The sequence below is a fragment of the Mangifera indica genome, chromosome 2, assembly GCF_011075055.1.
Source record: "Mangifera indica cultivar Alphonso chromosome 2, CATAS_Mindica_2.1, whole genome shotgun sequence".
Lineage (NCBI taxonomy): Eukaryota > Viridiplantae > Streptophyta > Magnoliopsida > Sapindales > Anacardiaceae > Mangifera > Mangifera indica.
In genome coordinates this window covers 16,361,375-16,474,119 of record NC_058138.1, presented here as the reverse complement: position 1 = coordinate 16,474,119, position 112,745 = coordinate 16,361,375, and the positions used below count along the sequence as shown (strand labels likewise).

Sequence of the window (112,745 nt, the reverse complement as noted above, 5' to 3'; positions counted from 1 at the left end):
ATCACGTATCTTCTTTCATTAATAATTTATTTTTTTCATGTTGCAGAGATTCCTTCCTCACTTGAAAGCTGAGAAAGAAGAGAGAAAAAATTGCAGAGAAAAAGAGAGAATTTCTATATGGGTCATTTTAAGAGAGGTATTTTGGAAAAGTAGATTACTGTTGTGATATATTTGTTTAAGTTTTGAAATGAGTGACATATATATATATACATGGATTAAAATAAGACTAAAAATTTCAATTTCTCTGCTTTTTTTACAACCACCGAATATTGACTCAAATTAAATAGAAATTATACAACATATGCTTTACATTTTTGTAGGAAGCAGGATGGATAGTGGCATACGAACGAGGATGTTAACTTTGCCATGAAATACAGAAGAGACTTGTTTCATTAGAGTCTCTCGTTCTGCTCGAGATGACACATTACACACACAACCACTGGCTTTGAAACCTTCAGTTTCCCAACCACTAGCTCGTCTTTATTCGTAGCACATGTACGCACACTGGCGCCTATCTCTGCAAATTCCTCCACAATAGCTTGTCTGATAGCAATGAGAAAATGAAAAACAAATAAATTTCTGGTCTGAGCTCTGTTAAGTTTTTTAAGATTTTACAGTACCTGTATTATAGTGAGTAGTGTGTAGGTTAGTTAAAGAATTGGCTCATAGAGAAGGTTCTCTTCAGATATAATTATTTATAGACATCATCACTTAATTTCAGTCTCTAGACGGCAAATCCTATCTATGCATTATATGTTTCAGAGAATTTTTTTATGCGATTTTTCATCACCAGTCTATATATGCAATTTACAACCTAGTGCAAGACATACTAGAATAATAACGTTTAAAATTTGAATATTATTTGGTGTGTTGAGGGTTTTAACCTGGTTTGACTTGATGGTCTACGATATAACTATTTGCTTAAATATATTATTTACATTGAATATGATTTTCTAGACTGGTATCTAGTGCTTCTCGATGAGTTTTCTCTTAGATAATCTTTTATATTTATAAATCTATTAAAAAGAAATTATATTCAAATTACAATAATTTAGGATTTTTGATCTGGTTCTAACAATATGTTACTGTTTCAAATGAACTAAAAATAAATAGTAACAATGTTAAAACTGTCCCATTTAAGAAGGTGCAGATGTCTTCATATTACTGTTATAGGCGTGAAATAAAAGAATATTTATAGAAGTTTTATGACAAATCCCATGTTAGTAGACGTTTACTTACTATCTTAAGCTGGAGAGTTTACTCATGTTCATTTTTAGATACTAAATTGGAAAAAATTAAAATACCACCAACTCACTAAATACCGACTGGTCATTGGTCTTGACCCAATTTCGGTCTGGTTTTTAAACGAATGATACATGATTAATTAAGATGAAGAATTTTAGAGGCTGTTGCCATGAGTTTAGAACTTCAAAGAAACTTGAGTCTCCAAGAAAAATAATAAAAACTATCTATTGGGTGTATGAAAATACAATATTTCCCATGCTTTTCTTCGTAAAGGAAGAAATTTTCTAGAATTTATTATTTGAAGTTTGAACTGGTAAGATCTCTGCCAATCAAGGCCAATTGAGGCAACAAATCATGAGCAAAATAATGGAGATGTGTTAAAGTTAGGCTCTGCCAAATATAAAGCTCTATCTCATGAATTAGAGTTATCAAGATTATACTAATATTCATTATGTGATTCTAACAAATCATTCAAATATTTTCTAATTTCAACATATTACCAATAAAACTTTTTTTATATATAATTTTCAATACTAAAAATATAGCAATTCATCTTCTATCTTCTTTATTTCCAAATTTCTTTTTGAACCAAGTCCCAAGGCTCATTTATTAATTTTTGAAAATTAGAAGCCATTGACTGTAAAACCTCCATCAACGCAAATAGTTTGACCAGTTATGTAAGAGGCAGCAGGTAGGCAAAGGAATGCGACCAAAGCAGGCACCTCCTCCGGCTGCCCAACGCGTCCCATTGGAGTTCGACATTCCACTGACTTCAAGATTTTCTCATCATTCAGATACTGCAAGCAAACCAACTTAATTAATATCAAATAAACTTAATCTTGTTTCTTAATTATCAAAACAAGATGGAGTATTAATTCTTACAGGTTCAGTAAGGGGAGTCCAAATATACCAAGGTGCAACAGAATTAATCCTTATCTTGTCTTTTGCCCATTCACATGCTAAAGTTTTTGCAAGTTGATTCATGGCTCCTGCAACTCATCGATCCCTCATGAATCATATAACTGCAGTATACATGCATATATATTCATTGTCGTTAACTGTAAATTCGGGAGTTACCTTTTGTCATTGCATATATTGATCCACCGTCTACTGATACTACGCCACAAACAGAAGACATCAAGATGATACTTGCCGCTCCTGAAGCTTTCAGAAGAGGATGAGCAAGTTGGCAAAAGTGATAAGCAGACTCTAAATTTGTATTCATGATGAATGAGAAATCCTCAGCTTTATACTCTTCAGTCGGTTTGCGTATGTTTGTCCCAACATTGTTTATCTACAGTCAAATAACTAACTCATTCACCTTCAACAAGATTGAGTAAATTAAAACTGAATATACTTACAAGGATGTTGAGTTTGCCATTAAATAGAGAAGAAACGCGTTTCATCAGATTTTCCCGTTGTGGTGGAGATGTCACATCACAAACGGAACCACTCACATTGAAACCTTTGATTTCCCACTCACGTATGCTTTCCATAAGCTCTGATTCATTCCTAGAGCATGTATACACAGTAGCCTCCAGCTCTGCAAATTCTTCAACAACAGCTCGCCTGAAGATTGATATAGAGGATATGTTATATATAGCTCTGATAATATATATAATTATATAATTAACTTAATTAAATCTAAACCCTGTCATTTAATTAAGTCCAACAATATTCACAATTATAACAACCAATTCCTTGATGTGAAGAGTTACCCGATTCCTTTGGTTCCTCCGGTGACAAGAGCAGTCATGCCTTGAAGACTCCATCTGTTGAGGCCTGCCCCAGCCATTCTCTAGAGGAATTCTATTGCTTGTAGACGTGCTTAGCTTTGGTTTGCGGACTGATAGACGTAAACTAAAGCTGATAACTTCACTATTTCAACAGGTTGAAGGAAATTTGTCGTCTTATCTTCCACTTGGATTAAGCTCCACCACAAAAAGGAAATTTGTCTTATCTTCAACTTGGATTAAGCCCCATCACAGAAAATTCAGGGAAATTGAAATTTTTAGTCTTATTTTAATTTGTGTATATATAAATATCACTTATTTGAAAACTTAAACAAATATATCATAACAGTAATTTATCTTCTCAAAATACTCTTTTTGAAATTACTCATACAGAGATTCTTTCTTTTTCTCTGTAATTTTTTTTATCTTTTTTTTTCAACTTTCAAATGAGAAAGAAATTAAACCCCAATTACTAGGATGATCAAAGAAGATTATTTGATAGGATTTAACTGGAAAAAATGATGGGTTAGTGTTTAATTAGAAAAAAATTTACTAATTATAATTGGAAAAAAATTTAACCGGAAAAAATTTACTAATTATAATTGGAAGAACTGTGTACAAGTGTAGTTAGGCAAGACATTAAATTCTTCTTGTATTTTTAAACCTTGTAGATTTTTATTTTTTTTCCAAATCGCGCTGATAGGAGCCAATGCTTAACATAAAGTCGGCATGAAAGGAGAGAAAGGAAGTGAGGGAGAAAAAATGGAGAAGAGTGAGAGGGAAATTATGGGTAAGACTGAGAATGGTGGTTTAGCAACAGAATAGACTGAGATCAATCAATGGAACCCTAGAGCTGGATATGAAAGCTGATAGTAATGACTTCGAATCTTGTAAGAGATTGAGAGAATTGGTCCAAGAATTGCTAGGAGATTAAGATGAAATGGAGTTTAACTAATTGTTTAAATTAGGTTAACCTATAAATCATGATTGGATCGAGCTCAATCCAAGCTATTCCTCTTATGAATTGCAAGTCGATTTCAACTAGTTCAACTTAAATTTAAACCTATTTATTACAAAATTTGAAATTTGATTATGAAAAAAATATTTAAGAAAAAATAATAAACTCATCATTAAAATTTTAATTATTCGGTCAGTGCATTTTGATTTGTTAAAATTTGTATTATACTATTTTGCCACTATTAATAGGTGCATAATTAAATTGCAAAACATTGCTTAATGTTGTTAAGGACTTAGGGTGTACAATAACCAAAAACGTAATTATACTATAATATTTTATATGCGATTGGATTGAGTAATTTTTTATTATCAAAATTGAAATATTATTTGGAAGATTACTGAATACAAAGATTATTTGTTTTATTTAAATATTTTAGATATAATTATTTTAAAATATTTTTTTATTACTTGATATATTAATTGAGAATAAGGTTATTATTATTCTAAAAATTTATAAATAAAAATATAATAATAAATATAGATTATCCACATAATCTTTCTTTACTGCAAACCAAACGGCCCTCATTAGAAAGAATTATTCTTTGTCATGGGTGACCACCATGGGCACCACCGCCCATACTCCATTCGCTGTTTTCCTCTCTTAAATATATCGGTAATGGACAAAGCAAGCGGGTGGCCGTATAAATTATGGCATGAAGCCATGAACATTATTACCTTTACAGGGCCATACAAGTACAATAATAGTTTCTCTCTGCGATATCACAATTCGGCTGGTTATGGTATATTATTATATATTTATGATGTAGTAGTAGTGTAGATTAAATAATTTTAAAATAATAAAAAACTCATTAAAATTTTTAATCGTATATTATCGCATTGATTAGTAAATCCTCTTGTTAACTTACAATATTTTAAAGGCCAAAGGATTTATTGCGACTCAAAGACTATTTCTTATCCAAATTTTTATTCATTAATTTTTAAAAATCTTTTTACTCATCTATGAGCTTTTAAATCGATTAATTTTAAAGATAAATTATTATTTTATTAATAATATTAAAAATAAATTAAAATTTAATCCCTTTTTTCTCCATAAACTCTAAAAACTAATACTTTTTTCCTAAATCAGGTTTTGAAAAATATTATTTTTCCCTTTTAAGGTTTTTTTCATTCTCCAACGGTCTCCCCTTTCTCTTCCTTTGATGATCACTCTCTTTTCATTGTCTTTCCAATTTTGAAGTAAATTCCCTAAAACCTTTATATAATTAAATATTATTCCTGTAGAGTCCTTCAAACAGTGCAAGGGGTTAATAAATCTTCAAAGGTATTGCCAACACTCCTCTTACAAAAGAAAAAAAACATGGTAAGGTTTAAAACCCATCAATGTTTTAATTTTCTCAAATCCTAATTTTGTCAAAACCCCAATATTCTAAAACCTACTAGAAGATTACAGCAATGAAGAAAAACCTCACATTAATAAAACCTAATATTCTAAAGCCTAATAGAAGATTACAATATCAAAACCCTACTTTTATCAAAATCCTAATATTTTAAAACCTAACAGAAGACTAAAAAAGGAGTTAAGTTATAACAAAAAATAACTAGATACTTCCTAGAAAAATATAGGTTTAGATGAGGTGTCTTACTAGATACAAACGATATAAACTTTTTTTTAAATAGAATAAAAATGGTTTTGAATCTAGTGAGAGATCGAAAGAATTGGTTTAAGTTTGTGATAAGATCTTGAAAAGTAAGATGCAATAGAATGCGACTCATTTTTATAAACAAGTCTAACCCATAATTCCTTATCAGATCAAGCTCAATTAAAGCTATTTTAAGATGAGTTACAAGTTGATCATGTGCTAGCCCTATTTATTACAATTTCTAAGAGGGAATAATAAACTGGCTGGTCATTGAAATTTGTATTTTTCAATTAAAGCATTTTGAATTGTTTTTTGGCATGGGTGACCACTACGGCCACCTCAGCCCATACTCCGTTCTCTTTTTTCCTCTCTTAAATATATATATTCGCCATGGACAAAGCAAGTGGGCGGCCGAATAAATCATAGCATCAACATTATTACCTTGTAAATACAATAATAGTTTCTCTATCCGATGTCATATGATATGTCGGCCGGCTATGGTAGTTTATTATATATTTCTGATACGTTAGTATCTTCTTGAAAGATTTTAAAGCGATAAAAAATAAATAATTATCATTTTTAAATTTGATTCATATATTAATCCAATAATTCCATGGCGTTAGGTTAGACCAATTATGCATGTATTAATGAAGATGAAGAAATTCAGAGACTGTTGTGATGAGTTTAGAACTTTAAGGAAACTTGTGTCTCCAAGAAAGATATAAGAAATATTGGGTGCATTAAAATAAAATATTTCCCATGCTTTTCTTCATAAATGAAGAAATTTTCCAGTAGCGAAAGCTAGATTTATTGTTTCAAGTCTGAACCAAGTTCCAAGGCTCATTTATTAACTATTCCACGACATAGCCCGACTTCGGCTGTTTGTTATTACTGTGGAAAGAAAACTAGAAGCCATTGACTGTAAAGCCTCCATCAACGCAAATAGTTTGACCGGTTATGTAAGAGGCTGCAGGTAGGCAAAGGAATGCTACCAAAGCAGACACCTCCTTCGGCTCCCCAGTGCGTCCCATTGGAGTTCGAGATTCTATTGCCTTCAAGAATTCCTCATCACTCAGATACTACATGCAACCAAACCAACTTAATTAATATCAAACCAAGTTAATTAATCTTGTTTCTTATCAAATCAAGATGGAGTATTAATTCTTACAGGTACAGTTAGGGGAGTCCAGATAAACCAAGGTGCAACAGAATTAATCCTTATCTTGTCTTTTGCCCATTCACATGCTAAATTTTTTGCAAGTTGATTCATGGCTCCTGCAACTCATCGATCCCTCATGAATCGTATACATGCAGTGTACATACATATATATTCATTGTTGTTAACTGTAAATTCAGGAGTTACCTTTTGTAATGGAATATATTGATCCAACGTTTACTGATACTACGCCACAAACAGAAGACATCAAGATAATACTTGCCGCTCCTGAAGCTTTCAAAAGAGGATGAGCAAGTTGACAAAAGTGATAAGCAGACTCTAAATTTGTAGTCATGATGAATGAGAATTCCTCAGCTTTATACTCTTCAGTTGGTTTGATTATATTTGTCCCAACATTGTTTATCTACAAACAGTCACATAACAAATTCATTCACCTTGAACATGATTGAGTAAACTAAAACTGAATATACTTACAAGGATGTTGAGTTTGCCATTAAAAAGAGAAGAGACATGTTTCATCAGATTTTCTCGTTCTGGTGGAGATGTCACATCACAAACTGAACCACTCACTTTGAAACCTTTGATTTCCCACTCATGTATGCATTCCTTGAGCTCTGATTCATTCCTGGAGCATGTATGCACAGTGGCCCCTAGCTCTGCAAATTCTTCAACAACAGCACGCCTGAAGATTGATTAAATCTTAACCCTGTCATTTAAGTTTAACAATATTCACAATTATAACAACCGATTACTTGATGTGAAGAGTTACCCGATTCCTTTGGTTCCTCCGGTGACAAGAGCAGTCATGCCTTGAAGACTCCATCTGTTGAGGCCTGCCTCACCCATTCTCTCTATTGCTTGTAGACGTACTTAGCTTAGGCTTGCAGACTGATATTTATAAACTGAAGCTGATAACTCACTATTTTAAGTCAACCCATGGGGAAAGCAAGTGGCTCGCTCGCACATTATTTTAGAGATTCTCATTTAGTATAGCTGACTATGTTAATCATAAACAATCAATCTGTAATTATTTTATGATATTCATCTTCTTGTGAATAGGCAACGACCTTAAACAATTACAATGTATTGATGATGTTTGGAGTGGATGCACTCGTTCATACTGAATACTTGCATCCTGAATTTTAATAAGAATATTTCTCTAAAACTTTGTTTCTTACTCCACGGCACAACAGAATTTTTTGTTTAGAAAGCTAAATTTAGAAGGTGTGACGTTGAAACTGATAAGTAGAGCCAAAAACAGAGAACTCATGATCGGTCTTCAATGGCGGCGTCGTGTTTTTAAAACGTGGATAAGATCCAATTTGATTAAGATTACTTGTCAAACAAAAACATCCTAAATACCACGATAAATGTAGAAAAATGAAGCCAAAGATCAAAGCTACTACCTTGTGGCAGAGTTAATGAAGTTTTTTCAACCAAGGCTGGGGCCAATGATTATTTTGATATAATATAAAATCAGTTCGCTTACAGCAGGTTCATTGTACACCAAAAATTTCAATTATTGATTTCCCCCTGTTTATTTTATAGAACAACAAAAGAAAGAGATGCAGAAAGAAGGCACCGTCTTCATGCTGGCTATCTATGGATCAGAGGCAAAGAGTTTCCACATACTATTCACTCTTCTAAAACTAGGGGTCAACTGTTTACACAGTCAAAATTCCTCTTCAAAGTTAATTTGTGGATACAACTCTAAATAACGACTAACGAATAACAAGTAAGTATTATCCTAAATAAAATAATTAAGTTCAGAAATAAGCAACTTATCTTCTTATAATGAGATACAAGGATCATATTTGTCATGATTCCAACAATCACTTGATATTTAATGAATATTCTTTATTATTAAGGAATCATCAATCAATAATTGTAATTGAAGTGTCGTTATAGTCTTACAATTTTAGAACTACCGTAACATTCATCACATTATTAAATACTGCAGTATTATGAAAGAAATTTAATTCTGCCACTACATATACAAACATTGAGTTTGGAAAGAGAGCATCTAAAAATTAGCTATAGAGACATTCAATGGCTCACAAGATAAGCATATATAGGGGATATACGGATGGCTCGATGAAGTCTCTGTAAAGCTAGATATTACAGGGTTGTTGGATGGAACAATTAGCACTTAGATTCCAGGGTAGAAGAGGCCATTGACTGTAAATCCTCCATCAACACAAAGAGTCTGCCCTGTCACGTATGAGGCTGCAGGTAAGCATAGGAATGCTACCAAGGAAGAAACCTCCCTTGGCTCCCCACTGCGTCCCATTGGAGTGCGAGCAGCTACCTCCTTCATGAAATTCTCATCAGAGAAACACTGCAAGCAGTAAAAATAAGGAAAGAATTAATGCCATCGAAATTCAGTATTAACAAATAAATATGGATGGTGTGTCAAATGATTCTTACATGTTCTGTCAGGGGAGTTCTAATGAGCCAAGGTGCAACAGAATTAACCCTTATATTGTCCCTTGCCCACTCACAAGCCAAATTCTTAGCAAGTTGATTGAAGGCTCCTGCACATAAATGGACAATATATTATGGCCTCTCACAATCCGTGATTGAGCTTGCAAAACGGTCAAATATGATTAGGGAAAGTACCTTTTGTAGCAGAGTATAAAACATCTCCACTTACTGATACCAATCCACAGACTGAAGACATAAAAATAATACTTGCTGCCCCAGAAGCTTTCAACAGGGGATGTGCAAGTTGAGATAAGTGGTAAGCAGACTCGAAATTGGTTGTCATGATAAATGAGAAATCTTCAGCAGTGTGCTGTAACATTGTCTTTCCTGTGTGTGTCCCGACATTGTGAATCTGGATTCACATATTTTGCCATAAAATATGCAAAAATCAGGAAACCACTCAACAAATAACACACCATAAGTAAACAAACTTTGGACTACATACGAAATCATATCTTAAAATAATGAATTAGAAAGTGAAGAGGACATACAAGGATGTTGAGTTTGCCATTAAATAGAGAGGAGACTTGTTTCATTAACTTCTCTCACTCTGGTCGAGATGATACATCACACTGAACCACTGACATTGAAACCTTTATTTTCCCATTCACGTATGCATTCATTAAGCTCCGCTTCATTCCTGGAACATGTATGGACAACTGCACCTAGCTCTGCAAATTCCTCCACAACAGCATGCCTGATGACAAGAGAAACAGAATGATCATTAACATGTATCAGAGGCGAAGAGAGGAAAACTGAGAGAAAAGGGAAAATATATATGCAAGAACCCGAGGCCTTTGGTTCCACCAGTGACGAGTGCAGTCTTTCCCTGAAGACTCCATCTGTTGCACCCACCATAACTATTTGCCTGACTCATTCTCTCTAGCTCTCCGTATTGCTATATTGGGATTGGATTTTGAGGATTAGTTATATATGAATGGTAATCAAATCACTTCTCAGCCACTGGTTATTTGCAGAATATGCGAATCCCAGTGCCAAAAGTAATAGTGGAGAATGACTGCCATTAAAGACAAATGAGAATGTTCAACCGTGTCGCTGCAATCATGAAACTATTTCTCATATACCAATACGTGGACAGTAGAAATTCATGGATTCAATCATAGATTGATTAATCCCATGATGAAGATAGATTTCTTCTAATGGAAGATAATCGAACTAAAGAACATAATTCTTTTTCTACAGATCAATCACCAAATGGCCAATTACTTGATACATATATTTATTTAATTTTCCTCTACATTCTACATTCTACATTCTACATTCTACATTCTACATTCTACAGAAAGTCATGTATACGCAAAAATTAATTGTTGGTATACATGACTTTCATCTACATTCAAAACAAACTTTGATTTTAACTAACAACTCCTAATAATTAATTTTGATTAAGGAGTAATAAGAACTTGGAAAATTATTTGGGGGTGTATTATAACGTCAGCAGTACGTACACACATGATAGAATAATAAAATTATATATATGAATAATAATATTTATTATTATTTGAACAATTAATCCGGTCAAAAGGAAGGGAATGAGCTGGTGGAGAGAATGCCCTGTTAGCTATTTCATCTGTTACCACTCTTGCTGGAATGACCGGTCGTACTGAATGCCTAAGTACTGTTCTTGTTCGAGAGTCAACTGTGATGTAATTGAATCACCAAGCACTAGTGCTCTTTGATCAAAAATTGTTGAAATTTTTTTTGAATGGACATAAAGTTAATTTATAAGGCAACTTTTTGTCTTTTGGCTAAGTTGAATTTGTCTAATCTTACAAGTTCCAGTTCATCTCTTAAGAAGAGACAGGAAGCGAAAGCAGGCCCTAATTAACCCTTTTAATATAACATCACCACTAACTTCCAGTTGACCATCTCTCTCTCTCTCTCTTTCTCTCTCTCTTGCTCTAATGGACACTCATGATCAGCCTACACCAGAAAATCCAGGGAAGGAGACTTCAGATGAACAAGCTGCTGCTGATGGTGCAAGTCCAGTTAGGTCTTATGACTGCACCTTTTGCAAGAGAGGCTTCTCTAACGCCCAAGCACTCGGCGGCCACATGAATATTCACCGAAAAGACAAAGCTAAGATCAAGCAAACTTCCCCCTCAAACAATCAATTGGACATCTCCAAGATTAACCGACCTTCTTATAATTTTACACAGCCACCACCATCAAAGGAAGCTATGGTTCCTACTCAAGAGAGAAGTAATTCGAAACGATCTTGGATTCTTGGTGAAGAAAATGATGCCACGTCTAACACTGACAAAAACCATCTTAGAGAAATTCGACAACTACCTTTGTTTGCTGAAAGGCCGCTGAGTAGCAGCCAAGCTCACGAAAACACTGAAATTGTTTTGCCATCATCGAGCTCATCGGATTCGGAGTTGGACCTTGAACTCAGACTGGGACATGAGCCTCAGGACTCCGCATCAGCAACAGCTACCAAAAAGTTCTTCTGAATTCGAATATGATAAGCACCATGGTCTCTCTTGTTCTTTTTTTTTTTTCTCCGATAAAACTACAAATATACACTTTTGAGTATAATCAGATAAATGATATATCATCATGTGATTAAGTGATTTTAAATGAATGATAAAAGAATACTCAATCACATAATGACATATTATCGAAATATCCAATTATATACTCAAAAGTTTACGCATAGCATTGCTATTTTTTTTTTTGGGGATGATTGTGCTATATTTTCATTTTTATCAGCTAACTTATGAAGTTAATCAAATTGTTTTTGTTACTTAATTACTTAAGCATGAGTTCCTCTCAGAACTAATCTGCAATTTAATTAAGTTATTTTCATTGTTAGTTTTTTGTTGTATTTTGTGTTCCTTTGTTGAGTGGATTGTTGGGATAATAGAACTCAAAGATTTGGTCAAGAATTCTGTGCCGACTCCTCATGTACTTAGTGGAAGAAATTTGATGTCAGGACAAAGTTCTTAGCTGTAGTGAGGAACGACTGTAATCAATCAGGTCTCTCAGCTAATTTATATCATCCATATGAACATCTAGAAAGAAAACAAATTTCCTTTTAATATTAGGGTTTACATGTTATTATATACACTACTGCTTCTGAAAACACACTCTACTATTGTAACCCTAAACCCTAGACAGATCAAAATCTAGCAAGTTTACAGGAAGTCTAAGCTATATAATACATTTTTAGAGCTTCATTAGTGGACTATGATCTCCCTTTGCATGGATTCTGAAATTCTTTAGTAAAGTAGGCGCTGGCTGCCCCTTGACATTCCTGTGAATTTTATCTGGAACTCGGGCACACTGTCTTCATTTCGAGAAATCATATGCATGCACGCAAAATTACTAATAGACTATGTACTTTATTCATATATTCATAACATTGCTCAGACTATTATTTATATATGGCCCCTTTTTTCCCTTTTTTGTTCTTCAGTCTGCTTTCGATGACTAAAGGATCGAGGCCTCCTGAAGTATAAGTGTCAGATTAAAAGGTTTTATCTTTTGAATTCTGATCACAACTAGGTTTCCTAAGCATTTATAATTGGCATTGAACAAGGAATTTTATAATGGTAATCACTTTGCTTAGTAGATAACCATGTATAAGGAATCAAAATTGGATTAATCGAACTGAATTCATCCTTGCAAATTTATTGGGTGACAAGCCTTTTAATTCAGAGCGAACTTACATATAAATTTATAGCATCACTTGTTAAGCTTTCACGCTCATTTCTTGTATTGAACTTTTTCTTTCTTCTTCTACTCAATGAGGATTACATTAACGTTTATATAAAAGCTTATCTATAAATTATGGTAGTATAATATTTTTATTTATTGATTTAATGGTGATTATTAACCTTATTCTCACTAGAGATGCCTCTTGACATAGTAAAGGTAGATATGTGATATTTAGAACTACATTCTGCATGGGGATTAAGATCTTACTGACTGAAGATGAATCAGAGAAGGGGAAACTCATTCGGGGTTCCATGTCATGAATGTCTAAATTCAAAGATGGAACTATAATTTCCTGCATTGCTGAGGTTAAATTTTATATCGTATCACGCTGAATGCTTTCAAAGAACCAATAGAACTGTTCAATACATATAGAATTCCTCTTTGTTAAATGTGGTTAAAATTTCAGTCAAATTTTTCGTATCCAAAACAATGAAATTATCTCTATATGTTTATCGGCAACAATAAATAAAGAGTTCATTTTAAAACTTCCCTGGAGAGTACTTTTAGTTATAGACAAAAGCTCCATTGCAGATGGGTGGGAAGAGAAAGTAATGTCTATCCAGAAAAAAATCGAAATAGTTATACATATTCTACCTCTACGTAGGGGGACTCATAGACATGAATGTTATATATTTCTTGAAGACTCGCCGGGATGATCATTTCACAGTGGCAGGAAAACACACTTCCATGGTTACGAAGAACAAGAAGAATCAATCATTGTGATGGCTGAAGCATGTAGAACGTTATATATACTATATACATATATATATATATAAAGCCATTAATTATACTTGGGAGATTATGTTGTTTCGATCGACTCATGCCCCATATACACAGATATGCATGAGAGGAGGCAAGTTTAAGATGCCAATTTTATTCTTGAAATGAAGACAGAAAGTGTATTGCTTAATTAGCTGCCTGAATGCTAGTACGAGGGACTCTTCAAAATGAGTTGCTTGTATCCAACTTTGACAAGAAATAAAGAAATCATGCCGCAGAAAATATATATTGTCTGTATAACTTTTTTATAATGTAATCAGGAATATCCTGGACCTGACTTACACTTCCAGTTTACTTATCAACGAACTAATCCCTTGAGGTTTATAGTCTAAATTATTTTAAGGATCAAATTTTCATACTAATTGCAGTTCTATTATCTTTTTATTGTCCTTCATTCATTATGTGCCACTGCTATTTCCTTAGAATAATAGAAACGCAACCCATTTCTGTGTTTTCAAAAACGTTTAGGAGGTATTTCAAAAATATTAAAAAAAATTTGAAGCAAGTTCATTAAAATTGATTTCATGGTTTTTTTTCTTTTTTATAATTTTGAATCCTAACTCTGATTTCGTCTCATCTTCTTTCTATTATCTGAAGCTTCTTTTCCCTTTAGCATATTAAAACTCATCTTCTTTCAATTGTCGGCAAATGTTTGAAAAAATCAATTTTAATGTAAACTGTTTGTTTATTTAATTGTTAGTTTATAAATCAAATAGATTAAGTACTAACCTAATTATTGCTAAAAAGTTGTTCAAAATTTGGGTATTCTTAAAAAATATATAAACATTTATATTTTTCATATTTATACATTTCTCCATATTTTTTATCTTATATTTTCAAAAAAATCTATTTCATCGTTCATTTTCATGTTTCTGTTTTCGTTATACATAGGCTTTTCAATTAGTATAAATTCTATTTTGGGTTTGACACTGTCCCAGAATCCAGCAAATTAGAAATACGAAGATATGATTTCAAAATGTAAACCGTGACCAAAATGTAAAATATTTGTCGGTGGTCTTGGTATCTTCTTCAAATTAAGGGTAGTATTCCACTTGACTTGAGGCTGAAATTTTCAAATATTTTTATCCAAAATGTAGACATTTGTTGGTTTCTTTAGCTTTCATTTTAATCAATTTTCTCACCTAATTCTCTGTCAAATGTCATGACTCTGTGTATATTTATTGTTTATCATATTCCTTGTATCGTTGTTCTCCGTATTATCCTGGTTGTCAACTTGTTCTTCTTGTTCTTATTATCTCTGCCCCTTTCAACTTGACTTTCACACAAAAATTGTAACCCCTTCATTTGCTCTTTTTTTAAAGCTCACCCCAGATTTGGGCATTGCTAATTTTATTCCCTTTTCAAAACAGTTTAAACTAGTAGCCGCCATTTGTGCATAAATTCTCACTGTATTATACTGTTGATGCATCTAGATTCATGCCTGCTTGCAAATGAAAGAGAGCTTTGTTAAGCTTAGAATTGTATCCTTCACTTAGAAAAAGAAGTCCCGGCCTTAAACCAGTACAAGTTTTGTGATTATAACACTCATAAAACTGTTCATTGGCAACAATGTTACAAATATTAAACAGCATTTGGATGAAAGAAGTCCTGCAAAATATGTTCAGTCATGAATTGTCTCAGTCATCATCAATGTATATTGTTTCTTGCTGAAACAACCCACCAAACAGCTTCCTCACTTCAGGCTCAGACTCAGTCTGCTTCCCCTTAGGCTTTGGTTCCTGCTTCAGCTTTGAAACAGAAGGCTTTGGTGTAATCTGTTTGACGACAGCTTTCTTGGGTGGCAGCGTCCTGGCCTTCGTCTGTCCCCTTACAGTAGCAATCTGTACTTTAGGTATTTCACTGGACTTTTGGACGGCATTTGTGATCTGGGAACTAAATTTATCCCAAGAAAATCCTAAGCGAATGTCTTTTGCTTTACTCAAGAGGCTTTCCACTGAGGCCCCTGCAGCCTCTGCCTTCTCTTGGGCATCTTCGGCTAAACTCAATGCTCGTGCCTCTTGATCTGAAAGCTTTTTCACCTCTTCTTCAAGCTTCTTTGCTGCCTCAGCTGCTTCACGAGCTTTCTCTGCAGCTACTCGTGCCTCCTCCTCAGCTCTTGCTTTTGCAAGAGCTTCTGCATATACTGCTCTTCTTCCATCCTCAGGAATGGCACTAAAAAGGTAACATTTGCGTTAGGTCATGTACCTGTTCCTTTTCAAACTACAAAAAGTAAAGGCTTGGCATGCATTTCTAGGCAAACAATAGAACCACAACCAACCTGAAAAGTTCATCTACAGGCCTTGCTGGGGCTGATGGATTTGTAAAAATTTTGACCACCTAAATAAGAAAGATACTAAACGTTCAGCCATTTATATATAAGCTTTCTTTTATGGTTCCCAGGCTTCATAAAAATCGATCAATGTACCTTATTTTCTGCTACTGCCGTGTTAGAGAAAACATTTGCCACCACTGATGCTATTTGGGCCTTTGCTACCTGATCATAATTTTCAGGAACAGAAGACAGAATAAACATTAAGAGGAAAGAAAATTTACTTCTGCAATGATTCTAAAAACAAAAAATGAAACAGATAATAACCGCATACATTACATTACTTTGTAGTCGTTTGCAGCAGTGCTTCCTTCAGCTGACACAACAACATTATATGAACTCTCAGGTGAAAAGTCTTCAGTCAAACTTGTCTTGATGAACGTATAGCTAACATCTGTTTCAATTACTTTTTGCAAAAACTCAGGTATGGTCAATGGCTGATTTCGTGCTAATAGATTGTTAAAGAATGAAGAAATGCCATCCAAAACATTGTAAGTTGATGTCCCTTTTGTTTCATCATAGATGATAGCCACATGGCCAACTCCAGCCAACTGAGCGGCTTTGATTACTTGCAAAGCATCTGAAACAGAGACCTCAGTGGTAGCACCATTTTCAGCAGGACCAATCGTCACCACGACTTTGCTAGCGTTTCCAATTGCTCTGGCAATTGATTCTGAATCTTGGAAGGTAGATTCAACAGCATTGAGACGCTTGGATTCTTCATTTGATATGATCTGCATTGATTATGCGGTGGAAGCAGGAAAAATCAATCTAAAGCTTTTCCTGATTTAATCAAGTAACCATCATGCCCTTTTTAAGCCTCCATGAACATTTTCCCACATCACAATTCTAGTTTATACGCAGAATCAAAAAATTGAGGTCGCCCTACGACATTCCCCAAAATTTATTTGTTGAAAATAACAATAATATTACACAGCCTAATCACTGACTTACAACTAAAAGATGGATAAAGTTTGGACAACGCGCCCCCGCGCCCCCCCTTTTCCATAAAAAGGGGAAAAAAGCCTTCAACTCCTTGTTCAGAAATTTCCGCAATCTGACATGTCAAATTATTTGTTGAACTGGTTCTACTAGAATGCAGCACTTGGAGCTCTATAATTATAAATTTATCCTGATATCTACCATTTCTTATAACAATTTACTATAATTGTTCATCCAACAGACATGAAAACCCACATTTTATGCAGTTTGCGAAGCTAACCTTGTACTTAGCAGCAAGACGAGCCAAGTCCTGAGCAGCACCAAGGTCGGGCACACCAGCCCGAACACTGAAACCTTCACGCAACAACGTTTGGGCGATGCGAACACCAACCAGTCCAGTTGCACCTGCCACGAACACAGTGCCAGGGTCCTTTCTTCTAGAATTACCAAATGACAGCCCACCTCCGGAGTTGCTCACAACAGGGATCAAAGACTTTACATCTGGTACCTTGCCAAAATTGAAATTAAAAGGACTCGAATTCCCTGGATCACCACTTTCACTTTCCTCTGAACTGTCATCTTTTGGTTTGCCAAATTGAAATGATGAGAGAGGTCCACCTCTTTTGGCAAACACTCTGAGTGTTGGGTTCTTGAGAGTGAGCCTTGGATGGGGTGAGGTGGTGAGAAGAAATGAATTGGATGTAAGTGTTGGAGCCATCAATGGATTAAGAGAGAAATTATTAACAAAGGAGAGAAGATGTATGTACACAAGAGTCTGTTAATGTTCATTCATGTGACAGTTGAGTTTGTTGTCTGATACGAATATTATCTGGATGTGGAGGTGAGGGAATCCTAGCAAATGGTATTAAGCCACGTAGTCATAGATTATCTACTGAAGAAAATTAGACACCAGACGATTTTTGTAGAGGAAGTTTGATGAGACAAAAGATATTGAATTCAATTGTACGGTACAGAAATAAAGAGAAAATATAAGATTTTGTTACCACTTGTTTCAAGTTTGATTGGTCCACAGAATCCATTACAGCACACTTTGCGGGAATTTTTCCCTAAAATAATACAATTATATGTCGCAACTTTCACTATATAAATATATATATATATATATATATATATATATATATATATATATATATTAGGTTTATATAATTACATGATTAATTAATTTTAAATTAAAAATAAAATAATATTTAATCATATATTAATATATATATATATAAATATGTATTTATTTATATAATCAAAATGAGTTTACATAGAATTGCTATTCTTAGTATGGTGCACTTATGCACAAATTTTATTACATTCATCCATCGCAGTTTGGCATTTAAAACATAATTTTTTACCCCTACATAATATAAATAATATTTTTTTATCCAAAATTAAATTTTTGTTAGCAAAAATAAGATTTAAACTGAAATTATAATTCTAACCCTAATATTTCATTTTTTCTAAATTATTGTGCAACATGAAATTAACAAAAATTAAATAATGGTGTTAATAATACATAATCATATGTAAGAGGAAACATAATTTTTGAAATATTATCGGTGTTAAGGAAAATTTTAAAAGGGCTTTTGAAATTAAAAAAGTTCAGAGTGTTTTGTGAAATTTTAAACATTTAGCATGCCCTAAGTAATTTTAGAAGTAATAGTTACACCCAAAAAATTGAATAGGACAATATAGATCAAGGTTAGATGTCATATTAAAAATTATAAAGCTCATAATAATATTCTAAAAATAGATAGAGTGAAAATAATAATTTTCCCTTGAAAATTTTAAAAATTGACATTTACATCCTAATATGTAGTTTACAATGCAATCTGAAAAACGTGTTATTTTAATATTTTAAAACTCAAAAGTGACACTGGTAAGATTGTGACAACAATAAAAAAGCAACACCAACTTTAAAGGTTTCAAAAAGGTTGCAAAGACTAATTTGTAAATTTTCAAAACTTGTTAAATTGACATATTTAAACTGTTCGAATATGTGAAACAGTTATTTTTTATTTTTTTAGTTAATTGATAATGAAATCATCATTTTACCCTTGAAACTACTGGTGTTTTTTTTTTTTTTTTAAATTAATTTTAAGTGAGAAGATATTATTTATACCAAAAGTGTTTCTCAAGTCATATTCCCAGAAGAAATTTCATTCAAATGTATTACAAGGTGTGAATTAATCATCAAGCATCAAATTATCCATCCATTCCAATTTCTAAAAGTAAACCCTATCACTGAAATCTGAAAGTAAATATTCTGGGACAAGCACCGGAGACATGCATTTCTAAGATCCACTGGCTGCCCAAACCCACAACTAAAACGGCTATGTCCCAGCTTTTAGTACCCAAATGCATTTAAAGAGAACTCCCACAAACAGTACAATAATATATCAATAAATCTACACGTACTCATTTTCTATATACAAATATATATATATATATATATATATATATATATATTATCATATGATTGGATAATTTTAAATTAAAAATAAAATAACACTTAATAATATGATGATATATATAAATGTATATATATCTACATATTCAATGTAAATACGCATAATAATGCTCATAATATATAGAACAATTCCACTTATATTTGACGTCAAACAAAATGCACCCCAAATATATAAATATATAACCCATGAAAATAACCTCTGCTATAATACCCTCCAAGTGCACATAAATTTTCGGTGCTGGAACGTCCTGCTCATTGTCTTCCCATGTCAAAGTAACCTAATATTACCATGACATGATTCACATGCCAACAAGAAAAGATAATTTGTGCTAACATTAACAAGAAAAGGTCAAAATAACCTATGAGGAACTTTCCCTGCTAACCGAAGTGCATATGAAAATCTTTGCACAAACCAAAGTTGACCACGGCCAGTAGCTCAGAACTAAACTGAAGACAAGCTCCTCTAATATGCTATAAGATTACCATGTACAGCATAATATTATTCATGCATTCAGCATGGCACCCGATAAAGTGCACAGACCTTACAGCTGATATCAACATCAGGACAGAACAAGTCGGAAAACTACAGCACCATGGAGAATTTTAGAAAATAAAGTCCTAGGATCAACTCTCAAACTGCCATCCATAGAGATTAAACTAAAATGGTGAGAGAGCAGCTCTCATAAAAATACAAAAATGATTCACTTATAGGCACTGAGATTTCTTCGAAAACACCCTTAGAAGGATGAGGGTACATCACCTGAATTGATGTCCTGAATGTAGATCTGCATATGATCTGCTCAACCAGGTCGTCTAGTTGACAAAAAATTCATCTATCAATTGACCAGAAAGCTGATTTAGATTCAGTCTCATATTACAGGATCAAGCAAACCTACAGACCGCACCAAATTTCTAACAGTAGCACACCTCAGACTCAGATTTCTCATCAAATAGGATATTGATACTAACATTTTTTCTAACCACCGAAAAAGTCACAAGGCACTAATCAAGACATCGAGATGCCTTTCCCTTCATATCCAAACAACAGATAAAATCCCACAAAATAATAAAATCAATTCCCAACTAAGGGAAGACAACCATTACCAGAAAAATTAGCAGCAAAGTCTGCAGAGTTGCACTCAAGAGAATAGCTCAGGAAATCCTCATTTATCCAATTCAACTGCCAGCAGTAAACACAGACTACATTAAACAGTTACCAAAATAAAAATACTCCCATTCAAAACATAAGTAAGCTAGAAAATAAAGATACTGGTCACCAAGATTTAAATGACAAAGTAACATCTAATGTCCCAAGACAAATATATTTAGCGACTGCTGATCTTCTTTGCTTTGATGGATTCTAAGGCCTTATTTCGTAACTCAATTTCAAGCCTTTTCTGTTCAGATTCTGTTGCTTCATCTTCACTTGGATGAGACACCCTTTTAGGAACATGTTCTCCATCTGAACCATCAGCATCATTATGATTTTTCAATTTGAGCTTCTCTGCACGTCGCTCTTCCTTCCTACGACGCTTCTCATCACGCCTTCGACGCTTTTCCTCTTTTCTTAATTTCTTTTCTTCCTTTCTCCTCCTCTTAGCCTGCTTCCTCTCAGTTTCAGAATCATAACTGTAGTCATCATCTGAAGCCACTTCTTTTCTCTCATATTTATGCTTTCTCTTTTCCTTATTATCGTTTCTATGTTTGTAACTTTCCTCAGAACCAGAATCAACAGTATCACTCCGGTTTCCATGATCAACTTTTTCAATGACCATTGTCACATTTTCTGATTTATGTCGTTGATCACTGTCCTTGCCATTCCTTGAACGAGAGTGGTTTCTCTCATCAGATCTTCTACTTTCTCCAGGGTATGATGATTGACGCCTCTCAGCAGGCAAGATTGGTGACTTTTCTTGATCAACAGTTACAGGATGAGCACTCCTCCCAGAGGATTTTTCACTGCCAGGAATTTATTAAAATATCAGATAGCGTGCCTAAAATATAGTTTGTGTATAAGTAATAATGTCTGACCAAATAAGCAAGATATATTGTACAGCAGAGACACATCTACCTCCTTAAATCCTGGTTTTTCTTCTTCAAATCCATCTTATCAGGTTGGCTCCCAGATTCAGGAGGGTGACAATCTGGTGCAACTGTGTCTGGAGAATAATCTTCCTTCTGCATAGATCTATGTGATGACACAGATTTATGATCCCTGTCCTCACCCCACATGAATGAATGAAGTAGAATTCAGCATTATCAGAAAACTTAAAATTTCCACATGATAACAAGGAGAGAAGTCATTAGTTATCAGAAAATGAGAACATACCTAGTCTGATTGGCACCTTTTCGCTCCTTGCTTGTATCTGGACCACCCTGGCGAAGTTTATCTCTTGGTTTTTGTGGAGGACTCAAGTTGCTATCATCAATCCTCGCAAGCCTGGCCTGCCTCACAGGGCTATCACATGGACTAAATGACCTTTAAAAAATCAGCCAACAATGTAAAAACACATATCAACAAAATGAGGAAGAATTAAACAATAAAGACGTAATAGATAATATAAAAACTGATGTAAATACCTCCTATCTTCACTAGTTCTCCTTTTCCTTGGTGCATGTAGAGGGGATTCTGACACAGCCGGAGACCTCTCTGGTGAAGGTGAAATAGCTGACCTCTTACGTAAATCATTCTGGTCCTTTAAATCTCTAAGTGGTGACCTCAAAGAGCTGGAATGTCGATGCACAGCAGGAGACAAACTCTCACGAGTTCTGTATGACATTTTGCAACTACATCAGATATTTGACATGCAAAGCTTCATTAATGCATCAGCTAAGCAAAGGAACATACCTAAATTTCTCTCTAGGAGATTGCACGGGTGATCTCTTATACTCACTGGGAGATTTCCTCTTAACCGGAGATAGATCCCTACGCCGTGTAGGAGATGGAGAACTTGATTCATAGGGTGAAGGAGACCTATGATGGGATGGAGTATGTGGTCTCATGCGAGCAGGAACAAGTGAACTTTTTTGCATGAGAGATGTAGATTGGCGTTGTGGAGTCAAAGGAGATCTTTGATACCGTTGTTGCACAGGAGAGAGTGAAGTATGATGAACAGGCGAAGGCGACCTACAACGCACAGGCGAAGGGGTCCTATGATGCACCAGAGAAAGGCCACGTCGCACAGGTGAAAGAGATTCACGTTCCATGGGTGAAGGTGATCTACGATGTCGAATTGGTAAAGGTGATCTACGACGCCGAATTGGTGAAGGTGACCTACGACGCCGAATTGGTGAAGGTGACCTACGACACCGAACAGGTGACGGTGACCTACGACGTCGAACAGGTGATGGTGACCTACGATGCCAAACAGGTGATGGTGACCTTCGGCGACGAACAGGTGATGGTGACCCACGGCGCCGAATAGGTGATGGTGACCTACGACGTCGAACAGGTGATGGTGACCTATGGCGCCGCACAGGTGATGGCGACCTACGGCGTCGAACAACAGGAGATGGTGATCTACGATGTCGAGCAAGAGATGGTGATCCATGAAGCATAGGTGAGGGTGAATTACGTCTACGTCGTAAGGGCGAAGGTGATCTGCGAAGCGACCGTGACCTAGATCTTCGCCTTAAATAAGATGATCTTCGTCTAGGAGAGCGGGATAACGGAGGTGAATGTCTCCTACGGGGTGTAATTGATCGTCTTCTCAAAGAGTGGTGCACCCTATCAGCAGAAATAGAGCGCCTTCGTGCTTCAGGTGATCTAGACACACTCCTTGACTTACGCCTGCCACTGCTGTGTATCAAATCAGAAGCTACAGTTTAGAAGATTTTCATATATGTATAAAAGAAGATCCAAGTTAAAAAACTTAAAGCACTGATTACATACACATATTAGGAACACAAAACAAACATCGTACTAATCCAAATTAACTAAATATTGAGCTTAGAAAGACTATGACACAAAACAAACATGGTACTGCTCAAAATTAACTGATTATAGGTTTACTGCTGGGCATGAAAATATAACCATACTCTGAATAACTTCTGGAATTGGAATGAGACTTGCTGAATGACCTGGAAGGTGAACCTCTGCACAATAAACAAAAACATTATGAATGCAAGATAATGAGATCAGACGACTGACCACACATGATAGTTAATATAATTACCGATGAGGTGAAGGAGAATGACCAGCCGACTGAGGAGACTTAGGAACCCTGGAGGGAATTGGTATAGCATTATTCTTTAAAAAACAACACAGTAATACTAGAATGATAAAAGTTATTTACAGATAAGTACAGCCTAAAGGCACAACTGAAAAGAGAAATAATACCCCAAGACTTGTCCAGCTACTAAAGTGCAGTAAGTAAATGCTCCTACTTGAAGCAATTTTCATATAAAAGATTTCTATCATGAAGAAACGTAATGTTGGAACTATTCTGGCAATTTTTCAACAGATTGACACAGTTTTGTAAAATCTAAAATCATCCCCCACCCAGCAGCACAAAAGCACCAGCACAAATATATCAATCTAGACATACACGCAAAAGCACTCCAACTACAAATAATGCCTGAAACATAGGATAACCATTTTATATCCACCCCCAACTGACTCGTACAATGTTGAACAAAAAAGAAACTCAAAATGGCACTCATAAGTGGGACACCGTATGATAGATTATTTCAGCATTTATCATATAAACTATTTCATTTCAAGAAATACATAAATCACCTCATATATTAACCAGTGAAAACATTCAGATTTTGATAGTTATAATGCACATATGCATGTGAAAGTAAGCACTTACATTAATTTGCCTTTTTAATGCAAAAGAAAAAAAATTCAATTTCCATATTACCAAACCTCAGATCTTTATACATGTAAGAAACTAAACCAAACCTGCATTTTCATTAAATAAATCAGCCAAACTATACCTAAAAAATACACAAAGGTCAAAGAATTGCAATGTTGATCAGCCAACAACATTTTTGGCACCTTTCACTTAAACTCTAGTTAGCTTAAATTGCAAAAGCAGTTTTCTTTTTATAATTTTTGTTCCTTCAAACTTCAAATTTGTCCGACATGTTTCAAACTATAAGCACCCATACAAGCACAAATCTTATATAATCTACCTTATGTTTCAAGATTGGATCAAATATATAAATATCGCATGGATGGCCATACAAGTGCCTATCTTGTTCTATAATGAATACAAAAAGAAGAAAAAATAGCAAATGTTATCACATTAGTGCAGCAACTATAAACTCATACCTGCTCCTTCCTCTCACACCATTCCTCTCACCAGGTCCTTTCCCATCCTCGGACCAGATACTCGAATCCTTTGCAAGCGTAGTCTTTGCGTTTGCATCCAAAGCATCAGCAGCAGCAGCCTTCATTTCAACTGCACCGTCCTACAGTAGTTTGAGGTAAAGGACATGAACCCAAATAATTGCAGAAGCTAGCTGAATGCCATGAGAAAGATAAATGGAAGTTAAAACCAAAAAACCAACTCTAGACACTGTAACTCCAGCATGAATAAATTATTATTACCATCTTCTTCAATCTCTCTTGGTCAAGTTCTCTACTTTCCTTCTCTTTCTTCTTCTGAATTTCATTTGCTATCCTATCTGCCTCCACCTGCAATGACCCATGACAAAATATTAGGAAGCAGCGACATTATGAGTACACATTTGGCTATATCTTGATTTCAAGGCGGAAATCAACCTTTTTTTTCCTTGTTTCTTCTTCCTTGGCATCCAAGAACTGTTGAGGAACTCCACTAGCATTCTTTTGCGCACTGAGGAGAAGTATCCAAAGCTCTTTCATAAACTTACCAGTATTTTTTTCCATGAAACCAGTAAGTGATATCTGGACCTCTTTCCCATTCACCTCCTGCAATAAAATAATGTAGAACAAGTCTCATCTCACTCATTTGATGTTAGGTTGACATGATGTTATGCCAAGTAAAATGGTGCATTCTGTTGTATTATTGGCCTAAAACAAAGGATTAAAGGAAGCAAGATCCATTACGAGATATACTTAACCACATAAGTACGATTTTATGGAAGAAATAAAACAAGATGACTGTCATTGATGAATATAAAAGAGACTATTTCAGAACCTAATATCCACTTAAAAATCATAATTACCTTTCCATCAAGAAGACCATAAATGAAGTTGATGAGAACTTCATCTTCAAAGCCAAGTAGCTCAGTAACCCTATTAGCAATCCATGGTCTAATAACATCCATCTTCACTTTTGCCATGTCCACCTAAAACCATATAATTTGCCCACATCGTCAACAAGCACACAAGCTACAATTATATGCAAAACTCGATTTTATTTTTGGTACCAAATAATTCAACTCTATACTACCATAATTCTCTGCGTTTCTTACCTTTCTTATGAAACAATAAAATAAAAACAAAGTGCCTTCCGCAAAAGCTTGTAAAACAATTACATAAACAACCCCTTCCCCCAATTCAAACTCTAACTACTTCCATTGTTTCGTAATCGATAAAAAAAAAGCATAATAAATCAAAATATACAAAAATACAATAAACGTGTATACATACTAACATATACACAATATAAGAAATTAGGAGAATCAAACGTACCAGATGGTCCAGTTCAGCCGCGAATTTCTGCGATTTCATGAGCTTCGCTTGCTTGTTCGAGAACCGCGTATCTTGATCAGCCGAGGTGCCCTAATTAAACACGAAAAACAAAATCGCAAACATATTACGTTATAGTGAAGAGATCTGGATCTCAACTTAAAACCACACTATTCAAGTGCTATACTATAGAAAATGTAATAAGAGGAATGAGGGTTTACCCTGAAGAACCCGCCCGACATTTTCTAGGGTTTTGGGGTGGAACCTGGAGACTGATAGGGTGCGTTGCCAGAGATGTTTAGGAAGAGAATATTTGCGAAGAAAGAAAAAAACAAATAACCAAAGAGATATTTCTGTAGTGCCCTAGAACGAAAAATGTTAAAGAATTAGGACCTTTAACAATTTCTTCTGGCGAATGACTATCTCCCACGCGAACTTTCATGGTGGGACAGTGGGCTGAAAGAATTGGATATTATTCCAGCCCGAAAGAAATCGATTTAACAAATTGAAACACTTAAAATGGGCTGATGAATTGGGCTGAAATAAGGGTGGACCTAGCTTTATTTTTTCAGATAATTTTTGGATGACCCTATTATTGGTCAATTTAACGTGACCGCATAATAAAAAGGCCAATCTAGTTATTCCCATTTAAGGTTCAATATATTTTCAAATTAATAAATATAATTTTTTTAAAAATTTAAATATCTATTTATTATTTAATTTTTGTTACATTTTTTCTATTAATGTAAAGAGGAAAAGGAGGTTAATAACAACATAAAATCAGTTAAAATCAAGTCAAACTTTTCACTCAATTAGGGTTATTGATAAAGATGATAACGTATTTGAGTGAATCATTATAAAAAACAATATTTAAAAATAGATAATACATTTTGTTAAAGTGTAACCCTAATATTTTAAACTTTGAAAAGATAATTATTAACCTTAAAATATGAAAATAAACCTTTTTTAAACTAAGGTGGATAAAATTATTAATTTTTAAAATTAAGATAAATTTTTATTTTTATTATTTAAATTAACAATAAAATTTTAATAAATTTTTTAAAAATTGCGGATATTTGTTTGATAATGAATTAAGTCTTATGACCAATAAAAATTAAAGTTGGGTTAAGAATCAAGCTCTGGTTATGCAACGCCGACGTTATAACCAAGCAAATATAGATTCTAATACACGTATACCCTCTTGACATTTAACAGTGGGACCTGCCATTTGAAGACATGCGGTTCTGATCTTGTGGCGAAAATCAAACGGAGTAAAACTCGCTGGAAGACTCAGACAGGCAGCGCCTCACTTCCTTCTTACCCAAAAAAGAGAGCTTAAAAATTAATACAGACCCCTGCCAGATCTTGCCACGTGGATCCAACTCATATAATCGGATGCAAACCTATTTATATTCCACTCTTTATTCACAATTTCTCGTCCGCCCCTCCCTCTCTCTCCGGTCTCTCTCGCGTAAGCTGTGTCTCACTGCAAAACCATCTTACAATTAAATAAAACCCTAAGATTTTCCCGATGCTTCCCCGATTTTTCCCGAGAGAATAATCTTTCGCTTTCGATTCTCTCTCTTTTTTTTTCCGAGAAAACTTTACCGGAGTAGCTTGGGAGATTTTGAATTTAACTCAGAGAAAAGGAAATGACGACATCGACGACCAACACTGTGTACATCCGCGTCATCGAAGATGTCATCAGCAAGGTCCGTGACGAGTTCGTCAATAGCGGTCTTGGCGACAGTGTTCTCAACGAGCTTCAAGGAGTAATTTTCTTTTATATTTCACATTTTCACGTTTTTAAGCTATGGTTTTAATTTCATTAATTTTCTGTTATTTTGTTTGTGTAGGAGTTGTGATTTTTTTTAAGATATTGATTTTTCTTTTGGTCAATATTGGTGTTTTGGTTGATCTGAGTAAGTCTAGGGTTTTGAGGTAGTTTGATTTGGAGCTGTAGTGAAGCTGATCTTGGTTATTGATATTTTGTCATATTAATGTTCGGATCAATTTTCATTTGCTTAGATCTGGGAAATGAAGATGATGCAAGCGGGAGTTGTGTCTGGTCCGATAGATAGGTCATCTGCGCCAAAGCCGGCAACAGGCATAACTCCAGTTCACGATCTTAATGTACCTTATGAAGGGACTGAGGAATATGAAACACCTACTGCTGAAATACTCTTCCCCCCAGTAAGTGTTTATTTTCCTGTGGATTTTTTTCTTTATTCATTTGGTTGCTATTTCACAAGCTTTGCTTGCATTTATTACCTTGGTTTTGTATTTTTGGATTTCTTTGTGGTCCATCTTTGTTTGAAAATATTGTGTGTAAATTGTGAGCTTTTGAATTGATTTACATCTCAAATTGTGTTGGATTATGGATTTCTAAAATGTCGTTGCTGGGTTGTGAATTTCAAAATGATTTGCAAGTCAAGTTGTGTGGAGTTTTGAGGTGGTTTTTGATTGAATCACTGTTATTGGGTAAATTTTGCTGTAATTGATGAGTGAAATTGCATTTGTTTTTTATGAGCTCTTTACATTGCTTGTAGACGCCTTTGCAAACTCCCATTCAGACGCCATTACCTGGAAGTACTCCTCTACCTGGGAGTACGCCATTACCAGGAACTGCAGATAACTCAATGTATAACATCCCTACTGGATCCAGTGATTATCCCACTCCGGTAAATGATTCTGGTGGCAGTACTGAGGGTAAAGGTGGAAGTGGAAATGGAAGGCCAAGCCCAAACATGGTAAGAACAGTCCTAACAATACCATAATTTTTGTTGGTTATTTTGGAATTTGTTAATTCATCTTCTCCCTATTTTATTGGGTTTACATGCACTTGTTCTTTCTCTTTTGTTAAATCTGGTTTCTTGGAATACATTTTAGGCCTAATTTACTGGATTAAAGTTTTCCATAATTATTGTGTTTTTATAGGTGGCTAGTGGAATATTGATGCAATTGATGACCTATTCTTTTTTCTTTTTCTTGCTACAGCCACCTCCTCCTTCTCCATGGATGAATCAAAGGACCCCTCTAAGTGTTGATGTTAATGTTGGTATGTACTTGTATGAGCATGATGTTGAAAGTAAGCAATATATTATATAATCTTAAGGGTTCTTTAGTGATCAATTGTGCCTTGTTGTAGCTTATGTGGAAGGGCGCGATGAGGCGGATAGAGGAAACTCTCATCAACCCCTTACACAGGTAATTCCTGCAATTTGTTAATATTCAAATTGCAGAATGACCTAGGGCTTCAGATTTGAGGGGAATGCATGATCAAAGAATTGGAAGTGACTCTTTTAATGAAAATTTTCTCTATGTAAAAAAATATATATATATATACTGTTACAACTGAAGTTGCTTATCAGTTCTAATATTTGAGTGAATTCCAGGACTTCTTCATGAAGTCATCTGGAAAGCGTAAACGTGAAGATTTCCCCACACAGTACCAGAATGGTAAATATAATATACCCCAGCAAGATGGAGCTGGAGATGCTGTACCAGAGATTTTTGAGCTTGAGGTGTGTTTCTCCTATATGTTGTTAATGATATACAATAGAACTTATTATTATTTATTTGTTTTTTGATGGATAGGATGGGTGTTATAGATACTAGATTTTAAGCTAACGTTTTTGTTTTACTTGAATAACTGCACCATATTCTGTATATAAAACAGTTTGAAAAACTTACTAATATTTAGACACTATATTCTTGATATGTTTAAACAGGATTTTTCTAAAATTTGCTTGTAAATAGTGTAATTCTTTTTTCACCTTTCTGGCCTTGATTTGCCTTTTCCATCTAAGTCAAAACCTCTATTCTTTTTGTGAGGCTGACTTTATGTTTTGTGCAACTGGGTATGTGCCTTGAAGTGGCCAAGAAAAATACATATTTATCTAACACATAGAATGTGAGAGCTTTAGCTTGGGAAGCATGAAGTTACTTCTGTCAGTTCTGCTTTTATTGAACTACTATAAACATTCAGATTTACGTCCCAGCTTTATTGTTGGAGTATTCAAATTAGATGAAATTTTGGTGTATGAGATTTATTTTTAGTTCAGTTAAAGGCAAAGGATCCTTCTATCTCATGTTTACTGTTGGAATATCTAGGTGTACATTAGCTATTCATCATTACATATATACACATAAATATATGCAAGCACACATATTTTGATTGTATGTATAATTAAATATTGTAATGGTAATCTTTCAGGTAAGCCCTGGGAGTGGTTTCACTGGTAAAGGTAATACTGTCACTACTGCATATAGGGAGTCCCAACTGCATTCTACTAGGTCAACTGTGAAGATTCCTCAACTGGATGGGCCAATTCCTGATCCATACGATGATGTGCTTTCTACTCCCAATGTAAGTACTATTACTATTTCACTTTTAGACATAGTAATGTAGAAATGACAACAATGCGATTGATAAAAAGTGGCCCTATCTCAGCACTTTTAGGGTTTTCGTCAACTAGTACTTTTGAGGTGGCAGCAAGTTGGCCTGTAAAGTAACAATTTTGATACTAGAAAGATCAGTGGTCTAGGTCTTGTATGGAGCAATTTGTATATGTACACTGTGATGTGAACTGATTGAGGATGTCTGTATCACTATCCATGTTATCTTTTTGTCCTTTGAAATAATTGAACGTGTGATATATGGACTCATACAAATACGAATCTGTACTTGGATTTTGCAATAAGATATAATTGAAATCTATTATATTTAGCCAACTGATTTATATTCTGTGTCTAACTTGAACTTACTACTAAATGCATGAGTTGATTATCATGAAAGATTTCAATTTTCTAACTACAACTGCCTTTTTTTCTCTTTTTGGGGCATATCCCCTACTTTCCTTAACAATGAAGATATACAATTACCAAGGAGTTGTCAATGAAGACTACAACATAGTGAACACCCCTGCTCCGGCTGGTAGGCTTAATTTGATGCCTTGAAGACTGTTTTATTTGTGAATGTATAAATTGAAGTATGATATTCTATTCTCTCTCTCTCTGTAGATCTACAGGTGTCTACTCCTGCTATTGTGGCACAAATTGAGGCCGTGGATGATGACGACGATGAGCCATTGAATGAAAATGATGATGATGATGTGGATGATGTGGAACAAGGAGAGGAGCTGAACACTCAACATTTAGTATTGGCTCAGTTTGACAAGGTATTCTTTTGCTTATTGTTTGGTACTCATCATTGATGATTATGATATGGTGGTAAATATCTTTGTGTGTGAGCAATGGTGGTTATGATACACATGATGCATTTTTGGTTTAGGTGACTCGAACCAAAAGCAGATGGAAATGTGCATTGAAAGATGGAATTATGCATATAAACAACAAAGACATTCTGTTTAATAAGGTGCGTGATTTTGTTATTATTGATATTTTTCTCTTAATATCCCTTAATTCAAAGATTTGAGTTAGAAGGGTTTGTTATGGTGTGCAGGCAACAGGAGAATTTGACTTCTGATTTTGTCGGAGAGATGTGTGGTTGTCCATTAAGTGGGCGGTAACTCAGAAGAGTGAATCAGGAGGAGTTGTTCAGTGTTTGGTAAAATTCCTTTATAAATTTCTGAACGAAAGGATGAGGAAAGGGAGCGATGTGCTTGGATTTTAGTAGTTTTTAAGACTGGTTGGACTGTTGGCCTGTGTACATAAAGGGAAGAGATATTTTTAGCCTTAAAAAGTTAAAATGGTTGGCCACTGAGTGGAATTAACCTTATTTCTAATGGAATCTGTAATTCTGTTTATGCCAGATATACTTGAACATTTTGGTTAATCTACGAAAAGCATTGTTTGTTTGTTTGTTTGTTCATGGTTAATTGTTTTTACACATTTTTTCCCCCTTTTCTGGTGTGATTAATGTTCGGAAATTTTGGGTCACTAGGTAAGGCAGCATTCCAAACTCCAAAAGAAGATTCGTTTTCTTATGTTATCGCTTTTCTCCCCTTGAGTGTGAATCTGATTCCTTATAAACTTGCTAATGATTTTCCTTCAATCTTTCTGACAGGCATACTGGGATCCTGCATGTGTTGATAATTCTTAGGATATTTTATCAGAAGAAAATGCGTCTGATGTAAATTGACAATCAAGAAATAAAATTTTAAAACTAACTTAGCACTATTTCTCAACATTTAAAATATTTGGTATGCACTTTTGTTCTAAAATAATTAAACATCACGAAAATATCTCACTTATTTATTATAAAGTTTACACTAGCTCTGCATTTGAAAACAATCCATCCCTTACCCCCTAACCTGTATGAGAGTATGTATATTTGGTATTCGAAAACAATCCATTCGAAGGTTTGGAGAAACAACCAATTCTCGCTATTTGGAGTTTAGATGTTACTACCGTCAATAAATTTTGTTTGGTTTCAATATCTATTACAATTTTATCATACGTTACTAAAAGGGCGAATACACCTTTGTTGTATAACACAAATTTCAATTATTAATATTTTTATTTTTATTAAAATTAACAAGAATTCCAAATAAAATCTTCCAATAACCTTTTTTTTTTATTTTCAGTTATCAATTTCTTATTTTTTTCTTACATTTTCTTTTTTATTCTTTCACCTCTCATCATCTTCACCACCGATAACTTTCTTTCTCTTTCTCCTCTTGCCATCTTCACTGGCAACACCAATGTTGTTTATACTTTTCTCTTATCATCTTCACCCTCTATCATCCTTTTCCCTTATTCGTCTTCGTCACTGCTCTTCCATTTTTAATATTTCCCAACAAAATCTTCCAATAACTTGGCATTCACATTTGCTTAAATTAAAAATAGATGAGTGAGAACGAAAAAACGAAAAAAATAGATTAATATTTAATGAAAAAAATGAGTGGTGAAAGAAAAAGAAAAAAAAATGCATTGATGCATTTATCAAAGAAATGAGTAGATAGGATAAAATCGTATATTTCAAATTTTTTTAATTATTATATTTTAATATATATTAAAATAACATTTTTATTCCCCCACATAATAGAAATGATAGATAAGAAATTGAATTTTCCAAAATTAAATGTGTGAATTGTTGTTTCACCAAACTTTGGGTGGAAAATAATAATTTGACAAATAATACTACAAATACAAAAGAAGCTTATTATTTTATACATATAAACTAAGATATCATTATATGATTATTTATTTTCTCCGTTTTGTATATAGATAATTTTACTCATGATATATTAGACTCAAATTCCAATTATGAAGAGAATTCCTAAAATATCATTGAGCATCATTTACAATCACAAATTTTGATTGAAAAACAGAAAACAAAGTTGATGGGTCATCCACAGCCCTCTCTCCAGGAACTGACCCACCATTTTTCTTCTCATCACAGCTGCACTTTACTTCATTATTCCCACTTCCACAGAACATAAGCTCGTCTCCCTCTGCCACTGGTTTCGGCGATTCAATGAGCGGCGAAAGCAGAGGAATTATGGGTACATTGCCAGAGGACGCCGATGCATAAGGGTTAGTGACCTGATCCAGCTTAAGATTCGTCGGTGCATGGTTTTGAAGCCTGGTGGGTGGCTTTCCAACTTTTGCTCGACTCTTGGAAACAGCTTGTTTCAGAAAAATGTTGTCACTGTCTTCCATTTTCTTCAAACACGCAAAGGCTTCTTCTGTTTCGCACACACAGACACTGAAATCAGTCTTAAGGGATTGGCAGGCGTGAAGTTGTGGCAAACTAGGTAACAGAGCTAACTAGAAACTGTCATTTACTGAAAATTACACACGTTTATCCAGTTTTAAATGGTTGGTAATAATTTCAGGAATAGGGTTATCTTCTTCAAGTCAATAAGCCATTAAACTTGGAGAAAACTAAGGTCTCCTCCCCATAATTGGCATCTCTGCTCTAGCTAACAATGATTTGTTTTAACTCCTTAAATTAGAATCCCAAATGTATTTATATTACTTTCTATTATTATTATTTTTCGTTTTGTTAATTAGAGCTAAACTACATCGTATCTTCCGTAACAAGAACTTGCTCATGTTTCTATTTTTGTACGTTAATGCGTAAGTTTGAGTTTGAGTATGAGAGTTTAATATTTTTGAGTTTGAGTTCGAGTTCAACTTATAATGGTATATAGTTCATCAAATTCACGAATAAGAAAAATTTTAATATGAATCAATTAAAATAATATCGTTTTATCTAAACAAATCGGATTAAAACACTTTTCAATCGAATTCGAGTTTAACTCTATTCAAATTAAATCAAACTTGAATTTAGTTTGACTCGAATCTAATCTTAAGTAAATCCGTTGGTAAACAAACATCAACCTATTTTCCAGATCAAACAGAAAAGAAAGACTAAATACGGTATAAAAATTAGTCTCAGTACACTAAGACTGGCTCGAAAATACCCTTAACCCCTGATCGCACTAGCAGAAAAACATAAATTAATAAATAAAGAATACAAATATTGTACAAATTAATGTGACATCCATGCAATATAATTATAGAAATATTTATCTGCTCAATAATATTTTGGAAAATTTTTTTGTGGTCCTTAATATTTGATCGGAATACATTGTGTCCCAATGATTTCAGAGATTACTTCAACCTCTAGATAGATTTAATTGGGTTTTCAGATGTTTGGAGAATTTCCAAGAAAAGGCCTTTCACTCTTTGAATACGAAGCTATTGGAATGAAGTGAACTTAAAACCAATGCTTTAGGAAGAAATTTGATTCCCCAGTCGTACTTTGAAAAATTACAGGGGGTGGTGGGGAGCTGCTGATCCCAAGCTGTGGTAAGCAGTGAAAGCAGGCATCCCTTCAAGTCAAAAGTCGACCCAACAACATACACAAACAGAACTTTGATACTTTGGCAGCAACACCATACCCAAACACAAGATAAAAGCGGGAACCTTAACTGCCTACCGTCAGATCACTCTTCATGGCTTGCACCACTTCGATTCGTCCTCTTTTCTCTTTCAATCTCACACACTTTCACCGACCTAAGAAGCCAAAGCGTTTCATCATCAATTCTCATACTAATCTTAACCCATCTCTAAAGCATTTCTCTTATTTCAAGACCAAAAATGTCGTATCTTCAATTCCACTGTTGCTCTCGTCTTCAACCAAACCAACTGTCAGGGTAAATTTTCTGTAGAATCAATCTTTTTATTGTTTTGATGAATTTTTTTTCCTATTTTCTTCTTTTGTTTTTGGGTAGGTTGGAGCTCAGGGAGAGCATGTTACTGGAGGAGATGGTGAGTCTCCTTTATCTGACGCTACATATCAAGAAGACTTTTCTTGGTCTTCTGTGATTTTGCCGTAAGTGGTTTTTCTTCATTTCTTCATTTTTGATGTTTGCTTCTCATGTTTTTTAGGTTAATGGGTAATTCTGGCTTCTGGTGGAGAATTTTAGTTTAGTCAATTTGTGACATAGCAACGTGTTATGATTTAAGAACAGCTGAATTCTACTTAATTTGCCTTTGATCTACATGTAATTTTGTTGGTACTTTGCTCTTAGAAAATTGCTTTTGAAAGCAAAATAAATGGTACAGAAATGCTAACCAATGCCTAATTGATGGTATTGAAAATTGAATACCAATGCGTTTTACGTGCTTTCAATTTCAGTGAGTGTCCTGTTTTTTTGATGATCACGTAATACTGTGTCAAATTAACTCAATTCATGCAACATTCAGGTTTCTGTTCCCTGCTTTGGGAGGATTGTTATTTGGGTATGACATTGGTGCCACCTCAGGTGCTACCATCTCGTTGCAGGTGCTCATATGCTCCAGTGGTTGTTTTTTGTAATTGTAGAGGTTACTGCTACATTTGAAGATAATTTTCAGTTTACCCAGAAGAATATGAACTGAAACTTGCAATTCATTCTTATAATAATTACAGTCAGCTGAGCTTAGTGGCACGACTTGGTTCAACCTCTCAGCTGTTCAGCTTGGTCTTGTGGTAGGTTGATGTGTCACACTTGAATAAACTTATTTTTCATTTATGGAAACCTACTGTCAGTTTCTACAAACAATCACCAGGATGTATCCATCCAGTTTTATGTCTGGTTGCCTTGTATGTAGGTTAGTGGTTCCCTTTATGGAGCTCTTTTTGGATCCATCCTTGTCTATCCAATTGCAGATTTCCTTGGTAATCTGTAACCTATCACTTTCCTTCTAAAAGTTTGGAGCTAATATGTAAATCATTCTCACCTAGTTGTTTAAACTGACTAATAAAGGAAGGAGGCGTGAGCTTATCACAGCTGCTGTACTATATGTGCTTGGTGCTCTAATCACAGCCTATGCTCCAGGACTTGGTGTTCTCTTAGCAGGGCGGCTGCTCTATGGTCTTGGCATTGGAATGGTGAATTTCTTGGTTTACTGTCACCCGCTTTTGTAAAGTTACCTTATTCATTTTGGTGTAATCTATCATATTTTAACCATCACTGAGACTGTATCATTTGACAGGCCATGCATGGGGCTCCTCTTTACATTGCAGAAACTTGCCCATCTCAGATTCGTGGAACTCTAATATCTCTAAAGGAGCTCTTCATAGTTTTGGGAATTTTGGTAATTTTTTAATAAAGATTTACACTTCCATATTATATTTATTTTCTTTCCAGCAATGAGTTGAGTTGAAAGATGATCCAATTTTCAGTCAGGTTATTTTGTGGGAAGCTTCCAAATTAATGAAGTTGGGGGTTGGCGCTACATGTATGGGCTTAGTGCCCCTATTGCTTTATTAATGGGACTAGGCATGTGGAGTCTTCCACCTTCTCCTCGCTGGTTACTTCTCAGGGCATTTCAAGGAAAAGGATCCTTGCAAGAATACAAAGAGAAGGCCATGGTTTCCCTAAGCAAACTAAGGGGCAGGCCTCCTGGTGACAAAATATCTGAAAGGCAAATAGAAGATACCCTTTTATCAGTTAAGTCTGCCTATAATGAGGAGAAATCTGAAGGAAGCTTATTGGAAGTATTTCAGGGACCAAGTTTGAAAGCGTTTATAATTGGTGGAGGTTTGGTCCTTTTTCAACAGATAACTGGACAACCAAGTGTTTTGTATTATGCAGGTCCAATTCTTCAGGTACTTGATACATAATGCTAATGTTTAATGAAATGGAACATATTTGTATATTTAACTTTTACCTTACCTTGTAATAAATTTTTGATATCAATGCTTAAGAGTGCAGGATTCTCTGCGGCTGCAGATGCTACCCGAGTTTCTGTTGTAATTGGTCTGTTCAAGGTACCCTTAAAAATTATATCACAAATCCCACTGATTTGGGATGAATGCTGGTTATCTCTAGCATGTTATTCTCTTTTGGGCACTTTAACTTTTTCATAATGGATCAATCCTTATCCTTCTCCAGTTATTGATGACATGGATAGCTGTCTTAAAAGTGGATGATCTTGGCAGAAGGCCCTTACTGATTGGAGGTGTCAGTGGAATTGTATGCATCTTGTCCTCTCCCAAGTTTTTGATTTGTCATTGTTAGATGCCTTTAGTTGGAGAAAATAATATTCTGCTTTTCTGCTTTATTTGTGTGACTACTCTACAGGCGCTTTCTTTAATTTTGCTTTCAGCATACTACAATGTACTTGGAGGTCTCCCCCTTGTTGCTGTTGCTGCTCTGCTGCTCTATGTAGGTTGCTACCAGGTAAAGATTATTTCTCATGGTTGTTGGTATTAATTACACAAGTTTCTCCATGATTATTTACATCCCTATGCTATAAATGTATAGTTAAAAAAAATTGTGCTCACGAAGAGGAATTGGAAAATGTAAAAGAAGAAATATTTGGCATTTTCTTTTTTTGGTTTTTATTAGTTATTAAGCTCAAGGTGAAGGCCGAATCTGATTGAGTGTTTGCTATTTAAAAATCATGTCAGATATCATTTGGGCCTATCAGTTGGCTAATGGTGTCAGAGATTTTCCCACTTCGCACAAGAGGGAAAGGCATCAGTCTTGCAGTGCTTACTAACTTTGGTTCAAATGCTATTGTTACCTTTGCATTCTTGCCATTGCAGGTATTTATCCAATTTCTAGCTATCTGTTCCCCTCTTCTTCCTTCATTTTCCCTGGTTCCTATTTTTGATAAACTGGTTTAGCGATCTACATTAACACTTCCTAATTCTGCAGGAGTTGTTAGGAGCAGGGAAACTTTTCCTCCTTTTTGGTGCTATTGCCTTGTTATCAGTTTTGTTCATAATTCTCCTTGTTCCAGAGACCAAAGGTTTGAGCTTGGAAGAAATTGAATCTAAAATCTTGAAGTGAAACTCACAAAGCACCAGTATACCAAGGATTATATTAGTACTTCCACATGTAAAGTAAAGATTGTTTTCTTTCATTCTATGGTATAACTTCAACTTTGTCAATATGAATTATGTATGTATACAAATGAATTCTTGTTTAGAAATTGGCACTCACTGAAATCATGGCACATTGTTATTTTAATTGGTATCTTCAGGGATCCTTCAGAATTCAAATAAAACTCACATTAATCAGGCAATCACTCAAGTAACCAAAAGAAGTTTATTTAATAAACTGGTGCAACAATCCAATCTCATACGGTTGATCAATTCAAATAATATAAGAGAACATAAAATATAGGAGAGATTACAGATCAAAGAAAAAGGAAATTCTCCACTAGGCTGAAGCCCCATTTTCCCTTGATATATTTAATTTGTTTACGCCTTTGTCTTCCTTGTTATGTTTGTTTAGTAGCTAATTAGTGTCAGATTACATCCCTTTCCTTAAATGCTCCATTTTAATTCTCCACTTGTGCTAGCTGTGTTTGCCTTCTTAGGAGCCTCTCCACTAGTGCTCCATGATCGATTGTTCCACCTAATTCTAAAACAATATCTCTAGCTTTGGCCTTTATGTCTCTTGTGGTACGCCTAGGTGACAGGTGATCTAACAACACCCAGTAAATTAAACAAACTAAGAAAAAATGTGTAGCAATGAATAACATTTACAGGAATAAAAGAACTTGGGAAATTTTGGTAGGTGTTGTAATTGCAACTTTTTGTGTGGGGAATGAAATTGACTACATTCCTCTTTGATTAGGTGGCTTGAAATATTCTTCCATAATTTTCTTCTTCTTCAAAAACTGCAACAGAAAAAGTCCATCACAAGAATTAAAAATAAGATGAGATGCAATCTAGAGCTTATATAGAAGAAAAAAGTTTTTCACCTTCATAAGCATTTTTAGAGACAGGAATGCTTGGTGATGAGATTGAAGCCGAATATGAAGGTGAAGATATGGAAGACTCTTCTTTCCAAAGATAAGAAGTTACAGCCTCCTTTACCTTCTCCACCACGCCCCCTTCGCCAGGACTTCTCTGCGGACTCATTGCTTCGGTGATCACTTGAGAGAGTGCTCTCTGATCTTCCCAGGCTCAAACTCGTGTCTTAAAAACTCCTTTACTGAAACACTTTTAATTCACGTATTTCCAGTTGGACTGGCAGGCTTCTTGGTTTCAAGAGCAGGAAGATTTTCAACTTCTGGTGTAGCTGGGGATGACACAGTAAGGCCTTGAATCTTTGAAGCAATTGCGTGTATTGCATCCGACACTGTGGCATATGCCGGAGCCAGCTGTCAGTTATAGTTTCTGTTATTGTCTTGTTAGGAGTTGTAGGCTGTTTAGGAGAAGTAGAAGTAGCAGGTTTCTCCTTTTCTTGTTCATCAACACCATGGTTGACACTGCTTGCCAAAACTTGTTTCTCAGAATTGACTGGAATTTCTCTTGGACGGTGTCTTGCATGCGTCTTGTATCCCTCAGCCGCCAATTCCGATTCATACTCTGAAAAGCATTAGAGGATTTGCAGAATGTTGACATAATGATCAATTTGAATAAAGGAATAAACATTAACCGATAATTACAAGGATTTAGTTAATATACTTGGGGCTCCGAGATACTCAACATCTTCATCTTCCTCTTCCTCTTCCTCTTCATCTTCCAAGCGAACACCCCATGAGGGTGTGGTGTTACCTCCCTCACTATGCTTCTTCTTGCCACTCAGACTATGGCGCAATTTCTTTGCCCTTTCCTTAACTTTGGTGAGAACTGATTTCTTCTGATGATGAATGTGATCTTCTTCTGGGTCATGCTCTCTTCGCAACGCAGGTGAGGCTTCAACATGTGGGGATGTTGGGGATTTGGGATTTTCTCCGTATTTTTTCAGTTCAGTTGGAGTTAAGGTTCTCCATATCTGGAATTTGGAGTGTCTTTCATTGTTGCAGACTGAGATCTCTGTCAAAAAGTTGTGTGTTTATATTTTCAAGTAAAGAAAGAAGGAAACTTGACAAAGATGAAAAATGGAGAAGCAGTACTTTCCGGGTCCTCTCATGGACAATGAATGGCGCCACATGTTAGGAGACAATTCTGATATGTTCGTAATTGTGGGGGTCTATTTTTATGCATGGCAGTAGATTTGGCAACTGTAAATCACAAATGATTTTCTCTTAAAGTACCAACCTGATTAACTAGGCCTGTGTCAAACATTTCAAATAAAGATTCCTTATACTATTTTTAATTTTCACTTTTTGGAAATAATCGACAATATAAATATATTTTTTTTTAATTTTAAAAATATTTATAATATTTTTTAAAATAATAATACGTTAAATAAGTATTTTTCAAAAACATTAGCCTATATTAGACTTAAATAAAAAAATATAGTTTACAGTTTAATTTAATTTAAAAATTATTTAAACTGTAACTTAAATTAAAATTATTTTTTAAAATTTATTAATTCAAATTAAATTAAATAAAAATATAATTTTTAAATAATTTAATTTAATTTTATAATTTAAATTGAATCATACATACCCTAATCAACAACACCTTGAAAATAATAAAAAGATTTTATTATTTGAAATAACTCTTGTATATTTTCTTATTTGATCGGGACAAATTATATCAACTATTTAATAATAATAAAATTAATTAATATAACTCTTAAAAAATAAATGGCATGGTTTATATCGCCCATTTTGGGATCCAAATCCAAAAGGGTTGCAATGCAAAGTCTCCTCTAAACCCTTCAATCCTCCTCTCTCTTCTTCATTTCTCCCTAAAACAAACACCATGTCCTCATTCGCCGCTCCTACCCACCTCCGCCCTACCTCCTCCTCCGCCCCCACTTTCTCTCGCTCTAAATTACCCACCACTTGCTCCTCATCTTCCCTTGCCCCACGCGCCTCTTCTATACAATGTAATCTCTCCTCTCGATACCCTAACAAGTCTTCCAACAAATCTTCCAATTACACTGATGTCCTTAAATCCCTCTCTAAACCCCTTGCTGTTGCGTCCGCCGCCACTGCCACTCTCTTCCTCCGTCTCACTCCTATTCTCGGTGGCGGTTACGGTGGAGGTAGTGGAAATGGCGGATTTGGTGGTGGTGGTGATGGCAGTGGAGGAGAAAACTTTGGGGGTAATGGTGATAATGGGTTTTGGAGAAGCCTTGTTTGTCAAGAGTCTGCTATTGCAGATGAAAATAACGAGTCACAAGAGTGGGACTCTCATGGTCTCCCAGCGAATATCATTGTTCAACTCAACAAGCTCAGTGGATTTAAAAAATATAAGCTTTCAGAGATTTTGTTCTTCGATCGGCGACGTGGCGTCACGGTGGGGACTGAAGATTCTTTCTTTGAAATGGTTTCTTTACGTCCTGGAGGAGTTTACACTAAAGCCCAGCTTATGAAAGAGCTCGAATCTTTAGCCACTTGTGGGATGTTCGAGAAGGTTGATATGGAGAGTAAAACGAAACCCGATGGTACGGTAGCATTGACAATATCATTTTTGGAGAGCACGTGGGAGTCAGCTGACAGAATTAGGTGCATAAACGTGGGTTTGATGGCCCAATCGAAACCTATTGAAATGGATCCTGATATGACTGATAAGGAGAAAATGGAGTATTATAAGAGTCAGGAGAAGGATTACAGGAGGAGGATTGATAAGGCGAGGCCCTGTTTGTTACCCCTTTCAGTGCATAGAGAGATTTTGCAGATGTTGAAGGACCATGGAACAGTGAGTGCGAGGTTGTTGCAGAAGATAAGGGACAGGGTACAAAAATGGTACCATGATGAAGGTTATGCTTGTGCACAAGTGGTGAATTTCGGCAACTTGAATACCAGGGAAGTGGTTTGTGAGGTTGTGGAAGGGGATATAACTCAGTTGGTGGTGCAGTTTCAGGATAAGCTTGGAAATGTAGTTGAAGGGAATACCCAATTGCCTGTTGTCAAGAGAGAGTTGCCCAAACAGGTGAGATTGTTAATTGGGTTCAATTAATTTATTGATTAGTTACTTGTTCTGTTTGGATATAATTGATGTATGATGATTGCTGTCGATGAAGATAAGAGTTTTCTTAGTGGAATAAAATAACCGGAAGTTGACTTTATTCCTCGAAATCTGTCATTGGATTCACAATGTGCTATATGCATGTGTTCAGAGTTGTTTGATGATACAAATGTTTGGTTTATAAGTGTTATGTATATACATTGAAGTATAAGTGTCTGTGCTCGACTTCTGAGTGGCTATGACTTGTGATGCTGCATGAGTTTACATTATCATATTAGAATCTCAAGTGTTAGTTTAATGGCGTTCAATGATTGTTGGTGGCTGTAAGTACTATATTCCCACCTTAGAAAAGGTGGGAAAGATAGCCCAGACTATTTGGTTATAGAGAATAAAATACATGTTTAAGTTGTTGAAGAATCTCTTGGTACTTACAGAATATGTGTCCAGTTTGTTTAGGTGGCATTTACATGCAATGAAAAGCATTTGTATATTGTGACATATTAGGGATGTGTAATTTAGATTATGACAAGTTGATGAGTGATAGTTGCTTATCCAAATGTCTGACTTAGGTGGATTTTTTTTAGTCCTATTGCTTTGATCTCTGGACAGATCTGAATTTAATTGACATCTGAGTGAATGGAATTAAGGCATTCAAATGTTTGACTAGAAAACAAAATTCCCTTTACATTGATTATTGATCCTTAATATCTGTCTTATTTTCAAATTATTGGGTACTATTTTTGTTAATCCATGTGCCTACTTCCTGTCTTTGAAAGGCTAACTTTCAATTTATATCTCAGTTCCTAATTTGTAAGTAGTAATCTAATGTTTATTTGGTTAATTATTGAATTGGGTTTACAGCTTCGACAAGGCCATGTTTTTAACATAGAAGCTGGGAAACAAGCTCTAAGAAATATAAACTCTCTGGCTTTGTTTTCCAATATTGAGGTGAACCCACGCCCTGATGAAAAGAATGAGGGAGGAATCATTGTTGAGATTAAGCTTAAAGAACTGGATCAAAAATCAGCTGAAGTTAGTGCTGAATGGAGTCTTGTTCCTGGACGAGGTGGACGCCCCACATTTGTATGTATTTCAAATCCAAAATCTGTGTGTAAATTTATAATAAGGGAACCATGAATTCTATGACAAAATTATGACATTGAATTGTCTTTATTACTGTACTCTGTTTAGGCTTCACTTCAGCCTGGTGGAACTGTTTCTTTTGAACACCGTAATCTGAAAGGGCTGAATAGATCCCTTCTTGGTTCAGTGACCACCAGCAACTTCTTAAATCCTCAGGTAACTTTTTTGAACCATCATTTTTGGTTCATTTTTATCAGCATGATTGTTTGTATCATTAAATGACCCTTGGAATCCCATGTTTAGGATGATCTTGCTTTTAAGCTGGAGTATGTACATCCATATTTGGATGGTGTGTATAACCCTCGTAACCGTACTTTCCGTGCAAGCTGCTTCAACAGTCGGAAACTAAGTCCAGTGTTCACTGGTGGACCGGGAGTGGATGAAGTCCCTCCTATTTGGGTTGATCGAGCTGGTGTCAAAGCTAACATTACAGAGGTAACATCCAGTGGTCACTTGCTGTTTAGCATTGTTATTTTTATTTTTATATTGTAGATTAGATTGGTTTCTGTTTGCATTCTGATTTGTGTGCTTGGCAGAATTTCACCCGTCAAAGCAAATTCACTTATGGTCTTGTCATGGAAGAGATAACAACACGTGATGAAAGCAGTCATATCTCTCCACATGGTCAGAGAGTGTTGCCAAGTGGTGGAATTAGTGCAGATGGACCTCCAACTACCCTTAGTGGTACTGGCATTGACCGAATGGCCTTTTTACAGGCTAATATTACCCGTGACAACACCAAGTTTGTGAATGGAGCTATTGTTGGTGAGAGGAATGTATTTCAGGTATGCGCATATTTCTCATAATGTAATCCACGAAATGGCACTACTTTGATGCTCTATACCAATTCAGTCACATTCTCATGTTCAATTGAACACTTGCCATTTTTTATTATTCTCAGAGAAGATTATTCTTTTTACCAAACATATGCAGATCCAATCATATTTGCTATCACTTTATTCTAGAAAGGGATTCATGAAAGGAAAAGAAGTTTTTTCTTCTTGAGAAAATGATGTCCGCATAGTTTTATCATATCATAGAAAAATAAATGAAAAAAAATACAATAATCATTGCTGCTATTTGTGTGTTTAGCCTCCATCTGTAATGAGATTATGTCAAAGCTAATAGGAGCATTCTTTTTACAAACCACAGGTGGACCAAGGCCTTGGTGTTGGCAGCAAGTTTCCATTCTTTAACCGCCACCAATTGACATTGACACGATTTATCCAATTAAAGCCAGTTGAAGAAGGTGCTAACAAACCACCACCACCTGTTCTAGTACTCCATGGCCACTATGGAGGTTGTGTGGGAGATCTTCCAAGTTACGATGCATTTACACTTGGGGGTCCTTACTCTGTGAGGGGTTATAATATGGGTGAGTTGGGTGCAGCCAGGAACATTCTTGAGGTGAGAATTACTGAAGGCAATCATTGCTTGTGGTGAAGCATTCCGTATGTTTGTTTATGCCATATTTTTCATGAGAGGCATTTGATGATACAAATTCGTACTTGACTATTTATAGATTGAGAAGATGATTGCATTTATAGTTTTCGAAAATTGACTTGTAGAATCTATAATTTCTTATAAAATGTCATCCGCAGCTTGGAGCTGAAATCCGGGTACCTGTGAGAAATACACATGTGTATGCATTTGCAGAGCATGGCAATGATCTAGGAAGTTCGAAGGATGTGAAGGGGAACCCCACCGAGGTCTACAGGCGCATGGGTCATGGTTCATCATATGGTGTTGGTGTCAAGCTGGGTCTAGTGCGAGCTGAGTATGCGGTTGACCATAACACTGGGTCTGGTGCTATATTCTTCCGGTTTGGGGAGAGATATTGAAAGCGATTAGATTTCATAGTTTGCTTAGTACAGTCAGGCCTTTAGGTTTTGAGCAAAATATTGAGAGCCTTGAATATCTGTTAAATGCTTAGACCTTGTTTGCATTATATAATCTGAGAGGCTTCCTTTCTTAAAAATAAATTTTCTTAATCTAATGCTTCATACTTGAATTTGGCCGAGTGAGGTAAGCAACATCAAGAAGACTTGGATATTGTATTATGTACTTTTTATGCAGTGTGCTGCTTATGCTGTTTTTCCCCTGTAAAACCTGTGAATTTGTTTGCTCTTGTAATTGACTTTTTAAGCCACCTCGAATATATGGTTTGTGCTTGGGTTTTTCTGTTTTTTCATAATCTTTGTATCTAAAATTTGCCCTCGAAGTGTTCCACTAATCCCAGGTAAAATTCAAGAGCTTCACTTCAAAGCAATAGGAAGTTGCTAGCTAAAGTTAGTGTTGCCAGATTAACATAAAACGCAAAATATTAAAGTGAATTTGAAGGTCAAGTATATGCCTTGAATCTCAAAGAATCAGTTCTTATGCAACAAATGAATAATGCCGAAGAGTGCGTATGTATTATAACTGCTAATTAGATCAAAATTTGTGAGAGAATATGATCACGCTTTTCCATCCACACAAGAAGTCACCTTTAGAGAAGTTTGAACGAAGCATTTTAATATATGGTTTCGATGGCAAAAATACAGCATTAAAGAATCAATTTGATTGTACATATGTTGCAGATTTTTGCTATAGACCCAATTCCTTTTTCAATTTTGCTAGAGTAGCTTCTAGGTCATCAATGTTCTCCTCAATGCTGTTTCCCTTTTCAGCTTCACTTTGCATGCCATTATCTGTTCTCCCTGTTGATGAATTGTTAAAAGGATTGCCTTTTCCAAGCCCTTCCCAGGTGTTATTTGCTTCAGATTCTGCGTCAGTTATGTTGAGCTCTTTTTCTAGGAACTCCACAAATTCTTCTCCAATTTCCTGTCAAGAGTGAAAATGACTTCACATGGTAAGATAAGCTGCTTTGATGCTTGGAAAATTTCAATGAAAATCAATATATTTGAACAAACTTTCAGCAAGACACTGAATTATAGGCAAAGAAAACAATTTATACAGCCAATTCCTCCCATAGACTCTTTGGCTTCCCTTGTGAAGCAAGACTTGATTCCCAATACCGGAATTCCTCTTGAAGGTCTTTAAAGAAGTCCTCTGTAACACAAATTTAGACTTGAAATTAGTATAAAGTCAAAAGTTCTAGTTGCAATGGTAATGGGGAAAGAAAGTAGATACCCCACAAAACTGATACATTATGCGAGGCAACTTTATGGTCTTTTCTATTATTTTAAAGAGAGTACATTCTACCTACTGTTACTTGGACATCTCTCAAAAAATTACCTGCAGCATAAAATGGTTTTAAGTATAAGAAAAAACATAAACAGACATCTCCCATAAAGAAAGCAGAATCAGGTCAAAAACTTTTCCAGCAGCAGTTTCAAAGGTCAGGAAAGACAACTGATAAATAAACAAGCAAACAAGGAAAGGCAATAAGGTAATGCAAAGTAAAAATACCGTGGATCATAGGTTTATCAGAAAAACCAAAATGTATGCAGATGACAGAAAATGAAGTAGGATTCTTAATGACTTAATCAAATTATATTGCTTTCATGCTCTGTTGGGATATCTAGTATATAATAGATCAGTAGAAGAGAAAGCATTTATTATCCAGAAGTACTGCATTCAGCATTCTGTCAAAATACTTAAAGGGCTGGAGCAATTTGATTGATCTACTTGCACAATAATCCTCTGACCTAATAGCCTCATGTCATATGTCAGCCACAGAATCCTGTTGGCATTATGTCATTATTGTCTACAAGCAGATACTTTGTGAGTAAGCTTACACTCAATCAAGGAGGTACGGACTGCAAACATGTTAAAACAACCAGAAAGGCATTTCATAGGCATAAAGTTTTTACCAAATCCATAGAATTCTTCTTCATCTTGAACATTTGTGCTTTGGCTTCTTTGACCAGAAGAGTAGGAAAAGTCGGATGTGCGGTTTCCAGAATCATATTTTCTCCTAGATTCAGAATTCAGCAAAGTACTGTATGCATGCTTGATCCTCATAAATTTCTCTTCTGCATTTGCCTGTATGCAACCCGATAAATAAGAATTAATAATTGAAACAAAGGTTATTTATACAAGAATAACACCATAGATTAAAAAGGCAGAAACAAAAACAAAGTGAAGAATTTAAGTTCCTAAACCACCCAAATCAGATTTGCATGTTTAAAGCATTTAAATCGTACAGTCTAAAATCAGTTTTCATATCTGAATACCAGACTATTAGATTAATTTCTTTTGCCTAAGGATTTTATGATTATTAAGAACTAGAATGGGCAATCTATTAAGTTGGTAACAAACTGAATGAATCTTGTGGATCCAAAAAAGAAGACAATTCTAATGAGTCTAATGACACAGTCTTCACTCAAATTCAATTTCTTAAAAATTCAGTATAATAAAACAGAAAAGACGCCATTTTTCACCAAATTACAGTAAACTAGAACCATCCACTAATTGTTTCTCTAATTTGAGCTAAACCCACCTAAAATTTAAGAAAAAATGAAGCAAACAAACACCAAAATTACATAAAACTGATCCTTAACCATTAAACCAACTTCAAATTCAGCAGAGGAACGCATAAACACATCAAAGTTTACCAGATACAACGATTTAGATATGCATTGATAAAATCAAGAGATTTTCATGAACTAAATACCTCTTTATTGACATCAGGGTGATACTTCAACGCAAGTTTCCGATAAGCCCTTTTGATTTCATCAGCAGTTGCAGAAGGAGACACACCTAAAACCTCATAAGGAGACTCTCTCCAGCTAGCTCTCAAAAGGGTTAAATTGTTTCTTCTTTTCGTCTTTATATTCCTATAGAATGGTGTAAGAGACTGCGGAGCATACACAAGAAGGCTCAAATTACCTCTGTTGGGTATTGCTCGGTTTGTATGATTTTGGAAGTAAAAAAGAGAAGATTTTGGAGAGAGACGGGGAAGATAGACAAGATAATGTGGCGTTAGTACATGCATGTTCAATCAAGCAAGTAAGCTTATGTTGTGATATGTTGCTTGTGCCGGAGGAGTTGTGGAATCATTGAGCTTTTGTTGGGAGTGATCGAGCTGTTATGCTGTTTAAAGATACGAAGCTGCTTAGTAGTTTTCGCTCCTGTTTTGTCCATGAATTGCTGATGCTAGTTAAAATTTGGATGAGATTGGACGAAGATGATGTGGTGTGAGATGCATAGTGGAACTCTATCATCGGACGGTGAGAAATCATTACACTGTGTATGGTCTTTCACTCTAGAAAAATTACTCAATAGCCTTCTTTGAGGACCATTCTGTAAATATAGCCCAAGAGAAACAAAGTACTTCACTTAGGTTACAGAGCTACAGTTTGGGCTTTGGCGATCCATGGCTTCTACACCTAAGCTTTTTCTGAGCGGCAGTTTCTCTTATCCTTATCCGGTAAAAGACCAAGTTAAGGTGAAAAAATGTAACTATCTGACGACTTGTATGGTTAATCAGCAAGTTACAATAAAGACTGCATATAAGCTGTCTGATAGAAGTCCTGAAAGAAGTGGTGTTTCAACGACTGACCTCAGCTTCAATCGATATATGAACGATGAAGAAAAAGGTGTAATTAAAAATGGTTATTTTTCAACAATAGGTACTTTCAATGACGTTTTCAGTGATGGTGAACGCATTAATGATGCGCAAGTTTCAACTTATTCTTCACGAAGTTTGTTAGATGGGCGTTTTGTGATTAGTATTTTGAGCTTTTGTAGCCGTGAAGGGTGTCTTGAACTTGGAAAAAGATACCATGCTTTGATTATTAAGAATGGAATTGGTGATGATCAGTTTGTGGGTACTAGCCTTGTTGATATGTATGCTAAATGTAGAGATATGGATAGTGCGGTTAGGTTGATTAATCATATGCCTTTTCTTGATGTTTCTTCTTGCAATTGCTTGATATCTGGGTATGCAAACAGTGGATTGTTTGATGAAGCTTTTAGTTTCTTCATGAAGCTTGATACATTAGGGGTTAGGCCAAACCATTATACATACTCCTCCATGTTAGCACTTTGTGGCAGTGTGTTAGCCATTGAGGAAGGAAAACAAGTTCATGCTCAAATTGTGAAGACGCAACATTCATCTAAAACATCAGTATATAATGGACTTTTGACACTGTACACTAAGTGTGGGATGATGAAGGATGCTGAATCTTTGTTTGAGAGTCTTGTGCATAGGGATGTGATTTCATGGACTGCAATGATTAATGGATGGAGACAGCATGGGGGTTTTAGGAAGGCTTTAAGACTGGTTTGCTTGATGAGAGAGGGTGGTGTTGATCCAAATGAGTACACTTACACAGTCGCTCTTGCATCTTGTGCAAGTATGAAGAATCTTGATTGTGGCTGCATGTTTCATGCTCAAGTTCTTAAACTGGGGATGGCTTTGGGTGATTTTGTAGGAACTAGCATCGTAAACATGTACTCAAGACTTGGAAAAATATGTGACGCAATTAAACAGCTCAAAGAGATGGGAAAAATGGCATCAAACATATCATGGAATGCACAAATAGCAGGGCTAGTTCACAATGGGAAGGCTACAGAGGCTGTAGAAGCTTTTAATGAAATGGTTAAGAATGATGCAGCATGTGATGAGTTTACCTATTCCATTATTTTGAAAGCTTGTTCTTTGTTGCCATCACTTGCAACTTGTGAGCAGGTACATTCTCTGTTGGTGAAAACCAAGTTTGAATCAAACATTCATGTAGGAAGCTCATTGATAGAAGCTTATAACAACTCTGGAAGTATGGAAGATGCAGAGAAAGTTTTCAGTCGGATGTCAAAGGCAGATGTGGTGGCATTGAATTCAATGATCAAAGCTTATTCACAAAATGGCTATCCAAGAAAGGCTATAATCTTGTTTCAGAAGATGGTTGAGGAAGGAATTAAGCCAACCAATATCAGTTTCCTAGCAGTTCTTTCTGCTTGTAGCCACTCTGGCTTGGTTCAAGAAGGTCACAAGTTATTTGAATCCATGAAGAAAGACTATGGTATCCAACCAGAAGAGACACACTATAGTTGCATGGTTGACTTGATGGGAAGAGCCGGACAACTAGAAAATGCACTTGATTTCATAAACAATTTACCCATCAAACCTACCGCTCCAATATGGAGACCTTTACTCGCAGCTTGCCGGTGGCATAGTAACCTTCGGATGGCTGAATTTGTAGCCAAGAAAATATTACATTTAGACCCAAAAGATGGAACAGTTTATGTTATCCTCTCAAACATGTATACTGAAGCCGGAAAGCATCTTGATGCAGAAAATCAAAGAAAGCTAATGACACTGGAGGAGGCTGCAAAGGAACCAGGATGTAGCTGGATAGAAGTAGACAACAAGATTTACAGATTCTTTTCACGTGATAAATCACACCCTGCAATGCCAAAAGTATATGAGAAACTGAAGCAAGTAAAGCAACAGATGGAAAACATTGAGCAAACACCCTATGGAAAGGAGGATATCATTTTACATCACAGCGAAAAACTTGCAGTTTGTTTTGGCCTCATCAGCTTGCCAGCAAAAAAACAAATTCGAGTGTTCAAGAACCTTAGAGTTTGCAGAGATTGCCATTCTTTTATGAAGTACATATCAAAAATTGCTGAGAAAGAGATAGTATTAAGAGATAATTATCGCTTCCATCACTTTAAGCAGGGTTCCTGCTCATGTGGAGATTATTGGTAGTAACATAAGTTTTCTTGTTTGCATTCCTCCGCCAACAAATCTATAGCATGCTCTTATTTCAGTTTTCTCAAATCCTTTGCCATGATCAAAACATGCAGCATGATCTTTAACTTTAGAGGGTTTACAGTATAATTTAGTGAACAATTTTAAAATATGGATTTTTAAGGTCGGAATGACTATTTCTTATTCAAATTTTGGTTGAACAAAAGATTTTCAACTTTTTTGATTTGAAAATTGTATTTTCTTATCTATCAGTTAAACTAATAAAAAGTAATTTAACTATAAAACCAAATATATTATTCTATGGATTTTATACACCTAGATCTAGATGGCTCGAAGTAATTGAATTAACAGATGCCAAAATGAAGAAGGTAAAAAGATCCGAAAACCCAAAATAAGAGAAACGATAGAGTCGAAAACAAATAAGCCAAGACCCAAAACTAGGACATGCCCCAACCTAAGGGATTGAAAAAAAAAAAAAATCACCACTCTCTTACTTTCTGTCCCACCAAGCAAAGACAAGACTGAAAACAAGAAAGTACACTGCACTGCACGCATTGGCAAAGACAAAAGAACAAACCAACCCAAAACACATAACAGCCATATACAAAAGCAGTCAAAAGATTCCCTTTGCCACTCATGGGTATAAGAATCTTTCTTTTCCACGGGTTTAACCGATTAAATTTGTAATACGGTGTGGTATTCACACAAATTTCGTCAAAGTCATGTAATACTCTCCTTGTATGTGTTATTTGTTTTCAACATGTGAATCTTAGGAATTTCACTCTCCACTAGTATTGAGTAGTGAGTAGTGAAATCAAAATGGCAAAGAAACGAAGGCGATGATTAACTTGTAAGCGTGAGGCAGGTTATGTAGTATCTGGACTGGATGGCGATGCTGTGTTGCCTGACACATACAATCTGCAAGCACCATAATCAATCTATTCTCTATGCCATTGTGTTGCCACCATGTCTACCGTTGATTCAATCCTCATAGCTGAGCTTTGAATATTCATGTAGTAAAACATCGAATTTCCAGAATTCATGGAACTGGGTACAAAATATTGTACTTACACATACCAGCTATATATAATATCGATGGTTTGCCCAAAGGTATCAGAATAATCAATTACTCCTTTCCCAGTATCTTGTGTTGTTTGATGGCCTAACTCAATCCTATCAAATCCAGACGAATTTTTGTTTGTTTATTCTTGTGTCACAAAACCAAAGGAGGAGCCCATTTCTCCTTCTTTTATCTTTTATATTTCTGAAACAAAAATCTGTTCGCTTCTTATTATTTCAATCCTCTCATTCTCGTTCATAAAAATAATGATTTCTTTTATTGCTACCTCATTTTTCATTGTCAGCCGATCATTCCACACATCACAATTGCCCTACACTAAACTCATTCAAGTCTGCACTCGTGATCGATCATTGCACCCTGGAAAACTACTCCACGCACGCCTTATCATCACTGGCTTAGCTCCTTTGACCCACTTTGCCTCCAAGCTCATATCCTTTTACACTGAATGTCAAGAATTATTGTATGCTCGAAAACTGTTCGATAAAATTCCCAAAACAAATATCCACCGTTGGATTGCCCTCATTGGAGCCTACGCTCGCCGTGGCTATCATCAGGAAACACTGGATGTGTTTCATGAAATGCAAGGTCAGGGTCTGAAACTCAACAAATTTGTTATTCCTAGCGTATTAAAAGCATGCGGGAATGCGTTAGATAGAGGAACTGGATTGATGATACATTGTATGGTTCTAAAAAGTTCGTTTGAAACTGATGCTTTTGTTACTAGTGCATTGATTGATATGTATTCCAAATGTGGAAATGTTGAAGCAGCCAAAGATGTTTTTAATGGGATGACTGAGAAAGATTTAGTGGCGATGAATGCCTTGGTTTCGGGGTATGTTCAACATGGACTTGCTATTGAGGCATTGTGTTTGGTGGAGGAAATGCAAATATTAGGAGTGACGCCTAATGTGGTTACTCGGAATTCTTTAATAGCTGGTTTTTCACAGAAGGGTGATCGAGTGATGGTTTCTAAGCTTTTTGCATTGATGCACAATGATGGTGTTGAGCCTGACGTGGTGTCTTGGACTTCAGTTATATCTGGGTTGGTTCAGAATTTTTGCAATGATCAGGCGTTTGATATGTTTAAGCAGATGCTGGAAATGGGATTTTACCCGAGTTCAACTACAATTAGTAGTATATTGCCTGCTTGTGCAAGTGTGGCGAATGTCAAGCATGGAAAGGAGATTCATGGGTATGCAGTGGTTACTGGGGTGGAAGATGATATATACGTGAGGAGTGCTCTCGTTGACATGTATGCCAAGTGTGGTTTTATATCTCAGGCAAGGACGTTGTTTTCTAAAATGTCAGAAAGGAACACGGTTACTTGGAATTCAATGATTTTCGGATATGCAAATCATGGGTACTGCAATGAAGCAATTGAGCTATTTCATAAGATGCAGGGGGAGCAGAAACTTGATCAACTGACTTTCACAGCAGTTCTTACTGCTTGTAGTCATGCTGGATTGGTTGAACTTGGACAAAGTCTATTCCAGATGATGCAAGAAACCTACAAAATAATTCCTAGATTAGAACATTATGCATGCATGGTGGATCTCCTTGGTCGAGCAGGAAGACTTTCTGAGGCATATGATTTTATAAAGACAATGCCAACTGAGCCTGATCTATATGTATGGGGAGCACTATTAGGAGCTTGTAAGAATCATGGGAATATAGAGTTTGCTGAAGTAGCAGCTAAGCATTTGGCAGAGCTAGAGCCTGGAAGTTTAGCAAATAAGTTGTTGTTATCAGATTTATATGCCAATGCTGGAAATTGGAGTAATGTTACAAGGCTCAAAAAGATGATGAAGAAAATAAAATTGAAAAAATTTCAGGGATGTAGTTGGATAGAGGCCTACTAATATGCAGTTGATTCATGGGTGATCATGCTGCCTCTTCATGACTTGTGCTTCCTCATGTCCTTTTTATATTAGTTGGGACGGCTGTAGTACATGGATGATGGATGAAAACAAAGCATGTTGTCTAGAGATAAAATCATAGAACAGAAGGTATAAAATTATTTCCTCTTGGGGTCGGAAATTGTTAATGGGAAAATGTAAACAGTCAGTACTATTCAGATCCACAAGTTCTTAAAGATGGTCAAAGAAGAAGATTTGTGGAACAGAGAAACATGCATATACAATTGAAAGTTATGTCACTATGGCATTGGGAAATTCAAAGGAAGGTGTGTTATGTTCTTCCTTCAAAGACTTTTCCTTCCCTGGCCAAACCATTCCAAGGCTGAGAAGATAGATGTGATTCACAAATCACCATGGCCACAAGGAGACCAGGTTTCTACTGAGGCTGTAGAATGTTATTTATGGAATCTTTGAATCTTGTTAATAATGTTAAATGCGGAGCTTTGGTTGATTGGGATTGTTCTGTGTTCTTGCTCTTTCCCTTCCTCTAAACCAAATGCCAACAAACCGTGCCCGATTTTGCAGAATGGTTTTTAAATGGTATCTTCTTGCGGAAAGCTTGTGTTTTCATCCTCGGCCAAAAACAATCTTCTGGTCATCACTTCCAACTCTTCTCATTTATTACTAACTTCTCAGAAAAAGCAAAAGCAACTTTTTAAAGCATCTGCAGCCAATTAAAAGTCTGAAACCTCAATATTTTTCAAAAATAAACATGACACCAAATCTTTATTTCATCCCAACTTTCTCATTTGGGCAAACGAATTTTCCATAAATCTTAGACCTCCAAATTGACTGCTGTCATTCTTTAAATCAATTGCAAACTGAAGGGGATACAGGGTACATCTTCAAGCACAACAATAGGGGAAAAAACAAACAAAACTGGATTTTATTTAACTACTTAAATACAAGTTCAGAATGCAAGCATAAATTGAATCCACCTTTTAGTCAACATAATTAGGTAACACTATCAGCTAAAGATGATATACAACACTTTTTTTGCAAGTTCATTCATACTTTACATGTTGCTTTCCAGTCAAATCAACCGGGCAAAGGCAATACCAGCCATGTCTGAAGTTACGAATCTACTCTGTTAGTTATAGGCTATACGATAATCCACAAGAAACCTCTGCCACCCTGAACAAGTTCATTAGGTCCCGCAAACACTTTGAATATGCACCCATTTTAAGTCTGCATAGCACAACTAGAGAGGCAGACATTATCATCAAAGTGGCAATTGGGCAAGCAAGATCCACTACCAAAAGAATTATTGCATCACCAAAAGCACAAATGTTTCAGAAATTACATGAGTTATATTTTAGTATTCATTGCGCTATAAAGTTCACAATCAAACAATCCCACTTTGGAGTTTCATGAATTTCCAAGTGGAGTTTTGGATGAAAATTTCTTACACAGGATTTTCTAAACTAATTCCATATTTGCAGAATAAATATCAAACTTTGTTAATTTGTAGATTTCATAAGCTCTTTCAAATGCTCCATATGGACCTCAGAGACCTGGCCACCATTGCAGAATTGCAATAATCACTTTGAATCAGTAATTGCTTCAAAACTGACAGAGCTTAAAAGGAAAATGGCCCAGAAGCAGCTCCAACAATATTTGCTAAGGTACATAAAACCCTGGCAGCTCTGCACATATGGGCACAAATATATGTATGAACACAATAAGCTTTCTAATCCTAACATCAATAACCTTGAAAGCTTCAAATCAAAGAAAAATTTAAGGGGCCAAAGGATTAATGCAAGAAAAATTTAACACTGGCTAGCTATCAAGTGCACCAATAATGACAATGGAAGAAAATTTTGAACAAGGCACTCTATACTCTGCAAGGTAAGACTACCAGTCCACCCACCTGCAAAGTAGACTGTCGATCTACCTTACAAGTTGTGCATAGATTTTTTTTCTATATTACCTAAGGTTTGTTGTCAGAAAAGAAGGTTTTACAATTTCAAAATACACCAGTCATAACATTTACCAATAGAGAACAAGTTAGGAATGTACATTATAGCTTGTTGTCATACTGGTGGACCTTAAATAGCAAGGCAGAACCCTAGCGCACCGTCTGGTAAATTCAAGAAGACATGTACTGAAACTGCAGAAAGTTTATAGCTTTGCCTGATCCATACATACCATGTTCAGAATATGTCCTTTATTGTCTCTAGGCTATATAAGAATTTGGAATCCAGTACCCAGCCACTTCCAACAAAATTTAACCTCAAACCAAGTAGCCCAAGAATTTAATCTGAAAAAAAAATTACAGAAAAAATGCAAATAGAAGTTCTTATCAGCCATCAAATCTGAAAAACAAGTCTACTCATAACTGACAGCAAGCATGGAAACCTTGGAATTTTTTTCAAGGTCTTGCTAAAAGAATGAAATGGTCAAACCTATCATTTCAGTATTAGTAAATTAAAGAAGAACACTGAAGCAAAATCCCTTTAAAAGAAGTTTAAGTGCCAATCTATACACATTTATATGGCATTCATAAGGAAAAACCAAAGCATAATATAACAATAAGTAGAATGTAATATGTGGAGAAACAATAGGCTGTGTAGTAAGCTGTAAAAGGGAAGTTTAGGCTGGGCTAGACCTATCCAAGTTCGGCTACCACTGAATTAGGAGGCCGGTGGTCAGTTTTCATTTTTTTTTCCTTCATGTATATAAAATACTTTGTAAAGATTGAATGGATAGTAAAAAATTGGGAAGAAAATTCCCTCCTTTCGCAAAATCGACATGGTATTAGAGCTTTAGGGATTGTTTCTTCCCTTTCCAGGTAACCTTCATAACCACTAGTGTTGAATAGTTTCTCTTTATTCCGGCCTTCATCGTTGGAGTTGTTAATCTTGCTTCATCTACCACAACTTTTTTGTTGCATTCGCCGCCATCATATGGGTGTAGTTACAATACTGATTTTTATCTCATACACCTAGGCTTTATCTCTAGCGTTAGCATAGGACTAATGAACAATATTCCATATAACTTTTGATACATTCAGGTGAGTTTCTTATTTCCATTAGATTGAACGTCGTAGATGGAACTTTTGCCAACTCTTGGATCGTAAAGTCAAGTGCAATTGATCAGATGACCCACCTATCACAAAACTTCAAGGCATATGCACCTTGCCTTGTAACAAGAAAATTACATAGCTGATGGTTCATTGACCACTGTTGTTGGTATAAGAGATGTCCAAATTAACCTCCACTCACACTCAAAGATGCATTCCATGCCCCAAAGTTGTCTACCAATCTTGTGTCTATGCAAAAACTTACTTGGGACTTATGTTGAAATGTGAATTTTTACCCCTCTCATTGGGTATTTTAGGACCAGGATTTGGGGATGACGATTGAACGTGCTAAGGAACAAGATGGGTTGTACTATCTTGAGACACCTAATAGCACACCACTTTTATCCTTTTTGTTTGAGCATCTTCAATCCAATCAAAGAAAAACTATGGCTTCACTATCATAGGCCTGATCATCGATCTTTTCACGCTTTAAAAACATTGTTTGCCTCCTTGTTTGGAGAACTAAATGTTGAAAGTTTTCAATGTGATATGTGTGAATTTACAAAACATAAACTTGTACCTTTTTCAATTAGAAATAAAAGATATCAATTCCTTCAAATGTTACTAATATTTTGAGAGCGAGGTAGTTTGTGTCATTACTAAACATAAATTTAAAGTTGATAGACCTCCCATTAACAAGGTATATCAAAGGAGGGACAAGAGGGAAATTCACCACAAACTGAAGGAAAGATAATGCAAGCCTGTGTGCATCCCCTGGCCATATCTGCATTATCTTTCCTTTGGTTTGTGGTGAATTTTCCTTGTTGCCCGACCTTTGACATACCTTGTTAATGGGAGGTCTATCAAATGTCAATACAGTTTTCCCAAATTTCCATTCTATGACACAAACCCAATTTGGAGTTAAAATAAAAAAATTTCAATATGATAATGTTGTAGACTATTTCAATCAAGTTGTGGTCTTATACTTTCAAAAGAAAGGGATAATTCACAAGTCATCCTGTGTACACACCCCCAAAAAAAAATGAGGTTGCTGAAAGGAAAAATAGTCACTATTGGATACAACCCAAACTTTTCTATTTCAAAACAATATGTCTAAATCCTATTGGGGAAATTGTTCTCACGGCCACACATCTCATAAATTGGTTACCATCAAGAGTCTTAGGCTTCAAGAGACACATGGACATGCTCTCCAAATTTTATCCTAACCTTAGTACTACAAATCGCCTTACTCCTAGGATATACAATTGCATATCCTTTGTGTTCATGATCACAATAGAGGAAAACTGGATCCAAGAGCAACTAAGTGTGTCTTTGTGGAAAATTCTTCAATGCAAAAGGAATATAAGTGCTATCATCCTTCATATAAGAAAGTTTATGTCTCAACCGATGTTACTTTTAATGATGACAAATCTTACTTCAACGCTTTTTTTCTCTTAAGGGGAGAGTTTAGTCATAGAAACAAGGATCTTTGTCTTACAAGCATTCCTCCGCTCCCCACATATACAGTGTCATCCATATTTGTGTCACCTAAGTCACAATATTTACAAAACAGTGAGCCCATACTACTTGTCTCTCTTGAGGATAGAATGGTTGGTCAGGTGTACTCAAAAAGGAAAGTTTTAGTTCCTAAACCCATGCAAGCCCAAGAATATGATCCAAGTCCTAAAAATGAGGTAACAATTTCTAACTCTCCTTCAAAAAATGAATCAGAACTTAGTCTACCTATTGTCATTAAGAAATGAAGCAATGAATAAACAAAAGGACCATTGTATCCATTGTCTCATGTTGTGTAGTAGGACACTCGGATGCACTCACCTTTACAAAATGTGGTGGCAAGGTCCATTACTGAAGTAGAGTTCCAAACAGTGGTTCAAGGAGTCAGTGAACTTATGCGATTGAAGAAGATTAAATGGGATGTAACAACGAGGTTTCAATGTGACAACAAATCTCCAATCAGCATTGCATATATCCCAGCTCAACATAACTGAACAAAGCACATAGAAGTTAACAAATACTTTAAAAAGGCAAAGTTAGAAAGTAGACTAATCTCCACAGCTGGTCTGTCTACTGGACGTCAACTAATAGATATACTTACCAAGGGACTAAGTAGCATGGTATTTCAAGCAATTAAATCCAAACTTTGAATAGTAAATATTTATTCACCAGCTGGTGAGGTAGTGTGGGGATATATTAAGTTGTGTAGTTACTGTAGTAGGCTGTAAACAGAAAGTTTAGGCTAGGCCAAGATCTATCCTAGCTTCAGTTACCATTGATTTAGGCAGCTGCTGGTCGGTTTTTTTTTTTTTTTAAATTGAAAAATTGGGAAGAAAACTCCCTCCTTTCCCATGTTCAACACTGTCTACCAGCAATATAACTCAGAACACCAATAGCATTACAGAGCATTATAATTCGGCTTGTTGAAACATAATAAAATAAAAAATGACGCTCTCAAGTTAAAATGAATACTGAACTTCAGTAACGCCAGCATGCATACAGGTCAGTTTCTCCAGCAAATAACAGTAAATCTGAAGTCTTCAAGATTAAAAAAAACTACTTCAATAGGCCCTCATTATTGTCTGCATACCTAGGAATTTTATTATTTAAGCCTTTATATAGCGTAACATAACAACATAAGTTTTATAAGAACTAAAAGACTGACCTCTATTCAAGGCACCAACAAAAATTTCATGTTCTTTCATTTATCACTAGAAGGCGCCAAACGATGGGGATCCGACATTACCGCCCCCTGCTTATTCACAGACCAATCCCTCTGCTGTATCATATTACGCATCCCGATATTCATATTCATATTCATGCTCATATTATACATGCTCTGGTCGAACCCATGCCCCTGTTGGTGAAACCCCTGGTTCATCATCCCGTAAAAAGGCATCGACATCAAAGCCGGTGGCACACCATAAGACCCTGGCATCGGAACCGCCACGTGTCCATTACCATTATTATTACTATTATTGTTATTATTATGATTATTTTCACCGCTCTCGTAATGTAAACACTGCGGTATAACCGGCGTCGAGGCGAACAATTGATGGTCCGCCGATGACGGGTCGTCATTCGACGAACCTTGCATCCGTTTCAAATATAACCGATACTTCTGCAAATGACTCGCCACGTTCTCGCGTGTCAGGCCTTCAACGTTCATCAACTGCATGATTGTCTTCGGTACCGCGTTATTGATCCCAAGGTGGCCCACCACGTCCACGAAACGCTTGTGAAGCTGCGGTGTCCAAACTAAACGCGGCCGTTTCAGCGTCCGCACGGACGGATCCTCGTTGTTATTCGAATTATCCGTCCTCAAAGCCGAGTCGGCCTCCTCCATAGAGTCCAGTTTACGCGATTTTCGAGAGTCGGATCCCGACTCGTTTTGGTCGGTCTCGTCGGGTTCCAGAAACGTCGGGTCCCGCGTTTCGGTGCAGGACTTGATGTTGTTGCTCGTGGAGGAGAGAGCGTGGGATTGGCTGCCACGTAGCGACGACAGTGTGTTCTGAGACGCTCGATTCACGTCAACGAGGGAACGGTGTTGCATCGGAGAGATACTGAAGGCCGTCATGAGTTCGAGCGGAATTAACGACTGAGATAACGGAGTTAGATCGTTGGCGTTAGGTAAGCCAAGCTCCCACTCGAGTATTCTCTCTTCGTCGGCGTTATAATCGTCATGGTTGTTGTTGGCGTTGGGATCGTGAGCAGTCATCGCAACCTCTTCCCCCATTGTTTTAGAAGTCGGTTCTGAGAAAAAATTTGCGGGTGGTTAAAAAATTTGAGGAAAGAAGAGAAAAAGTGCAATATCTGATTCCAGATGGGCCTTGGACAGGGGGGTGCCAACGTGGACGACACAGCCAGATATTTTTGATCCTCTAGATATCTACCAATTTGATGTCAACATCACACTCCCCACATAACCATCTGATAGAACCGAGTGTACCAGATCAAAGTGTAAGATTACTGAAATACACACTTATCCGCTTCAGAGTTCGAAGTGGTGGAAGGTTTTTGCCAAGGAAGCAGATGAGCCATGGCTCTTTCATCTGTATCCCTATCTCCGCCACCTTTAATCCTCTCCATTCCCAAGCCAAAATCTCTTAAAACCCACAATGTATTTCTACCTCGCACTTCCTCCCCTCTCTGCTTATCCACTACTCTTTCTCCAGCTCATGGAATTCCTCAAAGAAACCACAAATTTTGGAGGAGCAATGCTACCTCTGAACAAGTTTTGCCTTCGGAATCCCCCCCAGTTGAGACTTCTGAGCAGGTTGTGTCTTCTACAGCCACAGGAGATGATGGGGTCTCCTACATCATATCAATTCTCCTCTTCGTTGCTTTTATTGCTCTAATTATTCTCACCATCGGGGTAACTTCAATTCTTCAATAATTTTTTCTTTTCAGACTATTATACCAATAATGAAATGAAGTTGTCATTTTGGGGTGACGATTGTTGCTATATTTAGTCCGTGAAATGCTAAATTTGATGTTTTTATATATTCTTGTGTTTTGTGATACAGGTAATCTACATAGCAGTATCAGATTTCTTGCAGAAGCGAGAAAAAGAAAAGTTTGAGAAAGAGGAGGCAGCTGAGAAGAAGAAGAAAGGTGGAAAGAAGGTGAAAGTGAGAGCCAGAGCTGGGCCAAGAGGGTTTGGGCAAAAGATTGATGATTTTGATGAGGACTGACCAGGAATGCACATTGATGATCATGTAAGCTTCTCATTGTCTTTGTAACTCAGATCAGCTGCAAATGATAAGCAAATTTCAATTTTCAGTCATTGTTGTGACATCTTTGGCTGTATGAAATTTTGTGTGTCTTTTGTGAAGAAATGTCTCTCAGTTACATCTATGATTTTTCTTCTTGACCTGTACTTCGATCATCAACCGGAGAAGCTGTTAAGCCCTTACAAATTAGCATAGATGATCAATCGGGATCATTGGATTAATGAAAATTTTCATGTACCAAACTCGGAGGTTGCTTCTTGAAATGTTAGTTCTGCGGAAAGTGAACCTTTGCTGATTTCACTTGTACGCTTCTGCTGTAAAATTTATTTCCGTTAAACAATAGATTATACCGTTTTCTTGGGTATGATTGCACTGAGCGAATAGAAACTTAAGGGATTTGGTCTTTGTCAACAGCTTTTACATTGAGCTGAAGATGAATGAAGGTCTTGGTTTATATATTGCACAACAGATCATACGATGCTATGCACCCGGCACCAATATTCCATCTTCCATTGTTAGATTTACTACCTGTATACAATTTCCCGTGTGATATGATGATGCAACAAGTGAAATTACCAAGAAAAACTTCCTCACAAGTAGAGGGTAAGAGTGAAAATTTGAGTTTCTGTAAAGTATCAGAAGCGCAAACCATCACAAGGAAGAGGCAAAACAAACTAAGAAGAAAACAACTCTTTTCGAGGGAAAAGAAAGAGAGAAGTCATTAACCATACAATAAAAACTATTCCGCCTCAACTACACATCAACAGCTCTCCACATGGCAACATTTTTTTACAGTCATGTTATAATATAAACTTAAACTACCTCAACAACATTTTATCATTTTTACACCCTTCAAAACCTGTATATGTCATTTTTATCTCCTCTACAGGGGCATCAGGCACACTCAACATCTGAACCTCAGCTTGCTCGACTCTTATGTATAAACCATAAACTACATAATGTACAGTTTCAAGTACAACCAACAACTTTATTTCTGATTGACTTGTATCCACCCTTCTTTAAAAGATGGGTAAGAGTCATAGTTCTAAATACCAGAAGGAAGAAAGGAAAAGAGGAAGCTCATACTAGCCTCAGTTAGCTGTACAATCATCTTTCTTTACTATGCCACTTAAGCAGGGTGTGGAGACTGAGCAGCAATTCTCCTTTCTGCAGACAAATTAGTTGAAGTTAGTGAACTTTGAAACAAAAGAATCAACTGAAACAGTCAACATGAAATCTTCACCAATATTTGACTAAGCAAGTCAGTATGATCACTAATATATAATCAGTCATGCACCAGGTATGTGCCGGATGAAGTGACCTTAAAACAATAGGTCAAGGGTGCTTCCTGTGTACGTTAGGTCACTAGCTGAGATCATAGTCAACTAGTAAATTTATATCCACCATCAAATTAAACCAGATCTAGTAGGAAAAGAATGAGTACCCCCAGCAGCAACGAGTTTTTCTACACGTGCAACAATATGCTTTCCATATGTGTACTTCTTTAAAGCATTCAAATGAACTTTAATTCGCGAAAGGATCAGCTCGCGCTGATGGTCATCACAAGTCTCCAAAACTTTTTGTACAACATAGTTTGCAAACTGATCTTTCATCATTGCCTGTAAGACCAGCAAAATAATATCAAACAGCTGAAACTATCATATATAACTAGTAACTACAATATCACATTTTTTTTTTTTAAGTGCAAAGTTAAAGCAACTGGTTTCCTTTCCCTCCTTCATCAAACATAAGCAGAATTAACTAGGTTGCAGAACATGAAATCAACCTACATGTCTCTCTAAAGCCAACTACGTAAAAGCAGATAGCTCATCACCAATTAAAAGCAATAATAAATCCAAAAAACTGCTCACAAATGTTGGCACAACTAATAAAATTGTCATTGACTGAACATAAGACTCCAGTGTCTTAAAAAACTTGCTGGGAATCAGCCAGATAAAATGAAGCTTCAACTTTTACTGACATTATAATCATTATTCAGTCCAAATTAGCCATTTAACCTTTTCATTTATTTATGTCAAACGTAAGTTTGGAAAAATTTGAAAATGATGCAGAACCGTACTTTAAAAACAGTTAAACAGGCAAGTCACTGTAGTTACCAAAAGTTAATCAGAATTTAGCATACCTGAAGAGGCTCATTTTCATCAGTAGAGCCAAGCATCTCATTCACCAGTAATTGACGTTCAGTAGGGCCACCGAAAGTTAAACACTTCTCAACAACATTGGAAGCAAATTTCTGCTGACTCATTTCAACTATCTTCCCAGCTAATTCCTCAATTATAATAGAACGCTCGTGTGACTTGCCATGCTCCAGGACATGCTGTTGAATGAATTTCAGATATCAATTGAGGTAAAGAGAAGGAATCTAAAGAGCATAAAATGATAAATGACACAAACAAATAGCACATATGCATAATCAACTATTCATTCCCTTCATGTCCCAGTCCCATCAAACAAAGGAAATTTCTCATCAGTTTTTCCAGCTCTTGGAAGACATTTATGGGCCAAATTTCTGAAAACTAATTTTTTGATGAATCCAATCACAATAACAGAAAATTTTCACAATGAAAGTTACAGGGAATTGTACAAACCTGAACAACATAATTGCCATATTGATCCTGTGCCAAGTTGCTGACATTTCCTAAGATCTCATCCATAACCTTACTTTGTGTTTTGGGGTCCTTGCAGTGCTCCAGAATTCTCTGCCACAAGAAAGCAATAAAAATTTAGTATTAATGCAACTATATTTTCTTCTAAATAAATATTCAAAATAAAAATATAGAAGTAAACAGTTTCTCAACCTGTACCACACGACACCCATAAGGGTGGGTTGAAAGGGCAACAACTTGATCAAAGACTGTTGCGACAATAAATTGAATATTCTCTTCAGGAACACATTCAATACACTTCTGGATGACATGGTTCCCATTCTGGTCACGCACACAACGCATCACATGACCATCAAGCTCTCCAACCATTTTGATTTTCTGATCCAGATCAACAACTTCTATGGCCTGACAATGAAATAGAACATATTACAATCAGAACCTTCAGTAGATTCAATTTCATAATCAGTCAATCTTGGTTCAATTAGCAGTAACTCTTTCATAAAGCAGTGGCAAAATTCTCATTGTACTATTGAAAAACTGCAGACACCACTTGTGAAGGTAAATCACAATTTATTTAAGTTGCAAACTAATGGTACCTTCTGGATCACTCGGCAACCATACATTTGAAGGCAAAGGGTTAAAACATGACCAAAAAGCTTGTTGGCAAGCTCTCTCCGCTGAGATGCAAGCCCATGCTCAAAAAACTGCAGACATATACAGATATCCGTTATGTAAAATTGATCAAATATGTAACAAAGAAATGAAGATCCATCAGCAACAAAGTATGCATATAGATACCTTCTGAATGACATAATTACCAAATACATCAGTCATCAAAGAAAGAGCTTGAGGCATGATTTCCTGATAAACCATGTTCTTCTCTTCTGTTGTGGCTGTCTCAAGTTTTTGTTGAATGAATCGGCTCCCATACTGATCCGCACTGCTCAAAAAGGATTTTTGCAGAACCAAATAAATTTAGTATTGCAGCATAACAATGAGAAGGAGATGATATTAGAGCACTAAATACCTGAATTCAACGACATAGCCTGCAATTTCTGAAAGTTCAAAACACTTTGCTTTGTTGCTCTTGAACTCTTCTAGCAAAGAAGACCCAAAGCTACCATCCATACTACCATCCAAATGCCAAGGTGCCATGACCCCCCCAGCTAAGTTCCTCATCCCAGAAAAACGCAAGTTCGGCTCATTGTGTCCGATAGGACTACCAGGTCCCACTGGGGAGTTTGCAATAATAGGATTTGCCAAAGGACTACTAGGATAGGACATACCAACCCTGAATGCAGGACTTCCACTATAGCCATGATGATTAGAACCACCAGACTTAGCACCTAATGGAACGCCATACTGTGATTTCTGAGGTGACAGCAGAACTCCAAGATAAGCTTTCTGGAGTTCAAGTAGATTCATGTATGAATTGCCAAGGAAGTTCCTATCCACTGAGGGATCATTAAGAGCTGCAAGCTGAGCAGCATATTCAGATGTTCTCAAGTACTGGAGATACATCGGGTCAACAAAAGGGGCCTGAAGAGCACCCCCAGCCATTTGACTCCCAAGTCTGCTGAGATTGTGCGAGTCAGATGCAGTATTAAGATTTTGTCCAGCAGCCAAGCCTCCTCCAAGCACTCTTGAATCCATTCCATGGACTGCCATAGCTGATGCCGCTGTAACATTTTCATATAATGGAGGCAGATTACCAGCACCAAGTTGGCTAGCCATGACAGAGGCAAAAGATGGATTCAAGGAGTAACCACTTAATCCATAGTTTTGCATACCGTCTATGTGCTGATACTGAGCAGGCAAAGCATTTCCACCATTAAGAGTGGATGTAGGTGATCCTTTCATGTATAAATTATTAGTAGGAACACCAGAATTTTGTAGTTCAGCTTGCCTATCAGCTACTAAGGATGAGTTGTTCAAGTCTGAGCCACCTCCATTACTCTTACCCAAATCAGAGTAAGACATTTTGCCTGATTGATGGGCTGAAGGCATATGTAAATGCCCAGATTCTGATTTATTAGAGTATTTCTGTTGATTGATATGATTCTGACCATCCTGCATAGCAAACAAATAATTTCGGTGATTCTCAACATCCTGTTCTATCTGTGGAGGCAGTTGGATTTCATCATCCATCACTCCATTTGCTGACAAATTTATGCCAGACAAGGCAGCGACCAGATCTGGAGACTCATTCATCCCAGAGGAGACACCAGAAAATGAGTTTGGATTAGTCATGCCTCTCTTTTCTGAGGTGTTAACTCTTCCTCCTCCAATTGGGGTTGGGCAAGGACTAGGAGCTCTGGCTACAAGTTGGGGATCAGGAGTGGTACTTCTAGACAAGGAAGCACCTAGAGCAGCAGCATAAGAATATGAAGAAGGTAGGCCAATAGTCTGGACAGTCGATGAGCCTTGAACATTTGCACCAGAATGCAAATTAGCCAGTTCAGCTTCAGCAGTATTGATGGTCTCAAGGTTTTCATCAAATGCATTACGGCTAGCAGGACGTGACGGAATCCCTGCGCCAAGTGTAGCTCTCCCCAAGTCATCCTGCATAGACATGAAACATCAATCAATATAAAGTCAAAATTATTGCAACAAAGTACCAAGATGTGTTTGAAGTAACAAATTGCCAACCAATAATCTAACAAAGTGAAATAAATAAGCATGAACCAACCTAAAAGGTTACAAGTGGCTAATCAGAAGCGATTCAATGGTTGTTAAAAGTTTGCAAGTGTAACTTAGGAAAACATATATCCTCTGTAATCATACACTCAGCAGATAAACATGCATATCTGATATTAGATATAATAATTCATCTTAATTCAATAATCTTTGTTACAGTTGAAACTTAAAATTTATTATACATCCTCAATAAACATTCTTATGAATCATTCAAAACTTTTGTCAATATGAATGAAGACTGCAAAATTCATAGTACTTATGGCAAAGAGCATCCAACAGATTATGAGAACAGCTCTACAAGGTTATACAACAAAGAAAGCATAATAATGGCATAAAAGCTTGTAGAATTCGTAGTACGTATGGCAAAGAGCATCCAACAAATTATGAGAATAGCTCTACAAGGTTATACAACAAGAAAGTCATAATAATGGTATAAAAGCATGTGTTGGAGCACTTTAATGAGACCAATTATACTGACTTTAATACGCCATAGAAAGACTAGTAAAAAGACTACCAACTGAATGCACTTAGCAAGATTAAACCCAACTAAAGCTTAATTGATAAGCTTATATAAAATGGAGTCCTTACTCAATATTCAGAATTCAACAAGTTCAATAAGCTCAAACAACTAACTACTATTCTTGCTCAGTATGACTACATTCTCATATAAAAATACATTACTTGTTAGTTAGCACCCCACAAGTGAGTATATCATAGGACAAAAGATTTATGAGATGCAAACCAACAATTACTATCACTAAAAAGAAAGAAGTACACATTGAAATGAAGGTAAAACAAACTTGAATCCATCAATGGCACACTCATGACAATGAATTTTCAATCACGAAAAAATGATTTTGTTGTAATGTCATTCAATTTATTACATGTCCAAATTCAACCAAAAGGAAAAGATAAGACATCTTTAACTCATCATGTATGCATCTTATAACTAGGATCCAAATCCAGTAAAGATAGACCACATTTTTCATGCCAAATACACACTAAGCAGTAAATGTCACAATTAGACAATCGCAGAAAAAAGAATCCATGGATAGATACTCATTTTTATCATGAGAATCGAAGTCCAGTCATATCGACAGATAATCAATATTATCAACATAGAAGATCATCAAGGAACGGTTTAATGAAGTAAATGACCTGAAAGATTTCAGCAAGGCTCTTTTGTTCGTTCCCGAGTCCTATTCCCGTCAAGCCAATTAGTCCATCACCACCCCAATCCGCAGAGCCACGAACCTTCTGAGGCTCCAGCTCACTCTCTTGTTTCCTTGAATCGAACCCAGGTGGCTGAGAAAACAAAGACCTAGCGCCATTGCCACCATTGTCACGTCCTCTATTCACTTTCCTTCTATCTCCCATCCCACCCGATGCCGAACTCTCTCCTCTCAATCTCTGCGCCAACCTCCAATCCTCCTTAGAAAGCAAAGGAGGCGGAAGCCTGGGGTTCAGATTCACATTCGAATAGTAATATGAAAGATAATCTGGATCAGACCTAAGCTCCTCCTCGGAAGGGAAACCATTATTATTATTTCCAAGTTTAGCCCTAGAAAGCTCCGAGAAGGATGTGTTATTAGTACCAAAACTACCTCGAAACAGGCCACCAACTGCACTTAAAGAACCCTCCACAGTTGGCGGTGCTGAACCACTTCTATACAAGTTAAGCTCGAGCTCACGATCATCAGCCTCTTGTCTACTACGCTGTTCACGAAGCAATAAACCTATTTCCTTCTCCAAATCATCACCAAACGAACCTTCGTTTCCACCTATCATCGGTCTCCTCCCCAATTCAGATAACATTATCTAATTAAGAAACCTAACTGATCATAACCTTTTTTTTCAACAAAGTTAGAAAATAATCACTACCCAGATGAAATAATCAAGCTCTAACCCCAAAAGATTCACAAAATTAAGCTTTTTGAAGAACATAACAAGTGGAGCCCATATTTACAGACCGAAAGGATAAAAATCAAAACTTGAACCAGAGCAACAACTAAAAATAAATACCCACATGATCAAAGCAAGAAATAAAGATTAAAAGATGAAATATGTCAAATTAAAAAGATGTCAGGAATTAAAGAAACAAAATTTGTGGAAAATGTTTTCCATGGAAGAAGAGAAAAAGTGTTGTAAACGAAAAACAGTTGAAACAGTAAGGTAAGAGAAAAGCGAGGTTATAGAAGGAAAATAAAAGAGATGAATCGGGCGGCGATTGGTTATTACAAGAACCCTGATTAGGGTTTTGTTGGAATTGCAGAAGGGGATTAAATACAGTGATAGTAAAAAGGGGAAAAACACGATGAAAAATCGTTAATGTCCTAAAAAATAGGGTTAGACAACCGACTGTAGTTATTGTCTTTTGGGCAAGAAGAGATAATTATGGTTTGGTTTCCTCGTGTTCTAAAAGAGGAATCTGTGACTGACACGTCAGCTCTTTAGATTCGCTGCCTTTTAACTGCTAAAGTACTTTACATTCACATTTACATTCACTTAAGTTTATTTTTATCAAAATAGAAATATACCTTATTCAAGGTGATTAGATTGTGGTAAAAAAATTTTATTTTAAAAAATTAAAATTAAGTTTTGATTTAATATTCAAATCTAATGTCCTAACTAAGGCAGGCAGATTCTATTCATGTCTGAGCAATCTAAATAAATTGAATAAATTCTCACCACATGCACAAATTAAAATTAATAAAATTGGTAAGATTTTAAAATTTAGATTAAATTAAAAAGTCTTACCCATGGTTTGGCAAAACCACTGTTCCTAGTCATCCCATCCCTAATCTACAAGTCTCACCCTAAATATAATCCAATTAATGACAAGTAAATTATCCCAAACTTATTTATTCAATTATCATATTATTTCTAACCACAATCATCAACAATTTAGTCAGAATCACATCAACCAAAGTATAATTATGTTAGATTCAATTAGATCACCCATGGAAAAGTGTAAACTAATAATCAAAATTATAATCAAAGTTAAGGTTAGATTCGAAATGAGTTTAACTTGAATAAACCTAAACACAAGTCCAAGACAATGAACATGAATCCGAGTATAAGTTGAGAAGTAAAACTAAAAACGAATCTGAACACAAACTCAAACTCGGGCCATGTTTGGCTCATGAGCCATGTTCAACTTATGAGACAAGTATGGCTCACTTGAACGTTTAGCAAATGACGTTATTTTCAACCCTATGTAAAAAAATATAGAATTGGAATCAAAGTGAACTTGTTTAAGTTTGAAACGAGCTTAGTTTAGATAAACCCAAGACAATGAATATGAACATGTGATTAAATGAGTTCAGTTAGCTTAAACTGAGCTCAATCCAAAACAAGCAAAAAATGAGTCAAACCCAATTCAGGCTCTACTCTTTTCAAACCCTAACCAAGTGCAATATGACAATCTGCATTGATAGTGTTTTTATTTTTTTAAAAAAATAAAATGACATACATGTCCTCTAACTGTTGTAATTTTTTTTTTTTAGGGAAATTAATAATTTTCTCTTTAAAATTACAAGACTTGCGCAGGTGAGAACGACTATTTCCGTCCTGTATTTTTACCTAAAGAACAGTTGCCACCTTTGAACTTTAAAAATAACATATTCCCACCTTCTGTCCAAATCTTCCGATTAGCTTTACCATATAAAGAGTATTTTAAAAAAAAAAAAAACTTTTCAAGGAAGAGAAATGGTGAGGAGAGGCTTGTTGGCGACATCCGTAATGAGTATCTCAACCTTAAGCGGTAGGATGAATGAATTTATATATATTGATGGCATAAAAATTTCCAACGAAACACCTACCACCTAACTGTTTTCAATTAAAAACCGGGGTAAATTTGTAATTTAAATTAACTTTAGTAAACTTTTGATTTTTTAAAAATCATTTTAATACTTTAATAAGAGTATAACCATAATTAAACTCTATATTTACATATAATAATTTCAATCCGAACTTAAAATCCCGGTCTTATTTTTATCCTAACAGAAAAAAAATTCTCCGATAAAAATTAAAAAAAGGACAGAGACAAAGATAAAAACTATCATCGCAACCAAGGATAGGTCAAAAATGGATATACATATTCCCCTCTCAGGCCAGTCTCACTCCATCACTACTTTTTTATATTAATATATTACTTAAAATACTAATATATCTTTATTAGTTTTAATTGTTTTTAAATTTATTTATATTTTTTATTGTGTATATTAAAATAGTTTGTATACATTGTTTGTGATATTTAGAATTGTGGATTGGTTTTAACTTTAATTAATTTTATTATTTAATATATTTATATTATATTTAAAGGGTTTAAAGAGAAAATTTTTCCCTGTAAATACGAAAACAGGAATAGGGAATAGGGTATTCGGCTCTACCCCTCCTCCCCTTGCCATGTTATTAGTTAAAATTTAAAAAGTTAATTAGTAAAGATGATTCGTATAAACTATAGTGTTGCATTATATATATATATATGGTTAAGTAGTGACCACCTCATCTTTGTGAAGAAATTTTGATTAATTGAGAATAAAATATTGCATTTAAAACGTTAGATTAATTATACACCTATCTCGTTTCTCTTATAAAAGTGAATATTCACGTGAACTATAAAAGTCGATTGAGTTGGTAGGTAGTATTTATTAATGTTATTGGTTAGGTATTCAGGAAGTTGGAGACATTGACATTTTTTTCCGTTTCTTGCCCATGGAAAATACATACTTGCATTAAATTGGAGTTACATTTATGATCTGCCTTTATTTCTCTAGTTTACATTTTCTCTTTCTTTATGATCATTTTGTACGTAATTTTTTATATATAATTTGAGCATATAAATAATGAGTTATCATACGATTAGATAATTATAAATTAAAAATAAAATAATATTTAATAATATGATGATATATAATTTATATATTTAAATTACATATAAAAAATATATGCATATAATATTAATCTAATCTAATATTGGGAGTAGGGGTATTCAAAACCGGTTAACCGAACCGCTTTGTCCATTTTTTGAACCTAACCGAATTTTCAGTTTGAAAAAAATCATGAACCGAAACTGAACCGATTTAAAAATTAACCGATTTTGAATCGAACCGAAACTATCAATTAACCGAACCGAATTTTCGGTTAACCAATTTTTGAACCGAATTTTAAAAATTATCATATTTTATTATTTTTTTCTAATTTTTTGAAAATTTATTCAATATTCTATTAATATTTTATTAAATTTTTATTCGATTTTTTAAAAACCGGTTCGGTTCGGTTAACCGGTTTTGAAAATTTGGCAAACCGGTAACCGAACCGAAAATTCGGTTTTTATATATTTTTAAACCGATATCCGAACCGATTTTTCGAATAACCTATTTTTCGGTTAGGGTTTTGGTTTGATTCGATTATCGGATAATTTTGAACACCCCTAATTGGGAGAGATGGATGAAAATCCAGAAGCAACCCCATGTGGGTCAAGGCCGATTGGTGGAAAGAGCAAAATTTCTGTTGTGTTTATTATTATAGAGAAAATGTGTGAGGGTTTTGGGTAAGGACAGGCCAGAAAATGAAAGCCATAGGCTGAATCCAACCTAGATGATGAACCATGATGATGGTGTATGGTTGAAACTAAAATGAAACCCACATCATCAAGTTTATGACTTTTTTTGTCCAAGATTTTGAAATGGGTTTAAATTAAGTTTGCCATCTACCAACACCCTTTCTACTTATGGGTAGATTCGAATTAAGTTTATTTTAGTTGGGTAGATTCGAATTAAGTTTATTTTAATTTAAATTCAATTCAAATAAATTATAAATAAGTTCAGTTCAAATGAGTTTAAGTTCAAATATGAAAGTTTAATATTTTCGAACTTAAATTTAAGTTTTTTGGGTATTTAACTGTAACGCTCACAAACTTAAAAAATTCGATAAAAATTAATTAAAATGATATTATTTTAACTAATACGTATTAAAATGATATAATTTTAATATTAAATTGAGCTAAAAAATCAAATTAAGTTCAAATTTGAACCTAACTTGAATTTGATTTTTCTCAAACGAATTAAACTCAAACACTTTTAAAGCAAGTTTAAATTTAACTCAGTTTAAATCTAACTCTTCCTTTTCCCTATAATATTATTGTTATGGTCTCAATTTCAGTAATTTGTCATACATATGTCTTTTTTATACTCAAGTCAGTTATTGAGTGCCAACAGTAAGTTTTCTCTTTGATCCAATCAAAGGCAAGCCATATTAGGGTGATGAAATATTATCACAAAAATGATTTGTTTATAAGATTAAAAATATAAATTAACAAAAATAAATAATTATTATATTTATTTAATAATAATAACAAATATTAACATATTATATTATTTAAATATCTTCAAATATATTAAATTAAATCATAGTTGTGGATACAAGAAAAAACTACTTCAAATCAAAGGTGAAGGATGAAAGAGAAACGGTGAATGAAAACTATTGTAAATCAAATTATTAGGGCCACATAAAAAAGGTTACCGACATCAACCAAATTGATCTCGAATTTCATTCTCTAATCTTGATATAATCAAAGGAATCAAATCAATTTTGATTTCATCCCTGTTGGTGCTCTCGTCTATTATGAATCTCATATTTGTTGAGAATTTCAACAATAGTTAATTCAGTTTAAATGAATTGAAAACAAAGATGATTTTATAGAAAATTATATCTTCAATTTCTTCTAATGATAATCATGATTTATTTGTGATGAATGGTGGCAGGTGATGGTGGTCGATGGCAATGGTGGTCGGCGGTGATGGTGAAGTGGGTGAAAGGTTAGGTGTTTTGCAATTTTAATTGAATACAATAGTATTTAATTTTTGGAAATTATGAATATAGGTAAAATAGTCACAGTCACATGATGATATATCATTATTTATATATAAAATTTTACACATTATTTGTGTATATGTCATTGCTCTTCTCTCAATAACCTCGTAATAATTAAGGTAAATGTATTAACTAAATTACTCATATATTACTTTATATATCAGTTTGATAATAAAAAATTATCATAATATTTTATTACATTATGAATAAAAAAATAATATTAATAATAAAAAATATATTAATAAGATAATCAAATATTTGTAAACTATATAACCCTTCATGTAATATCCTTATGGGTATACTTTTTGCACATTTAAGATTAAATCCAAAAAGACTAACATTGTTCAAAGTTCAAACCTTATACAAAATCCATTGGTAGCTAGGGGTGGATACAGACTAGATTGAGTCAGAACATCTCTTGGCTCAAGTTAAGTTTGAATAGAAAATGGTCTGGCTCAAATTCGTTAAGCCAAAATTAAGTTCAATTCGAATAAAAAATGATTCAGCTTAGTTTGATTCAAGTTTGGCCAATTTTATAACTCAAATCAATGGTTTGAATTCATAGTTCGATTCAACTTAAATTAATAATTCGAATGCATGAGTCGAATTCATGGTTCATTGAATAAATAATGTTGTTTTATCTAAATAGTATTCAAAATTTCTGATTCGAGTCATAAATTTGAGTCAAACTAAATCATAAATTCGAACTATGAATTCAAATCATAAATTTTAGCATAATTTATATATGCACATAATTATGAGACAAGACAAACATAGGTATACGGTTAGACAAGTGCGTCAATTCATTAGTTAGCAGGCCAAAGTTCTCACCCAAGTTTTAGCATAATTTGATAAGCATATCTATAACAGTTTAAAAACTCAAATATTTACTCATAAATTAAATATTATTAAAATTTTTAGTTAAAGATAAGAATAAAATTTTTATTTTACTACTGAATATTAAAACCCTGAAAATTTATATAATTTTCTCCTATGTTTTAAAAATTAATATTACACCCTATTCTTAAAATTTAAAAAATTAACATTTCACCTTTAATGTTTGTTTCTCTTCTCCGACAACTACCATTCCAGTTGACAACTAACACTTTCCACCCATATTTATGATCCAGCCACGAAGTACGACGAAAGACGGTCACCCACCACCATGAAGGACGAAGTGTCGTCCTTCATCGTTTAGAAGAGCGTCATCCTTCGTCATCGCAGTTTCTTAATCTAAACGACGAAAGATTGTTCTTTGTCAAAAAAGATCGTCAGACGATCTTGTCAAATAAGATAAGTGGTTGGATTCCCTTAGCTACTAGAGATAAAACCTAGTAATAAGGGGAAAAGTGAATTTTTTAAAGTTTAATCATGAGGGGAAATTGTTAGTTTTATAAACTAAAGCGAAAAATGATATAAATTTTTTGGGTTTAATAGTAAAATGATGATTTTACTTTTGTCTATAATTTAAAATTTTAATAGCAATTAGTGTATAAGTAAGTGTTTAAATTTTTGAACTGTTACACTTATACTTTTGAGATTGAGTTAAAACTTAAGTGAAAAATAGTCCATTAGTCTTAATTAGCAACATTATATTATAATTTATTATACTTTTAACTGGTAAAGATGGATATATAGACAACATATATGATAGAATTGATAAATAAGTGAATAAAGTTGGATGTAAGGAAAAAATGGATCGAGTTATATAAATAATGATTTTTTAAAACTTGCAACTGGTCACATGAGTATGAATTGATCTGCATATTGCCCGCTAAAATTAATTTATCATAATTTCCTTTTTGTTTTTATTATTTTAATATATTTTTTATACTTTTTAATATTTTTTTCTCCAAGTACATAAATATTTTGTAGATGAACAAAAATTTACTTCAAATTATAAAAACATTTTTTTATAGATTTGAAGAATTTTAGAATTGAACACAAAAGAAATATCTATAATAAAAAGTTTAGTATTTATATTTTTTAAATTTATTTTCAAGACAAAAAATTCTTTAATTTTATGATAGATTTGAGTTAATTTCATGTCAAGAGAATAAAAATTTGTTTCAAGTATGTTATATGTAACATCCCTCCCTAGAAGTACTACCCACCGAAGGAGGAATGTTACGAATTAATATTTGTAGCGTCTATTTTTTTCTTTTTAAAAAATAGTTTACAATAAACGCATCTTTAAAAGTGTTTAGAAAGTATTCCAAGAAAACTGAAAATCTGGAAGCGAACAAAAGATGTATATACTCATATGAAAACTCATCTGAAAGCATCTGAAAACAAGGAGTAATCATATGCAACTGTACCATAATCTCAAAAAGTCAAAAGTCGATAAAAACATGCCACTGTATGCATGTAATATAAACCAGAGATAACCTGCTCCAGCCGGATCTACCTACGCTGACCTGACCCTGCCTCGCAGCTACCTCGATCACCTGTACCTGCAATCAGGAAAGAAAAGGGAGTGAGTGATAAGAACACTCAGTAAGGGGAAAAATTAAGTAAACTATCCCTTTTTCCTGTTCTAACTCACTTTTGGGACTCAACCTCACATCTTAACCTTTATAAGAGATTGAGGGGATAATTTAGTTCACTCTTTACTATTTGGGTCATACTTCGTCCCATCTGGTGTCTATTTAATACTTTCTGGAAGCTAACTATAGGGATTTGGCACTTTTCTAAGCTCAAGCTCTTTTTCTTTCACTACACTATTTCTGAATCTGAATTGAGCTCTACTGCGAGCATGCTCTACTGTGAGCGGACCCTACTAGGGGTCTATGTCCTACTACGGACGTGTCCTACTGCGGACGTGCCCTACTGCGGGCGGTGTAGTGTAAAGTGCCCCCTCATAGTTTATAGCATACATACGGATCTTATATTTTACTAAATTTGCTTCCATTTAATTTTATTCATAACTCACCAGACATTACTCTTGGGACGACCCCTAATTCTTGAGTCCCAAATTCTTTTTCTTATTTTTCTTTCTTTTTCTTTCCTTCTTTTCTTTCCTTTCCTTTCCTTTCTTTCCTTTCTTTCCTTTCTTCTTCATTTTCTTTCTTTCTTTCTTTCCTTCTTTCTTTCCTGCCCAGAATTGCAAAATACTGTTCACAAAACAGTCATTTAACAGGGCAACCTTCTTTTTCATACAATTTAACATCTCAAACGGTTTCTAATTCATACAAGCTATATATCGTTGAAAAGAGGATTCAAAGATCTTTCCAACGACCTATAATAGCACTCATAATTCAATAGATATGGCAGTCAAAACGTGAGCTAAACTCAGTGATAAAATTACGAAATACTGTTCACAGAACAGACATTTAGCAGGGCAGCATACTTTTTATACAATTTAACAGCCCAAATGGTTTCTAATTCATACAAACTATATATCGTTGAAAAGAGGATTCAAAGATCTTTCCAACGACCTATAATAGCACTCATAATTCATTCAATCAGGCAGTCAAAACAGCAGATAAATTCAGTGGCAAAAACTGCCTCCCCTGTTTTTCTTTAGTAAAACAGTCCTTTCGGTTTATACAATCTTTAACAGTCCAAATGATCTCTAATTCATATAAGCTATATATCATTGGAAAGAGGATTCAAAGATCTTTCCAACAAGATATAATAGCACTCATAATTCATTCAATAAGGCAGCCAAAACATGGGACGAACTCAGTAGCAAAAACTGTAAATATTCTGTAACTTTCTGCCATGAGCAAAATCACATACATAGACATCCCAAATGGCAAAACAACATTCCTCAACATCAAAATCAACATATATAATATAGATCTAAGGAACCAAAACCCTAAAACATATCACATATCAAGGAGGAAACCCCTTACCTTGTTTCAAGCCAAATATTTAAAAGTTGGCTTCCTCCTCTTTGTTTTGCTTCCTTTATCACCAAGATCACTTTAAATTAATACCAAAACACACTAACATATACACATAACATGCATAAAAACATAGATGAAAGAAGAAGGAAGGAGATCTTTGGTTACCAAAGCTTCCAAGTGCTTCCTTTTCTTTTCTTCTTATTTTATCTTCTAATATTCCTTCAACTTCTTCCTTTGGCTTCAAGAAAGCAAAGAAAAGAACATGAAAGGAGGCTGCTGGAGAATGAACGAAAAATGATGGAAAAGTCTTGGTTTTGCCTTTTATTTTTCTCCCTTGATCTTATCTCCTTCTCTTTTTTCTTTTCCCCTTTTTGACTTTTGTTTTTTTTTGTTTTTTTTATTAATAGATATATATATATATATATCACACCCATACTTATAGATATTTAAAATGAGAAAAATCTCAAAACAGGATCAAAAGATATAATTGCCCCTGGAATATACCTGAAGGTATTACATTATAGGTTTGATGTTGAAAAAGAAAAAGAAGATGAATAAGAGAAAAAAAAAAAGATCTACACGTAAAAATTCATTATCCGTTGGTATAAATCTAAAACTTATACTCTTTTTAAATGGGTTACTCATGAGTCCTTGCGAGTAACCCACTCATTTTTCTAAGTCTATCAAATAACATTTACAACCAAAACTTTGATAAAATGATCATTTTTTAAATTTGAAAACTCTATTTTTACCTAACCTGTTAATTTCATCAATATAAAATATTTGATTTGATTTTAGATTATTAGTTTAATTTTTAACGATATTACAAAATTAATTTGTCTCTTTTAACACAAATATCAACTATTAATCTGTCTTTATCTCTTTTATTAATATTATAAAAAACCTAAACAAATTCCAAATATTAACTATAAATACGTTATTTTATTTTATCCTTTTGTATACTTATTCTGACCGAAAAATTCCTTTATCATTGTTCTTCACCGCCACCCACCATATGTCACCTTACCACTATTTTCGTCTACTTCACAATCTTTTACACTTTAAAAATTGGTGTGACAGAAAATTGACAAACCATATAAGTTTGAATAGGTTGGAATGATATGTGACTTAATCAAAGAATCGAGGGACAACTATTGAGTGATAAGTTATGCTAGCATGCAATGAGTTGGATGGAAGCACATGAATTAGGTTGATTTGGTGTGTAATGAACGACGATTTTACGACTAGTAACTGGTCAAATTGTTTGTGGATAAATTGAATTATTTAGGTTGAAGTTGGAATCGATTTATGGATCGATGTGCAACTAACTATGGGTTGGATGGCTTGGGAAGTGAGTAGATTAAAGGTAGTAACTTGATTGTTGGATTGTGAGTGGAGTTTAGAGATGTCAATTGGGTCAAGTCAGTTGAAAACTTAATATGATTTGTATTTGTTAAAGGTTTTAAAAAGATAATTTTAAAAATTTTAAAAATAATTAACAACCTGGTTTATCAATTCGATCCGTTACTGTAAGGTTCGGTCTAACCTTATGTATATAGGATCAACTGTAGGGCTCATACTTTCATTAGCTTTGCACCATCTCGTAAAGCCTGCTACGCTGAGGGTCTTTGACTCGGTATGACCTGTAGGTTTGGTGGGTTGTGCCAGTGCTGACCCAGCCCACTGTTGCCTCTAATGGAGTTAAATATGATTTTGGTGATGGTTGAGTGATGTGGCTGAAATCGTGGCTGTTAAGCGGTGGCTGTGGGCTATGATTATTCATCACGTGAGAAGTGGATCCATGTGTTTGGCAAATTTTGGCATTGCTTCTGAGTTTGTAAAGTAAGAACAGAGAGTAAACTTACTGTGTAATATGAATGCAGTCTGAGGATTTTAAGGATTTGTGCGCATTTGCTTTTGTTTGCTATGGAATTAGAATTCGGGAATTGAGATGGAAAAGATAATGTAAGGGAAAGGGAAGAAAGAATTAAAAAAAATATATTTGATAACTTCTACATATTTAACTGAAATTACAAATGTTAGAATTTTACATAAAATGATTTTTCTTCCAATTTTTATTAACGAAAAAATATATTTTTTTGAATTAAAAAAAATACATTTTACAGTTAAAAAAAGGAAAAAAGAAATGCGAAATTACTATTTGGGCATATTAGGAAGGCTAAAAGACTTATTTCCACACAATATTAAATTTTTGTATTAATGATAAGAATAAAATTATTATTTTATTATTAATAAAAATAAGTAAAATTATATACCATTTTATCTTTTTAATTTAAAAAAATTAATAATTTTTTAATTTAAATTTTTAAAAAATTATATTTTTTATAGGATTTGATTTTTTTAATTTCGACAACCACTTTAAGAAGGTTGTCAACTAACCTTTTCACCGTAATATAAAAACTATCAAAATTTTGATCGAAATAATCAAATAATACCGCTTAGATATATACCATATCACATAAATCTGTATATCATTTGATGGTATGTACATCAGTTACATGATACACAGATGATGATACTAATTTCTTTTAGGGGGTATTTAGTTTGAGTTTTTAAGATTACTTTGGTAATCTATCTTTTATTCCCTTATTTGGTTTGTCAGTAATAAAAGATTACAGTAATCTTCTATTACTAATGCTGACGTGACAGATAATATAAGTGATAATCTGATTACCACTTTCACCTTAGGTATTTAAAGATTATTAAGGTAATCTTGATTTTATTATAATTATATTATTATTTATTAATTTTTTTGAGATAAAAATAAATTTATTTTTAATTAATATGACAAATAATTTAAAAATAATTATATTCAATGACATTTAAGTAAAATAATTTACTAGTAATCTTTTATTATCTTTAACCAAATATAATAATTATTTATACCTATCAAAATTTATCAAACATATTAATTATTTATATCCAATAATCTTCTAAATAATCTATCTTTAAATAATCTTTTTATTTTAGTAATAAAATATTACCTAAACTAAACACCCCCTTAAACTAATCCTCGGTGAGAACAAGTTTTTTAGCCTAGTAGGAAAGCAGTGGACACCATAGGCACTGATGTTTATCCTGTCTTGTTGTGCAGTCGTCTGTATCATAATACTTGCCGATGTCTTTCCCCATGTTCAAACCTCCTCGTTACGCATCTTCTTGGTTCTTTCTTTCCCTTGCCTTATATCAATCAAGATTCCTTTTTACAGTTTTACCCATCTTATCTTTCTTCCACTCAATTACTGCCACGTCATTAAACCGTGTGCTCATCCGTTTCTTTATTCACACGCGTATCTCTGCCTTTTGTATAAAGCCCCTTTTGCTCTGCTTCTTCTTCTCCAAATCTTTCTCTCAGACTTTTTCTTGGTCTTTAATACTTGGTTCTACAGATGTCATCATCCACAACGTCGTCGTATTGGTGTTACAGATGCCTACGGATCATAAGCGATTTGTCTTCAGACAACGACTTAGCTTGTCCGTATTGCGACACTGGATTCATAGAAGCCATTCAAACAGAAGCCACAGCCACCGAGCATGATAATCTACCATCCTCTGCCATGTTTATGATTAACAACAATAATTCACGGCCAAGAATTCGCCGGAACTCTCACGAACAGCCGCTGTCAATTGTTAACCCAGTGATCCTCCTACGAGGCCAGCCCAATGAACAAGTCAACAACAACAGCCACAGCATCTTTGAATTATACTACGACGACGGATCTGAGTCGGGTCTGAGGCCAATACCTGAAAGCGTGATGGAATTTCTAATGGGTTCGGGTTTTTATCCGTTACTTCGACAGTTATCTCAGGTTGATATAGCAGGGTTAACTCGGCCGGATAATTTACCAGCATCAAAAGCCGCCATGGAGTCCATCGCAACAATCGAAATCTCATCCACACATACAAATTCAGAGAGTCATTGTGCAGTATGTAAAGAAGCATTTGAGCTGGGAAATTTAGCAAGAGAGCTGCCTTGCAAACATATTTACCACCAAGGTTGTATATTACCATGGCTAGAAATGCGCAATTCGTGCCCAGTTTGCAGAAACGAGCTACCGGCAGGCGAAGAAAATGAAGGAGGAATGATTGGGTTGTGTATATGGAGATTGCCAGGAGGTGGATTTGCGGTTGGGAGATACAACGGGAGGAGATCGGCGGGTGGAGAAAGAGGGCTTTCATTTATGTTTAGTGATATGGATAATTCATATGGGGAACGTGGTAGAATTTCTCGAAGGAGGGCTGTGAGGTTCGTGAGGAGTCGGGAGAGAGAAGAGAGAGTCGGTGGAGGGCTGAGGAGGGCTTTCCGTGGACTGGGTACCTTTTTCAGAAGGTTTACAGGGGGTCGCAATGATAATGCTTCCTCTTCTATAATGTCACATTAGAATAAAATTAATGAATCTTGTTTACAATTAATTTACATATTAGTTCATTAAATGGGCATAAATAATTTGTTCATATTTCATTTAAATTTGTAGACTTTTGTTCTGTAAAAGTTTTGTGGTTATGGTGGGACTACTAGCCTGAAAAACGAAAAAGAAGAATGCTTTGATTCAGTCAAATATTTGTTCATTATAACCAAAAGCACATGCTTTAACCTATCTGTCTGGACGTGGTTTTCTCATTTATGATGAGGATGAGAAGGTCAAAGTCAAGTGGACATATAATTAAGCTACTAGCTGAGAATGAGATACAGCTAATTGCTATTTTTTTAGTAATTTGTGAAGAATTCAAAGGCGAGCCTTAGAAGACTATATTTAAAATTGAAGACTGGAGAAACCAAGAAAGTTTGTCCTTTGCACCGACCCACCACGCAAACAAAGCCAATTTCCCGGTTGTCCACTTGCGCACGCTCTTGCACTTGCAGTTCAAAGACAGCGCCTGGAAGCTCGGTTTCGGTGAATCTGTAGAAAAGGTTAATACAATATTTGAGGAAGGGAGATTCCGATGGGCTGTTTTTGTTGCACAACACCATCCATATCTAATTCATGTTAAGGATGACAACGGGAGAGACGGGAAAAGGGATTGATGTCCCTATCTCCGTCTTCATAGTAGATATTAATTCCAATTTTTGGGTTGATTCTTGTTACGAGAATGACAAAAAATTTTTATTATAAGGATAATAAAGATTTCTCATCATTTTCTCATCAAAAAAAATCTTTTTTTCCATCATTTTTTTGTTCTTGTTGTAAAAAATATTCTCCCGTACTTTATAAACAACATAAATATATTAAATAATAAAATTAAAACTAACATACTATTTTAAATGTTATAAATATCGTATATTAACCACTTTAACATGTACAACAAAAATATAAATAAATTTAAAAAATATAAATATTCTAAAACTGTAAATATATACTAGTATTTTAAGTAAATATATTAATATAAAGAGACAGTGATTGGGATAGAGACAAAAACAGGGGCAGAGAGAGGCCTCATATATCTCTGTCCCTAATTGCAACATTTTTTTTTATCTCTGTCCTTGTCTCATTCTCTGTTTATATTGGAAAATCCTCTTATTATTAGGTTTGGGAAACCTAAATTCAAACCAAAATTATTATCTCTAGTTCATATCTATCTTTTGTGTGAACCAGTTTCAAGTTCACTACATGGGGTTAGTGAAATTCTATATAGTTAAAAGTGTAAAATTTAATTATGATTTAATTCATTCATGCATACCGTATAGAATATTAAATTATATGTCTAATCTAAACATATAATCAATATTAGGGACGTAGAAAAACATGATTGAGTCGTACATTTGAATTTGAAAAACTACAAAAATACTCAAAAAACTAAAAACACGTTATAACAGATTTTCCATTTTAAAAACCTGCCTATGATAATTTTGAATGGGTAAAATATATATCAAACTAGATTTTGGAGTGAAGACGCAACTAATTTATAGAAAAGATTATTTGCTTATTCCCATTAAAGGTCTAATAAACCAAATGCTTACATAAAACCGTCAACTCAAACCAATAACTTTTGAGTATATTAAATTTATCTTTATTAATTATCTAAAATTATTTATAAACTAATATTAAACTATTTAATTATCAATTTTATAAAAATAAAATATAATTAATATTAACCCATATCACAATTTCTTAATAAAAAGTTGACCTTATTGAGTTAATGCTGCTAAATTGATGGCGAAATTTTCTGACATCCTTCAATTTGCATGCATAATGGAATGAAATTCAATTATCAACCAAATTCATAACCTCTAATTTCTTTGTTCATCAAGATTTTTGTATATATGTTTTTCATATGAAATATATAATAATTGATTGTTTAATCCAGATAATTAAGTAATATGGGTCAGCAAGGTAGGTTATTCCGGTAGTGCCTATGGTTTAGGTTTCGCTTTTCTTGATGCTTGGTGGTGAGTATTTTTCTCATTAATTCTCTAGCTCTAGCGTGGATGATCTGCCTTTAAAGGGATTAATTACACTGGGAAGGGAACTTTAATGCACAGACGCTGACCTAAAACACCCCTCACGGCATTCAAGAAATTTAATCCTGGAAAGGAATATGATAGGGCAAAGAACCATTTCCCACCCAAGTTTTAATCCGAAGACAAATACGTATTTATTAAATTTAAAAAACTTAAAATCTCATTTATAAATTAATTTTTATTAAAAATAAGAATAAAATTATTATTTTATTAATAATATTAAAATTTTAAATTTTATTATTATTTTTTTTTATATTTTAAAAACTAACAATTTTAATCTGTTCAAAGTTTTTTAACTTTGAAAAATAACATTCTCTCCCCTAAAACTTATTATTTATTTTCTTATTATCTTGGGCCACTAGTGACGATGCTTATTGACCATCATCTTTTCAAATCAAAGAAAAGTCATCTGGAATCGACGAAAACATTGTTTTCATCAATTTTAGATAAATCGACGCTCATTGTGCACCGAAGAGGGTGAAAGATAGTAGTCAATGTGTTATAAAAAAAAAACATTATCACCAGTGCTTAGAGAGGGTAAGAAAATAAACCATAGATTTTGAGGTAAAAAAATGCTATTTTTTAAAATTAAAAAATGAGTGGAGTTATTAATTTTTAGACTTTTGAAAAAAAAATTAATAAAATTTATTTTTTAAAATATTATTAATATCTTTATTTTTAATAAAAAAATTTAGTAAAAATTAAGTGATCAATGATATTTTCAAATTCTATAAATACACGTTTATTTTGGTATTAAAATTTGGGTGAGAGATAGTCTTTTGCCATGTATGGTGTCATGAGAAGAATAATTAATTACCGCTCGATAAAATGACATTTACTGATCAAACTTTTTCTTTTTCACGTCAAATCTATCATTTCTATTAAAAAACACATCCTAAATCCTCTTTAAATCACCTTTTTTGTTGACAATATATCAATTAACTTTAAAAAAAAAAAAACACAACATTAATCCAAAATTTTAAAAAAAATTTAAAATTTATCCCACTACTCTTCTTAATTTAAAATATTAATAATTTTTTTCGTTTAAAAATTTAAAAACTCCCTTATTCTTCGAAAGAATTATTTTTTTCCTTTATTTTTATCGGTGACTAAAATTTATTAATGTCTTTATCACTCAAACAAAGATTAACTCTGTCTCTTCCTTCCAATATTCTGTGTCTCTCCAAATTAGTATTTCTATTGTTTGATTCTTTATATTGAAATAAAAAAGCCTCGATTAGGTTCATTGTCTCCAAAATTAGCATCTTTATCATCTCTTAGTCTCTTCCCACACAATCTTTGGTGCACAATCTTTGTCCTTTAGTCTTCTTTAGCACACAATTTGGAGATGCCTTCGTTGTCCCTTCGTTTGAACAACATCTTTGTCATCTAGACACTAACAGGAGAGACATCAACAAGAGGGAGAGAAAACGGCCACCATTCATCAAATTAGTTTTCAAACATTAGGAGAAAAATAATAACTTTTTAAAATTTAATCATAAAAATAATGATTAATTTTTCAAATTAAAAGAAAAAAATGATATAAATTTTTAAGATTTAATTATAAAATAATAGCTTCACTCTTAATTGATGTTTAAGTAAAACCCTGTAAAAAATAAGTTTGCCATTGCAGAAAACGTTGGGTGGGAATAATCTTATGGCCTTATCTAAATTGATTATTATATCTCCATTTGACAGCTAATTTTGCATACATCCCTCCATCATGAATATTTTAATTAATTATAGATAATATAAGCAAATAATAATATATTTATTATTTGTCCTCGATATAATTCCTAAATCGAACTTTAATTAGAGGATAGATCCAACGGTTGAAAACTCATTTTCACTTTCACAAGTCGTGGCAGCCTCTAGAGTCTTCAAAACAATCACTTGAACACACACCCGCAATTTTCACACTAAATACAAAGCCAGCGCCATTTTTCACAGATCCAACTCACGCTCTGCTCTCTCTCCTCACTCTCACAATTGTAAGTTTTTTCTTTTATTCTTGTTATTGTTCTGTGTTTCATTTCGCTGAGGAATTGCTGGGAAACGCGAGAAATTTCTGTGCAGATCTCTTCATCAATGATCTTCCTTTATTTATTTGAAAATTTTAATGCACGTTTAGGTCAATGTAGCTTAAGTCTCATCTTTTTGGTTGCTTAAGCTGGATTTATTTATTATTACCTGTCAAACGATGTTAAATAGTGTCGTTGCAATGAATTTCATTTTCATTCATGGCTGCATTTTTTGATTTTGTTTTTGTTCAAATTAACTCAAATGTTTAGTAGTTTTGATAATATTGAGTTGATTATGGTTTCATTAGACCGTGTCGGTTCTATATGATGGAGATGCTGATGCTCTTCTGTTAGACTTGTGCAATATGTATTTTGTTTATAAGTGCACATGCTATATTGTGAATTTGTATTCATCTATCTGTTAGTTTTGTATCTTATTTTAAAGGGGCTTACAGCCATATTATATTGAGGTGGCGATCCTTAAATATTTTTATTCAGTTCATAGGTAATGACTGATTCATCAAGATTATGTTATGGTACTCTGTAATTTCTATTTTTATTTTATATGTAGTGACCTAGTATTTGAAAGTATTAAAAGGGCAAGCGGAATTTATTGTTGAATGATATTTGATTTGTGAGTGGGTCACATGCACACCATTTGTTTTAAAATAGATTGATATCTAGGTCAAGCATTTCTTCTGCTCTCTTAGGCCTAAGTGGCCTTTGAAGTTTTAGAAACTCAAGTCAATCATGGATGATGTTCTGGTTATCTATGCTTGCGACAATTGGATTGCTTCTGCTGTCATAGCTTATATTTATTTGGAACTTTGCAGGGTTTGATGTTCTGAAGACTTTTCAGAGTGAATATACTAAGTTTGCTACTGTACTACCTGATACAATTTAAAGACAAGGTTAACTGTAATTTTTTTGTTTCCCAAGCATGAATTTTGTTTTTCGGGGAACTAGAGGAGATATTGAAAGTGGATTTCCAGGTTTTATACCTGAACGACCTGCAGTGGTATGTTCATGTGTGTTTGTGTACTTTATGCCCATTACTTGGATAGTTAGATTATATATAACTAGAACATGGAATGGGAGCAAATCTTCTTCTGAAGTCCCACATCCTGGGAGATTCTGATACTTAGCCTTGCTGTTATCTGTCATTGTGCTAAATTTTTTCTCCTTCCTTCCAGCGTATTCATGCAGCTCGTCCAGTTAATATAAACTCACTTGCTTTTCTTGTAACAGGTACTGTTTCTCTTCTATATGCTTGATTCTGTTGCTTTCCATGTGATTAAAGTGTGTTCTAATTCTGAAATTACGTGGTTGTTGAGCAGTTCTTTTGCTGTTCATGATTTTAAACTCTCACCATATGTCACCGAACTTTCTGGTATGTACTCTGAGTGTCAATGTGGACATGCTAGTGTTTCTGAAGTACATGTCAATCACAAGGTATGACAATATGTCTATGTGTGCAGCTCTGGCTAGTTGTTGGCGTATTTTTGATGGCCACAAGCCTGAGGATGTATGCCACTTGTCAACAACTTCAAGCCCAGGCTAGGGCTCATGCTGCAGGAGCTAGTGGCCTGCTTGGTCATACTGAACTGCGACTCCACATGCCGCCATCAATCACGTTTGCAACCAGAGGACGGTTACAGGGGCTAAGGCTTCAGCTTGCACTTCTTGATCGGGAATTTGATGAATTAGGTTGGTTCTTTATCTGAGCCTTATGGTTTTATTGGTGTGGTCAACCCTTGAATTTTTAAGATGCCCTTGCAAATATCCAGGAGTTATTGTCTACTATAGTACTACAAGTCTTGGTCTGATTTGTCCAAGCCCTTGGCTGCTGGTTCAAGTGTTCAGAGCTGATATGCAAATTGCCATTAGTAGTACAATTTCCAAGACTACCTGCCTTGGACCTTGCTACAGCATGAGCAGAACTGGGTTTTTATCCATTGCAGATGTCAAAGCAAATTTGGATTGTGGCTCTAGTTTTATATGGTAGAAGTTATTTGTATGTACTTTGAATATTAATACTCTGTAAATCTGTTGTAGATTATGATACCCTGAGAGCACTAGACTCCGATAATACTTCTGCAACCCCTTCGATGAGTGAGGAAGAGATAAATGCCTTACCTGTTCACAAATACAAGAGTCCTGGCCCAGAGAGGTGAGTTGGCTTTTTTCTTTTAATGTTTGTTTTTTCGGACTATGGGGGTTCACTTTTGTATCTTTTGGTTTTAAACAATTGCCATTGCCTTTTCTGTCCAAATACACTGTTTGTTGGAGTTAGTTTAACCGTTAAAGCAATAAAGACAATCTTTAATACAAGCCTTTAGTTTTTCTTTTTTTTTTTTAAATTAAAAAATTCTGTTATGGTGGCATCTTTAGATTTGTAATGTAATCAAGTATTGTCTTGCCATATGATGGAAAGATAAAAATTTTCCTCACCTAACCATGTTAACTGTGGAGAATGGAATAAGTTTCTCGGAAGTAAACCTATATTATGATACTTGCCATTTGATCATATAGTTGCATTAGCATGGGGTTCATATCAGTCAATTTGGTTAAAAGAATTTCATAATCTACCTTTTGCAACTGTAATATCTCTTTGAGACAATTCTTTCTGCATGATGTCATTTGTCTAACTACAACTAGTTATGCTTATTTCTGGTAGGATAAAAGAGTAGTTAGTTTTAAACAGTGGTTTTTAAACTATTCCCAGTTTAAGTTTCTCTATTTTATCTTTGCTCTCTTCTGGTTGTCAGTTCTGCTGAGAAATCATGTAGCAATTCATTTCTAATCCCTTGGAATCATGGTACTTGTTTGACTTGATTTGTTTGTCTCAGTGCTGGCTCATCATTGCAACATCCATCATCTTCCTCCTACCCAGCTGAGGTACTTGCTATTTAAACTGTATTGCCATAATTAATTATATACTGCTTGTTTGTGCTACCATGCTTGGTTTTTAATATTTCTTTTTTGCAAGCTGTCAAAGCAAGAATCTAGAAAAACAGATGGGTGTGTGAAGGCTTCAGAAGATGAACTGACATGCACTATTTGCTTAGAGCAAGTGAATGGGGGCGAGCTTGTGCGTAGCCTACCTTGTTTGCATCAGGTTCATCCTTTATCCATCGTTGTTAGTGGTTAACATATTTTAAGTCAACATTTCTTTACCATAGTACTTTGTCAAAATTTTCTTTGGGTAATGATACTGAAAATCTCCAAAATAGTGTACTACTGTGCCATCATTAAAATTATTGCCACTTTGGACTTTCATTCTGGAAAGGGCAATTAACTGGGACCTTTCATACGGTTTAGGGATATACTGAATAAACCCAAATTTATATAAAAAAACCCAGCCAATTTTCTCAGAATTCACAAACGTCTCAAAAATTTCCTCTCAATTGAAGTTTGTAACCATCAAATCCTAATAGGTTGGGCAACATTATCAAATTAACCTTCAGTGTTGATTATTGGATGTATACTAAATGCTGACAAATTATTAAAAGTAAAAAATTTAGGCTAAATGGGCTCCTGACTGCTTTGCCATAAGATCTGGCCACAATCTAAGCAAAGCAGAGCCTAGATACAGCCATGATCTGGCTAAGAGAGTATAGATCTAATCACAATCTGGTTTTGTTAGGCTTGATCATGCTTAGAATTTGCATTACACAAACAGATTTCATTGGTTGCCACTATGAAGCTGCCAGTAGTCATGCTACTATTGCCATTACTGACAGCACCACCATTAGCCAAGTAAAATTTATACCCTCACCCACAAAAATAATCATTGAAGCAGAATCTCAAACGGCATTTGAGAATTTTTTCTAATTTTAGCAGAGGTCTGATGGGGCCGCTCTGTTGAAAATCTTTGAAGCTTTAAATATTAAGTTATGAGGAATATATTAAGTCCATCTTAGATTCTTTGCTGTAATCCTAGAATTAAGATTTATTTATCTAGATTTGGGTTCTTGTGTTGGTTTGGTTATGCTGGTATACATGGCATGATGTGGTATTATTCTGCAGTTCCATGCCAATTGCATCGACCCATGGCTACGGCAGCGTGGCACATGTCCTGTGTGTAAGTTCCGGATGGTATCAGGATCTAGATGGCAGGAAAACAGGGGAAGTGAATCAGACGATTCAGACATGGTTTGACATAAACTTCTTATATCCATATAGTATAATGTATAACATCTTGCACAAAAATAATAGTCTGTAGAAGCATGTGTCTACAACCTCACCTCACCTCACCTCACCTCAGGGTTTGGTGTTTATCTGGCTTTTGGGTTTGTAAAAGTGAAGGAAACTGTACTGTATGTCAACTAAGTTTTCTTAGCCTTGTATATTTGAGTTAAAAAAATACATAATGATACTCATCTATTATTGTAATAATTATGAAGATATGGTCAGGATGTTGCTTTGATGTCAACCTTTTAGGAGATTTATATATTTATTTACTTTTTAAATTTATAATAAGGTTTTTGCTCCATAGTTTCACCCTGCTTTTGTTTCACCATCTTCTTGTCCTTATTTTCTATGTAAGCCTGTAAGGAAAAAGCAGTTACCAGCAGCTTTTATATAGAGCACGGAAACTGAATGGGAAAAAACCCAGATTTAGGATGTAAGAAAAAGCCACACAAAAGGGGACAACAGACAACAGGCAACAGGCAACATCCAATAACATCAGATGATCTGAATGGTGTACCAATGGTGGCATGAACATAAAGGGGAATTTTTGATAGAAACGAGGATAAAGATGAGAATATGAATGATTATAATTCTAATAGCGGAGGATATGAGATATATTCTTAACTTGTTTTCTCTTTATATATCATCTATATCTTAAGATATTGAATTGTTTCTATTTTTTTGTGGGGATTGAGAGGACAAGGGAAGGAGAGTTTTCTTTGTGGGAATGAGAGAGGAAGATGAGGGAAATTTCTTTTGTAGGAAAAGGACGAGAATTTTTTGTTATTCTTGTATCGGATATGGGGCAAGGATGAGAAAAGTCTTTCCTACGGGGATACAAACCAGGTTTAGGGGATTCAACCTCTCCTTTTTTCATTGCCATCTCTACCCCCAAGTCTTACTCACCTGCCCCAACAGCCAAAAAGCACACTTCATGACATCACCAAGTGTGCATCTCATCCTCATGACCACACCGCTCTCCACTAGAAATATAATTTCTGTTTCATAAGAACGATGAGATTTAGGTCCATTACATTACATAAGAGAAAGTCAACAACTTTATGATGAACATCATAATCAATCTTTCAACAGTTTTTATCATCAATTTGTAACTCATATATCGAATCTAGAAATTACTATTTTCAAATTGGTTGAATTTCCTTTAAATGTTTTTTTATGACCAATAAATGAAAGTGAGAAAGAATGAAAAAAAGAAAAATGAGTGGAAAATAGAAGAAAGTAATTTTTTATTTATTATTAAAAGTGTTAATAGTATTAATCCTATTATATGTTCAACAAAATGACGGAAATATTTTAATTATTAAAATGAATACCTGACTTTAAAATATTAGTAAAAAAATAGAGTAAGAAATGTTGTTTCGGGGAAATAACATTCGGCCACCTATTAATGCAAGTAAAGCTTTCTATATTCGGCCGGCTTGTTTACGGCATTGCCACCCAGGATTTAACCATGGTGTAGTACAACTTAACAAAGTCAAAACTGTACTGCAACAAACACACCAATCCAATCTTTCTTTAAATGAAACCAACTTAACTAATCCAAGAAATTCTATTACAACATCTCCAATAATGTCTCCTCGAATTGTTTCCTTCAAGTCAATCATTCTATTAATTTCCCCTCTCCTTCTACAATTCTCCCTTATCAATGCTCATGGAGGGAGCGATGACGCTGCTAATGATGACCATGCAGATCTGCATGAAAAGGGATTAATTTTGGTCAAAGTATGGTGCTTGATCATTCTTCTTGTAACCACTTTCGCCGGTGGCGTCTCCCCTTACTTTTATAGATGGAACGAGAGCTTTCTTCTCTTGGGTACGCAATTTGCTGGTGGGGTTTTTCTTGGAACCTCTATGATGCATTTCTTGAGCGATTCAAATGAAACTTTTGGTGATCTCACTTCTAAAGGATACCCTTTTGCATTTATGCTGGCATCAGCGGGATATCTTCTGACGATGCTTGGTGATTGCATAATCAGTTTTGTTGCCAAGGGGTCAAGTGAAAAAGAAGCTAGAGTGGAAGAAGAAGGAAGGACAGTTAGTGATCATAAAGAGGATGTGAATCCAGTTTTTATAAGAACAACATCCTTTGGAGACACCATTCTTCTAATTCTTGCCCTTTGTTTCCATTCAGTGTTTGAGGGCATCGCTGTGGGAGTAGCAGGTACGTCAAGGACTGCTGAGTTCTCTAACACTAATTTTCCAATAAATTAAATACACGTTAGAAGAACTATGCAGTTTGCATTAACATATTATCGTGTGCATATATTTTTAAATCCTCTGCATTCATGTATGCATTTAAGTGTTATACACACACACACACACACACACACACACACACAAGCTTTTCGTTATATTGATCATATTGTTTTCTTATGATACAGATTAAGAGTAATATTATACATCCTCATTTTAAATATACAAATAACTATATAAGTATATATACATAATTTTATTGTATAGATTAATTCGTACTTATCTTATGTGTGTATATCTTGTACGTATCTTGTATATTAGTAGTTTAGTATTTTGTTTGGCAGCTTGATGTTCGTTTCTGAGAATACAAATTTGTTTTCAGGTTCCAAGGCAGAGGCATGGAGGAATTTGTGGACAATTTCATTACACAAGATTTTTGCAGCTATTGCAATGGGAATTGCACTACTGAGGATGTTACCAAAGAGGCCATTTTTACTAACAGTGGCTTACTCGTTTGCCTTTGCTGTTTCGAGCCCCATCGGTGTAGGGATAGGCATTGCCATCGATGCCACAACTCAAGGACATGTCGCTGATTGGGTCTACGCAATCTCAATGGGACTTGCTTGTGGGGTTTTCATTTATGTTGCCATTAACCATCTCATTGCTAAAGGCTTCAAGCCGCAAGCTAAGTGTTATTTTGATACCCCCTTCTTCAAGTTTCTTGCTGTGCTTCTTGGGGTTGGAGTCATAGCAGTTGTTATGATTTGGGACTGATGTGGTGCAATTTTCGGTATTGATTTGGTGGGTGTTTGTATATTTTTATAGTTTTTCAAATTCCTTGACAAAGTTCAGAGTCTTTTTCCTTTTCTGCCATATCTTATTTTAGGTGATAACCTTTTGAATGATCTTCATCATGTATTAATCACATGAATAATGGAATCGATTTCTTCATTTACTTATTTTTACAATAAAATTATACGCACCCATTTTAATATATAAATAAATTTATATTTAATATATATTATCATGTGATTGAATGATTTTGAATAAAGAATAAAATAACATCCAATCATATGATAACACATATATGTATATACTAATTTATGTACATAAAATAAATACATATAGTATTATTCTTATTTTTACCTTAATTACAATTTTATCTTTTATATAAATTACTTAACAGGATTCTCAAAATTTTGTTTTCCCTTCTATTCCTAAACCCTAACTAAAATATCTCTTTATTCATAAATCCTGATCCTTTTTTTTTTTTTTTTCATACAGTTCTTCAAAATTAGAGGAGTTCGAGAATTTCCTATCCCTTACGAAGTTCCAACATTTTCAGGTTCCGTTTGAAACATTTTATATCATGATCTTAAAAATATATTCACCGGAAGGAAGAAAATTTAACTATCTACAATGTTTCAAATTGAAAGCAAGAATATAATTACTCTCAACATGTTCTTCAAGGAAGAAGAAAGTATTAGAATGGAACTTGAATTTTGAAAAGAAAAGAGAAAGAAAACCCATGAGATTATCCATAAGTTCTAGTGACGTCAAACTCAATACACCAAGGTCAAAAGAGAAGAGTAATATTATGCATATATATTTTTAATATATAATTTATATATACATACAATATATTATCATGTAATAGATATTAATTTATTTTTAATTTAAAATTATCTAATTATATAGTAATATATTATTTGTATACTTAAATTATATAAAAAAAATGTATACATAATTTTATTTAAAAAAATTCAATATTGACTTCACTGATGGAGAATATATAATTGGTAAAGTTTAATATTTGGACAGGAAATGTAAATTAAAGGGTTATTTTATAAATGGGTCGGGTTTTATTTAGATATTTATGTACATATTTAAAAATCTTAATGGAGTAAATTTAAAATTGGGTCAAGAAAGGAAAAAATTGGGGTGCCGATAGCACCACCTTTTCTATTGAGATTTCCTTGAAAAACCAATTTATGTCAATAAATATGAACTTTTATCATTCTAATTAAGCCAAATGATTATTTCTTACGTAAAGTTTGATGCAAAATCAATTTTTTATTTGTTAATTATTGAAATTTTAAATATTTATCTATTTATTAAAATTTGTTATTATTATGAAAGTTAAAATTATTATTTAACAAAAATATTTCAAAAATTAAAAATTTATTACATTTCTACCCTCAAGGTTTAAAAACTAACAAATTCTCCTATTCAAAGTTTAAAAAACTTATATTTTCCCTCTAAGGTTTTTCCATCACTTTATCTGATTAGAGACGACGATGGTGGTAGTGTTCTCCCTCTCTTCTAGCTTCTCTCTTAGTTTTGCTTCATTTTCGATCATCACTGACCAAGAAAACTTGCCAATGAAAACCGTTCTTCATCTCTAGATGAAGACACGATTCGTCTTCGCCAAAGATTAATGATTCGTCTTCTTTAATCAATTTCTTTGGTTGATGATGACAAAAAATGGAACGCAACTGAGAGAGAAGTTGGAAGGGAGGGAGAATACCGTCTTCGATTGTTAGCAATGGTGGCTGAAAAAGCCCTTAGAGGAAATGTTGATTTTTCGAATCTTGGATGAGAGGAAATTTGTTAGATTTTTAAACTTAGATGGAAGAAATGTAATAAATTTTTAGGTTTTTAAATATTTTAGTAAATGACAATTTTACTCTTGACAGTAACAATAAAACTTAACAGATGAATAAATATTTAGATTTTCAATAATTAACGGATAGAAAATAGTCATTTGTCCTTCTAAGTATATTTGACGATTTTACTAATAAAAACCAAATTTTAATAACTTTCTTGAATTTTGTTAAGGCCAAAAGACTTATTCCTACTCAAGGTTTGTTAAAATTCTAAATTAATATTTATTAAGTATTAAAAACCCAAAATCCATCAATTCCAAAGAAAAAGCCGTCATATAACTAATAATATATTAAAAATAATAAAAATTTATTAATTTTTTTACTTGGTTTAAAAAACTAACTATTTTTTTTATTATAATTAAACTTTGAAATATTATATTTTTTCTCTATTAGATTTCCATTTTCCAACAAATTTCCTCTGGCCTTCTCCCCTTTCGGCAACCTTCTCCCCCTTCTCGCTGCTAATTTTATTTTTTTTTGAATTTTTTTAATTGATCAAAGATAAAATTGTAACCAGTGAGTTGTGGTGGTTATTTTTTTGATTATTTTAACAAAATGATAATATCCCTTTTTAAGTTTCTAGTAAAGGCAGTTGTAAATTAAATAAACCTTAACATTAATACTTTGCTGAATATATTTACAAGCAAAGAAGAGATTACAAAGAACTTTAAACGTCATATACATTGATTTATTATTGGAATTCCATTAACACCACTGCAATGAAAAATAATTAAGCATAAATATTCTTAATTTTAATTTGACTAAGATGATTTGATTACTCTGTAAGGATCGTAGTTGTTGTAACTACAAATTCACCCCATCAAATATATATAAAAAAAAAAAAATACATATTGATCAGTAATTTTCAATTGGCCAAATAACTATTTACCACCCAAGGTTTAATGAAATTACATTCTTATCCTCCAAATTTGAAAAAATAAATTTTCCACCCATATGTTAAATCAGTTCAATTTTTTATAAAAGTTATTGAAAGGACAAAAAACTCTCTCATTATCTAACATTGTACCCCCAAAAATTTATTAAATAATTTTTATGCCTTTAATTTATATTAATTTCAATAAAAAATAAAATATCACTAATACAAATATAGATAACGGTGTTAATGATATATAATTGTATGTTTGAGGTAAATTGTAATCTTTTAAAATTTTAGGGACAACAATGAAATTTTTAGGGGTTTCGATAAATTTTAATATGCAGTTTAATAGTTCAAAAATTACAATTATATCTCAAAAATTGAATGTAATATAACAAATTATTGATGTAAATATTATATTTAATTATTAGAATTAGAAAATATTTAAAAATATATGTATATAGTGAATATGATAATTTTTAAAATAAGATAGGGGAAAGTTAATTTGCTCATAATAAGTTTTGAAATACGATATTTACATCCTTTCTAATATTCCATATTATAATATTTATATGAACTGACATAAATATGATTTGACGGTTAAAAACTTTCACATGGAGTGGGAAATTAACTTTTTGAAAATTAAGGGCTGATATAAGTCATTTCATCACAACCTGAGTGGGGAATAGTGATTTGGCCTTTTCAAGATGTATTAACTTGATGGTTAAGCTTTCATCTTCATCATTAGTTTGGTTAATACACAGAAATAACTAACGAAACAACCTAATCTCTATCATTCTTATGTTGCTTGAAAGGAAGGTGGATCAAATGTCCTCCTCGTCCATGGCTTTTGGATTCTTAAGGGTTGGGCTGGATGCTATATATCACCAACCAAAAGGACATGCCCCTCTGTGTGTTTCTCGATGGTGATCAACATGAACGTAAATTTGACTTAATTGGGACTGCTTTTCATTGGTTATCTGTGGAAAAAAGCTTCAAGGATTTATCTTCATTGCTAAGACTCATTAAACTACTGTTGAATTTTCATGAATTGTCTTTAATCACTTAGCTGAATATTAACGTTACATTATTTAAGTTTTAATTCAAAAGTGTTTTAATGGAGAGGCGAAAAAAAAGAAAAACTTAGTTGTAAATTTCTCATTTAATCTTTATTGTCACTCTTCATTGAACATGAACTAACAGTAGGTGATTCTCTTCTTCTGCAAACTTAGCTTACACACTCTCGTCACCTAATCGACCAAACAAAATCTCATGCATGCCTATATAATCCACACTCACTGCCTTTCTTCAACCACAGCAAACTAGCTAAGAAGAGTAAGTTCATCCTTTCAACATAGTTATATTAAGCATGGGTTCTCCGAGTCTTCTATCCCCAGCAGATATTCTTCTGCGTTTTGTGTTTGTTGTGGCCTGTCTTTGGGCTTTTCCAGAGGTTGCCATCGCCACTTCAAAGCATACCAGCGTTACGAGGCACTACACGTTCAATGTATGTATCAAAATAAAACTATGTATTTATAGTTTTGATCCTGAGAATCAATTGGTTTTATGCATGTTTTGCAGATAAAACTAAAAAATGTGACTCGGTTGTGCCACACGAAGAGCATGGTGACTGTTAATGGGAAATTTCCTGGTCCTCGGGTTATTGCTAGAGAAGGTGACCGTCTGGTGGTTAAAGTGGTCAACCATATTTCAAACAATATCAGTATTCACTGGTAATAGCTAGATAAAATGAAATTTAAATTGCTTGGTAAATTACAAGTTAATGGTGAACACATATACATGTGACAGGCATGGAATTAGACAACTTCAAAGTGGATGGGCAGATGGACCATCTTATATAACTCAGTGCCCCATTCAAACTGGCCAAAGCTACGTATACAATTTCACCATTGTTGGGCAAAGGGGAACACTCTTCTGGCATGCACACTTCTCGTGGATGAGGGCGACTGTCTATGGCCCCCTTATTATTCTGCCAAAGCACAATGCTTCTTACCCATTTCCCAAACCAGACAAAGAAGTCACCATCATGCTTGGTAATATCACCTCTGTACTGTTTCCATTGATCTTTCCTATCTGTACTTCAGATTTTATGAAGTAATATTTAATCTACTCTATACCCCATATGTGGAAATGTTTGATAAACAAATTCAGGCGAGTGGTTTAATGCTGATCCTGAGGCAGTAATAAATCAGGCTTTACAGACAGGAGCTGGCCCAAATGTCTCAGAGGCTTACACTTTTAATGGTTTGCCAGGCCCATTGTACAACTGTTCCGCAAAAGGTATAGCTTGCACTTTTGATTGATTGCCTAGTTTTAATTTCTTACTAGTTTTTGATTTGGTGAAATTAATTTGCAGATACGTACAAGCTGAAAGTGAAGCCAGGGAAGACATATCTTCTTCGTTTGATCAATGCTGCACTCAATGATGAGGTCTTTCTCAGCATTGCAAACCACACTTTGACTGTTGTTGAAGCTGATGCAACTTATGTTAAGCCTTTTCAGACTAAAATCGTAGTAATTGCACCAGGACAGACCACCAATGTCCTTCTTAAAACCAAATCAAATCCCCCAAATGCCAAATTCTTTATGCTAGCCAGGCCATATTTCACAGGCATGGGTACATTTGATAACACAACTGTAGCTGGCATCCTTGAATACGAAACCTCTTCTTCCACAAACAGTCAAAATACTACAATTTTAAAACCATTTCTTCCTCCCATCAATGGTACAAATTATGTTGCCAATTTTTCGAGCAAACTCCGTAGTTTGGCAAATGCTCAATTCCCAATCAGTGTGCCTCAAACTGTGGACAAAAAGTTTTTCTTCACAATAGGACTAGGAACCAACCCCTGCCCCAAAAATCAAACATGTCAAGGTCCTAATGGCACAAAATTTGCAGCATCAGTGAACAACATTTCCTTTTCTCTCCCAAGAACAGCATTACTTCAATCCTATTTCTTTGCGAAATCAAATGGGGTTTATACAACTGATTTTCCTAGCGTTCCCTTGCATCCCTTCAATTATACAGGAACACCACCAAATAACACAAAAGTTGTAAATGGTACTACTAAAGCTGTGGTGGTTCCATTTAATACAAAAGTTGAAGTAGTGCTGCAGGACACTAGCATTTTGGGTGCTGAAAGTCACCCTCTACATCTTCATGGCTTCAATTTTTACGTTGTTGGTCAAGGTTTTGGTAACTTCAATCCTAAAAGGGACCCTGCCAAATTTAATCTCGTTGACCCGGTTGAAAGGAACACCGTAGGTGTGCCTTCAGGTGGATGGGTGGCCATTCGTTTTCTGGCAGATAACCCTGGTCAGTATACTTTGCTTAACCACTAAATTAACAAATAAAATATACATAAACGCATTAATTATTAATTAATTATGATGTATATTATGATGAAATGTACTGTCACTCAGGTGTTTGGCTTATGCACTGCCACTTTGATGTCCATTTGAGCTGGGGCTTAAGGATGGCTTGGATTGTCCTGGATGGAAAACTCCCAAATCAGAAGCTGCCTCCTCCACCGTCTGATCTCCCCAAATGTTGAATTTTGAATTGACCATGCACAAGAACACACAACACTTTGTTGTTTTTTCTTTCTTTACTTTTGTCTGGTTATGTTTAACTTAATTATTATGGTTTGGGTGTGGTGAAAGAGTTAGCTTAGCCAAACTAGCCAAGATGAAAACGATATGGGCATTGATGGTGTCTTTTGTTTGTCGCATTAGAGTTCTCCACTGAGAAATAGGATGGAAGAAAAAATGTGGAGGAGATTTTGTACCGACTGAGAATTGTCAATGCCTTTATTTGCTAGAGAATATAAATAATAATAATGTTTGTTTATTGATCGAAGATCCATCCCCTCATCATTCTTGTTTTTCTTTACCCTAAAACAATATGAATAGAGACTAAACAGAAAGTTACACTTTAAAGTTGCTTTAACTAATGACTAACCCAATTCATGATTTTGAAAATATTTAGAAAAATTACCATGAGTTTTGACTATTTCTTTCCTCTTTTAATGATTTATAAAGGCCAAATGCCGATACACATTTTAATTTTATATTTCAAAATTTCTAAAAAATACGAACAAAATAACCATAAATAATAAATTTAAGTATTGCCCTTTAATGATAGTTTGAATGGTTATAAATAAGATTTTAAATATAAAAAAATATTTAAATCTTTTTTAATAAAAATATTAAACCCTTAAATTATTTGAACCTCTCTATGTTTAGTGCCCTTCAATGTCCCTGCATATGTTTTGGAGCTATTTATTAAAGTTATTGGCACCATTTGTAAATGGACTTAGCATAATTGTAATTGTAACAGCTTCGGATGGATAGGCAAAAGGACCCTCTTCTTTGGGATTAGTCAATATAGATTGTCACATCCACAAATAATTAGTGATAAAATAAGCGTGAATTATTAAACAAGGTAGCTAGTTAGGCCACTATGTAGGTCACTGTTAATAATCTTAAAAGCAATTTGTGTACTATTTATTTGTTTTTCCAAGTCATAAAATCATCAATTCTGGTCCATGATCAATCATTTTTTTTGAACTAAAGTTAAATATGATATGATGTGAAATTGATACTCTTTGAAAATCTGCATAAGAAACCAGCAACATAAAGTAATTCTTAGTGGACTCCTTTCAAATTTCTCAAGATTCGTTTGGATTATTTTCTAATCTATCCATAATTCATCATCAATTCAACCCAATTATTGTTTCTCCCTCATGCCTCCAGGATTCTATTTGTTCATCAAGATTACTACAAAGCCTAAATTTGTGCTGATTGTCCAATTTTCAATCTTTTAATTACATAAAATTTACTTTGGACCGCCTGATAGATTGATGTGGTGAAGTTGATACACATGATTCAGATGGACTAGTTGCAGCCTTGTGTTTTCGTGTAAGTCAAGCTTAGGGGGTGGCATGGCATGCAAAGACAGTTTTAATGGTAGCTCTACGTGTATGTCATTTTGGATTTGCTCTTTTTGGCTGTGCACGTCTCTGCTAAAGAGTGGCTTATCCACATGGTTGCCAATCTCTATGGCATCAATCAAATAACTTTTCAGATGACGAATGGATGTTGACCACAGAAAAAGGTGTCAACTGGGTCAAATGTATTTTTGCTGCAAATCAGCTACTTTCATCTCACCCTTTTGCTAAAATCGCCTCGATTCTCTTACTCATCATCATCTCTCACTAAAGTGTCTTGTTAATTATTTATATATATTCATTAATCATTGGAAGGCTTGCTTTCTTCTAACTCAAACTATCAGGGCGGCAAATTTATATGTTCTAACTACTTTATTATATAGCAAATATTATTACTGAAATGGTAAAAAATTCAGGTCTGTAGAGTTGCAATTGTAAATGATGGAAAGTTTACCTACCAAGAGTTCAATTGATTTGTCATATAAAAATGGTGGATTTGGGGGTATTTTCTTATATAATTTAATGATTTGATTAAGAAACCTGGTTTTAAAAAGAAAAAGGAATTTAGGGTAGCTAGCAGCTACTAAGCTCGCTATTCAACTCTGACTTCTGTCAAGTTCTTCTCAGTTAAATGATCTGAACTTCACCATTTGCAGTGTAATCAGCTTCAGATCGAATTTGTAGAATCTTGCAAGTTTGAATGAAGAAAGTGAAATCTATAGTGGGATTGATTCAACTTTTTTCAGTGTTGCAGAGTGCTGATATGGCCAAATGATAGATTCGATAGACAGTGTGGAGAAAAATGTTTGGCGACGAGGTTAGATAGTAGATCCCTATACTTTACCAATGGATATAACGAAGGTTTATTATCCTTTGTACTGAATCTCCACTCTCAGTCCCAGTCCCAGCTCTCCTTTTTTCTCAGAGGGAGAAAGGTGACTTTCATTCCCGATGCAGATCCAATCCAAACTCTAATAATGTCTTATTATTGATTATTTTATGCATTCGCTGTTTAACAGCTGAAGGGAATCTCTCGTTCATCAACCTAAACAGAAGAAGAAAAGTTACTGAAATGGGGAAAAAAGAACAAAATTAATTGTTTGCAAAACCAACTCAAAAGAGATTCAAATAGGAAAGCTAGTTTCTGACGCTTTCCTGCTGTGACTGATGCCAACAATGTTGAGATCTAAAAGGTGAAGATAAAAATAACACAACACCAAGATCAGTGAATTAATGGTGGTAGTTTGAGAGATTTTGGATTGAATGAAATCTCTATTGATTATAATATGATCTTCCTTACATTGTGTAAAAGTTGGAAGCACTTCTCAGTTGTAATTACATCTGAATCTAGAAAATAAAAAGCTTCAGATGGAAAGGTAAAAATGTTTGAGTAGTTTCAGAGAACACCAAGATCGATCCATCTTGCAGAAAGAAGGAGGCGGGTCTCTCAAGAATCACCATGCTTGTGCCAGCAAACAAGCATAGCAACACAGCGCCTCATAATGTAAAATCTTGCCTTTTGTTCCTTGGCCATGCTACTGCACTTCTGCGAAATAGAAGAACCACCCTTGTATGAAGAACTCCGGGGAAGAGGACACTTAGTAGAAGAACTCTTCTGTAAGAGTGGAGACTTTGTAGAAGTGCTCTTTGTTGAAAAACTTCTTGTAAATGAAGATTTAGAACTGGATGCATGACTAGTCGAACAATCTTTCTTGGAAAGTTTCCACTTCCCGTCCATGTAAATATTATAAAAACTTTCAGCAACCAACTCAACAACAACAATGATAAGCTGCTATAGCTTGATTTGTGTGTGATGTTTATGTCGTTTATGAGTGTGAAAGAGAGAAAAGAAAGGAAAGAGACGTGATAGAATGAGAAGAGAGGAAACTTTGGGCTATAAGTGGGGCTTAATACCGCAGTCATATATAGAGAGAATGAGGAGGTGATAGGGTAAAACCATATACTAGTTTTTTACCCTTAATAATTGATTGCATGATAACGTTAATTTAATGATATCGTGGCAAGATGTGATTGGCTAGCATTCTGAAACACTGAGGTCTTGCTCCTACCGTGTAAAGATTTCTTGCCATGCTGATCCTTTCGTTCAACCCTCCTTGAGATCCACCATTTATATTGGAGACATAGTTGTCGTACGGTGCATTATGCAGACTCTTTTTTTAAGACGATAGAGAGAGAAGAGGTAAGAGATGATAAGACAGTTGTTTAGCCGGTTCTCTTGTGACGAGGATCGTGCCCATTCTGCTACAAAACACTGAGTCCTCTCTTTAATAATTCCCATGTGTTCTTCACGTTTTTGGTGGAACTTAAACCAGAATCACCAATTTACCATATTCTTCTATCTATCTATATATTCACCCTAAAGAGTTGCCATTTTTAACTCCATCATCATCATGGATTCGTAGAATATAATTTTACTATATCTCTTCCTTTAAGCATGGATGGATGGCATGATTAATTATATATAACAATCTTGGCTAATTGAAATGGAATATGTCAAGCCTTGGATTCTTGTTTTGGGTTAACCTAAGCTTTGCTTGATGGCATAGTTATAATTTATGATACCTAACGTTTGTTTAGTGGGATTGTAATAAAACATGTCCATGAGCAACCTAGGAGGTGGGAAATTTAAATTATTACAAGTACGTACAACCTGAAATTTAAAAATAGGCATCATAATTAAAGTTGCGGGGTTATTATTTATTGTGAATTAAAATTACATAATGTTGACCCTTACAAAAATAAGAAGTTAGGATATCGGTAGTTAGAATTAATTAAATAATTTTGTGTCTATTATATGAAAATTAATAAAGAATAATAAAATTATAAGAGAGATTTTAAAATGATTCAGTTCACCAATCAAGAGTTTATATTTACGATTATGTTATTTAGACAAAAAAAATGTTATGATGGAATTTGTAAAGTGATTACAAAAAGAATATCTTAGTGAGAATGCATATGACTAGAGTCTTTAATAAGGTTTTTGTGTTATTTTAAGAAATTCTTTATCTATTTAGGATATCTTTTAGATGTCATTCTCCTTTATGATTCTTTACATAGCATGAAAAAGAAAAATTAGTTACAATTTAAATTTAAAAATTAACTTATTATTCTATTTTATTACAAATAAGGTAACTAATAGATAACTGATTGATTCTGATTTTGTAAGAAGTTACTATTTTCCTATGTATACACAAATAAGAATGAAAAGTGATATGAAAGGTTGTCATCTTTAGTCAAGGAACTTCAAACTACATATTAGACTACTTGTCATTATTCTTGTAACTTGTTGTTTTATTAGATGTCATTCCTTGAGTTTGGTCAATGAGAAATTTTACTATATAACAACTAACTCTTAAATTTTGGAGAGCAAGCAAAACTTTGAAACATTTTTGCCTTTTTTACAGAGTGGATGACACATGGAGTTTTAAAGATCTTCCACTTTGTCTTGCAACAACAATGCTTTAGATGATATAATTAATGTTCTACATGCTTTGCATAGTGCACTGGTCATATCATTTCACATCACTTTGAATTCTTATTGGACACACTTTATTGTATCATGGAATTGGTGATACATGCCTTAGGATTAACTTGAATGATTGTGATTGCTTGTCATTCTACTCAATTTTGCTATATAATAGGATGTTGCATTATAGTTTTTCACATTCGGGAAGTACTTGAATCTTTAGAATGACAGTGAGTTATATACCTTTTAAGTTTTCTAGATTGCATTGATGACAACATTAGAAATATTTTATCCATTTGATAATTTTTGTTGTCTTTTTTCCTGCAAATATATAATGAGAGTGATTTTGTGCATTTTATTTGTCCATGACAACAAAGAAAAGTTCAAAGTTTGATTCCTCTTCAAAAAGGAGATGGTTATATGGATAGACATCTTAACTATTCTCCATAACAATCTGTAGGGAAGAAGCACCCCTTTTCCCATTGTGGATAAGGATAAGCATCCTATAGGTGTACAAGAAAATATTATATCATGCTGGTGTTTCTAATGTGGATGCAGAGGGTATCCTTATATAGACTACTCGATTATCAAATAGGTCACATGTTCTTCCTTCTTATTTTCCTCCTTGAGCTCGTGATGAAAAGTTGTTGGTCAAAGTTGATCATAATCCAATCATGAAAGCTACAAGAATAAGGTAGAGCTGTTTAAAAGATAATGAGTAAATTTATGAGAACTTGTTTAATCTATGAAGCTGAGGGTATTTGTTGAAATATATGTTGCTGAGATAGATTGTCGCACCCTTGATATTTGTCTTTTTTTTTTTGAATAATTTTGATCAATTGTTATTTTTATTGCATGTTCTAAATATATTTCCTCTTTTATATGAAGACACTTACCCTATTCTTGTAAGAGGAGAACAAGACAGTGTTGAGGTAGTCAAGGGACTTCTACCTGAATATCGGGCTTGCTTGTTATTCCTATAACTTGTGGCATTATGTAAATTTGGTCAAGTATAAACTTTTCGGTGGAGCAATATACTTTGGTGAACTAAGCATGTGATGAAGGTATCCTAGACAACCAACCCACAGGATTTAATGTTGAATTTACGAGAGCTGAACTTAGCAAGATGTTAGAATTAGGGTAGGGTTTTAGATTTTAGAGATGATGAATTTGGTAACAAGTTATTGTGGAAAGAAGAAATTTTATGTGATGTTATAAAGGAAACAACTGGTTTGAAAGGTCAAAATTCTCAGAAATCTGGATCAATTTCACACATGCATATTGAAGAAAAACATAGTACAGCAGTTGACACATAGTCTTACAAAATACCTATAATAAACCTTTGTTGCCCAATTAATGAATTGACCATTTTTAACACAATTTTTTTACCTTGTACAAACTGAGTAATTTGGGTAATAAAAAAGTTAGAAAATATATATGACTAGCTGATTGGCACATGATGAATCCTTGTTAAGAGAAGCATGTGCCATGTATCTTTTAAGGGTTTTTTTTTTTCAAATGATAAGGAACCATCTTTAAATCGGATATTTTTTCATCATTAAACCAAACACATTAAATAAATAAAATTTTAAATTTAATAATTAAATATATAAATATTTTACTAAATAAATTAAAAGCATAATTTTGATATGAAATAATTGAATCTCGAATTCAATAGTTTGATACTATCCAAGGTATGTGTGGAATATGAACACCCGAATTAAGGATTTGAAATTTGGAAGAAGAGATTTGATTGGTCAAAAATAAGGCTGTAGATGAGTCAAAATCAGGTCACATGGTGTGCTGCTGTTGTTGTTGTTGGGAAGGAATAGAAAAGAAATACAATACAAGGCATCTGTTTTTTGAAACTTAAAAGAGGGGTCCTACTCTTATGGGCTTAACAAAGTTTTTGGTTAATCATGTGGAGTTGAGAACAACAGCAATGGGGAGACCCACATGCAAACATGTGACCTGCACAACCATGCTCAGGGGCTCTGTCTTTATGAAACCATGGACCCTCTTCCTCTTAATTAATTAATTAATTAATTAAAATACCAGTCAAACCTTATATAATTTTATGTATAAAGTTTAGCCTTGTAGCCCTTCACATTAGGAATTGTTGCTTCAATATTAGTCTTCTTTTGCTTAAAAAATTGAAACATTGACCCAGAATGACGTTTGCGTTTTCCACATTAACGTTTTGTATTTTAGGTGTACGATATTAAATTTTTTTTTTTTAACCGGTGAATGTATTTATTATTTTCATATTTGATAAAGTACATTCACAGACTGACTAGATCGATCGGCAAGTCCAATTCAATTTTTAAATCCTTGATTATTTTATTGTCAAATGACTATTTTTTATCTAAGATTTGATGTCATTATAACTTTCTATCTGTTAATTATCAAAAATTTAAATATTTACTAATTTATTAAATTTTATTATTATTATTAGGGGTAAATATTTAAAGTTTTTATAGTTAATAGGTGAAAAGTTGGTTTTGCATCAAACCTTAGGTGGAAAATAGTTTTTTGGCCTATTTTATTTAGTTTATTATTAAAATAAAAATTGATAATTTTTATTATTAGTTGAGGTGTCAACAAATATAAGGGTAATCAAACGATTTTTTTTTTAAATATTAAAAAATTATTAAAATAATCTTAATTTTGTTATAATTTTATTATTTTTATTAAATTTTTATAGTAAAAATATCTTCGTAATTGATTAAAATACCTTTTTACCATCAATTCTATCATTTGTTAACATGATAACATTATGAGGACACTTCCACCACCAACACGAAAATAAGTAGAGAATACTTATGAAATGTATCATACAAAATATCACTTGTTAATATGTAGTGCAAACCCTATTTGCAAAATATCAAAATAACCTTTACAGTATCATGAATTTTAAATTATCCCCAAAGGTTTAAAATTTTTCATTTTAGTCTATTAGGCATAATCATGCGTACTTCTCAATATCACAACTACTTTCCCAAAAAAAAAAAACGTTTAACCGCTATTTCTTCACATTTTGCATAAATTCTAATTCAAAATTACATTAATTCTTAGAAAAAATTGAGAAATGAAGTAAATAGAAGGTAAATAATTATGCTTCTAAGTTAGATTCATGATAAAAATGGAGAATTTATGAATATATTGCTTGTATCTTGTAGTTGCTTACGTTTTTTCGCATTTTACATAATTGCTACCTTAAATTCATTATCACCCTCGATTGATAAAATTGTAAGAATAATACTTCTAAGTCAAATTCATAATATTAATAGAAAATTGGTAAAATAACAAAATTAAAATTAAACTTATTCATACTAAGAGCAAAAGAGCCTATGCCATGACTTCTTAACATTTCAAACAAATTCTAACTCAAATTCAATTGGAATGTTTATGCTGGAGGTGAAATTCTAACTCAAACCCACGTACAAAAACTTACATATTTGAGATGAAATTATCATGGGATTTTGTGATTTTTAAGTGAATTTTTGTTAAAATCTTGATGGAAATGAGATGAAGAGGTTAGGGTTTATGTACAATGTTATGATGAGAGTATAATGGGTAATATTTCATTTTCTTAACTATATTTGTATAATCTTTGGAGTGTTTGTTGAAATTGTATAGACTCCGTACTTTGAGTAATTTCGTTAATTACCCATATACATACACTCGAAAATCAAATCAAGAAATAAAATATTATAAGTGTTGTTAATTAGGAAACTAATTTAGCAAAAAGAAAATAGAATTAAAAATTATGTACACAAAACAAGATAGATTTATGTGGTTTAGCTAAATACCTATGTTCATGGTCACACTAGATATTTTATTAATTGTGAGATTATAAGATATAATCACATATTCGTATAAAAATTTTAGTTAACATAATTACAAATAAATCTCTTGTTAAACCTAGGTTTAACATGACCAAAATCCACAATCTAATGACTTTCAAGAAATCTTATAAAAGTATAACTTAAACATGATCAAACTTTACATTTCAACAAGTATACAGTGAGAACAAACAACTAAGACGTGCCCTTTCATGGCTTAATTTATAGCAATTTTCTTTGAATTTTTTATGCCAAATTCTTCAGTTATATATATAAAATCCAATGAATTAGTCATCTACCTCAGAATCAAATGAAAAACACTATCTATCTCTTGCATATAACAAAAAAGATTGCAGCTTACTGGTTCCTTATTCTCTAGATCAAAGTGCAAGCAATAACATATACATACATACATACATATATATATATATATATATATATATATATATATATATATATATATATATATATGAGATCCATTACTATCATCAAGTAATTCTTTTATTATTATTATGAAGCATCAAACAGTTCAACAAGGTGCTAAGCTAACTAATGTAATATATATATATATGAGATCCATTACTATCATCAAGTAATTCTTTTATTATTATTATGAAGCATCAAACAGTTCAACAAGGTGCTAAGCTAACTAATGTAATATTAATGCATGCAGAATTTTATACAACTTCTGATTTCTACAAGAATCATGCGCATACATACATACATATATATATATATATATATATATATATATATATATATATATATATATATATATATATATATATATATATATATATATATATATATATATGTATGTATATGTATGTATATAAAATTGATAATAAAAGAATAGCTGTTTGACTAAGTCACTCGTGTTGGATATCCTAATTTCAGCATATTCATTAATAATAAAATGAAAATTGGATCGAAGAACAATCAATCCAGAAAACAAAAGCTTACAGCTTACTAGAGAAGATCAGAAAGATTACGAGTTCTATTTCTTAAAAAGCTAGATATCAAATCTTGGATCACATATATATTATAGTTAGCAGAAAAAAATAATTAAAAGTAGCTATAATACCTATTGTATAGTTGGCCTGTGTATGCTGACAGCTTTCAGCTGTGCATAAAAGATGAATTATAAAGAACGACAAATGACTGAACATCAGAAGATGCTCTGTAAATTAATCATATAGCAGTAGATAAATATAGAATTACCTATAAGGACAGTGATCGCAAAATGATTAAGCAGAAATGAAGAGCATGTTATCAATCTTTCCAATTTGTGAAATCTACCAAGCGATAAAATACCTCCATCTTTATTGTACACAGTGCTCTTAACACGATCAAACTGAGCGGATATGATCTGTTGGATGATTTGAAAATAAATAGCTAGTATGAATAGTCATATATCTGTCGATGCAGCATCATCAAGATTCCCATTTTGGAAGGAACTTTTCGAGTACTAATCCACTCAATGAAGCCCTTGTTAAAGTTTGTGAATCTTGGTGATGCCGCATCCGCAAATACTGGCTGGTGGTCCTGAGATCTTCGCATGCATCTATCAGGACAAATAGATAAACATAAACCCTAAACAAACCCATGTACTAATGAAAGTCTAAAGAAAAGCCGATGGAGAAGCAGTAAAGCCAGCAATCCCACCTGAATAAATCTTTATGCAACTGTACAAGAAGACCCACCATCAACGTTAACCCAATAACAAGTCACCAGAGAGAAAGAATAATATGTCTATATATAGACTTATTCCACTACTATATGTCCAAGATGAAATTATTGATACCAAAAAAACAAACGCCAGCTATATATCTACATAGATCTGACTTATACAGTTGAAAAACAACAAAGAAGAAATGATATGAAAAGGAATATCATGATGGAGAGAATGAAGTAACACAAACGTTGTGATCAGTGTAGTAATGACGACTGAAAGGAGAAAAGATCGGGGGCATATATAGAGAAAGCTGGAGGAGACGATTGGTTTAGGTTTTGACATAGTCAGCAACGAATAGAGGTGCAAATCTATTCCGATCTTATGTTTACTAATAACGATCTTAAGGAGCCCAAACCAAGCGCACTTTCGCATACAGGTGTCCTAAAAAGAACTGGGAAAAATTTTTATGGTGCAATGCTGGCGTTACAGGATGAGAAAATAACTATGCTTAGTACATTTATAAACCCATTTGTGAAGTAAGCAAGCATTTCATGTGGATTGTGGGGAGACTTTGTCAGGGAAATGACCCCAGAAATCAAAAGACTGACTTCTTTAGGAGATTCTTGCTCTCACCACTCGCTGCTTTGCTTTTAATTCTGCACTCGCATCTACTTGCCCTTCATCTATTTGTGACCCCACTGTATTAAATAGTCTTCTGTCGATCCTCTACTCAAAAAAATAATCTTAATGGCATACTTACTAATGGAGTTCAGTTCAGTATCTTTTAAGTTCAGGAATCGATTAAATTTCTCTCTTTACAAACTGAAGCCCAAAAGCAATTCTAAAAGAGGTTGAAGCCACAGTTTAGCGTATAAAACACAAGTGAGATCTAATTCCCTTGTGACTAGATCACTCCATATACTAACTCCAAGTGTAATCGTTTCTTCCTATACTAATTTTTAAGCATTTCTTTGTTGCTTCCTTTTCTGTAAAAGAACTTTGTTCAGGGAAGCCAACCAGTCTTGAAATATATATAAAAAATCTAACCCATTCGACTTTTAAATACATTTAACATATGTAACTACATATACCTATAATTTTAGTTACTTTTTTTTGTCTTGAAGAATTAAGCATGAATGCCATCTTCAATCTGTAGAAACATCAATCATACAGATTTTACCTTGAAGAATACAAACACAAATTTATTAATTGTCATTCTACTTTTTGCACTAGAATTGTATTATACTAATTCCGTAGTCTACTCTTTGGCTTCGATAGATGTATAATTTTTCACCATGTCCCTGTAAAACAAGTCTGCGCGCTTCCTATTGTGAATTGATTTTAGTGGAAATTCAAGATAATTCAATCTCTGACACAACATTGTTATGCTTTTGTCTTAAGAGTTACAGCTGCCATATCCACCAAAAATATTGATTTAGAAAATTTGATCGTACTGAACTGCATTGCAGTGCTGAATGATGAGAAAGGCATCAATCCAACTTGGAGAAACAGTGAAAGCCCAATGAAATCAAATTGAGCAAGTGGCATTAATTAAGATAACAACATGGTTCTCTATAATTAGGTGCTAATTGGCAGCACAACGTGTGTTCTACGCGTAAAGGAAAAAATATGGGAATCAAATGGGTAATGCAGAATATCTAGGTGACAGTTTTAACAAGGTACTTAGAGTGGATCTATTCACACTACGAAAGATAGAAATAATAATGAAGGGATCATACCCCATTATTATAATTATTTTTTGGCCAATCAACTATTTCCCACGCAAGGTTTGATGTTTTCTCAAAAGTCCCCCCTTTAACTATGGAAACACCAAACACCCACCCATGACCGGTTAAATTTAATCAAACCCTAACGGTGGTAGGGGTAAAATCATCATTTTTTCTATAATATTAAAAATAAACTTAAATAGAATCTATTTTGCCCCCTTAAACTTTAAAAACTAAAACTTTCCCCCAGCCTAAGTTTTAAAAAATCGCAGTTTCACCCTAGGGTTTCATTTTGAAATCTCCGACGACATTTCAGGCTCTATTGCCGACAGTCTCTCCCTCCCGAAGCATCCTCTCCTTCCGACGATCTCTTTCCTCCCATTTGGACCCCCCATCGGAGTCGGAGAAGCCGTGGAAGACGAAGAACTTCGTCGGGGAAAACGAAGTTCTTTGTCTTCCCAATCGTCGTAGTCGTCGTCTTCATCTTCCAACTGTGATCGTCGTCGTCAGATAAGTCGTCTGGGAA

The 112,745-nt window shown here is 34.2% G+C and overlaps 19 protein-coding genes and 1 pseudogene across 37 annotated transcripts; 11 read left to right on the top strand and 9 right to left on the bottom strand.

The window, feature by feature from the left end:
- Positions 1 to 1,788: 1,788 nt before the first annotated feature.
- On the bottom strand, positions 1,789 to 3,133 carry LOC123208344 (tropinone reductase homolog At2g29170-like). 2 transcript variants are annotated; one of them, XM_044625796.1, is made up of 5 exons: positions 2,964 to 3,133; positions 2,607 to 2,814; positions 2,323 to 2,539; positions 2,128 to 2,234; positions 1,789 to 2,042 (listed from the first exon to the last, which is right to left on the bottom strand). In XM_044625796.1, the coding sequence occupies exons 1-5, from the start codon at positions 3,038 to 3,040 to the stop codon at positions 1,869 to 1,871; spliced, it is 783 nt and encodes a 260-aa protein (XP_044481731.1). In that variant the 5' UTR covers positions 3,041 to 3,133; the 3' UTR covers positions 1,789 to 1,868. The 2 variants fall into 2 exon arrangements, with proteins under 2 accessions (XP_044481731.1, XP_044481732.1); XM_044625797.1 differs by having other exon boundaries at positions 2,607 to 2,832; positions 2,962 to 3,017.
- Positions 3,134 to 6,318: 3,185 nt separating this feature from the next.
- Positions 6,319 to 7,760, bottom strand: LOC123208343 (tropinone reductase homolog At2g29170-like). 2 transcript variants are annotated; one of them, XM_044625794.1, is made up of 5 exons: positions 7,543 to 7,760; positions 7,248 to 7,455; positions 6,960 to 7,176; positions 6,765 to 6,871; positions 6,319 to 6,675 (listed from the first exon to the last, which is right to left on the bottom strand). In XM_044625794.1, exons 1-5 carry the CDS (start codon positions 7,617 to 7,619, stop codon positions 6,502 to 6,504), a joined length of 783 nt encoding a protein of 260 aa, XP_044481729.1. In that variant the 5' UTR covers positions 7,620 to 7,760; the 3' UTR covers positions 6,319 to 6,501. The 2 variants fall into 2 exon arrangements, with proteins under 2 accessions (XP_044481729.1, XP_044481730.1); XM_044625795.1 differs by having other exon boundaries at positions 7,526 to 7,596.
- Positions 7,761 to 8,689: 929 nt separating this feature from the next.
- On the bottom strand, positions 8,690 to 10,174 carry LOC123208342 (annotated as a pseudogene).
- Positions 10,175 to 11,182: 1,008 nt separating this feature from the next.
- On the top strand, positions 11,183 to 11,734 carry LOC123208612 (transcriptional regulator TAC1-like). Its single transcript, XM_044626141.1, has one exon. It carries the CDS (start codon positions 11,183 to 11,185, stop codon positions 11,732 to 11,734), a length of 552 nt encoding a protein of 183 aa, XP_044482076.1.
- Positions 11,735 to 15,223: 3,489 nt separating this feature from the next.
- LOC123208337 (protein PLASTID TRANSCRIPTIONALLY ACTIVE 16, chloroplastic) lies at positions 15,224 to 17,960 on the bottom strand. Its single transcript, XM_044625790.1, has 5 exons — positions 17,333 to 17,960; positions 16,395 to 16,844; positions 16,207 to 16,275; positions 16,060 to 16,118; positions 15,224 to 15,953 (listed from the first exon to the last, which is right to left on the bottom strand). Exons 1-5 carry the CDS (start codon positions 17,768 to 17,770, stop codon positions 15,419 to 15,421), a joined length of 1,551 nt encoding a protein of 516 aa, XP_044481725.1. The 5' UTR covers positions 17,771 to 17,960; the 3' UTR covers positions 15,224 to 15,418.
- Positions 17,961 to 20,670: 2,710 nt separating this feature from the next.
- Positions 20,671 to 26,536, bottom strand: LOC123208368 (serine/arginine repetitive matrix protein 1). Of its 4 annotated transcripts, none has more exons than XM_044625833.1 (13): positions 26,375 to 26,536; positions 26,157 to 26,246; positions 25,688 to 25,810; positions 25,263 to 25,430; positions 25,089 to 25,175; positions 24,810 to 24,949; positions 23,707 to 23,754; positions 23,570 to 23,626; positions 22,380 to 23,330; positions 22,112 to 22,300; positions 21,861 to 22,010; positions 21,603 to 21,746; positions 20,671 to 21,490 (listed from the first exon to the last, which is right to left on the bottom strand). In XM_044625833.1, exons 1-13 carry the CDS (start codon positions 26,393 to 26,395, stop codon positions 20,857 to 20,859), a joined length of 2,802 nt encoding a protein of 933 aa, XP_044481768.1. In that variant the 5' UTR covers positions 26,396 to 26,536; the 3' UTR covers positions 20,671 to 20,856. The 4 variants fall into 4 exon arrangements, with proteins under 4 accessions (XP_044481768.1, XP_044481769.1, XP_044481770.1 ...); XM_044625834.1 differs by having other exon boundaries at positions 22,380 to 23,327; XM_044625835.1 differs by lacking the exons at positions 26,157 to 26,246; positions 26,375 to 26,536 and having other exon boundaries at positions 25,089 to 25,177; positions 25,264 to 25,430.
- Positions 26,537 to 27,566: 1,030 nt separating this feature from the next.
- On the top strand, positions 27,567 to 31,980 carry LOC123196826 (transcription initiation factor IIA subunit 1-like). Its single transcript, XM_044610962.1, has 11 exons — positions 27,567 to 27,925; positions 28,182 to 28,346; positions 28,703 to 28,903; positions 29,151 to 29,211; positions 29,302 to 29,360; positions 29,549 to 29,677; positions 30,370 to 30,522; positions 31,026 to 31,089; positions 31,176 to 31,333; positions 31,447 to 31,530; positions 31,618 to 31,980. The coding sequence occupies exons 1-11, from the start codon at positions 27,806 to 27,808 to the stop codon at positions 31,639 to 31,641; spliced, it is 1,218 nt and encodes a 405-aa protein (XP_044466897.1). The 5' UTR covers positions 27,567 to 27,805; the 3' UTR covers positions 31,642 to 31,980.
- A 2,802-nt stretch (positions 31,981 to 34,782) lies between these two features.
- On the top strand, positions 34,783 to 38,552 carry LOC123209362 (D-xylose-proton symporter-like 3, chloroplastic). Its single transcript, XM_044627369.1, has 13 exons — positions 34,783 to 35,281; positions 35,360 to 35,460; positions 35,835 to 35,913; positions 36,040 to 36,099; positions 36,222 to 36,288; positions 36,377 to 36,501; positions 36,606 to 36,707; positions 36,796 to 37,221; positions 37,321 to 37,383; positions 37,508 to 37,588; positions 37,697 to 37,795; positions 38,026 to 38,163; positions 38,276 to 38,552. Exons 1-13 carry the CDS (start codon positions 35,081 to 35,083, stop codon positions 38,408 to 38,410), a joined length of 1,677 nt encoding a protein of 558 aa, XP_044483304.1. The 5' UTR covers positions 34,783 to 35,080; the 3' UTR covers positions 38,411 to 38,552.
- Positions 38,553 to 41,133: 2,581 nt separating this feature from the next.
- LOC123209355 (protein TOC75-3, chloroplastic-like) lies at positions 41,134 to 45,775 on the top strand. The gene is made up of 7 exons (XM_044627357.1): positions 41,134 to 42,402; positions 43,300 to 43,521; positions 43,630 to 43,737; positions 43,825 to 44,016; positions 44,118 to 44,366; positions 44,734 to 44,988; positions 45,183 to 45,775. Exons 1-7 carry the CDS (start codon positions 41,227 to 41,229, stop codon positions 45,420 to 45,422), a joined length of 2,442 nt encoding a protein of 813 aa, XP_044483292.1. The 5' UTR covers positions 41,134 to 41,226; the 3' UTR covers positions 45,423 to 45,775.
- A 293-nt stretch (positions 45,776 to 46,068) lies between these two features.
- LOC123209360 (dnaJ homolog subfamily B member 8-like) lies at positions 46,069 to 48,681 on the bottom strand. 2 transcript variants are annotated; one of them, XM_044627366.1, is made up of 5 exons: positions 48,200 to 48,681; positions 47,397 to 47,568; positions 46,786 to 46,818; positions 46,538 to 46,632; positions 46,069 to 46,404 (listed from the first exon to the last, which is right to left on the bottom strand). In XM_044627366.1, exons 1-5 carry the CDS (start codon positions 48,518 to 48,520, stop codon positions 46,168 to 46,170), a joined length of 858 nt encoding a protein of 285 aa, XP_044483301.1. In that variant the 5' UTR covers positions 48,521 to 48,681; the 3' UTR covers positions 46,069 to 46,167. The 2 variants fall into 2 exon arrangements, with proteins under 2 accessions (XP_044483301.1, XP_044483302.1); XM_044627367.1 differs by lacking the exon at positions 46,786 to 46,818.
- Positions 48,682 to 48,839: 158 nt separating this feature from the next.
- Positions 48,840 to 51,308, top strand: LOC123209356 (pentatricopeptide repeat-containing protein At2g03880, mitochondrial-like). The gene has a single exon (XM_044627358.1). The coding sequence runs from the start codon at positions 48,902 to 48,904 to the stop codon at positions 51,239 to 51,241; it is 2,340 nt and encodes a 779-aa protein (XP_044483293.1). The 5' UTR covers positions 48,840 to 48,901; the 3' UTR covers positions 51,242 to 51,308.
- LOC123209359 (transcription factor BOA-like) lies at positions 50,802 to 61,156 on the bottom strand. 12 transcript variants are annotated; one of them, XR_006501055.1, is made up of 4 exons: positions 59,944 to 61,156; positions 59,100 to 59,268; positions 56,261 to 56,501; positions 55,490 to 55,887 (listed from the first exon to the last, which is right to left on the bottom strand). XR_006501055.1 is itself a non-coding variant. In XM_044627364.1 (2 exons), exon 1 carries the CDS (start codon positions 61,012 to 61,014, stop codon positions 59,980 to 59,982), a length of 1,035 nt encoding a protein of 344 aa, XP_044483299.1. In that variant the 5' UTR covers positions 61,015 to 61,156; the 3' UTR covers positions 50,802 to 50,933; positions 59,944 to 59,979. The 12 variants fall into 12 exon arrangements, 5 of the variants coding, with proteins under 5 accessions (XP_044483299.1, XP_044483298.1, XP_044483300.1 ...); XR_006501058.1 differs by having other exon boundaries at positions 56,390 to 56,501; XR_006501053.1 differs by lacking the exons at positions 55,490 to 55,887; positions 59,100 to 59,268 and adding an exon at positions 55,106 to 55,442.
- LOC123209357 (pentatricopeptide repeat-containing protein At5g59600) lies at positions 51,644 to 54,695 on the top strand. The gene has a single exon (XM_044627359.1). It carries the CDS (start codon positions 52,571 to 52,573, stop codon positions 54,182 to 54,184), a length of 1,614 nt encoding a protein of 537 aa, XP_044483294.1. The 5' UTR covers positions 51,644 to 52,570; the 3' UTR covers positions 54,185 to 54,695.
- Positions 61,157 to 61,162: 6 nt separating the features above from the next.
- LOC123209361 lies at positions 61,163 to 62,135 on the top strand. The gene is made up of 2 exons (XM_044627368.1): positions 61,163 to 61,653; positions 61,805 to 62,135. The coding sequence occupies exons 1-2, from the start codon at positions 61,318 to 61,320 to the stop codon at positions 61,970 to 61,972; spliced, it is 504 nt and encodes a 167-aa protein (XP_044483303.1). The 5' UTR covers positions 61,163 to 61,317; the 3' UTR covers positions 61,973 to 62,135.
- Positions 62,136 to 62,703: 568 nt separating this feature from the next.
- LOC123209354 (pumilio homolog 2-like) lies at positions 62,704 to 69,696 on the bottom strand. The gene is made up of 9 exons (XM_044627356.1): positions 68,494 to 69,696; positions 65,666 to 67,200; positions 65,437 to 65,578; positions 65,235 to 65,342; positions 64,831 to 65,043; positions 64,621 to 64,731; positions 64,155 to 64,349; positions 63,456 to 63,630; positions 62,704 to 63,178 (listed from the first exon to the last, which is right to left on the bottom strand). The coding sequence occupies exons 1-9, from the start codon at positions 69,148 to 69,150 to the stop codon at positions 63,141 to 63,143; spliced, it is 3,174 nt and encodes a 1,057-aa protein (XP_044483291.1). The 5' UTR covers positions 69,151 to 69,696; the 3' UTR covers positions 62,704 to 63,140.
- An 11,716-nt stretch (positions 69,697 to 81,412) lies between these two features.
- On the top strand, positions 81,413 to 82,551 carry LOC123209709 (E3 ubiquitin-protein ligase RDUF2-like). Its single transcript, XM_044627839.1, has one exon. It carries the CDS (start codon positions 81,473 to 81,475, stop codon positions 82,463 to 82,465), a length of 993 nt encoding a protein of 330 aa, XP_044483774.1. The 5' UTR covers positions 81,413 to 81,472; the 3' UTR covers positions 82,466 to 82,551.
- A 3,831-nt stretch (positions 82,552 to 86,382) lies between these two features.
- LOC123197335 (E3 ubiquitin-protein ligase SDIR1-like) lies at positions 86,383 to 90,999 on the top strand. Of its 2 annotated transcripts, none has more exons than XM_044611597.1 (9): positions 86,383 to 86,534; positions 87,398 to 87,582; positions 87,758 to 87,812; positions 87,902 to 87,954; positions 88,043 to 88,271; positions 88,620 to 88,734; positions 89,414 to 89,462; positions 89,563 to 89,682; positions 90,594 to 90,999. In XM_044611597.1, the coding sequence occupies exons 2-9, from the start codon at positions 87,505 to 87,507 to the stop codon at positions 90,723 to 90,725; spliced, it is 831 nt and encodes a 276-aa protein (XP_044467532.1). In that variant the 5' UTR covers positions 86,383 to 86,534; positions 87,398 to 87,504; the 3' UTR covers positions 90,726 to 90,999. The 2 variants fall into 2 exon arrangements, with proteins under 2 accessions (XP_044467532.1, XP_044467524.1); XM_044611589.1 differs by having other exon boundaries at positions 89,554 to 89,682.
- A 1,347-nt stretch (positions 91,000 to 92,346) lies between these two features.
- On the top strand, positions 92,347 to 93,864 carry LOC123209724 (zinc transporter 2). The gene is made up of 2 exons (XM_044627851.1): positions 92,347 to 92,940; positions 93,355 to 93,864. Exons 1-2 carry the CDS (start codon positions 92,349 to 92,351, stop codon positions 93,744 to 93,746), a joined length of 984 nt encoding a protein of 327 aa, XP_044483786.1. The 5' UTR covers positions 92,347 to 92,348; the 3' UTR covers positions 93,747 to 93,864.
- Positions 93,865 to 97,839: 3,975 nt separating this feature from the next.
- LOC123205456 (laccase-2-like) lies at positions 97,840 to 100,395 on the top strand. Its single transcript, XM_044622404.1, has 6 exons — positions 97,840 to 98,022; positions 98,097 to 98,248; positions 98,325 to 98,569; positions 98,688 to 98,816; positions 98,893 to 99,852; positions 99,960 to 100,395. The coding sequence occupies exons 1-6, from the start codon at positions 97,885 to 97,887 to the stop codon at positions 100,088 to 100,090; spliced, it is 1,755 nt and encodes a 584-aa protein (XP_044478339.1). The 5' UTR covers positions 97,840 to 97,884; the 3' UTR covers positions 100,091 to 100,395.
- A 2,342-nt stretch (positions 100,396 to 102,737) lies between these two features.
- Positions 102,738 to 103,408, bottom strand: LOC123209511 (small polypeptide DEVIL 13). Its single transcript, XM_044627593.1, has one exon. The coding sequence runs from the start codon at positions 103,221 to 103,223 to the stop codon at positions 102,933 to 102,935; it is 291 nt and encodes a 96-aa protein (XP_044483528.1). The 5' UTR covers positions 103,224 to 103,408; the 3' UTR covers positions 102,738 to 102,932.
- Between the last annotated feature and the right edge of the window lie 9,337 nt (positions 103,409 to 112,745).

Excerpts from the sequence above, each read along its gene's own strand:
- LOC123208344 (XM_044625796.1), bottom strand. The coding sequence starts at position 3,040 with ATGGCTGGGGCAGGCCTCAACAGATGGAGTCTTCAAGGCATGACTGCT. Across the intron at positions 2,540-2,606 it reads ATGGCAAACTCAACATCCTT|ATAAACAATGTTGGGACAAA; the intron begins GTAAGTATATTC and ends ATTTGACTGTAG. Across the intron at positions 2,235-2,322 it reads AATATATGCAATGACAAAAG|GAGCCATGAATCAACTTGCA; the intron begins GTAACTCCCGAA and ends GATGAGTTGCAG.
- LOC123208343 (XM_044625794.1), bottom strand. The coding sequence starts at position 7,619 with ATGGGTGAGGCAGGCCTCAACAGATGGAGTCTTCAAGGCATGACTGCT. Across the intron at positions 7,177-7,247 it reads ATGGCAAACTCAACATCCTT|ATAAACAATGTTGGGACAAA; the intron begins GTAAGTATATTC and ends GACTGTTTGTAG. Across the intron at positions 6,676-6,764 it reads GGACTCCCCTAACTGTACCT|TATCTGAGTGATGAGGAATT; the intron begins GTAAGAATTAAT and ends GGTTGCATGTAG.
- LOC123208612 (XM_044626141.1), top strand. The coding sequence starts at position 11,183 with ATGGACACTCATGATCAGCCTACACCAGAAAATCCAGGGAAGGAGACT.
- LOC123208337 (XM_044625790.1), bottom strand. The coding sequence starts at position 17,770 with ATGGCTCCAACACTTACATCCAATTCATTTCTTCTCACCACCTCACCC. Across the intron at positions 16,119-16,206 it reads CGGCAGTAGCAGAAAATAAG|GTGGTCAAAATTTTTACAAA; the intron begins GTACATTGATCG and ends TTTCTTATTTAG. Across the intron at positions 15,954-16,059 it reads CCTGTAGATGAACTTTTCAG|TGCCATTCCTGAGGATGGAA; the intron begins GTTGGTTGTGGT and ends TTACCTTTTTAG.
- LOC123208368 (XM_044625833.1), bottom strand. The coding sequence starts at position 26,395 with ATGTCGGGCGGGTTCTTCAGG. Across the intron at positions 22,011-22,111 it reads AGAACTAGTGAAGATAGGAG|GTCATTTAGTCCATGTGATA; the intron begins GTATTTACATCA and ends GATTTTTTAAAG. Across the intron at positions 21,491-21,602 it reads AAAAACCAGGATTTAAGGAG|TGAAAAATCCTCTGGGAGGA; the intron begins GTAGATGTGTCT and ends AATTCCTGGCAG.
- LOC123196826 (XM_044610962.1), top strand. The coding sequence starts at position 27,806 with ATGACGACATCGACGACCAACACTGTGTACATCCGCGTCATCGAAGAT. Across the intron at positions 29,212-29,301 it reads AAGTGTTGATGTTAATGTTG|CTTATGTGGAAGGGCGCGAT; the intron begins GTATGTACTTGT and ends GCCTTGTTGTAG. Across the intron at positions 29,678-30,369 it reads CAGAGATTTTTGAGCTTGAG|GTAAGCCCTGGGAGTGGTTT; the intron begins GTGTGTTTCTCC and ends GTAATCTTTCAG.
- LOC123209362 (XM_044627369.1), top strand. The coding sequence starts at position 35,081 with ATGGCTTGCACCACTTCGATTCGTCCTCTTTTCTCTTTCAATCTCACA. Across the intron at positions 36,708-36,795 it reads TCATAGTTTTGGGAATTTTG|TCAGGTTATTTTGTGGGAAG; the intron begins GTAATTTTTTAA and ends TCCAATTTTCAG. Across the intron at positions 37,222-37,320 it reads ATGCAGGTCCAATTCTTCAG|AGTGCAGGATTCTCTGCGGC; the intron begins GTACTTGATACA and ends TCAATGCTTAAG.
- LOC123209355 (XM_044627357.1), top strand. The coding sequence starts at position 41,227 with ATGTCCTCATTCGCCGCTCCTACCCACCTCCGCCCTACCTCCTCCTCC. Across the intron at positions 43,522-43,629 it reads GAGGTGGACGCCCCACATTT|GCTTCACTTCAGCCTGGTGG; the intron begins GTATGTATTTCA and ends TACTCTGTTTAG. Across the intron at positions 44,367-44,733 it reads GTGAGAGGAATGTATTTCAG|GTGGACCAAGGCCTTGGTGT; the intron begins GTATGCGCATAT and ends TACAAACCACAG.
- LOC123209360 (XM_044627366.1), bottom strand. The coding sequence starts at position 48,520 with ATGCATGTACTAACGCCACATTATCTTGTCTATCTTCCCCGTCTCTCT. Across the intron at positions 47,569-48,199 it reads ACCCTGATGTCAATAAAGAG|GCAAATGCAGAAGAGAAATT; the intron begins GTATTTAGTTCA and ends GGTTGCATACAG. Across the intron at positions 46,633-46,785 it reads AGATGTCCAAGTAACAGTAG|AGGACTTCTTTAAAGACCTT; the intron begins GTAGAATGTACT and ends TTTGTGTTACAG.
- LOC123209356 (XM_044627358.1), top strand. The coding sequence starts at position 48,902 with ATGGCTTCTACACCTAAGCTTTTTCTGAGCGGCAGTTTCTCTTATCCT.
- LOC123209357 (XM_044627359.1), top strand. The coding sequence starts at position 52,571 with ATGATTTCTTTTATTGCTACCTCATTTTTCATTGTCAGCCGATCATTC.
- LOC123209359 (XM_044627364.1), bottom strand. The coding sequence starts at position 61,014 with ATGGGGGAAGAGGTTGCGATGACTGCTCACGATCCCAACGCCAACAAC.
- LOC123209361 (XM_044627368.1), top strand. The coding sequence starts at position 61,318 with ATGGCTCTTTCATCTGTATCCCTATCTCCGCCACCTTTAATCCTCTCC. Across the intron at positions 61,654-61,804 it reads TAATTATTCTCACCATCGGG|GTAATCTACATAGCAGTATC; the intron begins GTAACTTCAATT and ends TTTGTGATACAG.
- LOC123209354 (XM_044627356.1), bottom strand. The coding sequence starts at position 69,150 with ATGTTATCTGAATTGGGGAGGAGACCGATGATAGGTGGAAACGAAGGT. Across the intron at positions 65,579-65,665 it reads GGCTATGTCGTTGAATTCAG|TGCGGATCAGTATGGGAGCC; the intron begins GTATTTAGTGCT and ends CTTTTTGAGCAG. Across the intron at positions 65,343-65,436 it reads GTAATTATGTCATTCAGAAG|TTTTTTGAGCATGGGCTTGC; the intron begins GTATCTATATGC and ends ATATGTCTGCAG.
- LOC123209709 (XM_044627839.1), top strand. The coding sequence starts at position 81,473 with ATGTCATCATCCACAACGTCGTCGTATTGGTGTTACAGATGCCTACGG.
- LOC123197335 (XM_044611589.1), top strand. The coding sequence starts at position 87,505 with ATGAATTTTGTTTTTCGGGGAACTAGAGGAGATATTGAAAGTGGATTT. Across the intron at positions 88,272-88,619 it reads TCGGGAATTTGATGAATTAG|ATTATGATACCCTGAGAGCA; the intron begins GTTGGTTCTTTA and ends AATCTGTTGTAG. Across the intron at positions 89,683-90,593 it reads GCCTACCTTGTTTGCATCAG|TTCCATGCCAATTGCATCGA; the intron begins GTTCATCCTTTA and ends ATTATTCTGCAG.
- LOC123209724 (XM_044627851.1), top strand. The coding sequence starts at position 92,349 with ATGTCTCCTCGAATTGTTTCCTTCAAGTCAATCATTCTATTAATTTCC. Across the intron at positions 92,941-93,354 it reads CATCGCTGTGGGAGTAGCAG|GTTCCAAGGCAGAGGCATGG; the intron begins GTACGTCAAGGA and ends ATTTGTTTTCAG.
- LOC123205456 (XM_044622404.1), top strand. The coding sequence starts at position 97,885 with ATGGGTTCTCCGAGTCTTCTATCCCCAGCAGATATTCTTCTGCGTTTT. Across the intron at positions 98,817-98,892 it reads GTACAACTGTTCCGCAAAAG|ATACGTACAAGCTGAAAGTG; the intron begins GTATAGCTTGCA and ends ATTAATTTGCAG. Across the intron at positions 99,853-99,959 it reads TTTTCTGGCAGATAACCCTG|GTGTTTGGCTTATGCACTGC; the intron begins GTCAGTATACTT and ends ACTGTCACTCAG.
- LOC123209511 (XM_044627593.1), bottom strand. The coding sequence starts at position 103,223 with ATGGACGGGAAGTGGAAACTTTCCAAGAAAGATTGTTCGACTAGTCAT.